This window comes from Leopardus geoffroyi, chromosome D1 (assembly GCF_018350155.1).
Source record: "Leopardus geoffroyi isolate Oge1 chromosome D1, O.geoffroyi_Oge1_pat1.0, whole genome shotgun sequence".
Classification (NCBI taxonomy): domain Eukaryota; kingdom Metazoa; phylum Chordata; class Mammalia; order Carnivora; family Felidae; genus Leopardus; species Leopardus geoffroyi.
Window position 1 is genome coordinate 15,595,388 of NC_059329.1, and position 122,072 is coordinate 15,717,459.

Sequence of the window (122,072 nt, forward strand, 5' to 3'; positions counted from 1 at the left end):
ATGGCTTCAGTCGGTTAAGGGTCCGACTTCAGCTCAGGTCGTGATCTCTCGGTTTGTGAGTTCGAGCCCTGTGTCGGGCTCTGTGCTGACAGCTCGGGGCCTGGAGCCTGCTTCAGAGTCTGTCTCCCTAGCTCTCTGCCCCTCTCCCACTCGCGTGCTGTCTCTGTCTCTCAAAAATGAATAAATGTTTAAAACAATTTTTTTTTTAAAAGAAGAATGCTATGGGCACTATGTCCACGCATGAAGTGAGACGCCTCAGCCCAGAGGCCACCACCGTGAGGCACTAAGAGCTGAGCTGTGAGGTCCCCCGATGGCTCTGGGCATGGGAGGCTTCCCTGGAGAACTCCACAAGTGATCCAGGAATGAGAACCCAAGAGCAGGCAGACTTCCTACATTCGTGGGATGGGGGCTCAGGCTGTTGTTAATTTCAGAATTAAAGGGAAATGACACCCCTAACAACTGGAGAAATCAAGGTCATCTGGGCCACGGAACGAATACCCAGCTGCCTCTTGAAACGACATGGGGTATTTTTGTCAATGCTCTGTTCTTAACCTGCTGCATCCCAAGTTCACAAAGCAATGACAGCGGACTAGGACCTCTCCCTCCCTGATAAGAGGATTGCCTTAAAAGTCACTTGCAGGGGAGAGGTCCCAAGTACAATCAAAGGTCCCAGTCCCTAGAGTGGGGTGGGACTCAGCACCATATACAGCCTGGAGGAAAATCAAGTGCATGCAGACACAGAAAAAGGACTGGCTCCCTCTGGCCAGTATGAGGCCTTTCTGCTGAATATTTCTAACAACCACACCCCCTGTCATCTGGGGAACCTCCGACAATTGTCAGCACACTTTGTATCCGGCCTTACAACAGCCCAGGAAGGGTTACAATGATTCCAGTCTTGTCAGTGGCTAACAGAGGTGAAAGCACTGGCCCAAAGGTTCACGGCCGGCAATGGCCGAGCCGGGGCTAGAAGTGGGTCTCCAGTTTCCAAGACCCACAGTCTTCTCCCAGGAGCCTTGTGAACCTTGGGCACTGACCAAGCACAATGTCCCGGCGTGAGGTTGCAGGCGTGAGAAAACTCTTTGCTCCAACTCTGCTGATTCGAGGGAATTAGCAGGAGAGGTTCCTCAACTGGTAAATCAATATTTCTTCCTCTTGGGGCGCCTGGGTGGCTCAATCAGTTAAGCGTCCGACTCTTGATTTCGGCTCAGGTCACGATCTCATGGATCATGAGCTCAGGCTCCACATTGGGCTCTGTGACAACAGCAAGGAGCCCGCTTGGGATGTTCTCACTCTCTCTCTGTCCCTCCCCCCTCTCAAAAATAAATACATAAGCTTAAATGTATATCCATACACATATATACGTGTACACATATATATTCACATATATATCTTCCTCTTTCCTCTAGGCTGATGGGCAAGACACTCTGCTGTAGCCTTCCTAGTGTCCCACGAGCTTAGCTGCTGTGGAATGTCAGGGAAAGGGACTTGAACCTCAATCTGAAGACCAGGGTTTTGATCCTGCCATTAACTAGCAAATCCCTCAGGGGGTCACCTCCGTGCTCTGAGTTTCCTCTTCTGTCTAAAGTGCAAATCCGCCAAATCCTTCGCCTGCCCCAAACCCTTCGGGGATGCCTATCACCTACCCAGCTGATATTCAAACAACTCCCCATTCAAGTCTGAGTCACCATCGAAACCCATTCAGAGAAGGGGGTTCTGTCCCTTCTGAGCCCAGCCAGGAGGGAATTAGGCAGACAGGGAGGGGACACACGGACATCAGTCAGGTTCTGTAGACAAGGGCCAGAAGGCTCTTCCTAGAGCCGGGGCTGGCCTTCGGTGGCCCCTTCACCTCACCTCTGTGGCTGTCCTCGACCCAATGACTACCAAGTGTCCTCAGGCAATCTCCTTCCCTCTGTCTGCTTCTCGGGGTCTGTTCCCTCTAGGGCGCTCTCTGTTATGGGTGGCTCTGACACAGCAATCACAAGGCCTGGAACTTCCCTAGTCACTAGTCAGGGACAGAAACTGCAAGTCCTGCCTATAACCACAACTGAACATGGGCTTCCTACCCTCCCAGATGTCCACCCTCCCCGCCAGGGATGCCCGTTGAGAAGCGTCATCCCGAAGACCAAGATGAAGTAAAGCGAAAATGAGACAATGGAACCATCCAGAGCTCAAAATTTGCCCTGAAACTTTCCCAGTGTGGCCATGGGGACGCGATGCCTACCCAGCTCCACCCACAGCTTTTCTGGGGCTTCACCACACTCCCTCCACCCACAGCCCTCAGCCCTGAGCTGTTCCTCCTCCCCCCACCCTCTCTCTCTCTCTCTCTCTCTCAATTCACCACACATTTGTCTTCCCCAACAGCTCTTCCAAGATAGGAAAGGGCATTGTTTATACAGTGTTGGAAGCATGAGTTCTGGAGAGACCTGGGCTGTAGCCTGCCACTCGCCGGCTGAGTGATACAGACAAGCGACTTAGTCTCGGACCTCACCACTCCGTCTCTAAAACACCGGTAACGTAGCCAATCTCATAGAGTGGCAGTCAGGATTCAACGAGACAACGTCTGCGCGTGAACCAGGATAGCCAACGCCAGACGGTGTAACAAAAATCCCCAAATCTCAGGAACTAGATACGACAAGAATTCACTCCTCGTTCCAGTCACAGGCTCACACAGTTTGGGCGTCTTTTAGCAAATCGTTCTCCTCTGAGATGTGATTCAGGGACCCAGGCTCCTTCCACCCCCTTGGAATCCTCCACCGGACCCCTTCCAGCGAGCTGACAGAATAACAAAGGGAAAGTTACAGGCCAGGCCAGGAAGTGGCACCCATCAATTCAACTTTACATTGGTTAAAACCCAGTCACATATTCCACCTAACTGCAAGGGCAGCAGGAAATCTAGTTGCTTCGAATAGCAGAACCTTAGAGCAGAACACCGAGAATACATAACTGCATACAAACCAAAACAAACACATGAATTTCTTTAAAAAAAAAAAAAAAAAAAAGGTATGGTGGGGGCGCCTGGGTGGCTCAGTCGGTTAAGCGTCTGACTTCAGCTCAGGTCATGATCTCTCAGCTCATGAGTTCGAGCCCCACGACGGGCTCTGTGCTGACAGCCCAGAGCCTAGAGCCCGCTTCGGATTCTGTATCTCTCTCTCTCTCCCCCTCAAAAATAAACAAACATTGAAAAAAGAAAAGGTGGGGCGCCTGGGTGGCGCAGTCGGTTGAGCGTCCGACTTCAGCCAGGTCATGATCTCGCGGTCCGTGAGTTCGAGCCCCGCGTCGGGCTCTGGGCTGATGGCTCAGAGCCTGGAGCCTGTTTCCGATTCTGTGTCTCCCTCTCTCTCTGCCCCTCCCCCGTTCATGCTCTGTCTCTCTCTGTCCCAAAAATAAATAAACGTTGAAAAAAAAAAATTAAAAAAAAAAAAAAAAAGAAAAGGTATGGTAATCATATGTCTGACCTAATTCCTGTTCTCAGTGCTATGAGGCAGCAGGACACATGGGGACAGCCTATATTCAAATGCAGGCTCTGCCTGAGCAAAACATTAGTCTATGTCAGCCATGGTGACTTTCATCGTAAAACAGGAAAGCTGACTTACGCATTTTTACAAGGTTCTTCAAAAGCGCCATGTTCCCCCATCTCTAAGTGGACACTGCCCTCTGTCTGGAACATCCTCCATATCTGCTCTTCAACCCAGCTAGCTACCTCCTACAAATCCCTCAAGTATCAGCTTAGATGTCACCTCCTCCAGGAAGCGTTCCCTATCCTCTACTCCAAGTTATGGTTGAGTGCCCGTTTCCTGTGTACCCACTTTGGCCTATACTTCCTTCCCAGAACACTTCCCATGGCATATTAAAACCTCTGTTTACTTTCCGTCTCTAGCTAAGTTGTAAAGTTCTTGGGGAAGGGACCTTGTTCTGATCACCATTTTATCCTCAGCTTTAATACAAGATCTGGCCCAAACTGAGTGTACAGAAAAAAAATTGTCATGTGAATGAATTAAGAATCCTGACCCTCCCTCACAATGGCAATGGGGTAAGACTTTTAAACTCTTATAACTGAAAAATAAATAAATAAATAAATAAATAAGTAAAGACAAGCTCAACAAGAAACTGTCGTGTACTCCTCCTTCAAAAGGTCAGTGGGAACTGAAAAGTCATTTCAGAAGGCAGCCACACCCCTTGGGTCATGCCTGGATACTTTTGGCCACTTAATCTTCCAGTTGGGCAACAGAGAGTGCAGAAAACATTCTCACACATTACAAACCCTGGAACTCTTTCTCCCAGCTGATCGGAGGGTGTGGCAACAAGAGCTGCCCCTTAGGGTGGCTCTCTGACTGACGCCGTGTCCTGCCTCCCTATACCACTCTCCACTATCCACATAGGTGGGGCATCCCTGACCTTCACTAATCATCATCAAAAAGTGAGGTCTTACTAGCCCTACAGTAGACCCTCAGCCCAGAAGAGGACTCCCTCCCCAAGACACCCACATGCTCTTAAGCAGGTGTCACCGCACAACCAAAGTGAAGTGGACAAGTTTGTCTCCCATGCTCTCACATCTTCAGTGCACCTGGAGTGAAGTGTCGTTTGAGTCAAGTGATACCGAAGCATGAGTAACGGACAATATGCTACCCAGTCCCCCAGGAGTTTTATAGGAAGGCAGGAAGACAGGAAGGCAGGAAGGCAGGAAGGAAGGATGAGAGAGAGAAAGAAAGAAAGAGAAGAGGAGAAAGGAGAAAAGAAAAGAAAAGAAAAGAAAAGAAAAGAAAAGAAAAGAAAAGAAAAGAAAAGAAAAGAAAAGAAAAGAAAAAAAGAAAAGAAAAAAAGAAAAGAGAAAAGAAAAGAAAAGAAAAAAGAAAAGAAAAGGAAAGAAAGGCTCTAAATGTGAGATTTCAGGCAAGCGACGGAAGCCAAAAGCAGCCGAAGGAGGCCTCGGACACCCCTCCCAAACTATTAAGTCGGGTAGAGGACCGCCTACTTTACCGCTGGCTCGGCTTATAACCCTACACCCAGGCACTAGGGCCACATCGAGAGTCACACACGTGTCCTAACAATGTTGCCTGAGCGCCTGGGGCACTCTCCTCCCTTCCCCAGCTCCGAGCGAGCGCCTGGCCTTGGCCACAGCTCCAACCCCAACCCTGTTTGTCCATCCCGCAAAATCAGCTCTGACACCCTCACCCCACCTTCCGCACCCCCGCCCAGACTGCCCGGGCTTGCTTTAACGCGATCGCACTGGGCGGCCTTGGAAACCGGGAGTGGAGGGCTGGGAAGCGGGGAAGGGACGCCAGAACCGCGTCCCCTCCCGGGGACAGCCCTGTGCCCACCCACTCCCCCACCCCCGCATCCTCCCCACCCGAGTGGGCGGGGAGCGCAGAGCTGCGAGCTCAGGGCTGTGCGCAGCGACCCGCGCCAGCATCCGGAGGCGCGGCCTCGGGAGGAGGGGGGCGGGGCGTCTCGGGGCCCCGCCCCTCTGACGCAGCCTGGCGGAGTGCGGGCGGGGCAGTCCGCCAGCCCGAGCTCTCAGAGGCAGAGCCGCTGAGTCGCGGCTGGACGCGCGCAGCCCGGCTCCGGCCCCCGGAGGATGCGGCGCGCCCAGGATGCTGCCGCGCCTGGTAGTGCCGCTGGCGGTGCTCCTCAGCCTGCGCCTCTGCTCCGGCGCGCACGGTAAGGATCGCAGCCCGGCCCTCCCCTGCCCGCTCCGCCCTCGCCCGGCTGGGCTGTGTGCGTGTCCACACGCGACCCCCGCCTTTCGTCGCCCCTGCATTAAAGTTGTGCGCTCCACGGGGAACCCCGTCTGGCTGTCCCTCTGGGGAGAGGGGAGTCCATTGTCCAACACCCCCCCCCCCGGAAGCTCCCTCATTCCGGCAAGCCTGAGTCTTAGGCTCCCCATTGTGGAAGTGTAAGGGGATTAAATTGATGGGGGGTAAGGGGGTGGATAGAGAAGTCAGATAACACCCCCGCGCCCGGCTTATTGTCCATCCACTTCCAGGCCGATCAGAAATTTAGCCTTGGCCTTTTTTGTTGTTGTTCTCGGCCAGCTAAGACTGCTCCCCCCCCCCCCCCCCCCCCCCCCCCCCCCCGGGGAATGACTTTGATTCCCCATCTGACTCCACCTTCCCTTAGAGGTCCACTTAACCTGTTTCTTCCCCGTGCCATGCCCTGGCTCATCCCAGCTCTTTCCCCTCACTGTCACCTGTGGCTCCAATCTGATCATCCCCTGCTTCTTCTTTAGCCCCTAACGTGCTCCCACTGCCACCTGCCTCCCCCTACCTCCTCCTACCCCTTAGCTCAGTCTTCTAACCCAGCCAGCTATCCTGGAAAGTTTCTGCAGGGGAGCCGAGGCAAGCCTGGAGAGAGAATGAAAGGGCAGCGAGGTGGCGGCAGGGAGAGCAGGGACTGAAACCGCGTCTACACCAAAATACAAAGTAAAACATGCAGTCAGCCGTTCACATGATCGAGAGCTGAGTCGGGGACGCGCAGCCCAAACACCACAGAGACCCGCTGCATTTTTCACTTTCCATCCAATGTTCTGAAATCGAAACACCGCCTTGAGGATCAAAGACATTGTATGAAAGAAAGAAAGGGACAGGGGAAATATACTCAGTGCGAATGACAACTCTAGAAGAAGTATTACTAGAGATGGTGAGAAATTAGAGAACAAAGGAAGCCTGGGAGAGTGGCTGGCAGACTGAGAGACATTAAGGGATCAAGGAGGAGAGAAGAGGGATTGACTGGGTATTGGCCTTGACCTACCTCATTGCACTTGACTGGCAAGACTCTCAGCATAGGTGTATTTATTACATTCTTACAAATGAGAGGTCTGGTGAAGTTACGTAATTTGCCCAAGTCACCCTGGCAAGTTCATGTGAGGTCTCCTGAAGTTGGAGTTTCCCCCTGGTGAGTGGGAGTTGGGCTGTGGTGTTGAGTATCTCGCCGTGGAGCCAAGGGTGCTGGCTCGGGGTGGAAATGTCGTCAGCCCCGTGTAGAACCAAAACTGCTTCGTTCTGTCAGTCAGCCAGCCTAAAGCCCTTCTAGAAGCGGGGGAATGGGGCAAGCACACAGCTTGGGACTGCCCAGGAGAGCTGTGAAGAGACACAGATGCCAACAAGCAGGACGTCTGTGTACCCCCAAGAACTGCAGAGAGGAGGGCTGGGGCTGGAGCCAGGATGGGGACCAGCTATGGGGATGGGAGCAGGCCTGGGGATGAGGCCGGAACAGGGACAAGGATCGGGCAGAGCCAGGGACTAGCTCATCTGAGAGCCCATTGCAGACACACATACCTTAGCCCTCAGCCTGTGCCTTCCCTGCTGAGATAACATCCGACTCAGCTTGACGCTTCTCAGCCTCCAATCACGGACAGCACAGGACAGCAATTTAAGGACACAACACTAGCTCTGGAATCAGACCCATCTGGATTCACCCTGACCCTCACTCACTCCATGGGCCTTGGGCAAGTCACCTAACCTTTCCGTAAAATCGGAGTAACAGATGCCTACCCTGGAGGGCTGCTGGGATAATTAACTGACACAACATAGAAAAAGTACTTAGCAGAGTGCTCAGCTCAAAGGACTCAATAAATGGAGGCTGTGAGATTGATGGCCACCGTCAGCATCATTATCCCCGGGAGGCGGGCTCCACCAGCTCTGATATCCACACTCTTTGCCCCAGGAACAGAACTTCCCAGCCCTCCATCTGTGTGGTTTGAAGCAGAATTTTTCTCCCATATCCTCCACTGGACTCCCATCCCGAATCAGTCAGAAAGCACCTACTATGAAGTGGAGCTTCTGAGGTATGGAAAGGGGAGATGGAGAAAGGAGAGAGGTGGGTGCGGGAGGGGGTGGACCCATCCCCTTGCACTTTCCTGGCACGGGAAGATAAATCAGTCTTGTCATTGAAGTGACTCCAGGAAGGACCCTGGTGCATATCCATCAGTTGACGAGTACTGATTTGAGTCTCGTGCGTTGAGCAGTGCGCTGGGAGCTCTGGAGTGAAAAGGCCAAGGTGTTGCCTTTACCCTCGAGGTTTTTTCCATCTTACTGGAAGAACAGGAAGTGCATCCATAATATGGTCGGAAAACGAGTAAAAGCCCAAAGGACTGCAAATGTAGTCGGGAGAAAGGAGAAATGAGGCCGTGTGGCAGTAGGTAGCAAGGCTTCCTGGAGGAAGGGGATGTCCGTTAGATGTTCCAATCTAAGAGAAATTGGTATGCGGTTCCAGAACCAAGAGAGAGATTCTTGCAGTTAGATGCCCTGGGCCAGAGAAAATGCCCTGAGGGCTGGACCATCATTGAGCCCTCTCCCTGGGCCCCTTGCTTTCCTCTTAAAGGAGGTAGGTTTGAGCACAAATTTCCCTACTGATGCTCTGATCCGGATATCTCCCCAGGTATGGAAGAGACTCCTGGGTGTCCACCCCCAGCTGTAACCAGACCCTGGTGCTGTCCTGTGATCTCACTATTATGACCCTGGACCTGTACCACGACAATAGCTACAAAGCCAGGGTCCGGGCAATGGCTGGAAACCGGTACTCCAACTGGACCAACACCGACACCCGCTTCTCCCTGGATGAAGGTGCTTTTCGAAACTCCCCTGGACCTGGAATATGGCTTTGGGGGTCCCTTCCTGCCAGAAACTCTAGTCTAGAACTCTACTCTGCTCCCATAGCTTGCCATCCAGCCAGGCTTCCTGGCCGGGCACCGCGTTGCCCAAACAACTAGTCAGGACTTTTGGGGAAGATTTAGATGAAAATAGCCAAGTTGTTCAAGATTTAAAAGGGAACTGGAGTTGTTTATCCTACAGAAGAGAAGTCTTGGGGCGAGTTGGAGCAGCTGAGTCACAAGGGCCAGACCTGTGTATTTATAGAGTTCTGGAAGAGGAAGTGAATCCATAAGCTCTCAGCATGGGGCAGCAAACAGTAGGCAGACTTAGATCTAGTCCTCACCTGCTTCAGGCTGAATTCCCAGGGGTCAGGGTGTGAGGCTTTGCGGCAGGGAGATGCTGATGAAGAGTTGGGGGTCTCTCTTTCTAGAGATAAAAGGGTAAGCCCCAAACTTGATAGGATTCTTCTATTCTGCAAATTGGAATTGACCATATACTCTATGTGTGTGGTGAGCCCACTCTCCAAAATTCAGAGCCAGAACCAATGGTCGTTGAGGTCACTGGCTCCCAAATGCCGGCCCGCAGACCAGTGTTCAGCTGGCTGCAGAAATATTACCCGGGCAGTGTGTTTAAAATAAATGTTTCCAGGGCCCAGTTTCAAAACTTCAGATTCACTGTGTCTTGAGTGGGCCTGGGGCATCTATATTTTTAATGTAGCCCCCAGGAAGTCCTGATGTTCTGCTGGGTTGCAAACCAGTGGCCCAGGTTTTAGGGTGGGTAAAGCTGGACTCTAGAGGCCAAGCACGGGTGGGGCACCCAGGCCCTCCCCAGCCCGCCGGCCTCATGATTTTGCCTCCCCACTCAGTGACTCTGATGGTCAGCGTGAAGCTACAGGTGGACAACGGCATCATCCTCGGGCGGATCCAGCTCCCCAGGCCCAGGATCGCCCCTACGGGCGACACTTACGAAAGCATCTTCCAACACTTCCGAGAGTATGAGATTAAGCTGCGCAAGGTGCCGGGGAACTCTACGGTATGGACTTCCCCAGGGCCGCAGCCCCTGGGCTCCCTGGGCCTCCCTGTCACCCCGGGCCGGCAGCACCTTTTGTGCACCCGTGGGGGACTTTGCTGGCAGAGCGGAGGGCGGTCATGGGGCGGGGAAGGGAGTTGAGAAGCCCTCGGTTAAGATGCACCTGCCAGGTGGCAGGGAGGACCCTGCCTGCTAGCACCAGGCACCATGCCACACATCTGATGGCTGTTAGTTCCGACACCCTTGCAGGTGGATATTTTACTCCCTTTTGAAAGTGGGGAAATGAGGCTCCGAGAGGCTATGTGATTGCCCATGGACACCCCGTATGTGGGATATCTGGAATCTGCCAGGAAAGAGGATGCTCTTTCCCCCATTTGATTCCAGCCCCTTCTAGAAAGGTCCTCAGTGTCCCGTAAAATGTTCCACTTCTCTTTTAGTACGAGATAAATCATGTTAATCACAGAGATCTTGGGCTGCATTGATGATAGCGGGTTTGTAATGTTTGAGAAAGGACACTGAAGAAAGGTCGGCCTGGAGCATCTCTGACGGCTCCCCAGCTCTTGGCTCCCACAGCCCATGAGCCAGGGATATTTTGTTTATGGCTGTGTTGTTTTCGTTTCAGTTCATAAAGCAGAAGATAAACCGTGAAACCTTCAGCCTCTCACCTCCTGGAGAACTGGGAGAATTCTGTGTCAAGGTGAAGCCATCTGTGGCCTCCCGAGTGAACAGGGGGCTGTGGTCCAAGGAAGAGTGCATTGTGCTTACCCCACAGTGTGAGTCTGCGGCCAGGGCTGCTGGCCGGGTGGGGAGGGAGGCAGGAAGGGCCTCACACAACCCGAAAAGCATCGGTTGAGGGCTGCCAATGCCATGGGCGCTCCTCCCCACAGCCCTGTGGGTGAGCTCCTATTGTCCCCATTTTAGAGACGCGGGAACTGAGGCTCTGTGGGTATAAACAACTTTCTAGGTCATGGTGGCAAAGCCAGGCCTCTTGTCTCTGCTGCTGCTTCCACGTGAGCACAGCCGTGCTTCCCAAGAACCCACCCCCACCCCAGCCCACCTCCGCCACCCATGGTCTTTCCCGTTTGTTACATTCCTCAGCCGTCCTTCCTTGCAGCTGGGCACAGAGGGCCTTCTAACCCTGCCTCCCCCTCCGAGGAAGCCGAACTGAGCTGCCCCCTGCCACAGCTGCTGAAGCCAGGCTCTCCGCAGTTGCTGTGTCCTTCACAGTCATCTTATGTGGGGAAACGGAGGCTCAGAGAGGCTGTGTAATTTGTCCATACCCTCACGGCTAGTGAGTGCTGGAGCTGGGACTTAGCCCAGGTCTGGCTGCTCCCAAAGCCTCCATTCTCACCCACTGTACCACCCTGCCCCACCGTTCCACGTGCCGTAGCGTGAATCGAGCGCAAAGCCGGAAGCCGAGTCAGTGTGCCTAGTGAGGGAATCCTTCAGGACAGAGGTTGGAAGGCCAGGCAGGGATTCTCAAGAATCCAGAAACATCTAGCTGTATAGCCTAGAGGAAGCCTGGGGGATCACCTGGGCCCCGCACTCGGTGGCTCCCGGGAGCCACCCCTCCAACGTCCCACAACTGCCGGGCCACAAACACATCTCTCTGGGCCTACAGATTTCACCATGACCAACCTCATCATCTTCTTCGCCTTCGTCCTGCTGCTCTGCGGAGCCCTGGCCTACTGCCTGGCCCTCCAGCTGTACGTGCGACGCCAGAGGAAGCTGCCTACCGTCCTGGTGAGTCTCCAGGAGGGGCCACTATCCCATCCTCCCTAGCCACACCAGGGCTCCAGGAGGCAGCGGGCTCCCCCCAGACTGTCCGTTCCCTCAGCCCTGACGTTATCAGCAGGCACCTTCCTCAAGGACCACGGGGACAGAGGCAGGGCTTACATGCAGAGCCCGGTGCTGAGAACATTATCTTCTAATAGCCCCGATAAGATACATACTGAGTAGTCCCAACCCCCAAGGTGTTTTTGTTACTATTTACTATTAGTATCTCTGAGGCAGGTATTATCCTCATTTTATCTTCCCCTATGGGGAGGCATAGAGTGACTGTTCCACGCACAGGGGTCACAGGGCCAGGAAGAGTCAGGCCAAAGCCCAGTCTTTGCCCTCACCTACCGGCTGGTGATGACGAGTGCTCCGGAAGAGGAAGAACTCAGGCCTAGAAGCACCCAGCTAGTGCTGCCACCAGAGTGGCAGAGAGCAGAGCGGGTGGTAATGCCGAGGAGGTCACGGCCAGGGTCTCTGACCCTCTTCCAGAGCGTCTCGTCTTGCTACAGTGCCAGCAACGGCTGCACCTGTGCCAGTAAGCCAGCATTTCCAAACTGTCCCGCCTGTCCCGCCTGGGATTCAGGCTGCTCCAGAGCTTGCGGCCACATCCCCCCAGCCGCCATCACTGTGATAGCCGTGGGCTGTGCTGGGGAGGACCGGCCCCATCAGGGAGCCAGGGGCCCTAGGAAAGGCCACAGCTGGAAGGGTATCCCCCCACTCAGAGGGATCCCAGGATTTCTGGGAAAAAGAAGAAGAGAGACACAGGTCCTCTGGAATTACTGCCCTACTTAGAGCCTTGTCCAGGAAGCAGAGGACGGTGTTCCTGTGCCCTGGGTACCTTAGGAGACCAAAAAGTTCTCCCTTGTGTCTAACTGAAGTATGTAACTCACGGTTCCTTCTCTGTACTCTGGGGAGATTCAGTTCTATAAGCGTGTATACCCTGGCCTGTTTAACGAGTACTTGGAGCGTATCCGATACGCAGGGCCTGGGGCTGGGATGGGGGAGGTTTAGAGGTGAGTGCCTCATGGCGGCTGCCCTTCGGGCTGGATAACCGGAAAGCAGAGGGGTGGGGGAGGAGTGGTCCTGGTAACTGCAGCGGGGATTCCTAGCTGGGCATCAGGACGAGCGTCCAGGAAGAGATGAACAAACCGGCAGTGGCCCCTGGTCCCAAGGGGCTTGATCACAGCCTGTTGGGGCAGCTGACATATATATATTCTTTTAACTCTACTGCGACCCAGTGAAATCGACACAGATCCAAAATGCCAAAGGAGAGGACAAGCAACCTCTGGGGTTTTGCTCCTCTGTGACATCTGGATCACAGAATTGAGCTCTCCTTGAGAATTTTTGCCTCCTCAAGATAAAGGCAACCCAGTTCCCTTCATCAAATGATCATGGCCATTACGAACTCTGCCAATAACTTCTGGCACCTTCTAGCACCTTCACACTCACTTGCTTAGTCCCACTCATTAGCTGTTTTGATCTGATCTTTGGACAAATGGGGATTTCAAATCAGGCCAGCAGAGTACAAATCCCAGGTTTGTTCTTTGCTGCTGTGACCTTGGGCGTGTCATTTAACTTCTCTGAGGTTCCATTTCCTCCTCTAGGAAATGGAGAAACAACACTTCCTTAGAGATGGGAGCATAAAATTCGATTCACCAAATATTCACCGAGTGCCTTCTATGTACCAGGCACAGTTCAAAGCATTCTCCATGCATTAACTGCAACATGACCAGACAGGTACTGTCCTTATTGCCATTTTACAGGCAAGACACGAAAGCACAGAGAGGACAAATAATTGAGCCAAGGTGACACGGCTGGCAAAGGCAGAGCTGGAATTTGGGCCATGGAGTCTGGTTCTAGAAACAGCTGTCCTTAATCGCCAACCTATAGGATAGCAATAGGAACTCAACCAGTAAGAGTTGCATTGGAGTCAAAACTTACAAAGGGAATTAGGGCAGATGTGCAACAGTGAGTCCGTCAGTCAGTCAACAAACCTTATGAGTGCCCAGTATGTGCCAGCTCCGCTTAAGCACCAGGAACATTGTGGCAAACAAAACTAGGCAGGTCCTGCCCTCAGTGTTTGTATTCTGCTGGGTGTGGGTAGTGTGTATCGTGGGTCTTGGTAGGGGGCGGAAAATAAACTAAAAAATAATTCCAGGAACCAAGTACTAGAAAGAAGTAAACTAGGTTAATGCTGGGGCGCCTGGGTGGCTCAGTCGGTCAAGAGTCTGACTCTTGGTTTCGACTCAGGTCATGATCTCACATTTCATGAGTTCAAACCCTGCATCAGGCTCCATACTATCAGTGTAGAGCTTGCTAGGGATTCTCTCTCCCCCTCTCTCTCTCTCTGCCCCTCCCCCTCTCACTCTCAAAATGAATAAACTTAAAAGTTTTTTTAAAACTAGGTTAATGCAGAGACTGTGTGGAGCACGGCTCTAGCCAGGATGATCGGGAAGGCCTCTCTGGGGAGAGCTGAGCTGAGCGGAGACCTGAGTGTTAAGGAGGACACAGCCGTAGAAAGCGCTGAGAGAAGAGTGTTCCGACCGCAGGGCAGAGCACGTGCAAAGGCCGAGAGCACTGAGCTGATGCGTTCCAGGGCAGAAAGAACCCCAGTGTGACCGAGACAGAACAGCAAGGGGGAGAGGGGTTAAGTGACTTTCCCTGGGACTCCCGGCAATTAACGGGGAGCAGGTCCTCCTCAGCCACTAGTTCTGTGCCTGTTCCAACGCCCCACGTGGCAGCCACCTGTGTTTGTGCAAGTCTTGGTGTCTCACATCCAGCATTTGAAAACAACGAAACGGACAAGCTAGGATAATGGATAGGATGGGATAGGAAAGGTAGGACAGACTAAAACAGGAATAGAATAGAATGGAGTAGCAGTGTAGACCGAAGTACGCGGCTAGTAATGGTTAGTACTATCTTGTGAGCCTGGTTTCAGTTATTTAAACGTGAGTTACAGACTTACGGGCTATTTGTAGGTGGGTTACTTTGTAACACATTCCTTATTTTGGGCCACCGTCAAAAAAAAGTTTGGCACTCACTTCTAGATGTATCTAAATGAATCCGGCCTGCTCTCAGGTGTGGAAAGCAGTGCCAAGGGAGCCGAGAACATTGTCCACTCCCTGCAGGCTCCCGTCCCGCCTGCCTTTCCACCCGGGCTGTGAGCACACAGGCCTGAGCCAAACTGAGAATTGCATTAAGAGGAAAGGTCGGTTCTGAAATGACAACAAAAAGCACAGGGGCCCCTCGGTTAGAGCGGAGCCTCCCTGGGCTCACCTCCCGGACCCGGGGCCTCACCTGCAACGCTGGAGTGGGTTGCTGCAGGTGACCCTCGTTTTTCTCACTCTGCCCTCTCCCCTCCAGGTCTTCGGGAAGCCCCATCCGTTCAACTTGGTCCTCCAGCTCCCCTGCCCAGAGCCCCAGGACACCATCCATCCCCTTGATGAGGGGGCTTTCCCCAAAGTGTCCCCGGAGCTGAAGAACTCGGAACTGCACGGCAGCACGGACAGCGGCTTTGGCAGTGCGAAGTCATCCCTGCAGAATGAGGCGTCCCAGTTCCTCCTGCCGGTCCCCCACCCCCAGGCGGCGGGGACTGTGGGAAAGGGGGCGCCCCGGGAGCCGGAGAGCAGCCGCAGCGGGGGCAGCAGCAACAGCACAGACAGCGGGATCTGCTTGCAGGAGCCCAGCCCGAGTCCTGGCACCGGACCCCACTGGGAGAAGCGGGTGAGGAAGAGCAGCCGGGGCCAGGACGACAGCGGCCTCGGTCTAGCCCAAAACTCAGAAGGGCAGCCTGGGGATGTGCAGGGGGTCTCAGACTTGGGCCGTGTCAATCCCCCAGGGCCTGAGGTGCCTGGGGAGGAAGACCCAGTCTCAGTGGCATTCCGGGGCTACCTAAAGCAGACCAGATGCACACAGGAGAGAGCAACCACAGCAGGCTGCCTGGAGGAAGAGCCCGCCTCGACAGATGGCCTCGGCCCCAAGTTCAGGACATGCCTGGATGCCGAGGCAGGCTGGCCCCCGCTGGCCCTGGCCAAGGGCTATTTGAAACAGGACCCAGGAACGACTCGCCCTGCATCAGGGACCCCAACCGGACAGTGGAGTCGGCCAACTGAGGAGTGGTCACTTCTGGGTTTGACCAGCTCTGGGGACCTAGGAGCATCTGACTGCAACTTGGCCCATGACCTGGCCCCTCTGGACTGTATGGCAGCCCCAGGTGGTCTCCTGGACCGCTTTGACTCAAACCTGGTCACTCTGCCTCTGATCTCCAGCCTGCACTCGAATGAGTGACTCAGGCTAAGGGGCTGCTTTTGATGTCAGCCGTGCCCTTCCTGGACCAGGAGGAGGGGCCGCAGGGGTCAGAAGTGACTCATGAGGCCAGTGTGAGCACTCTTCTGCAAGTTCCGGAGGTCCAGCCCTCGCCAGGCCCAGCAGGGCTCCCTGAGGTGCCCAGGGCAGAAAGAGGCTATCTTGTTATACTATTGCAGGGTATCCAGATGGCACTGGCCGGTTATGCAGACAGGGCCCCAGAGACTCTGGCAGGACCAGGAAGGGCAGGGCGGAGATCTCCTCCCTTCTAGGGGCTCTTCCTATACTGTAAAAGATTCTTTGCTCGGGGGAATCATAGGGTTTTCTGGAAATGGGGTGAGGCCAGCTATTGTGGTGAGGGCACCAAGCTGAAGTCGGTTCAGACCCAGCCCTCCGTCTCAGGCTAACCATGTGCCAGGGCCTCCAGCAGGATGCAGGGCTGGGAGGGTGGGGGCTTCAGAGCCTCCCTGCAGGGTCATTTCTAGGAGGAAACAGGAGGACCCGGAGATCAGGTGTGGTCTCTAGGATGGTCACACGGAGAATCTTCCAGACTGGCAGTCCTCCCAGGCAGGGAGCTTGTCACAGAAGATCTTCAGATGAATCTGCCCTGGTCAGCCAGTCTACCAACCACCATTATGGAGCCACAAGGGGACGAAGCCCCCGTGTCCCAGCCACTCACTACCCCACCCTGTGGCCTCCACCATCTTGCTGACAGCACTGGAGAAGCCGTGGCTATTTGTACCAGTCACTGGTCAAAACTCAGCCCTCCAGGTTGTCTGTGGACTTGGGCGCCAGCTCGCCTGCCCCCAGAGGGTCCGGGTTGGGACCTGCACTTGGGTTTACTGCTAACATCCAGCTCCAGGCCCACAGGACATGTCACTGCTCTCTCAGGGTTCAGCTGTGTGCGCTGGGGCCAGCCACAGTTGGAATAAGGACTCAGTCCAGGGGGCCCCTCCACGCTGGACGTTAACCAAGCTGGCCTCGGGGGCGACTCCGGCCCGGTGTGAGCCTGGGCTGGGAAGAAGCAGACCGTAGAACCCACGTCTGCAGAGAACCAGCTTCCTTCTCACGCTGAGAACTAACAGATTTAGCCAAAGTCCACGGTGTCGTGCTGAGAGAACCATCAGACCCTGGGCCCAGAAAGGGGGCGGCTGTGGGCCCTGCTTTCCCACACTCGGGGTTAAGATTCTGACTTCAAAGCCAGCTTATAGTCTATGGGCAAGGAAGCTGGGAGGTGTGACAGGCCTGACAGCCGCCCCCGAAGAGTCACCACTCGGCCCTACATCTTTCTGTGGCATTCCAAGAATAGACACAGCAGCTCAAGAGAATCCAGCCAGAACTGCCCCTGCTCCCCCACCACACTCTACCAAGAGCTTCTCAGGTATCTGATGACTCCCTCTGCACACTGAAGCTTGAGGAGTTCCTCAGGGTTCCCTCGGAAGGTTTATTTATTTATCTTGTTCCCTTATTTATTGAAGAGAGAGCACCATACCATGAAAGAATTCTGGGTATTTCAAGAACCCGGTTCTGACCCCCCTGGTTCCAGTTCTGACCCCACTGTGCGTAGCATTTCCTCGTCTGTAAACTGAAGAGCCTTGGTTTCCTCATCTGCAAATCTAGAAAACCATGCCTGACGCGTTTCATTCACAGGGACGTGAGTTTCCACCGAGGGGGTGGGTATGAACGGGTCGTAAAAGAAAAGCTCTGTACGTCAGTGGTGTATGTTTTTTTATTTCAATAAATTGTCAGGACCACAGGAATCTTGTGAAACCAGTCAAACTTCTGATGACACGGTGGCTGGTGGGAGACTCAAGTTGTTGTTCATGGAGGTTGATAAGGAATAAAACGTGTGATGTCGCTTTAGCAGGAATGAAGACTTAGGCTCAAATGGGACACAGGTCTGAGCCCTCGTGCTAACATGACGAAACGGGTATGTAATGTAATGAAAGAGATCATGACACTGTATGTAAGTGAAAGAAACATTCCTTTGGAAAGCTGAAAAGGAAATGTAGAAGACAAAGGTTTTTTGTTTTTGTTTTTTTGTTTTTGTTTTTTTGAGAGAGCATGGGGGTGGGGGCAGGGGCAGAGAGAGGGGTCAGGGGATCCGACGCGGGCTCTGTACTGATAGCAGAGAGCCCGACGCGGGGGCTCGAACTCAAAAACCATGAGATCATGACCTGAGCTGAAGTCAGACGCTCAACCGACTGAGCCACCCCGGTGCCCCCAAGACAATGTTCTGAGTATGGATTCTGACCGCTTGGAAAAGAGAGCAGACCTTCCTGGAGCCCTGCCACCTGACCCCCTCGACCTGGAGGTGTGACCCACGGGTGCTTCTCATAAGTGCGGAAGCCATCTGCATTTGATTCTGAAAGCAACCTTCGCTTTCCACGAAAAGCCACACGTGGGTTTGAATCTCTCCCCAGGCTCAGCCCGGCAGATGGAGCAAACTCAGGGTCGGGGCCAGGGTCTCTGGTGCACTTTGCCCTTTGTCACAGCCTGGATCCTCGAGGAGGTGAATGGGGACACCTCCTCTCCTTTCCCCTGGGTTATCTCCAATGACGCTTCTCCCCATTCCACTCAGAAAAGCAGCCGTTCTGGGGAAGTGCTGATCCTATCGTCTTCAGAGAACTTGACTAATACCATGCCATTTGGGACCTGCTCAGACTTCTGCCCCGGAGGCCTCCCTGTCCTATTCCTAAGAAGTGTGGATTTGGCCACCTACTCCTGGAAACGTATGCTGCAGATGGCTTCAGCCCCAAGGAAAAGGCCCCCGAGGCAGGCTGGGTGGAGAGCGGCAGAGAGGTGAATACACAGATTGAGAGAGTAAGAGGAACCAGCAACCGCGGACAGTTCGGCTGGAAGAGACCAAACCCAGAGCAGCTTGAAGAACGGAGTCCCAGGATGTGGGCTCGCTTGCTTCCCTTGTGACGCATGAGTGGGAGTTTGTGCTGGGTCCCCTCTGCTTTGAAGCCCCTCTCTGCCTGCCCAGCCCAGACAGCCAGGGTTCGTGGGGCAAACAGCGATCTTCCAACAGTCGGTGCCGAGATGCTCACAGGCTTCTCCGCCATTTGGATTCAAGTCCCCAACAGAAGGCCCTCTTTGTTCTTAAACTGAGTAATCTCCCTCAAGGGCTTTTCCAGGCTGAGGAATGTGTGATTCTGCGTTTCTATGAGCTAACGGAACTTCCTCTTACCCCAGGAGACCGGGGGGGGGGGGGGGGGGGGGGGGGGGGGGGGATGGACCCAGGTTGACCCAACAGGAAATTCTATTGAACTGTTTTCCCAACTTTCTAAATAGCTATGTCAAAGAATCTGCCTTGTCTTCCCCGAAGATCTCTACCCCTCCTCACCCCACCTGCAAGGCACACACTATCACAGAACACACACGGTCACAGGGTCGCGAGGGTGGTCATGGCCGCAGAGCCCACACTGCCCCGCTGGGTGGAAACTGTAGGAACCCCACGTGGGAACGGCGGAGACAGGGATGCCATGGGCCATGCCCAACCGGGACAGAGCACTTGCGACTGAGAGAGGGAGTGTTTCGGGCAGCTCGGGCAGATTTTCTGAAGCCCCAGCCTAGAGGACACCAGGTAGTAGGAGGCATGACTCATCCATTTCCTGTAGTGCTTCTGGGTTTCAGGGTTTCTTTTAAAGCAAATCCACAATTTAAAATTAAATGCATTTTTATTAACGATTCACAGCACCTTTCCTCACTAGCTGCTTCATCTTAGGTCCGCATGGCTCCCATAAATATTCGACAAGGGTGGGGAGGACCCGATAAACACTCTGACAAGGAAGGGTTGGGTCAGTGTTTTAAAAAGATAACCCTGGCCAAAGCACATGGCATGAGTCAGAAGGGACAAGGCAGAATGTACTGAGACCCGGCCAGAAGCACTTATAGTCAGCATTTCATTTCTTCAAGAAGCATTTTTAAGCACCTACTATGTGCCGGATATGGTGCTCAGCCCTGGTCCGCAGTGAACAAAAGACATGCAGCTTCACGGAGGAAGCCATCTGGTTACGAAGATGAATATCAAGCTAACAGACTGACAGATACATCATTACAATCAGTGACAGGCGCCCTGAGAGGAACAGAGATGGAAAAAGAAGGGATGGTGGAAGCAAGAGGAGGGGAAGGAAGAGGCAGCTGTCTTCTTTTGCTCAGGCTGCCATAGAAATATACCACACCCGGGTTGGGGGACGGGCTTAATAACAGACATTTCTCATAGTTCTGGAGGCTGTAAGTTCAAGATCAAGGTGCCAACCAATTTGGTTCTTGGCGAGGGCTCTCTTCCTGGCTTGTGGATGCCCCCTTCTCCTTTGTCCTCACTAAAGGAAGAGGGAGAAAGAGGGGAGGGGAGGTGGGAGGGGAGGAGAGGGGGAAGAGAGGGGGAGGAGAGGGGGAGGAGAGGGGGAAGAGAGGGGGAGGAGAGGGGGAAGAGAGGGGGAGGAGAGGGGGAAGAGAGGGGGAGGAGAGGGAGTAGAGAGCGAGCGCGTGCTCCCATTAGGCGAGCTCTCTGGTCTCTCTTCCTCTTCTCGCAAAGACACTTATCCCACCATGGGGTCCTCCCCCTCATGACCTCATCTAACCCTAAAAGCCTCCCAGAGGCCCCACCTCCTAATACCATCACATTCGGAGTTAGGGCTTCAACACGTGAAGTTGGAAGGGACACATTCAGTCCGCCACAGGGTTCAATGACAATCCGATCCAATGACAATACTGAACAGGGACAGCAGGAATGGAGAGCAGGTGACCGATTCAAAAGGCATTCTGCAGAAAGAACTGGCAAGACTCAGTGGCAGGCTGCAGTGAAAGAGGCACTGATCCCCATCAAACATGGACGAGAAAAGCGAAATACGCACATGGGAAGGAGACATGGCGGGGGGGGGGGGGCGCGGTGGGGGAATGAGTTCTGGCGCCCTAGGACAAGTCACCCAAAGAAGAAGTCCTCCGGCAGTTGGCAAGGCAGGCCTGGCAGTCGGTGAGGGCTCAGAGCTGGGGATTCAGATGTGATGGCCTTTGTGCTCATGCTGCCCCCACTGGATGGGAGAGCCCACACCTGGGTGTGGAACTGAGGACACAGATATGGTGATGGCCACACACTCCCCCCCCACCCCGCAGCCAACCTGCAGCTGAAACACTCACCTATTGACCCCCCCGCCTAGAGGAAAAGCAGGCTACCAGCCCTTTGCCATCAGAGTGACAGGAGCCGTGTGTGTGCTCGGCACCCATCTCGAAGACCCCAGGGGAGCCTCATCAACGCCTCATCATTGCTTAGACAAAGGTGCAGCTGAGAGTTTTTAGTAAATCAGCGGATCCGTAGAGCTGATAAGCTCTGGAACGGACGTGGGGGGGGGGGGGGGGCGCCGGAGCACACTGGTACAGAACTGCCAAAAGCCTGGGTAGAGGGTGCACCCACAGACCTCTACCTACACAGGGAAGGAAGGGTTGGTGGAGGTCAAGGCCTCATGATGGCTCTGGAGAGAAGAAAAGCATTCTTCAGGATCCCGGTCACCGTGACCCTGGCGGTATTCCTTGCCCTCCACCGCCTAACACGCCCATCTACCTGTACCCAAGGGCAGTTTTCCAAAGTATCACCCACATCAGAATCACCCAAGTGTGCTTTTCCTAAGCTTCTTCCCCAAGGCCCAGGATTTATGGATGTGAATTCCCAGGGTCCGGCTTAGTAAACAGGTGACAGGTGTTGGAGGTGCAGGTGACCCCCCCCCCCACGCACACTAAAATGTAAAGGCCACTGCTTTAAAGAATTTGATGATTGGATGTCTATTCTGTTAAACTCTACCCTTCCCCCCACTGCCCCTAGATGGTGTCACCCAGACCATGCCTTCAAATGCCACCTGGAGGCCGAGGACTTCCAAATGTCCCAGCAGGACTTGTCTCCTGAACCCCACCTCCTCAGCAGCTCCATGGAGATGTCTGGCATGCACCTCAAAATTGTAATATCCACAAAAGAAGGTCGGATTCCCTCACACGCTCAATCTTTCCCATCTTCCCCTCCTGAGTAACGATGCCACCACTCACCCAGTTGTTCAGGACAAAAACCAGGAGTCATTCCTTCACATTCCGTATCTAATCCATCAGTTAGGTCCAATCAGCCCTACCTTCCAGATATGTGGTCAGTCTAATCGCTGGTCCCCACCCCCACACTACCTTCCTGGTCCAATCCATTACCACATCTCACCGGGACCACAGTTCATCCCCTCACCGTCCCTCTGCTTCCACGCCTGCTGCCTTAGCCCCCGGCGGTGGGATTCGTACCACATGCCTAGTCTAGTACGGCAGACAGCATGATCCTTATAAAACACAACTGCCCTGTCGAAAGCCCTCCCCTTTGCTCTTGGGCCAAAGGAGAGGCAAAGTCCAAATGAGTTCATATCTGCCAGCTCCCTGACACCACCTCCTGCACTCTCTCTCTTGCCCCTCCTGCTTTTAGCTAATCAGGTCATTTATTCGAGTGTCTTCTCAAACACAGCCTCCTTGGGGAGGTCTCTGCTGAACCCCTATCCAAGTTTCCTCCCCATCTCCCTTCCACCCCTCCCGACCCCTCGCTTTTCTCCTCCAGAGCACTTATAACCTGAAATTATATGACCTATTTATGTGTTTATTTGCTCACAGCCTGTCTCTCCCGAGAAAGATCTATGAAGACAGAGACCTCCTCTCTTTTGCTCACTCCCGCAGTCCCACAACTAAGAGCACACAGCAGACATCCGTATTTGCAGAATGAATGAGCAAGTGAATGATTAAGGGCAAACGTACAATGGGAGGCGGTAAGTATGGTCTTAGCCTAGACTGTCCCTCCAGAAGCAGAACCTTGATTCAAGGACTGTGGGCAGGTAGTTTCTTTGGAAGGTGATCACAGGGAACGAGAGAGTGAGAAACCAGGAGAAGAAAAAGCCAAAACAAGGACATGCTACCAAGCTGGCTGTGCCGGACTTGATCCCACTGGGATGTTCCTTAAAGAGTGTAGAAGCGTCTTCCAAGTGTCCCCTGAGCATTGACAGAAGTCCTGAGCTCCTGCACTGGTCGAGGCTTCCCCCAGAGGTGCTGCGCTCTCAAGCTGCTGGTGCGTGGGCTGTCTGGGCTCCCCCAGAACACGAGGAGCCGTGGCAGAGAGCAAGTGACGTGTAACGGACGCTGGAGACGAGACGTGTCGGCACCAAGTTGTAGCCCATTGACAACCGGCTGGAATCAGAGGTGGATCCAAGGATGGGAGGCACAGCACAGAGGCACCTGCGGCCCGAGCTGTGATGGAGACGTTCATGGGGGTCACAGAGGGGTGTCTGGCCCAGCTAGTGTGTTCGACGCACACTTTTTGGACTGAATTAAAAGGAGTAAAATGAGATTTATTAAATTATGCAAAATGAGGCTGGGAGACTCTCCCAAAACTTGAGATTATAAGATCCGAGCCCACAGTTCAAACCTGGGGCCGAGAGACGACACACGTCGTCCAACAGTTGCTGAGGGCACGATGCACTGGAGCGAAGGAAATAGGACCCTCACACGGAGGGGGTGTCCGCCAGTCCCTCAGACTAATGGACAGGACCACAGCCAAGTTTCTGTGGCAAGGCTGTCAGTCTGGAGATGGCCCACAAAGAGGAACAGGCCACAGAGCCACCAAGTGGAAAGAACACTGGGCTGGCCCGGAACTCAGGAGACCTGGGTTCTCGGATCACCCAGCTAGGTCACGTCGTGTCAACGCGGGGGCCTCAGTCTCCCCAGCCAAAGGCAGAGAGTATGCTTCGCTCTGACTTCTCTCTTTCGTGCCCCAGGGCATACTGTTGTCACTGAATATACCACCACATTTAGCGCTCGTTTCACTGAGAGCTCTAGAGAGCAGAAACGTCTCTGTATCCTTCACGCCCCGCCGATGCCTAGGGGCCCGGTAAATTTGATGAATAACGAATGCACAAACGCACAGATTTCCTGACAAGGAAAAGCACATGACAGACGGTGAAGATGTCTGATGTCCAAACGTATCGTGGCAATGCTGGGAACGTAACCTAAAGCTGCGTGGTTCCTTGGGACACACTAGACTGAGCCCAAGAGAAAGCAGGCGATACACATAAATGTGATTTAAATTCTGTTTTCAGGCCTGTTGTCTCCTTAGCTTAGTCACATCATACCATGATTATGCCCTTCCCTGCAATTTGCACCCTATGGCTCTCAGGTACTGTAGGAACTCGGGGCTACAGACCCAACAGGAAGCCTAATGCAAGGGGATGTGGTCAGGAGGCAAGGCAAAGGACCATGACGATATTCAGCATGCAGTCATTCACTCCTTCAGCTAACACTCACTGAGCACCTGCCACGGGCAGGCCCTCTGGGAATACAGCGGGTGATAATGGAGATCCTTCTCCTCCTTGGCTAAGTCATCTCTGCAGCATGCACGCACGCACAGGTGTCTCCACCTACCTCTTCCCCTGCTCCCCTCCCCCAGCACCGTGGCACTGAAGTCACCCACGCTCTGCAAAAGCCTCACAGCTGGAAGGGAACTCACTGTCCTCAGGTCCGATGGCACCTGGGGCCCACCAGCTACTGGGGCTACAATGAAACTGGAGGCTTCTTACATTTTCCACCCATCTCCCTCCCAGAGGCTCCCAGCTTATATATGAAAAGCCTTATCCTAGGCTTTGGGGAGTGGGGAGACACCCCCCCCCACCCCACCACACACAGCTCTGCAGGGAAAAATCCAGGAGACAGGGAGCCCACCAAGGCCTTGACATCCAGCGCTGCCCCACCTGTTGTTTTGTTGGCCTGTTTGCTACTCTGGGCAGACAGAACATTTTCACTTCTGGTCCCCAAATGTGAGAATTCACCAGGCCACTGGCTTCCTGTTTTGTACCAGATCTGCTTAAATACCACTGCTTCTAGACAGCTTTTGATCACTAAGCAGTTTTTTAAATATGGTAATGATACTCCCGTGTACCCCCACTCTGAGGTTCTCATACCACTGGGGCAGAGAGAGAGCACCACAGAAGCTGGCCCCGCATGGCCATTGGCACGGAAGCAAGAGAGCCGAGACCCCTCCTCACCTGCCCAGCCTCTTCCTGGTTTCGACCCTTCCTTAAGGTAGCCCTTAAACAGACAAGGTCACCATTCGTGTGTGCTCTGGGTCCAGACCTGGACCTGAAGATGGCCACAGGGTTGCACGTGACTGAGGACAAGCAAAGAAAATCAAAAGCCTTGGTTTTTAGAGCACCCGAAGCTGGACTGGGGATCAAGCAGAGCCCAAGGTTCCCCGAAAAGACTGAGCAATATTCCCTATGATTTCCGGAGACATTCTTGGCTATGGCCAGAGCCATACAAGCTGCCACAGAAAATTCAGAAAAGGTGTCAGGCCTGAATTTTGCCTGCGGCAAAGTACCCATCAAACAGGAGGGGAGCTCAGTTAATCTCAAGAGAGACTGGGAGACCCCCACGGTGCCTGGCACACAGTTCCTGGCCTATTAGAGAAGCTGTGTGAATGAATGAATAGAAGGGAATAGTCAATAATTCAGTTAAGGAAGCCAGAGAGTATTTGTAATTAAATTTGAGAAGACAACAAGACCCACCAGTGGGGAAGTGAAAATAGAGCTGGCACAAAGAAGGGGCAGAATTTGATGATTTGGAGGCTGGGGGGGGGGGGGTGTAAGAAAAAATAAAAGGAAAACTAAGGAATGGGTCAATGAGAAGCTCAGAGCTGAGGACAGGGCCCTTTCTCACCACACCAGAGGACCCAGGAAAGAGATCAGAAGCTAGTGGGAGGGGCCTGCTTCCTGGGGGACCAGGGACTCAGGGAAGCTGCCAGCTTGGACCGAGGCTCAAAGTGGCTGACAAAGGATTATAAAGAAAATACATTCTTGCCTGGCCTTAAGCAAATCCTTTCACCAAACCCTGATCGTCTGTTCCCTCCCCTGTGAGGATGAAGGGAGACTGTGCGTACAGAGCCCCTGCCCGCCCTCACAGGTGCTCAGCAAACGTTAGTTGGCTGATAAAGAAGTTTCGGTTGGGAATGGTCCAGTCTTAGATGCCGGTCAGAGGCTGAGTAATATTTTGGATCCTAGACCACTGGAGTCTAAAGGGGCTACAGGAGTCACGTTTTACCGCCCACCTCCTAAGTTAGAAAATCAGAACTATATACTCTGTGTTTGCATCTTTTGTTTATTGAACACCTACTATGTGCCAGGTCTCACGCTAGACACAACACAGAGAGAAAAGCAACAACAAAAACAGACGATCCTTCTGCTCCTTCAGGTAAGAGAGCAGAGCCTTAGAGAAATAGTCCGATCCCTCGATTTCCAGATGCAGAGACACAGATCCATGGTGAAGTGACGAGCCCGTGGCCCCACCCAGCATGGCAGGGCAGGCCAGGGCTGGACGCTGTTCGACAGTGTTCATTCGTCAGCCCACTAAGCCTGTGGGTCAGGCTCCATCTGTGAGGCCTCAAACTCTACTCAGGCTCCGGGACAGTCAGCAGCTGTGCAGCCTCAGGTAAGGCAGGCTAGCTCTCTGAGCCTCAGTGTCACCAGAGGCAATATGCGGCCACTACGAGACTCCCCACGTCACAAGGCTGCCACAGGGGTTAAGTCGCAGCGACGCGCGTGAAGATAATTTGTTCTCTGCACATTGGGCTGTGCCAGCAGTGTGGCTCTTCCGGTCACTGGGCGTCTTTCTCTAGGACAAGGCAGCCCTCCGGAGCCACGCTGGGGGGTTCCTACTGTATTCTGGAGCACTTCCTACGTGGCCTATTTCTGGCAGTTACTAAAGACCTATGGGACAATAACCCTGCCCACAAAGGGCTCACCCTGGTTGGGGGACAGCACAAATGGAGGACACATGGCCACCTCCCATCAGGATCCAACGGGTGACAATGAGCCGGGACTCCTGAAGGAAGCCACAGGGAAGAGGACACTTGAGGCAACCCTGGAGACTAGCTGTGGCTAGGAGGGGGTCGCAGGGAGGGAGAAGACATTTCCGGAAGCCCTGGCAAAGGCACTAAAGAGGAACAGGGTGGCAGAGGGACCGGGAATGGCCAGCCCATAGAACCGCTGGCTCTCCTGACTGCATGCTGGCTCTTGGGGCTGGCAGAAAGGATCGTCAAGAGGAAGAGGAGGCTGTGGGGGAGGCCCCGGCAGGGCCAGGGGTCTGAGTGCCCAGCCCACCCGGACCAGTAGCCAGGTTTCCAGGCATCTGTTCCCTGAATCGTTCCTGAGTACGCTGGAAGCCGCCACTTCAGGGCTCTCAAAAAATTCAGGTCAAATCCTTGGGTGAGGCCCGGGGTCAAGGCTAAAGCTGTGTTAGCCCAGAGGACTGCGGAAGTCAGGAAAACAAGAAGGAGGCAGAGGGGACAGGGAGCACGTCAGAGGACCCTAAAAGAGGAAGTAGCCCGGTCTCAGTTCCGCTCCCAAGGATGGGAAATACCCTCCGTTCTCCCAGCCCTCAGCAGCTGCTCCCGCCTCCCTACCTGAAGCCACCAAACCTGGGGCAGGACCACCTGGGCCCCGGGCCCCAACCTTTCATGTTTCCCCAAAGTTGCTGAGGTTGCTGAGGCCCTGAGCACACTCAGGGACCTGTACGGGCTGCAGACCCAGGATCCATGCTGAGCAGGGCATTGTCGAGAGTGTTTTTGAGGCTGGACGCCCCTGAGTTCAGGAACGGGGCCCAGCCTCAGAACTGAAACCCAAGAAGGATGTCAAAGTCAGCCCATCCAAACCTCCTCACTGCTCTCCCACCGCTCTCCCAATAAAGCCCTCAAGGGAGAGAGGCATAGAAAGCCTGTGAAGGCTCTGCCCGACTCTCACCAACTCAGGGATAGGAGAGTTGGGACCCAGATGAAGACCTCCAAATCTAGAGATTTGGTTTACTAAGTCAGAGCTTGGCTACGCTGAGAGAATGGCCCCCGGATCCCGGCAGGGAGGGAGGGCACAGGGGCTGGTAATGCCCCCTCTCCTTCCTTCCTTCTTTCTCAATCGACTAGAACCCAAAGCAAGAAAGAAACCATGCCCTGAGGAAGCAAGGACAGGAAGACGAATAATATGACTTCTCTCCTCCTCGCCTATCACTGTCCTGGGCTCCGGCATCATATTGGCCTTGGTCCTGGGACGTCGGCAGGTTGTTTTCACGCAGGTTTCAGCACTGGCAGGGCCTCTCTCAGGCTCTGCTCTGTCCACAGCTGCCCCAGGAGCTCAGTCTCTCTGGATTGAACAACTCTGCATTAAAGGCCTACTAAGAAGACACCCCAGGGCAGCCTCCACCTCAGGTCGAGCAGGGCACAGACCAGAGGAACAAGTAATGACTCCCAAGGCAGACAGCTCTACCGGCCATCAGCCTACACTTGGTTCGTGACTTCCCTCGCGCATTAGCTGGGTTTTTTGGTTTTTTTTTTTAGCCTCGCCTGGTTTCCTCCCCGACTCCTACCATTTCTGGTCTGCCCTCCCCATCACAGGTCAAGCCTTGCACAGGAAATGCAGAACACAGGGAGAGTTCTCCACTGCCAACTCATGCCCACCCATTGCAGGAGCCTAGAAAATCGAGTAAGATCATGTTTCTAGACTATTTTAAGTAGCGACCTCCAAATTATTTGGGAGGCACGGCGGCCGGTCAGCAGCAGGGAAAACAGACCCAGGTGGCAGACAGGGGCACGGGAGGGTTGAAAAGCACCAGAACTGAGCACAGAGCGGGGAAGGGCAGGACAAAGGCCAAGCTCAGCCTTCAGCTCTTAGAGGAAGTTGGTTTATGGTAGGAAAGTTAAAAACAGTATCTGGAATCACCTCCACTCCCACATGACTTTGCCTATTGAAGATCTGACTGGTTTTCCGGCCTCTGGAGTCAGCCCTTTAAGGGGAAGTGACTGGGGACGCCCCATGCAGAGCACCCTTCTGGGTCTGCAGGCCCTGGTCACACAGGGCTGAGCTGGGAGGGCTTTGTTCTCCAGGACACCTGGAACCCCTCCACAGGCTCAGGAACCCCAGGGACACCTAGGAAGGAGTCTTTACTCTTAGGCAATGCCTGCCATTTTGGTTTGTATGAGAAAGCCACTGCTACTCTACCAGACTGTCTCCAGAGCCCAGACCCCTCTTGGGGGTTCTCCCAGGTGCACCCAGAGTGACTCCTCACTGTCCACAACAAGGGACCAGGCCAGACCCTGAAGACCTAGGAGGGTGAAAGTAGCCCGGGGACCCCTGAGTAGCAGGTGCTGAGCCAGGAGCCTCCTCCTGCAGAAAAAGCAAAGGGAGAGCAACAAAGAGATGAGGCTTGGAAAGAATTCCTCTAAATCACTGCATCAGGCGAGGTTTTTCCCAGGCAGGAAGAGAAGCTGAGAGAAAAAGTGTGGGGGGAGGGTCCATGAGGAACTGCTCGAGGGAGAAGGTGGATGGGAAAAAGCAACTGCGATGTGGAAGGGGAGGGGCTTGAAGGCAGGCGGAGGGAAGATGTGACCCAAGGGCCAGCCAGCTACGAAGCAGAGATGGCTCCTAGGCATTCAGTTCAGAAATGACACTCTGGAGCGATGCTTCTTGGAAAGAGCGACCATCTAGAACCTTTGGCTCAGAGCAAAGAGTTGAGATAGAAAGCCTGACTCTAGAAGCTGCCATCTGATTAGAAACAGAACCTCCCCAGGAAGGGGAAGGCAGGACACGGGTTGAAGGCACAGGTGGAAAGGAGTTGTCTGGTGTTGGCAGGTGGTGGGGACAGTGTGACGCTAGGCCTCGGTTCCTGAGGTCACCTCCCAGAGACCCCACCGCTCAAGAAGTGGGGAGGGATGAAGACAATCGCCTCTTGGTTTCCGAGCAGTGCTTGGTGCTAGGCTTGGGTGCCTGGACCACCTGTGGACCTGACCAGGACAGGAGATTCACCCAGGAGCTCACCAGCCTTCCACTCACCTCTCCAGGGCTCCAGAGGCTGACACTCCCCCATCAGACTAGCCTGTCGGAGAACTTCACGTAGCCACCATCTGAACTGCTGACGTGGCCACTGATGGTGAAGGGTGGACCCACCTCCGGCTCCTTCAGGTTCCTGAGAAAGATGATCCGATTGGGTTTTTGGGGCTGAGAACCCGATCTCTCCTTGGGACCACAACTCCTTAGACCAGCGCATGGGAAGAACTTCCCGGCAGTGACTCCCCAGACTGACTTACATTCCAGAACAGGAGTAGGACCATTACTTGGGGCCAGAGGAGGAGGAGGAGGCCTGCCCTGTGGCAAAGAGTGGACAAGACGGCTCGGGAGGACTTTCTGACCCCCACTCCCTAAATCCCTGGTGGTCTTCATTTGTTCCTTTCCTTTGACGTCACACTGTGCCCGAGGTTATCTGATTTGTAGTCAGGCCTGTGTCCACCACCAGCAGTGACATGGCTGAAGACAAGAGACCACACTCACTGTACCCCTAGACACTAACTCCACAGCCCCTGTGACAATAGATCCTTCCTGAATAAATGATGAGTGAATGAAGGAATGGATGACCGGTCCCTGCCGGGGGGGGCGGGGAGGGGTAAATGCTAAGAGGGTCACCATCAGCATGGTCTTACATAATCCGGTCCAAGTTCAAGTTTTCATTCGTAACACTCTGTAAACAGACCCTGGCTCCTTCCTTTTCTCTGGTGTGCTTAGGGGGATGGGGAAGGGACAAGAAAGAGAAACCATAAGTTTTGGCTCCGTACCTAACCCCACCCCTGCCGTGGATCTACTTACCGGATCTGATACAAGTTGAAGACAAAATTGGGCCCTAGGAAGACAGTCAGAAAAGAGAGAGTTAGTACCTCCAGGGAGACCTGCCCATCAGCTGTCTGAGAACATCTGGTGCTCCCTCACCCCATCTGGGAGGAGGGGGGTGGCTGGGCTGGACTTCAGGATGCTGTGGGAGGGCCCCACGCTGCTTCACTGTCTACTGCCTGCCCCACGCCCATTGGTGTACCCCATCTGCCCAGACAGAACCACCAGTTTTGGGGGGCAGATCCTGCCGCTAGGCATGCCCCCCTCCATTACCGGTACTGATTACCCTGGGAAAGAGACAGTCCTAGCTTAGAGTCCAAAAGAAGGAGAACTGGGCTTGAACCTGGACTACGCCTGTCTCTAACCCTGTGACTTCGGCCCTCCAGCCTCGTCTATAAAAACCAGACACTAAGAATCCCATCCTTACGTGGAATTTTAAAGAAAGTCGTATTGGGCGAAAGCGCGTTGGCACATAGTAGGTGCTCAACAAACATTTTTGGACGCTGTGGGCATCCACTGCAGACCTGAGAAATGTTCTCTCCCTCTGGGGATTCCCGCATGCCCTGCCAACTCTCCCCGGTCCTGTGGGAAGCACAGGTGTGGCTCAGAGCTGGGAGTCCCGCAGCAAATTCCAGGAGACTCCCAGGGAAGCTGAAGCAAGCTGGGGAGGGGGGTGCCCAGGACCCACGGGCCGGGGAAAAGAGACACAAGGAGCCCGAGTGGGGCCCCTGGCCCCACACGGGCCTTGGGGATGGACTCCTGTGGGCTCTGAGGGAAAAGAAAGGCAGCTACCCGCTGGGTAGGAGGAGCCCTCACTCCCTCAATAAAAGCCCAGTACCCCACACCCCCCTCCTCAAGCACTCAGCCACTCCCACTCAAGTCTTCAACTACCGCAGCCGCCACAGGAAACGTCTTTGCATGATGCCACGCTGAAGGGTGTGCAGCCGCACCCGAACTTGCCCACTGCGACAGGAGAGGAGGGGCTGGGATGGTAGGGTCCGGTGCTCACTCACCCTCCCAGCAGTACCCACGCTGGTACCACTTGGCCAGGCTGTAGCCCAGGACGGACACGAGCAGCAGCGAGAGCCCCACGCCAAGGATCAGGCCCAGGGTGCTGATGGAGTCCTCACCTGCAGAGACACACACGGCACCCTTGGTCGGCTGCCCAGAGCCCTCTCACAGTCCCCCACCCCATGTCCCAAGTCTCCTCCCCTCCCTCCCCACTGCCCCCTAGGAGTCTTGACCTGAGCTAGCTAGATGAGCCAAGTCATACTAAGACGGCAGAGTCCGATACTGGAGATTTTGAGAGTTAGCCTGTTTACCCAAAGGAACAGCCCTTGACAACAGAGATAGTATGAAGCTGGGAGGGCCTCTTGAAGCCACAGGCCTTCTGCTTGTTGGAAAAGGCACTGCTGTTTGGGGGGAGAGGCCAGGAGGTCTCTGTTCAGCCTCACTGGGTGGTGGAGAAGGACAGCCCAGAGACCTCAAGACCTTCGGTACCCTCCCTGCAAAGCCTGTGGCCCCAATGGGAGGGTGTTTACTTTTAAACTGTGTGCTGCTTTTCCTTATCGCTTCTTCTTCCCTTTTTGTGGTACGAGCTAAATTTATGTTTTATTTGTAAAGCTAAACCCAAGGGAGAAAGGGAAGAAGGAGGGAAGGTGGAAGGAGGGGGGGAAGGGGAAGCAGGGAGTGGGGGCGGGAGGGGGGAGGGGGGAAGAAGGACTGGACACCTCCCGGGAAATGACGTGGGCCTGAAGCAGAGAGGGACGCCAGCTTTCCAGGAAGAGGCTGACAACAGGGGCACCATGGAGAGACCCGTCTGCCCGGCCAGGGAGGGAAGAGAAAGGCCAGCGCCATTCTTGCTGGATGAGCGCCAGGAGCGTGGAACAATCAACCGACCCCCCATCTCCATGGCCCAGGGTCCCGAGGCTCCGGTGGGGGGAGAGGGGCGGGGTGCCAAGGGGCCAGGAGGTTAGTGGCTAAGCACAGCCTTCTGCACAGCAGGCTTGCTTCCGAAGCCCAGGTCCGTTATTTGCCAAATGTGGGACCTGAGCAAATCCCTTTCCCTCACTAGACTTCAACTTGCCTTTATGGAAAAAAAAAAAAAAAAAAAAAAAAAAAGGCATGAGAACATATCCCCATGGAGTCGTTGTAATGGTTAATGGAGGCGTCATACAGACAGCACTCAGACGACTCCGGTGAACAACATTACTGACATTGTTGTCGGTATTATCATCACATGGCAGGACTGTATTTTTTAAATACTCCACGATTTCCCCTGCCCTAGCCTTTCCTTTCTCCCACGCCCCTTCTTTCCAGAAAAGCATCCCGGTTATTACCAGTAAGTATCTACTCAGCAAAGAGAAGGGGAGAGCCCAGCGCAGAAAGAAAGGGCCCGTCCTCCTAGTTTTAGATTTCAAAAGCCCAGGCCCTTAGAAAAATGGGATGGATTCACAACTTGGACAGGAGATGAGCCAAAGCAAGACGGCCCTCCTCGCCACACCAGGGAAAAAAGCCTCCAGCCTGGGGGAGGGAAGGGAAAAAGCGAGATCCAGAAAAGGGGAAAAAAAGCACGGGAAAATATTGAAAAGATGTCAACAGGGTCCCAGAGAAAAAGTCCTTGTTCCCTGAGCCAAAGGCAATAGAACGTCCAGGCAGAGTTGTGGGATCTGAGAGCCAGAACTGTGCCCCAGAAAAGACAAGAGCCCAGCAAGGAAGAGTTTCGTGGAGCACCTCGGCGGATGGAGCCTCAGACAGCCTTGAAGTGTTGCTGTGTCCCCTCGTGGCACGGGAGCAACCAAATGGTTTGTGTGTCCCCAGGAGAAGCAGGGGGGTCACGGAGAGACCCTCGAGAACGGAAGGAGTCACACAGCTGGGATCTCAGGACCCCACACAGCTGATACTCAAAGCCCAAAATGGGGGCAACAGGGATCCCCAAAGCCACTAACAGCACCTTCTCTGTGCCAGGCCCTTGTTCTAGACACTTATATTCTTTTTAATGTTTATTTTTGAGAGAGAAAGAGAGAAAGCGAGCACATGCGAGCAGGGTGAGGGCAGAGAGACAGGGAAACACAGAATCCGAAGCAGGCTCCGGGCTCTGAGCCGTCAGTTCGAACACGCGAGCCGCGAGATCACGACCTGGGCCGAAGTCGGATGCTTAACCGACTGAGCCACCCAGGCGCCTGTAGATACTTGTATTACGGCAATAAGTAAAACGTAAAAATCCCTGTCCTCAAGGACTTTATATTCCCCTGGAGAGAGACAGACAATAAACAAAGTAAATACATAAATTATAGCATACCGATAGGTGGCAGGGAGAAGGAAAGAAAGCAGAGGAAGAGACGGAAAGATCTGTGGGGATGTGAGTACAGTTTTAAATAAAGCAGTCAGGGGCAGGCTCGTGCAGAAGGGGACAGTTGAGGAGAAGGTGCCACAGAAGCTGAGGAAAGGAACTCACCACGTGGGTAGCTGCAGTAGAAACACGCGAGGCAGAGGGGGCAGTGGATACAACTGAGGCAGGGCCACGCCAAGCAGGTTCCAGGAGGGTCGAGGAGGCCCAAGTGGCGGGCAGGGGAAGGAGTCACCAGAGGATTTGGAGCAGAGAAAGGACACGACCTTGTATTAAAAGGACACTCTGCCAGCTACCGTGCGAAGAACAGACTGGAGCGGGGTGAGGGGTGTGATGATGATGATGACGAAGGGAAACCAGTCAAGGGGCCACCGCGAAGCTCCAAGCAGGAGACGCTCACCGGAGGAAAGTGGTGTGAGAAACCCAGAGGCCAAAGTCGGAGAGCAGGCCATCCGTGGGGATAACAGAGAACGTGACGACGACCCAAGAGCTCAAGTCTTCGGGAGCGAGGGGGAGCGACCCAGAGGTGAGTGGATGGGTGACTCAGCAACGTGGTGTTCGTGGAAGCTGAGATTTTGAAGGGTTTCATCACAGAAAAGTACCAGGAGGAAAGCACCAGCAGGGAAATCACAGGCCTTCCGGAGACCCGGCTGGTGAGGAAAGGAGACGCACCAGCTCCGTGGCTGCGATTTTGTCCCCACCAACGGTGCCTTCTGGCTTAGGTAGCTTCCAGACACAGTTACTACTCTCTTTCACTTCTTCAGCTCTCTGGAATGCTCTGGAACTAACATTCTGTACTTAGTCTCCCTTTGGTATACCTTTCCATTTTTCTTAGACTTCACGCGCACAGAAACTACACAGAATAACATGGTGGACGTCCAGGGACCTCCCAGGAAGCTTCAAAGAATCCTAAAGTTCTGCCATTATTGTCTGTCACCTTAATTTCAGAGTAGCCTTCTCCCACCTCTCCCTCTAAGACACTGTTCTCTCAAATTTGATGTTTAGCTGCCCTAGGCATTTTTTATGCGGTTGCATTTTTTTTCCCATTAAATGTGTTTGTGTCTGTGTATCTATCTGTATCACTGTTCTGCTTTTCAAACTTTACAAAAATGATAGGAGGGTTACTTCCACTTCTGGCCGTGGCAGAACAAGAGAGACCAGATTTACTCCCCTCCCCGCTTAAATCACTAGAACACCAGACAAAAGTAGGTAAAATAATGGAGAAAAGGTCACGCAAGAGGATGATTCCCAAGAGGCAGAGATGAACTGAGGTATGCTCTGTGACTGCCCAGCTTACTGCCTGGGGTCGGCTCCCAACTCCAAATACAGGGAGGTGAGACCCAAAGAGAGTCCAATAGTCCAGGCTGAGGGAAAAAAAAAAAAAGCTGGCCATCCAGGAGACCACCACAGTTCAAATTTTTGGGACAAGAACACCAGAGAAGAAGGCTGGCTGCACAGAGAGATTTCCAGAAGTCTGCAAAGGGGTCCCCTGGGGTCTCTGGCTGTGATTTGTCCTTTAAACTTGCTTGGGGGGGTGGGGGTGGGGGGGCGCCTGGGTGGCTCAGTGAGTTGTGTGTCCGACTTTGGCTCAGGTCATGATCTCACGGTTCGTGATTTCGAGCCCCACATCGAGCTCTCTGCCGTCAGTGTAGAGGCTGCTGCAGATTCTGTCTCTAAGAAATAAACATTTTTAAAAACATAAAAAACAAATTTGCTTAGGGCATAGAGTTGTGGTTTTCAAACTCTTATTTAGAAGAAATCCATCTCTACTCCAAGATCCCTACTCCTTAGTTTTCTACTACAAGTTTTAAAGTTATGTTTTTCACAGAACAGTAATCTACCTGGAATTCATTTTTTTGGATACAGTGTAAGGTAAGGATCTAAGTTTTATATGGAAACTTATTTTTCCGTACTTTTCCCTAATGGTCCTCACTGTTGTCACTTTCGTGTATGACGTTTTCCGTACACGTATGTTTCTTTTCCTGGGCTTCCTGTTGCCTTCTATTGGTCTGAATGTCTATCACATTAACACCCCTACCTTATCTTAATTACTACGGCTTCATAATAAAAATGGAGGCCATTTCTCTCAACTCCCCAGTCTTATCGCTAAGAGATAGATTTGTGTGTGGCTCAGCGGCCATATAGTCAAAGGCTAATAAGGAGTCCATATTACAATATTTTATTCGTCTGATCACACAAGGACCGTGGGGCTCTAAGGAAAGAGATGCATTCAACACTACCCTTGACATCTTCTTTTCCAACCTACTTTACTACTCCCCTGAGTCAGGCTGACTGGCCCAAGTTCCCTACTGGGCTGGGTCAGTGGGTGCCAAAAGACCATGGTGATGGCTGTCCTGCTCCACTTCCTCCTTCCATGTGTCTGGAGCAGTAAGGACCCAGTCTATCCATCATGCATCCCTCATTTAGGCTCAGGCACTCTCCTTACAACAGTTCCCTGTCCTTACAGGCCAGAGCATAGTAAGATTCTGGATTTGGATTTGGGTAAGGAGGAGGGGGGAAAAATGCCCCAAGCATCTTCAGCCAAGTTCCCGCCAAGTCTGCAAGTTAGACCGGTGGGGACTTAAGACACAAAACCTCTAATATGATATTACTTTATCTTACTTTAACATGTGCCTCCCGTTTCTTTATGGACATCTTGGAGATTTTGTGTCATCTGTGGTAAGGCTTCTATATTTCTGGATATGGCGAAAAAGTCATCAATTCCTTAAAACGCCTTTTAAAAAACCTGTACACGCTGACTTCACAAACAAGCCTATGCTTGTCCTTATATAAAATATTGACCTAGGAAACTCAGGTTTTTGGTAAGGAAGAAAACTGGCAGAAAATATACTTGGAAAGGTGAGGAAGAAAGAGGAAAAAGTGAGAGAGGAAAAAAGAATCTGGGAACAAAGAAGAGTGAGAGGTATTAAGGAGGTAGGGATGGAGAGAGAAAAAAGAGAATTAAGAGAAGATGAAGAAATGAGTGAATATATATAGTTTGGGATAAAAATCGTAATTTCCCTTTTTGAAAACAGAATCATGATGAAGAATACAGTCAGCTGCCATTATGTCAGACAAATATAATGTCGGGACTTAGCCACCCAAATCAACGGCATAGCAACCACACATGCAAAGTGTAGCATAAGTATATAAATGAAACCAAATGCAAAGAAGGGACCAAAACCCCAACCTAGAACAGAACATTACTCAAAAAGTAGGATGAAACTCCTCAGAACAGTTTCATTCTTTAGAAGCACTTACTAAAAGCATGCATTAAAATAAAGGAAGGTTACAGGGGAAGAAAGATTAAGAAAACAAATTGAGGACCATATAAGATCACAATGGAGATGATATATTCAACAGAAACAGCAAGGAATAGAATCGCTATTATTAAAAAGTACATTGGGGTGCCTGGGTGACTCAGTCAGTTAAGTGTCCGACTTCGGCTCAGGTCACGATCTCACGGTCCGTGAGTTCGAGCCCCGTGTCGGGCTCCGGGCTGATGGCTCAGAGCCTGGAGCCTGCTTCCGATTCTCTGTCTCCCTCTCTCTCTGCCCCTCCCCCGTTCATGCTCTGTCTCTGTCTCAAAAATAAATAAACGTTAAAAAAAATTTTTTTTTTAAAAACTACATTACTGACATAGAGACAACGCCTAAGAAAAGTATGGAGGTTTTTGGACACTGACCCTTTATCTGATGTCATTTGCAAACTCAACACCCAAAAAAAACAATAATCTAGTGAAGAAATGGGCAGAACACATGAATAGACACTTTTCCAAAGATGACATCCAGATGGCTAACAGACACAGAAGATGCCCAACATCACTCATTATCCAGGAAATACAAACCGAAACCAAAATGAGATGCCCCCTCACACCTGTCAGAATGGCTAAAATTAACAACTCAGGAAACAACAAATGTTAGCAAGGATGTGGAAAAAAGGGGAATACTTTTGCACTGTTGGTGGAAATACAAACTGGAGCAGCCACTCTGGAAAACAGTAGGGAGTTTCCTCAAAAAGTTTAATAGAACTACCCTACGGCCCAGCAATCGCACTACTAGGTATTTATCCAAAGGATACAAAAATGCTGATTCAAAGGAGCACATGCACCCCAGTGTTTATAGCAGCACTATCGACAATAGCCAAAGTATGGAAAGAGCCCAATGTCCATCAACTGATGAATGGATAAAGAAGATGCGGTACATATATACAATGGAATATTACTCAGCAATGAAAAAAATGAAATCTTGCCATTTGCAACAATGTAGATGGAACTACAGTGTATCATGCTAAGTGAAATAAGTCAGAGAAAGACAAATATATGATTTCACTCATTTGTGGAGCTTAAGAAACACAACAGATGAATACAGGGAAAGGGAAGGAAAAATAAGACAAAAACAGAAAGGGAGGCAAACCATAAGAGACTTTTTTAAATAAGAGATGCTTAAATACAGAGAACAAACTGAGGGTTGCTGGAAGGGAGGATGGGGGGGGGGATCAGCTAGAAGGGGGATGGGCATTAAGGAGGATACTTGTTAGGATGAGCACTGGGTGTCATATGTAAGTGATGAATCACAGGGTTCTGCTCCTGAAATCAATACTAAACTTAGGATAACTCACTTGAATTTAAACAAATTGAAAAAAAAATTAAAGAAAAAAAGAAAGAAAAGCATGGAGGATGGGGAAGAAAAACTCAGAGATTAAAGCAATTAGAGAAAAAGCTAACAGTTATGGAAGACAAAGATAACCCAATCAAAGGAAAATTGGTAATTCTGAGGTTGAGCACCCAATAAATTAAATAGAAAATATTTGCAAAAATAGAGGACACAAGAGGGGTGCCTGGGTGGCTCAGTCGGTTAAGTATCCAACTTCGGCTCAGGTCATGATCTCACGATTTGTGGGTTTGAGGTCCACGTCAGGCTCTGCTCAGAGCCTGGAGCCTGCTCTCTGCCTCTGTCTCTCTCTGCCCCTTGCCCTCTTGCCCCCTGTCTGTCTGTCTGTCTGTCTCTCTCTCTCTCAAAAACGAATAAACAGTAAAAGAAAAAAACGTTTTTTAAAGGACACAAGAGAATTTCCCTGAAAAGGCTGGGTAGCGTATGAAGACTAAGAGTATACTAGGCTCCAGGGAAAAAATTGATTGGAAGCACTCAAGATCAATGTATATTCTAATTAAAGTGCTGTTCCAGTTATTAAGCTATTGTGTCTCAACCTCAAGGCCAGTCCCCATATTCAGCTTTGTGATGATGCAGTTGGGGCCCTGCAAACCACATTTCTCCTTTGCCAGCTGCGGCAGGTTCTGCCAATAGGGAATGATGGGAGGAGACTGAAAGGCTAGGGGGTAACTACTTTCCACCTGTCTACTTCCTGCTGCACTGTCCTGTCTGCTTCTCACCGTCTTCTCCTGGAGTTCCTCCTCCTGTCAGCACCACCCACCGCTGCCTCATCCCAGCTGTTTCTTCTACAGGCCACTGGGTCTGCTTTGCAATTTTTCAAATTCATAAAACCAGCCTCATTTCTCCCCACCCGCCGCCACTCCAGAAACATGAGCACCAGACTGCCAAAGCCCCCTCCCCCCGAGGTCTGAGGCTCCCCTCAAAGCTCTGCTTTAACACTGCCAAGTTCTTCCCTTTGGTCTCCCAGTCAGTCCAGAGGGTAGTGGCTGCCTCTTGTGATTGCTACCTCCGTGACATCTTCGTGTTCTCTACCTGCCGCTTCAGTTACCTACTTCGCAATCCTCTGGGATAAACTCTGTTACGATACTTGGTGTGATTTCTGTTTCCTTACTGAACCCCCCCCCCCCCCGACGGGCAGAAATCTAAAAATCTCTTGGGGGAACAGCAAGAGGATAGAACATCGTTTAGGCTGACCTCAGACTTCTTCACAGAAACTTAACGCCAGGAGACAATGGAGCAATGTCTAGAAAGTTCTAAGGGGGAAAAGCGAAACCCCAAAAATATTTTATCCAGCCAAGATGTTGCTGAAATACGAAAACAGCAGGCAGACACTCTCAAATATGAAAGAACTGGAGAAATAGAATACCCCCACGTTCTTTTTGGTCCTAACAGCAGTTTGGTGGGAGGAGTGGTACCATGGTGGCCCCAAGCGGGGTGAAGAGGGTGTCTGTGGAGGAGAGCTGCTCAATGCAAAGTGTCAGATTCCATGTGGGGTGAAGAGGGAATCCATGAGGAGGGGGTGCCTGGTGTGAGGAGTCAGGGTCAGGTGGAGAGAGGAGGGAGACCGCGTGGGAGGCGAGGGCCGCCTGACATGAGACATCAGAGCCCAAGCAAAGTAAGGAGGGTATTCCTGAAGGGGTGACCTGGCACATGCAATCAGAGCCTGAGCAGAATGAGGAAGACACCCATGGTGGGGTTGAAGGGGATGGCCCAGCAAGGGGAGTCAAGCCCCCTCCCACTCCCACCCCTGGAGAAGTGGCCTGGCACAGGGTCAGAGCCCACACAGAGTGAGTTGAAAAGTCATGATGGGGCAGCCCAACAGGAGGCGTCAGATCCCAAGCAGGGTCATAAGAGGATGGGGACAGACAGCAGGTGGGTAGCAGCATGAGCAAGTGAATACATCCGGGGAATTAACCAAATAAGTAGACATATTAATAATCGAGGCCGGATTTCTCACTCTTGGATAAAGGAGTTACACACACAAAAAGGGAGAGATGTAAAATCTCTCAGCACCCTCTGGCGCTGTGCTGAACTGGAGCTATTGATACAAATTCAGATTTTCTACAGACGAAAAGATACAGAAATAAATGGAAATGCGTATGTATGTAGCTCTGTCCTCTAAGAGGGCTTGAGAACAGCAGTGCCCCGATATCAATGAACACATCTATCACCAAAATCTTGGTTTCTAAATACCAGTCTGTGCTCTAGGAAAGCAGGGCTCTTTGGATAAAAGGCTGATTCCAGGGCTGGCATGCAAAGTACAGGACGAACTTGTAAATCTTCTGGTCTCCTGCTTCCCCACAAAAGAAAAGGGCCTAAAGAATAACTGGGACGTGTCAAAAGGACCTGGACGGGGGTACCTGACTGCCTCAGCAGGAGCACCTGCAACTCTTGTTCTCAGGGTCGTGAGTTCAAGCCCCACCTTGAATGTAGAGCTTATTTTTAAAAAGGGGAGGGGACACATAAGCCAGCTTCTACTGGCCAAATCGTGAAAACTTGAGCATCAAAAGAAATAATAGCAGTAACAACCCCTTGAAAAACACAGAAACCTACATCCATATAGATATTAACTAATTAATTAAAAGTTTAGTGCATAACGGGATATGTACACGGTTTCAAAGTCCCTCCTCACAAATACTTATTAATTACAAAGAGAAAGAGGAGTAACTTTAAAGAGGGGAAGCCTGGCAAACACCACTCTCATCAAGCGATAAAGCAAACATCATCAGCAATCTCACACACACACACACACACACACACACACACACACACACACACGGTGCATCCTTCCTACCAAAGATGCAGAGCCAGAGTCTAATCACAAAGAGACATCACACACAAACCCAAATGGAGGGCATTTTACCCAAGAGCTGGCCTGCAACTGTCAAGTGTAACAGTCACAAAATGCAAGAGGCATGCTCCGGACTGAAGCAGATTACAGAGACACGACAGCTAACTGCACCCTGTGATTCTGAACTGGGTCCTCCTGCTATAAAAGCCATGGTTGAGCAACAGACAAAACCGGAATCATCTGACAAAAGTAATTAATACTGATACTACTTTTCTGATTTTGATCAATCACTGTATCATGGTTATGTAGGGAAGCATCTTTGCAGGAAAACATACTCTAGAGTATTCAGTTGTGACGGGGGCATCAGGTCAGTAACTTATTCTCAAATCATTCAGGGAAAAAGTTGTGATTTGCTTCATATGTCGGTATATTAGTTTCAACTTTCCTATAAACTTGTAATCATGTCGAAAAATAGTTAAAAATTTTAAAAACACAGTTGGCCTCTATTTACTGGTTTATAAGATCGCCAAGGCATTTTAAAAATGAAAAGAGCAAAAATTAAAAGAATGTGGCATGTCTATGTATATGTCTCACACATATATTTGTACAAATATATTTATATATTTTGATTTTCAAAGGAATATATTTTTTCTTACGTGTGTATACTTTGTACATACATTTGCACATATACATTTATAAATTTTTGGTCTATTTTTCGCAAGAATATATTTTGTTACACAGGTACACACAGTTTTTCTGGAGAGATGCAGAAGAAAAATAATGGGGTGACCTGGTGGAGAGGCTGGGTGATGGTGGGAAGATGCTTTTATTTTTTATATCTTTCTGGATGGTTTACGTTTTATTACCAGGTATGTATATTAGTCTAATTTAGAAAAAAAACCACAACAGCAGAAGTCTTCTGGAAAGTGAGATGATGTGCCACTTTTGTTTCTATTTTTATGCATTCAAATGAATGAATAAATATGTTAAGCACTGGCACGCATACACTTTTAAAAGTGTCTGTAATTAGGGTGAAGTTTAAACAAGGATCAGACATCTTCAACTAAGTCAAGTTTTGAACAATTTTGGCGGCAGAAAGACTTTACCCGGTGTTTTATTTAATTTTGGCTTTTTAATTTAAAGATCTATCTGAGGAATTTCTCTCAGTGACTAGTTAGCAAGGATTCTAGAACGTGAGGACTTCAAGGCAGTTACCACGTTGCTAAGAAAAGAAGCCTCTTTTTTTAAATTTATTTATTTTTGAGAAAGACAGAGCCTGCAAGCACGGGAAGGCAGAGAGAGAGGGAGACACAGAATCCGAAGGAGGCTCCAGGCTCCGAGCTGTCGGCACAGAGCCCGACGCGGGGCTGGAACCCATGAACCGCGAGATCATGACCTGAGCCGACGTCGGATGCTTAACCAACTGAGAGCCACCCAGGTGCCCCAACCCTCTCATTTATTCATTTAAGTCTGTGCTTTCACTGATTATCTCCCCAAAACCTCATCCTGTAGATAGGGTTTCAAACCTACCCTCCTTTTGGTTCTAAGACCTTTGAGAAGCATTTTCCCAACTTAAAAGATTTTAGAGGTAGTAAGTTTAAACAGGGCTTAGATGAGACAAAACCCCTGCAAGTGTTCTCTTCCACCTTTGTTTACGTGCTGCCTTATTAGTACAGTCAAGGGGCTTTTCCTACTGTTTTTGTTGTGTTTGGCTTCCTGATAACGTCCGTGTAAAATCAAGAAAGTCTAGAGTAAGAAAGTCTACTCAAACACAGAAAGCTTCGAAGAGATTTTAGTTTTCAATGATCTCATGATAAGAGATGAAAAGAAAACCTCCCTCTCTCGAGGCACTTACAGGTAGAAGTGTCAAAAGGCACTTCAGATGAAAGTTCACGTAAGTTTCAGGAGACCGTCAGACAGCAAGAAATCACTTACAGAACTCTAGAATCCCTTGGCAATACAGAACAGAGGTTAAGAATTTGACTGCTGGTGCCTAACAGACATGAGTTTGAATCTCTACTCATCATGTGTCTTTGAGCCAGGTACTTAATGTCTCCAAAGTTTAGTTTATTTATCTACCCAATGGAAATAAAAGTGCCTACTGCCTGAAATTAATATAGATTGCTTTGAAATAATATATGTCTATCACAAAGAGCACACTTAAAAGTAGCAATTATAGTTGTTGTTGTTGATTACTTTTTTTAATAAAAATCATCACTGTCTCAATCTATATTCCCCACCTCACGATTCCAAATCTGAGTTAAAGCAGGCTCAGGGACCACAGTGTCAAGGGTAGAAGACCCTGGGTAAGACCAGGTTGCAGTCATGAAGGTAAGTGACAAGGAGCGTTCTTCTGAACTTTTCCTCTGGTCCCCTATCAAGCTCTACATCAAGCCCCAGGACCACCCTCCCATACCTGGCATTCTCCGCCCCCATACAGCATTCATTCCCACACTCAACAGTATTTATGGAGTCCCTACTCTGTGCCAGGGGCACTGGGCATAGAGTGGTCAAGACAGACAGGATCCCTGCTTTCACGAGTTCGTGTTCTACAGGGAAGACGTAGGCTAAATAACCATCCTAGTAATCAGTTGATCAAAAACACACATTCTAGGAAATATGGTGTGTCAGAATGCCATCAGAACAGGAGAACCTGAGCTATTCTGGGAGGTGAGGGAAGCCTCCTCAGAGGAGGTGACATTCATGCAAGACTGAATCAGAAGTTAAGAGAAGCTTAAGGCAAACAGAACTCTGGGTGCAAAGGGCCTGAAATAGAACACAGCAAGGGAAGTGCGCAAGAGAAACTGAAAAGGCTAGTTGTGAGACTAGAGTATGTGCTGGTGTGGGATGGGGGGAGAAAAGCAGCAGGCAGTGGGGCACAGAGAGAAAGTGGCACAGGAGGAAATGGAAGAAATCAATGGGGTCTTGTAGTACACGGTAAGGATTTTGAACTTTCGTGTAAGATGGGAAACCAAGCAAACATTTAAGCGGTGTAATGTCGTAACCAAACCTGCTCTTTCTAAAAACCATTCTGACTGATGTGTGCAGAATAAATTAGGGGAGAGCAAACAGACAGGCAGGGAGACCAGACAGAGAGGGGCTTGAGTAATTATCATCTCGGCTACGGAGTACACACGGAATCAGGAATCCGAACACCCAGCAGTCGAACAGGTACCGTATTAAGGCTTATGTTCAGTTAATTAGGAAACTAGATTGGGCCAAAACAGTATTTGATTGCCTTGGTCCAGGAGCTCTGTAGCAGCCTCTTTAAGGTTGTTCCAGAACAAAGAAGTTAGAGACAGAAAATTCTAGCATGACAGCATGAGAAGATCCACTGCTCCTTCTCCAATGAAACTGATGAAAAACTAAAACAACAACAACAACAAACAAAAACACTTAAAGCTCTGGAGATGGTTCTAAGGGCAAACAGCCAAGGACGAAACATCTACGCAAGAAAATCTACGAAAATTTGATAAGAAAGGCAGCGATGTGTGCTATTTGAACGAAGACCACTGCCTCCCTCCCCTCTCTCTCGGCTCAGCAGACACTCCAGACCCGACTGCTGCATCCAGGAACATAGGGCTCCCTCTCCCATCGAGCCCAGTTAGAGGGCTTTCCTCCCAGGAGGAACAGGACCTCAGCACTTCTCATCCTGTCCCTCGCCACTGTTGCTGAGGCTAAGTTCCGGGTGAGTGCAGTTGAGAAGTGGACGGGCACAGCATGCTGAGAATAGGGGGGCGGGGGGGGGCGCCCTGATGAGGAACAATAAGACCAGCTGAGGGCCAAGCACAAGCTGGCATCACCCCTCCCCCCCGGGCGGGATATGTGTGACATCCCTCAAGTGCTCCTGGCTGCCCAAGCATAAAGGAAAGGACCGAAAACAAACGGTTAAACTCCAGTCTCCACCAGTTTACAAACACCTCGGCAAATTACGAGAAAACAGCAATCTTATCAATAGCCTAATCTCCAGAAACCTACAGACTCAATTTCCTGGGGCCCCAACATCACCCCTCCACAGTGACAGGGGGAACAAAGGCAAGAAGGAAACCAGCAGGTAAAATTCAAGTTTCTTATAACCTGCAGCCCCGTTGACAAATACTTGGAGCCAGTATGGAGTGGAACGTTTCTCCAAGGACTCCCTACTGTCTTAATGTTGTTAATGCTTTGCTAGAGGGAAAAACCACCTGAGCTTGACAACAGCTAGGCCTCCAATCACCTGTAAGTCTGTAGCCTATGAAAGACTCTTTGGAAACTTCTCTTTTGACTTTACTTCCCCCAAAGTCCACGGTAGGTAACCAGCCATTCTACACAACGCCAGGGCAGCTCTGCCTGCCCACGGGTCCTATCCCGGTGCTTTAATAAAATCACCTTTTTGCACCAAAGACATCTTCAAGAATTCTTTCCTGGCCATCAGCTCTGAACCCCATGAACCCCACCGTCACCCTCAAACCTCATCACCCCGATTACTCTTGGCTCAGCTTTTGAGGGAGAGCTTCCACACCAGGAGAGGCAAACCAAGAGGACCTCAGGCTGCTGGTGCTTGGCTCCCAGAGGCAAGGCGGCGCTCAGAGAGGGATTCGCCATCGTCCCCATCCCCAGCTCCAGAGCCTTGGCTCAGATTCTCCCCAGGGGGCGGGGGCATAAAACAGTTCATAGTATTCTGCCCACAGGAGCAGACTTCCTTTGCAACAGAACCTGACGGAGTTCAAACCTAAGATCTGCTCTCTACACAAATGGAGTCCGCAGAGAAAAGCAAATGGAGAGAGATTCAGGGACTTACTGAAGATAATACGGCTCGACTGCAGGCTAGCTAGCCTGCAGGACTAAGACAGCTGGGAGAAACCTTTGCGGGGCCCAAACATATTTCAAACACAGGCCTCAGAAACGATTCCTTCCAAGGAGCCACAATTTGATTGGATTCATTTGTAGGGCAATTTACACCTCTGAGCGTGTTGAAAACAATAGAGCCATCAACCAGCCATGAGTGGAGCTGAACAGTTGGACGTGGTCAAGAAAAGCGAGGAAGAGAGCGTTATAAACACCAGTCATCCCAGGGTAACTGTGGTTGTGCTCGAAGCTACGTCTCCCTGAGGAGCAAATGGCATCAGAGGCTGGACGCTAGCAGGGAAAAACAGGCTTCCCTCAAATAATCCAGCCAATCACTAAGAAATAAAAAAAGAAATAGGGACTCCTGTAGGTTAAGCGTCCAACTCTTGGTTTCGGCTCAGGCCACGATCTCACGGTTCCTGAGTTCGAGCCCTGCGTGGGGATCCTTGCTGGGCGAGGATGCCTGCATGGGATTCTCTCTCTCTGTCCCTCTGCACTTCACCCAATCTCTCTCTCTAAATAAATAAAACTTTAAAAATAAAAAGTAAAGGAAGATATTATAACAATGCCACACAATATAGAGAATACTAATAGGGCAACAGAAACTATATAAAAAAGAGTCCAACTGAAATTGTGGAGGTGAAAAGTACAAAAACTGAAATCAGAAGTTCATGAGAAGGGCTCAGCAGATTTAAACCAGCAGAAGAATTAAAGAACTTGAATCGCGAGATGGGTAGAGATTACGCAAGCTGAAAAACAGGAAAGAAAAAGAAAGAAGTATGAACTAAGCCCAGAGAAATAGAAGACACCAAAAAGTGCATCAACATACATGTAATAGAAGTACAAGGATGAGAGGAGAGAAAAAGCAAAGAAAACATTTTTTTTCATAATGGCGGAAAAACTTCCCAAGTTTATTGAAAAATAATCTATACGGGGCGCCTGGGTGGCTTGGTCGGTTAAGCGTCCGACTTCGGCTCAGGTCATGATCTCACGGTCGGTGAGTTCGAGCCCCGCGTCAGGCTCTGTGCTGACAGCTCAGAGCCTGGAGCCTGTTTCAGATTCTGTGTCTCCCTCTCTCTCTGCTCCTCGCCTGTTCATGCTCTGTCTCTGTCTCAAAAATAAATAAACGTTAAAAAAAAATTTAAAAAAAAATCTATACGTCCAAGAAACTCAATAAACCCCAATATGATAAACACCAAATGATCCACAAATATGCTATGATTAAAAAAAAAAAGGCTGTAAGTCAAAAACAAGGAGAAAATCTTGAAAGCATCAAGAGAAAAATGACTCATCACCTACAAAGGACTCCCCAAAAGATTAGCGGCTAGCTCCTCAGTAGAAGCAATGAAGGCCAGAAGCAGTGAAATAACAATATTCAAATTGTTCAAAGCAAAAAAAGCATCAGCCAAGAATCCTATATTTGGTAAATCTATCTTTCAAAAATGAAAGCCAAGTAAGGATTTTCCCAGATAAACAAAAGCTAAGACAATCTGTCATTAGCAAACCCACCTTACAAGAACTATTAAAAGATGTTCTTCAGGCTGCAAGGAAATGAGCCTACATGATTATGTGACTCCACACAAAGAAAACAAAGTTAATTATGCACGAATAAAGGTAATTATGTTTAAAGGTAAGTGCACATTTCTCTCCTTCCTTCTTTTAACTAATTGAAAAGCAACTGTAGGAGTTAACATGTTGGGCCTATAACATACAGAAATGTATTATTTGTCAATAACAACACAAAGGAGATGGGTGGGAGCAAAGCTATATTCGGCTAAGGAAATGACTGCAATTAGTAAAGTAACATGACAACATATACTTGGGTTGGTAACGTTAATAGATGTGATGGGTATAACAATAATACACAAAAGTAGGGAAAATGGAATAGATCTATATAGAAATAATGTTGCTATGTAGTATGTAGAAATGTAGTAGGCCACTACACTTAAGCTAGTGTAAATCTGAAACTGATTCTGATGAGCTAAACTGTGTATGGTAAACCCTAGAGCAACTACTTTAAAAAACTGAAAAAACAGGGGCGCCTGGGTGGCTCAGGTAAGCATCTGACTTCGGCTGGGGCCATCTTACAGCTCATGAGTTCAAGCCCCATGTCAGGCACTGTGCTGACAGCTCAGAGCCTGGAGCCTGCTTGGGATTCTGTGTCTCCCGTTCTCTCTGCCCCTTCGTCACTCGCGCCTCTATCAAAAATAAACATTAAAAAGAATTTTAAATAGTGAAAAAACATTAAAGAAACTAAAACGCTACATTAGAAAATATCCATTTCATGCAAAAGGAAGCAGTAAAGGAGGACTAGATAAGCAAAGAGACACAGACCACACAGAAAGCAAAAAGTAAAAGGGCGGACATAAACCCGACTGTATCAATAACAGCATTAAAGAGGAGTGGATGAAACAATCAAAGAAAAAGGCAGAAATTGTCAGACTGGGTTAAAAATACAACATGGTTCAACTAAGTGTTGTCTACAGGAGATAGCATTTCGATTTAAAGAAACAAACAGTGGAATACAGAAGGATGGAAAAAGATCATACCAAGAGCAACTAAAAGAAAGCTGAAGTAGCTTTACTTATATCAGATAAAATAGACTTAAAAACATTACTAGAGATAAAGAGGGACATTGCGTAATGATCCAAGGGTCAATCTATCAGGAAGGTATAATAATTATAACAGAGCACCAAGATACATAAAGTAAAAAACTGGAAGAAATGAAGGGAGAAATGGACCACTAAACAGTAATAGTTGAACACTTCAACGTCCTACTTTCAATACTGGATAGCACAATTATTTATGAAAATAAAGACACAACATACCAAAACTTACGGGGTGCAGCTGAATCACTGATTAGAGGGAATTTTGCAGTTGTAAATGCATACTTTAAGAAAGAAGAAAGATCTCAAATTAATAGCTTACTCTTCCACTTTAAGACAGTGGAAATGAAGGACAAGCTAAACCTAGATCAAGCAGAAGGGAAGAAACTCATGAAATAGAAAATAGAAAAACAGACATTATAAAGGAAACCAGAAGTTGGTTCTTTGAAAAGTCCAACAAAATTGATAAACCTTTAGCTAGATTAACCAAGAAAAAAAAATTACTCAATTACTAAACGCAAATGACTAAAATCAGAAATGAACAAAGGGACATTACTGCTGACATTACAGAAATAAAAAGGCTTAACAGGAATGCTACGAACAACGGTACACCAACAAATTAGATAACTTAAGTGGAATGGACAAATTCCTAGAAAGGCACAAACTTCTAAAACTGACTCGAGAAAAAATAGATTACCTGAGTAGACAGACGTAAACTACCTACGTAGACATGACAAGTGAAGAGATTAAAATTAGTAACCAGAGGGGCGCCTGGGTGGCTCAGTCAGTTGAGCGTCTGACTTCGGCTCAGGTCATGATCTCGCGGTCCGTGAGTTCGAGCCCCGCGTCGGGCTCTGTGCTGACGGCTCAGAGCCTGGAGCCTGTTTCCGATTCTGTGTCTCCCTCTCTCTCTGATCCTCCCCCATTCATGCTCTGTCTCTCTCTGTCTCAAAAATAAATAAACGTTAAAAAAAAAAATTAGTAACCAGAAACCTACCCACAGAGAAAAGCCCAAGCCCAAATATCTTCGCTTCTGAGTTAATACCAGTTCTTTACCAACTCTTCCCCAAAAACAGAAGGGAAGGGAATACTCCCAACTCTTTTTTTTAATTTTTTTAATGTTTATTTATTTTTGAGAAAGAGACAGAACATTAGTGGGGGAGGAGCAGAGAGAGAGACACAAAATCCAAAGCAGGCTCCAGGCTCTGAGCTGTCAACACAAAGCCAGACGTGGGGCTCGAACCCACCAACTGCAAGATCACAACCTGAGCTAAGTCAGACGCTTAACTGAGTCACCCAGGTGCCCCTCAACTCATTTTTTAAAGCCAGTATTACCCTAGTACCAAAACCAGACAAAGATATCACAAGAAAATTACAGACAAATATTCCTTATAAACATAGACACAAAAATCCTCAACAAAATACTAGTAAACTGAATCCAGCAACATATAAAAAAGATTGTATACCACATCCAAGTGGAATTTATCCCATGAATGCAAAGTTGGTTCAATACCTGAAAATTAATATAACACATAATATCAGTAGAATTTTTAATTACATGATTATCTAATAGATGCAGAAAAAGCATTTGACAAAATCCAACACCATTTCATGATAAAAGCACTCAACAAACTAGGAATAAATGGGAACTTCCTCAACTTGAAAAAAGCCTTTATGAGAAACCCACAGCTAAATATCAGATTTAATGGTAAAAACAATGAATGCTTTCCTCCCAAGATCAGGAAGAACACAAAGATGTCCATTCTTACCACTTCTGTTCAACACTGTACTGGAGGTACTAGCCAGGGCAGGAAAGGCAAGAAAAAGAAATATAAAGCATCCTCGGGGTGGCTGGGTGGCTCAGTCGGTTGAGCGTCCGACTTCAGCTTAGGTCATCATCTCGTGGTTCATGAGTTCGAGCCCTACATCGGGCTCTGTGCTGACAGCTCAGAGCCTGGAGCCTGCTTCCGATTCTGTGTCTCCCTCTCTCTCTGCTCCTCCCCACAGCTCTCTCTCTCAAAAAATAAACAAACATTAAAATTTAAAAACAAAAACAAAATTACAAAACCCATCATTCACAATAGCATCAAAAAGAATAATGTGCTTTGGATAAACTTAATAAAATAGTGTAAACTTAATAAAAATAGTGTAAAACCAAACTCTGAATATTCCAAATCACTGTTGAAAAAAAAAAGAAAATCTAAACAGATGGGAAACATCTCACGTTCAAGGACAAGAAGATTTAATTCATTGTTAATGGTATGTCATGGCAATACTCCCCAAACTAACCTACAGATTCAACACACCCTATCAGAATTCCAGATGACCTCTTTGTAGAAATTGACAAGTGGATTTTAATATTCACACGGAATTACAAGGGACCCAAAATAGCTAAAACAGTCCTGAAAAAAAGAAGAAAAAATAAGATCCATACTTCCTGATCTCAAAACTTACTATAAAGCAGTGCAGCCTTGCACAATGATAAATATATAGATCAATGGAATATAGCTGAGAACCCAGAAATAAATCCATGCAACCATAATCAACTCATTTTTTACAGAGATGCCAAGACGATTTAATGGGAAAAGAACTCTTTTCAACAAGTTGTGCTGGGACAACTGGATAGCCACATGCAAAAGAACACAGTTGGACCCTTACCTCACACCATATACAAAAATTAACTCAAAAATGGGTCAAAGACCTAACAGAGCTAAAACTACACAATTTTTAGACCAAAATAAAGGGGTAAATACAACCCTGGATTTGGTTAAGGATTCTTAAATAAGACACCCAAAGTGTGAGTGAGCATCTCATGAGCGATGAAAGGTCCAAAAAAGGTCCAAAAAAATTGGATCTCATGAAAATGAAAAACTTTTGTGCTTCAAAGGACACCATCAATAAAGTGAGACTACCCACAAATTGGGAGAAATTATGTGCAAATCATCTATCTGATAAGGGATTTGTATCCAAAACATATAAAGCACTCTTACAACTCAGGGGCGCCTGGGTGATTCAGTTGGTGGAGTGTCTGACTTCGGCTCAGGTCATGATCTCGCGGTTAGTGAGTTTGGGCCACGCATCAGGTTTGCTGCTGTCAGCACAGAGCCCTCTTTGGATCTTCTGTCCCCCTCTCTCCCTACCCCTCCCCTGCTCATGTTCTCTCTCTCAAAAATGAATCAACGTTAAAAAAAAAAAAAAAAAAAAAAAAGAACTCTTACAACTCAACTATAAAAAGGCAAATGGGGCGCCTGGGTGGCGCAGTCGGTTAAGCATCCGACTTCAGCCAGGTAACGATCTCGCGGTCCGTGAGTTCGAGCCCCGCGTCGGGCTCTGGGCTGATGGCTCAGAGCCTGGAGCCTGCTTCCGGTTCTGTGTCTCCCTCTCTGTCTGCCCCTCCCCCGTTCATGCTCTGTCTCTCTCTGTCTCAAAAATAAACGTAAAAAAAAAAAATGAAAAAAAAAATGAAATGCCAGCTTACATTTATCTCTAATTATGCCCTCTCGCAGCTGGAAAGAAGAGGTCCCTAAATCCTTAAACTCGAAGAAATGCACTAACATGGATTTTGTACAATCCAGGTATCGTGTAGGCATGTAACACGTAGAGCCCATGCAAAAGGCTGAGGTGCCAAAATCCTTACAGTTAGGGTCCCACCTGCTCATGTTCTAGGAAGAGGTGTCCCGGTCACTGGGAAATCTGCCAGGATTGGGGAGACGCAGCCATGACTCTTTATGTAACACAGTGCTCCCTAAACCATGCAGATGAATCGACCCAAAACCACCCAAGTTTGCAAATGGTTAGCCCACCCACCTCACCTACACCATGATTTTCCCCTCCAGATTCTCCTCCAACTCCCAGTTACCAATTTATTTTGACCAAAAAAAAAAAAAAAAAAATTCCAATTTGATCAGTTAGAGGGAAGCTCTAACAGGTAGTTGGGTCTCTTTAGGTTTTAGCTTCCTGCGGCCAGGGGCTTAAAAACAAACAGTAAAATTAGCAACCGCATCAAACAAAATCAGACCGAAGAGTTAAAATTCAAAATTTCGGTATAATGAACCCTAGTGGCAAGACCCAGGCTTCAGTACTCGGATTAACGGTGAAAGCAGCCACAAAGGGCAGCCAGGGTACAGCTTTGGCAATAGAAAACGAGATGTTTAGACCTCCGTGGACTTCTGGTAAATCTGGTTCCCTTTGGCTCCCCATACATCAAGTTTTATGGAGCCTACACTTCGCATTTGGAACCCAGAGTGCCCCCCACTTTTTTTCATTGTTCCTGTTATCAAACAATGCTGTAAAATGATGCAAACTTCAGCTCTTTTCTCTCAATCTGTTTAAACTCATTCTGAACTGTGAACCCTAAAATTTACACCCGACCCTTGAACAACCTCAGGGCTAAGGGTGCGAAGTATAATTTTTGACTCCCCCCAAAACTTAATAGCCTATAGTTGACCAGAAGCTTTACTGATAACATAATTAACACATGTTTTGTACATGTGTTATATACGTACATATGTATATACTACACATGTTGTATATAACATGTATAGATTGTATTCCTACAATAAACTCGGCTTAGGAAAAATGTTAAGAAAACCATAAGGAAAATACGTTTGCAGCACGGTGCAGCAACAAACAAACCTATATAGACAGTGTGACCCTAGGTCCCTCAGGTCTGTCTCTTGCTGCAACAGTATTTGGACGGAACCCACCCAGGGACGCCCCTTCTTCCAGCCTCCAACCACCCGCCAACCTCCTCGATAGGAGCTACCTTCCCCACCACCTTCACTGCCCCCTGCCTCCGGGACCAGCCAACACCAGATTTTGAGCTTTGCCCCTTATCTGCACCTGCTGCAAGAGCTTCCAGATTTGCAGAATTATTCCACCCAAGTGCCAGCCATGGTCAGCCCCGGTCTACCTGCATCTTGCGGGCCTCCTTCCCTACCTCTCTCTGGGCTTCTATTCGCACCGCGACGATGTGGCATTTCCTCCGCCAGCGGGCAGAGGACCAGCGCCAAGGCACTGAGAGCCCCTTGACGCCAAGCCCGCACCGCGGCTGTGCCCTCTTCCAGGACGAGCAGAAGCCTCCCAAGACTGACAGGGCAAAACCCTGAACTCAGTGGAAGCCGCCCCAGCCCAGGAGAAAACCCCGAAGCTGGCCCTTCTGGATCTGCAAGCCCCGCCCACACACACTCTGGGTTTTGCCGGAAAACCGGATCCTAGAGGAGCAGGTGAACCTCGTCAGGAAGATGGGGTGCACCTGCCTGAGCTCTGGGGGCCGGGCTGCGCAGCGTCTCTTCCAGAGACTCCCCCTCCTGCCCCCTAGCAGCCTCCGGAGCCCACGGCTTTTGAGGGGCCCTTCTGCACCCCCTGGCGTTGGGGCTTCTGCCAGAGCCTCTACCAGCAGCCCCTAGGCAGCTTTCTAGCCCTGCCCAAGCCATAAACCAAATGGAAACAGTATAGCTTTTGGCAGGAGAAAAAAAAAATCTGCATATAAGAGGACAGAGGCAGGTCAAACCTGTGTTGGTCAAGGGTCAGCTGTATTTCTTTTTTACTTCAATTACTCCAAATTAAAGCCAAATTAAAAAGTCAATTCCATTTTTAAAAGACCAATCCAAGTCGCAAAAGGATACAGTATGATCCTATTTATACACACACTGGTGCGCATGCACACACAGAAAGGACACTCTAATTGTGTGGGAGTGGGGTAGGGGTAGGAGTGAAGAGAGATTTTCAACGTTGCCTTTGTATTAGGTGAACCACATAAAATTGCCATTTTTGTACGTCAAGAACAGATATCAGCAATTTCATACCATTTTTATTTTTTACAAAAGAAATGCTTATGGAGTATTAAGTATGGACTTTGTGGGATGATGATGCATCAGTGCAGCTTCATCAGTGGTAACAAATGTAGCATTCTGGGATGTTAATATTACAAAAAGCTCTGCAAGTGTCCCCACCGGTGTTTATAAGGAATCTCTGTATCTTCCTCTCAATTTTGCTGGGAACCTAAAACTGTTCTTAAAATTTAATTAAAAAATAAAACACAACGATACGTTTACTGCCCCTCAAACTTTAACCTTTCTCCCATTCTTTTGATCCAGTGGCCCGAATGAGCAGACAGCAGATTTCAGACGGCTCTTCCTAATTCTTGGCCACCAGGGTACTCGCTTTAGTGATATGACATTATGGCGTGAGAGCACCAGGCCATCTGCAGAGTGAAACGTTGTTACTTTGAACAAGATCAAGTTTCAATCCTTGCCTGTATCAAAGTGGACATAAAAATATTAACTTCCAATGGCTATTGTGGAGATTGAAAGGAGGTATGTGGGAGAATGGGGGGTAGTAGGATACATACACATACTGATACCTAATAGATATTCAGTATGTTACTTTCCTTCGGGAGGTCAAATCTAGAACAGCATTAGAGTGAGCAGCTTTGCACTGATCTATCTATGCATTTGACCCCCAGGACAGAAATCAGCTAGGCACCAAGCCACATGAGCCCACACAGCAATCACCATCTGACGACATTGTTCAAAAGCCTGCCTTTGATTCCGATATAAGAATGAGGGTAGGCAGAAATGGTCTCCAGACGGATCACCATCTCGCAGGACCTACAACAAGGCTGAGCGGTGGGGCCCTTGCTCTTTAAGTGACGCCACATGATTTGATGCCACTCTTAGATTAGATAGATACAGTCTCTTTCCAAAGCGCACAGGAAGATAACCATCACCCTTTATGGTAATGGTAGGGTTTATGGAGGAGGAAACCTCAACAGCTTCTTAGTCCTGGTAACCAACTGCCCAGGCAGAAATGCAATCTTGATATCAGCTGGTTCCCTGCCTACTCAGCCCTGGGCGTCAATACACCCCTGTGTAACACAGACCCCAGCTTAAGGCTTGAGTCAAGCTTTCTCCAAAATTTAGGCAAGTCAGGGCAAGTGGAGAGCAGGTGCCCCCAAATGCTTCTGAGTCCCCTAAGGATCCCTCCAAGAATGGAGCTACCTGGAACCCATTCCAGACCTGTCTACTCGAACTCTGCAGAGTGGGAGCCCAGGAATCAGTAATTTTCAATAAGCCCCCAAGGGAACTCTCTTACAGGCAGACTGCCACCATTTGGGTGTGAAGGGCAGTGCGATGGGTCCACCAAAGTCTATTATATGAGGGCATAGGGGGTTCCCAAAGAAAATCGTTCTGGTTACTTCACACCGAAGAGGAAGAGGGTGAGAAAGTCATAGTGAATATACTTAAGGTTGGACACAAAGATGTTTAGGTTTGTAAATGTATTGTTTTCAGTGAGCCTTTAAGATAAACAGCTATTTAGGTTTCTTGATAGATTCTAGTCCCAAGAATAGTTGGTTTTTTTTTAATTTTTTTTCAACGTTTATTTATTTTTGGGACAGAGAGAGACAGGGCATGAACGGGGGAGGGGCAGAGAGAGAGGGAGACACAGAATCGGAAACAGGCTCCAGGCTCTGAGCCATCAGCCCAGAGCCTGACGCGGGGCTCGAACTCACGGACCGCGAGATCGTGACCTGGCTGAAGTCGGACGCTTAACCGACTGCGCCACCCAGGCGCCCCAAGAATACTTGGTTTTAATACTTCTCTGAGCAAGATAAAGTCAATGAGAAAGTTAGAAGCTAGCCCCACTTCTAATAAGCGAACGTTAGGAGCACACGTACTACTGAGAGCTAGCCCCCACTTCCTCACGTGGTGATCTTGAGAGAAGGGATCCAATGGGTATCTGATGACAGAGACAGAGAAAACATAGACGGAGCCCTGGCCCTGAGCTAGGGTGGTAAAGTTGACATTCTAGGGCCTTCGTGACAAATGACACCCAGAAGCTCTTGTGGTCCGAACAGAGCCTTGACGGTGTCTCAGTAGAGCCAAAACATCATCTAGGGGGAGGCATACGTCATACATCTGCAGCCAGTCTCAGCCAGTTTGAGGTATAAGCTGTGGTCACTCACCCTTATGGGACTCAAGGCCAAGGTGCCATTACATCAGCTTAAGTAAATGACTGCCGTGAGCTGGGGATCACCGTAGCCCTCCACCCCCACCCCGGGGCACCAGTTTTAGTGCCTAAGGTTTGCTGGACAGGGTCTGTGTCTTGGGACATGTGGAATGGCGACAGCATCCCTGAGTGTTTCAAGACTTGTCAACGGTGTTTTAGGAGGTGGCTTTCGGGTTCAGACGGAACCTGGCCAAGGATTCCCCCGCCGCCCCTCCACATCGGTCTTCCCCAGAGCGTGGGTGCACCCACGGGCGATCAGGAGGGGATTATGCCGGTACCTGGTGCCGTGTTTTTAATAGTCGTGCAGGTATCTTAATGTGTTTAAGAAGAGAAATTAAGCACAGCAGATCCGGATTTTGTGCATTTCGTGACTTAGGACAAGTTTCAAGAAACAAGAGATTTAACTCTTGCAAGTGAGCCAGGTTTAAGAAAAAAAATAAATAACAGTACAAGTGGCTTGGGGGTAAGGCACAGGTGACAAAGTGGCTGGAAAACCACAGCTCTGGATTAAGCTTATGAGTAATGGCCGAACACCAGGCCAGCCCAGAAGACAGAGAGATGCCCTCTGGGAAGGAAAATGTCCTCAAGGAACAATATGCCACAGGCCCTGGGTAAGGTTAGGGAGGGGAAACCACCCCTCACATTTCCTTCCGCCCACAACTCATGCCTGCCTCCAAGCTGAAGAGCTGCAAAAAAGAACAAGTAAAAACCACAGCAGTTTTGTCAATAATCATAACGTGCTACTTTTGTAACAAGTATTATTTTAGCTTTAAAAAAAAAAAAAACAGTGCCGTTTCACTCAACTTTCCATGGGACACTGCAAGCAGCAGCCTTTGGGGCAACAGGAGACAAGTGTCTCCCTGATGCTGTTAGCAGGCTCTGGACACGAGAGCCCTACCTCAAGGGCAGGAGTGTGGCCACTGCCCCGGCATGAGCTGCAACGGGGACGATGCCACGGTGAGCCAGAGAAGGCAACAGCTCTGGCGGGGGGAGGAGGTGGCCGAGAGAGCAGTCCACAAAGAGTGAAGGTAAACCGCCCTCGCCCTCTGGGAGCGTTTCAAAGGAAGCTGGAATCCTGTATTCTTGCAGGTTTGTCCCATCTTTCTCCCGTGTGTGTGCGTGTGTGTGTGTGTGTGTGTGTGTGTGTGTGTGTGTGTGTGATTAATGGCCATTTATACTAGAGCATAATACAAATATAATTTATAAACACATAAATACCCAAGTGTATACTCAAAATGGCTTATGGGTGGGAGGTGGGATCAAAAACCGGGCAGGATCTAACTCCACCTGCCCGGATTGCCGTCAACACTTCCTCTGCGTAAACTGTATCTCCCCGACCAGATGCTGAGGGAGGGAGGGAGGGAGGGTTTGAGGAGTTGTTGGGGGCACCCATCCCACTGAGTTCACACTACCTTCTGCTGCATCAGGGTCTCTAGGGACTGGAGGACCCAGGCTTCTCAGGAGCAAAGGGTTTAGGGAGGCTCTGTAAAGTCCATTCAGAGTCCCAGATGGAGCACAGAGCTTACCTTCCGAGGGATGCACCCTGGAGCCCCAGCACACACTAGTGTGCAATCCTGGGTGAGCCACTGGGAACTTCAAGCTCATCTTCCGTCAAATGAAGAGCTAATAACTGATATATATATATATATATACACACACCTTGTGGCACTGTTGAGAGACTCAGACGAGGGAAGACAAAAGGGCTTTGGGAAATCACACAGCATTTTCTTTCTCCCAGGTATTATCCTAGGCATGGGGTGGCCCCAGAGGTCCCAAAGCTCCAAAGCCTGCAAAGAGCAGGTGCTGCAGGGCCAGCCAGGGGTACCTGCGCTGAGGCCCCTGCCCAGACAAAGCCAGGCCCCTGCTCGAGTGGACCAGAAGTCATGCACAGCCCAGGCGAGCTAGAGCCCTGGCTCTCAGCCACTCATACCGACCATCAGCCACCTCTGCTGTCTCCAGGCTCCCGCAGCTTCTGGGAAAGTTCAAGGGCAAGGAGGCTTTCACTCTTTGACTCTTCTTGTTGATGTCTGCCAGATGTTTAAGGGGAGAAGGGAGGAGGGGAGACAGCTGACACACACACAGAGGCAGGTACTCATTCTGAGCACCCCAGGGGTCCTCTAGCCTCAGAGGTGATCCTTATCACCCAAGCCTCTTGCTTCCTGGCCACAGCACAGGCTGAGTCGTGCATGTTGCAGACAATACACTAAACTCGGGCTGTTTTGTACGGTTGCAGGTTCGGAGGCTTTGGGGTTTTCTGCATCTGGCCTTGAAGCATCTAGAAACACTTGAATCCTTGGGTAATCCCCCCCCCCTTTTCTCTCTCTTGTAGCCCTACTCACCCTGATGTGTACTAAACCCCACACCAGAGGCTCCCAAACCTTTGTGCAGCCTTTGGAGAAAATGTCTCCACTGACCTCCCCTGACCCATTCCCATCCTATTTCCTTAAGTCCCTGCCAAAGAACTTGTCCAGGAGCAGAAATACGCTTGGACTCCACATACTCCACCATTTCTGACCCTTGCCATTAGGGGAAGCAGGAGAGAGACAGAGAGAGAAGGCTCTACTATACATTTTTGTGGAGATGGTCAGAGGCTCATCTCTGCCTGTGTCTGGGGCCAAGAATCAGGGCAGGTCAAAGCCACTGCTTTTCACTAAAGCTGATGGCACAAGAAGCAGACAAACTGTCCTTCCCAGTTTTGTAAAGATGATGTCAGGCCTTTTCCTGTTCTCTGCTGACACCCTGAAATGTCCCGTGAGCTTCTCGTGCACAGACACATGGCTGGCTGCTCGTCCATGTTCCCGTCTCCCCACCCAGTTCCGTACCCGGAACAGGCAGATGCCGAAGTGAGCCGCGAGGACAAGGTGTGGCTGATTCAGCTCTATCCTTACGGGGCTCGCACAGTGTCTAACACAGCAGATGCTTAGTACTGCTTGCTTGATGAAAGCCGCTGGAATTAGCAGCCACCCCTCTCCTCGCCCTGCCCTGGCTGAGACGCCCAAATTAAATACAGGCTTCAAGCCACCTAGGAAATCTTGCAAATCAGGGCTGAGTCTCAGAGATCTGTTGCACGGGTGACAGCCTGAGATGGACAGGTCACCCAGGTGTGAGCACTCCCATCAGCCCAGGAAGGGGGTAAAGGTGAGAACGTGCTCTCACCACCGTGTCGACACAGACAGGGTCAGAAAGGCGGTCAAGCTCCACCCTACCTGTGCGTATGCCTTTACCATCAAAACACAGCAAGACAGGAGAGTATCAAAGCCAGCCACATCATTTGTGGTTTCACTTCCATGGTGAATCATTGCCCTGTGCAGGTGCCCAAGAAGAGCGATCTCGGGGTTAAGTATCTGTCGAGCTGACAGCGAGCCACAGGCAACAGGGTGAAGCAGCGAGAGCGCCGAGCGTGAGGTCCACCCGCCAGGGTACAGCACGCCAGGTATCCTTGGGCCAATCATGAGCCTTCTGCAGCGGGAACGGTTTACCTGCCCTTCACCCGGGTGCGGCGAGGTGTGAAAAGCGCTTGGGCCACAGAAAATGCTCCACACCTGTGAATTATTTAAGGTGTTAACCTGGACAGAGTTACAGACGCCCCGTGGAAAAATTGTGGGCCACTATTTGCATAGACTGGGTGTGAAAAGCCATCCCCCAGCCCCCTCCCCCAGCAGAGCAGCGCGGCCTCCCTGCCTCCAGGAGAGCCCCAGACTCTGGTTTCCTGAATCTGGTCCCGAACCACTGCCAGAGGCTCCGGGGCACCCGCGAAGGGAGGGAGAAAGCAGAAACTCTTTGCTGCCCGAGGGAAGCCAGCTGCTGAGGGCAGGCAGGAAGTCTAAAAGGAAGCAGGGAAGATGTCGCAGACGTGTCTCCCACGGACAGGGGGATTTGCCATGCAACTAATAAGCTTAAGCCTCAGATCTCTCGCTTATGTGCACCCTTCCAAGCCCCTCTGCCCAGTTTGGTGTTCGTGTTCCAAGAAGCCTCCAAAACCTTAGAAGCTTCCGGCCCCACACAACCTGGATCTGCCCAGACTCCTCCCTCCCCATCTCGCCCCCAACCCAGTAGCCAACACCCTCTGCCAGCCAGCCTCCTCCCAGTGGACATTCACCTGCCTAGCCAGCTTGGGTTCCTGCCTCGAGGCCCCGGCTCACGACATTCCCCTGCCGGGACTGCCTTTTCCCTAACTTTTTGGCCTGATGAACTCCTACTCACTCTTCAAGACCCACAGCAAATACTACCCACAGCGGGACGCCTTTTCCCAAGTCGCAAGCAGAATCAACACTCGCCCCCACTGCACTCGGCATGTCCCTCTGTCACAGCACAGACACGCCACACGGAGACTGCAGTTTTGACGGTCAGACTCCCTGCCCAGACTGTCTGCTCCCCCACAACATCCACGTGGGCTTGTCTGACTCTACCTCCCCAGAGCCTGCTGGCTCAGAGCTGGCCCCACCTCCACCCCAGGTTCTCGGCAAATGCTTCTTACATCAATGAACCCACGAATGGCCCTCGTGCTAGGGACAATGACAGAGTGATTCTGAAAGGTGAGAGTTGAGTCCTGGTGTCCCATCTGCAGCCAATGCTCTCACATCTAGCCACCCCTCCTGGACACCTTATTGGCCAGCCCTGAGAAACCGTTCCTGGAGCCTGTGCGCCCTCTTGTGGCCGAAACGGCCACCAGCACCTCCTCTACCAGCATCTACACACATGCCTGATCCCCACCCAGCGCGCTGGGTTTACCTGCGTCTTATTCACATGGAGGCTCAAGTCTGTATTTCCTTGGCCTGGAAGGGACTACAATAGGACTCATCTCACCTGTGGTCTCAAACACCCCGTCCGCCTTGGACCCGCTTCCCCCGACAGGGACGGTGGGCTCCATCCATTCAGGAGGGCTCAGAGAAGAAAAGGGTAAGGGCGTCCCTGCTTCCTGTGTCTCTGGTCCAACATGCCCACCTGTGGCTTCCGGGGCCGGCCCGGCAGCCTGTGAGTGAGCACCTCCAGCCCTAGTGCCTCCAAGACACCTGGGAGTCGTGCCAGGGAGGGTGGGCAAAGTCACACCCCACCTGCTGGTTTCTAAAGGAGCCCGCCAGCGGCTCTATCCCAACTGCCTCCCTCCATCTGTACCACACGGTGCCACCCCCCACCCCAGCCCTGCCGCCTGAAACCAGCAACAGCAAACCCCTGTGCTTTCTCCAGACTGTGATGCCAGTCACTGAGGCATGCGTTCTGCCGGTGTCCCCCACCCTCCGTCCCGCCAATTAAATATAGTCATTTCTCTATCTTCCCTACTCCTGAAGAAGTCAGAGTCTGAGACCACCCACCCACCCACACACTCTACCCAGTTCACTTATATCCTCCTTTTCGCACCATTTTATGGCTGCCTACAAAATGCCACTTAACCATCACCTCTCCCAGGAAGTCCTCCTTGATTACTCAATAATCATATGGCACTGTTTTGATGCACAGGAATAAGAGAGACAGCCCCAGACCTCGGTGGGGGAGACAGAGGGGCGGAGGTGATATTACAGTGGTTATTACAGGGCAGCTGGTGCTTTAAGAGGTGAACAGGGGGGCTCTAAGGGCACTGAGGGCTGCACAGACCCGATCCGAGGGTGGTGTCACAGAAGTGTTCCCGGATGAGGTGATATGTGCAGAGGTGGAAAGGACGACTAAGTCATCAGCTGCCATGCAGAGGAGGCGATGAAAGAAGGCGCTCTAAGCTCAAGGAAACGAGAGGCAGGAGAGACGGACACTGAAGGTTCAGTGTGGTCAGAGGCTTTGAGGGTCAAGTCGTGGCCAAGGGCAGGTCACCAGGGGCCTTGCTGCCGAGAGAGATGCTGGGAGCCCGGTCCAGGGCAGGCAAGGTGGGGAGGCAGCCCAGTCTGGCAATCAGCTCCATGCAAGTAAGGAAGGGGGGACAACCCTGGGATGCTGATGTGGGCAACAGGGGACGGCAGTCCGCTCACAGCAGAAGGCAATTTCGTTCTGCCCTGTTGGATTCCAGGTACCTTTGGACCTTCAAGAGAGGTCTCCCGGGCAACGGAAATACGGATTTATCGCTTAGGACAATTCTCTGGACTAGACAACTTAATTCGGGAGAGAGCAGCACCCAGGTGACAGATGCAACCTTGGAAGTGGACGAAGTCCCCAGGGAGAGGATACAAGCAAGAAAGGCAGGGCCATAGTGGGAGCCCGAAGGAATGCCAACCACCAGGTGGAGGAGACAGAAAAGATCATCCAACCAGGAGGCGACGGGAATCACGGTAGCAGAAAGTCTCCAGGGCGGCAGGCAAACTCTGCAGAGAAGTGCGGCGAGGCCATCGTGCACTTGGCAGTGGTCACAACACCAAGGACGTCAGGCCTCAGCGGGAGCAGTCCCGGCGGAAGGAAGGAAGGGAGTGGGGCCAGACCACGTGGGTGGCAGCGAACGTGGGCAGAAGGGGTTCCAGAGAGCGGGGCACCACAAAAAGACCACATGTTTCCACAAGAAGAGGGGGCTGACCTCTCTCCCCCTGGCTGAGCAGTGAGGGGAAGGGAAGCCACCTGGCAGTGGTTAGAGCTGGACATAGAGTCCAGGGAGTTGACAGGAGGAGGCCTGGATGATGCTACACGCCGTAGAAAGGGGTGCTGGAGACCTGGATGGCTAATTAATGCTTGGAGAGGGGGGTTCAGAAGGCTTTGAAAGGATGAAGAACTTTCTGCTGCAACCGAAGGAAAGTTACAGAGGGTTTTGGACACAGATCCATCTGTGGTTGTGCGAGGGGTGAAGAGAGGCAAGGAACCGAAGGTCTCTACTGCCCCTGTGCGGCCCCAACATTGGTTGAGAGGACTGGGGGAGCGGGCAGCATGCTGGGGAACCTGAGAGCCCTGAAAGTTCGACAGAGTCACCATGGGGAGAGTGCCGGTCATGGATATGAAGAGGGATCGTCAGGCGCGGGGACAGGTCAGCCAGGAGGTCGGAGACAATGCTGTTGCTGTGGTCACGTCCCCAAGGCTGAAGTTTTCCAGCATCCCAGGTGCAGGTGTGAGTAGGTGGAGGGCTGGCATTTGGCTGGCCAGGTGTTGGCAGGAGAGAGGTGTGCTGAGGGCACTGGCCTTGGGGGCTGGGTGGGGGAGGATAGAGGGCAAAGCCAAGAAGGGGCTGCCGGGTTGAGAGAGACTGGACAGTCTGGGAGCTGGATCTTTAGGACACTGAGGAGCAGGCGTGATGAGGACGAGGGAGCGGGAGGGCGGGAGGACAAGAGAGCAAGGCGGGAGAACGGACAGCTGGCGCCTGAGTTTCACCAGGCCAAGAAGACACCGGGCCGCGGGCAACATGGCGGGCAGCGGGGCTGAGGCCTAGGTGAAGGTTTCTTAAGAATTGGGGGTGGGGGGGCTAAGGTGCCAGTCAAGGAAGCATCTGTTCACGTCACCCAGGGAGGGGGGCTGGACTTAGAGACGTCAGACTCTTCCTTGAAAGAGTGACGGGGTCAGCACTGGGAGACACGACAGGAGGGGTCACGGATGGTTCTGCCCGAAGCCTCGAAGTCCCAGACGCGAAAGGGTTTTATTTCACGTGGCCTTGGGAGGTAGAAATGTTTAGGCAGTGACAACAGTGAGCTGGAAGAATACTGCCCCCTCGTCTTCCCTCCTACCTCCTCGAACACGACGAGTGGAAGACTAACCACTGGCTGTGGACAAAAAGCGGCCAAGGGTCCTCAGGTTTGAGTTCGGGAAAGGAAAGGGGTCTTTCAGAGAAATGTTGAGAACACAGAGTCTTTCTCCCAGAATGGAGAGGAGGAGGAAGGGGAGGAGGAACTCAGAGCGGTATGGACACAAGAGAGCTGTGGTCAGCCTGCATCTAGCACTTAAATTTGGATGACAGGGACAGAAGGCCAGGGGACAACTGGCCAGAACTCTAACTTCAGAACAGACTGAGGCCCCTGAGGACAGAGGCCTGGGAATACCTGCCGGACGGCACACCCTTCCCATGGGTTTCTAAACTGAACGCGCCGGGGAGAGGTTATGGCCCCCACCTCCCCCAAGAAATCCCAGTCACAGGTCTCAGGACCAGCCAGGCTCCAGCCCCCCGTGCCTAGAACTCCAAAAGAGCAGCAGACCAAGTTCCTGGGGCCACCCATGCCTCTCCAGAAAGAGCTACTGTTGTCCAGCTGGATTGTCCATCCGAGGGAACGGCCTCCCCATCACTCCTCAACCACATCCGGGTTGCATGGAACCTTGATTCGCTCCACCCCGCTCCTCCCCATCCAACCTCACACACACACACACACATACACACACACACACACACACACACACACGTGCGTGCACACACGCACACACGCTCCAGTCAATCAACTTGGCACCAACTTCCCCCCCCACTCCTTGCCCTCCCGGCAGTCTGAGGGCATGCCGTCACTAGGATGATTAAGAACAGAAAAGGAGATGAGCATTCACCCTGGCGAAGCACAGGGCTCAGGCCTCCCGCCCGACTTCCCACTGCTCAAGGCACAGAGACCTGAAGCATCTATGTCTTAAAGGCAAGGCCTACACACACAGCCATCCATCAAAACCAACGGTCCCTTGCAAGGGGCCAACCTGTTGGAAGGGAGGCAGATGTGAATCAGGCCCGAAGTCACTCCGATCTCCCTTTTTCCAGTAATCCCCCATAACCTCCGCTCTGTGGCGCAATTTTTGTGGAATTAAACACGAACGGCTTCAAAATAAATAATGACGTTTCCATCTTCAGCTGATCCAAGCTGATCGTTTGACAGCTGGCCACAAGAGCGGAAAGATCACAGGCAGGAGATTAAACACTATTGACCCTATGGCCTAGCTGGAGGCTGGTTCTCCCCAATTAGAACTGTTGTAATGGTTTTTAAAAATATCTCAGGCACCCGTGCCCTGGGGGGGCCAGCCACTCTGTTATGGGGGCTGTTACACTGGAGGCCAAGAGAGGAGGGCCCCAGAAGCAGAGGGGCCACCCTCCTGGGCTCCCTTCTGCCAGGTCCCTCTCAGGGCTTCCCCGTAGCCCCCAGGGTGGTCCACTGCCCCCTTCCCTAGGTCTTCCCCTCCTTCCATTCAGGTCTCTCTCTTCCTAGCCCAATCTCGGGTTTAGTGTTCACCCCAGGGCCAGGGCTGGAAAGGGACCCATGGAGGAGGTGACGCAGGCCTGGGCACCTGTGGGCAGAGTCTGGCAGCCATGACATGGGCACAAGGAGAAACGACAGACCTCAGGAAGGGGTGCCCAATGTGTGCGTGAGAGGCAAGGGTCAGGGACCAAAGTGGCCTGAGCGCAGAATCCTGGAAGAAGAGCTTGAAATAGGGACCAAACCAGAAACCCACTTGCAAGAACGCGAGAAAACTCACACATTGAGGAAACTCGGGTATAGGCATGTCTATTAAAGAGAGTCGGGGAGGGATGCCTGGGTGGCTCAGTCAGTTAAGCGTCTGACTCTTGATCTCAGCTCAGGGCATGATCTCTTGGTTCGTGGGTTCGAGCCCCGTGTCGGACTCTGTGCTGACAGTGCGGAGCCTGCTTGGGATTCTGTCTCCTCCTCCATCTGCCCCTCCCCTGCTCTCTAAAGAAATAAATAGATAAATAAAACTTGGGGGGAAAAAAGGGACAGAGTTGAGGAGCCAAGAGTGGAGATTCTCTCTCTCTCTCTCTCTCTCTCTCCCTCCCTCTTCCTGCCCCTCCCCTGCTCTCTCTCAAAATAGATAAATAAAACTTTTAAAAATAGAGAGAGAGAGAGTTGGGGAGCCAAGAGCTGGGGTAGGGGTAGGGCTGGGTCCACCTCAGACTCCAGGACAGGAGTACAGTGTGTGTTCTGCCTCCGGGCGAGAAGGCTCTGGAATCTGACCACGAGCCCAGACTTAGGGACTTGGGGAAGAAACGGGGTGTGGACGCCCTTCTGCAGAAGAGGTACTAATGACTTCAGAGTATCCCCCCCCCCCCCAACTTCCCTGTCCGTAGAGCAGAGAACTGTGCTTCTGAGGTTTTGCTGGTAACTCTAGGGAAGCAGGAGAGGTCAAAATAGGGCACTTTACAACTTGAACAGATATGTCGCCAGAGGCCCAGGCATCGTTGGGGTGAGGCTGCTCTCACGGGGCCAGGTCCTTATCTCAGAGGCAGGGCCCTCCCAGCGCCAAGCCCTCAGACTGGTTTGGGTCCTGGCTCTGGTACTTACTGGGGCGTCACCTCCCTCATCTGGGTCAATGAGTGGCCTCAGAAGGCCCACCTCACGGAGCGCTTTAAGGCTTAAATCAGAAAACCTGTGGAAGAATTTTGCCAGCTGCCAAGCACTGCACAAACGTTTGCCCCCAGTGATGAAAATATAAAAGGGGCATCTGGGTGGCTCCGTCGGTGAAGTGTCCGACTTCAGCTCAGGTCATGATCTCTTGGTTCGTGAGTTCGAGCCCCGCGTCGGGCTCTGTGCTGACAGCTGGGAGCCTGCTTCAGATTCTGTGTCACCCTCTCTCTCTCTGCTGCTCCCCAGCTCATGCTCTGTCTCTCTCAAGAATAAACAAACGGAAGGAAGGAAGGAAGGAAGGAAGGAAGGAAGGAAGGAAGGAAGGAAATATAAAAATAGGAGTTCCATTCCCAGGACAAGCAAAATGATGGGCCTTTGGGTACACCGGGGCACCATCGGGATGCCCCAGTCCCCGGGCCTTCTAGATGTAGCTCTAGCTCTATTCCTTTGCTGCTCTGCCTGGAAAAGCAGTCTGGATGGCCCCGCTCACTTCGGGCCCAGATGAAACCTTGGAGTATCCTTGGGAACCTCTGGATTTGGGGGCCCAGGTGCTCAGCCCCTGCTGGGTAAGATGATCAGTGCCCGCCCCCCTCCCGCCCCACTCCCTGTCTGGCAGGGAAAGCGGAAGGGGAATACCGGCCCCGTGAAGCAAGCGAAAACCCTGCAGGCCCAGAAGGTGGAGAAAAATGCGATTAGCATTTTATCTCTGCACCCCGAGCCTGGGAGCCGCGTCTGCATGCCCGCCTCTGTGGGACGAGGGGCAAACGCAGCCAGGACCTTGTGTGTGTCCACTCCGGTGCCTCTCCCCGGGGAGCCTGCCTAGAGTCTGCGCCCAGAGCCCAGACATCGCCTCTCCTGACCGCCCTGCAGAGCAGGGAGGCGGAGGGAGGCTGAGGCTTTCCTCCAGCAACAGGAGTCCCAGCCCCTTTCCGTGCTCCGAGTGCGAACACCCTCTCCCACTTCCCCCACGGCCCTCTTGCAATTAACTCCTGGTGCTGATGACAGCCCTGGGAAATGTTAAAATAAGATGTGGTGGCTCTGGAAGGCATGAGTCAGGGTTGGGCAGCAGCCAAAGCTGCCACCAGTCTCCCTTCCCCAGCTGCCGGCGGACTCTGGACAGGGAGCCGGCAGCCCCAGGAAGCATTCGTGGTGGAGACCCGGAGGTGGCTGCCTCACTTCCCTCCCAAGCTTAGGGTCCTCTGTGCCCCTGGGTGGAGACCCAGAGGTGGCTGCCTCACTTCCCTCCCAAGCTTAGGGTCCTCTGTGCCCCTGGGTCCCAGGTGGGGCAAAAGCAGCTGCCATTGGCTGGCTGGAGCCCCACCCCCGGGCCTACAGAGGGTCCCCCTCTTTTCTTCACCTCTAGCAAATCCCCTTCTCCCCTCTCTTCCTCTGGTTCCCTGCCAGCTCCCGGTCCCCTGGAATGCTGGTTCCAATCTGGCTTCCAAATCTCCTTTCAGCCAGACACCGGCCCTCACATCACCTCCCCTCCTGCTCGGCTGCCCTCATTCTTTGGATCCCTAGGCTGACACTCCTGCCGGCCCTTCATCTTCCCTTACTGATCCCAGAATGAGGGACGGAGCGAGCACCTCCACGCTACAAATCCAGGTCCGTGTCCTGCAGATGCAGCGGTCCTGGCTGCAGGTTTGGGGGAGTCCAGCGGGGAGGCCCCCGGGCCAGCAGAGCCTCCCAGAGACGCCGCCCCCCCCCCCCCCCCGAGGCACTGGCCGGTGCCAGCACGTGGCCCGAGCCCCGCTTGTCCAGACCCGGGGCTCCTCACACCGCCTTCTCAGGGGCAGACGCACACCGCCCACGTCCAGTGGGGGTGACTCAGGCTGTACTTGGGCCCGGGCTCCGAGCCCAGCATCGCCCCCACCCCCTCCGAGAAGAGAAGGGTGAAGAGACCAGGCTCTTGGCCTCCAGAGCCTTGCCGCAAACCCCGGGCCCGAGCCCGGCTTCCCATCTACGAAGCGGAGGAAGGAACGCCCGCCTGGCGAGACCGTTGGCAACACTGGGTGCCATATTCACGCGACGCATTCAGCAGAGTCTGGTAAGTTCTCACTCGACAAGCAGCATTTCTTGCTGTGGTTATGGCAACGTATTGATTTTTTAAAATAGTTACTCCAGGGACCAGCGGGATGAGTCCCCACCTCAGGTGACCTTCCTGGCATCAGGGTCCCATGGAAGCCCAATCAGTAACTGGGCACCAAATGAACACACAATCAGATCAAGGGAAGGGGGTGGGGGGGGGCGTGTGAGGGAAATTTTCTCTCTGAAAAGGCCCCGCAGCCTCCACTAGGGCTCCACCACAGTTCCTCTCCATCAGGAACCTACCAGCATCCCCCACTCCCAGGCCCTGTCCTCTGACCTGGGTTTGTTCAGAGCCGTGCAGCTTACTTCCTGTGCACCCGGGATCCCCCTTGTGACGACGCCTTCTCTGTCTAGACGTGTGTCACCGACTAAAGCCAGAGTAGGCCCCTGCTCCCCAGGCCTCTGAGATGGCGTTTCTCTTCCCATTATGAGTTGGCTTCAGAAAACCAGCCCTCAGTATTCAGAGGCTTCACCGCTTTTGCAGCCCACGGCCCGGCTGTCGGGGTGCAGGCGTGTGCCGCTTGCCACGCACAGGGTGTGACGGTTACGAAGGGCTTCACCCCACGCACTGCCTCGGCCCCGGTTTATTATGACCCAGTCTTCCCCCTCTGCACTGTAAGTGCAGACCACCCGGCACGCGGGCTCACGGTTCTGTTCCATCGCAGGGAAAAGCAAGTCGAGAGAAGCAGCCAGGAAGGACTACTGCATGAAGGCAGACACCCCTTTGGTTCACGGGGCCAGGACCACGGGTCAGCCTGGCTCCTCTCCAGACCCTGCCTGAGGGCCCCCTGCCCAGCAGAAACAATGGTGACACCGCCTCTGACCCCTTCCCGCGGCCCAGCTGGGGGGTCGGGAATGGAGACCCGGCAGCTGGCTGGGGCTCTGGCCCCTCTGATTCTGCAACTGAGAACCGGGCAGATGGTGGGGGGAGAAGGAAGGCGGGGCCAAGCGCTTTATCCAAGCAGGCCTCTCTCCATCCCTCCCTCCGCACTGCCCCCCCCCACCCCTCGCCCTCTGTCTCGTCCACGTCTCTGCGCTTCTGCCATCTCACCGCCTTCTGTTTTCCTGTCCATGGCCCTCACTTCCCGTCTCAATAATGATCTTTCCGTTTCTTTCAGTGGGGAAGGAATTTCCTAGATACCTTTCTTCTCTCCTTCCTGTTTTCTGTTTCTCTTCCTCTCTCCTCTTCATTTTTCTTCCTTCATTCCTAACTCTGCTTCATTCTCTTGCTTCCCACCCCCCCCCCCCATCTGTTCTTCTCTTCTTTTCCCTGCCAGAGGAAAATACGAAAACGGAAGAAGACAACCACAAGCCTCCCGTCCATGTCACACACCCTGCCCCCCAAACACACAGAGCCCGGGATCCCACCAGAGGGGCAAGCTGGTAGTTCCACATGCCGTCCTCAGAGGCGTCACCGACAAAAACCACTAGCCTTCTCCGTGTCAAGCCCCGGGTGGACCCTCAGACAAGCACATCCTGACCGGGGACAGCCCAGAAATTGCAACTCAGAAATGACCGGACTCAGAAATGACGGCCCCCCCCCCCCCCGCCCCCGCGGAGCCTCAGTGACCCAACACCTATCCCAGCCTTGGCACCTGCTCGGCACCCACGCCCCCTCCTGCCCCACCAGGCTCCTCCCCTGCCCTTCACTTTGCTTATCTTCACACCAGAAGATGAGAGCAAGGGCACACCCAGCCTCATCAGGCTTTCCCAATTACTTTTGCCTGAAGCCCCATGAGTAGGAGCCTGCCCACAGCCTAAGACGGCTCAGAAGAGGAAGAAAACAAGGGGAACCTACACTTTGGGTGGTTCCCAGAAATACGATATGGAAGAGGTCTGACCCCTGGGAAGGCTAGCAACTGGACAGGAGACAACAGTACTGCCTTAGGAACTCATCACGTTTGAACTCATTGCATTTCCTTCAAGCACTCACTCACCTGGGCCCTGCCTGGGCAAGGGGTGCCCGCAGCCCAAGACCCCCAGAAGCCTGACCAAGCAGGATAGCTCCAGCCACCGCTCTCACGGGCATCTCTGACTCAACCTGCTCAAATCCAGACGCTTTATCTCCCTCCCCACACGCACCCCTCACCGCCATCCGCCACCTCGGTCAACGGTACCACTATCCGCCCACAGTCACTCAGAGAGCCGGGGCTCACCCTGGATCCTCCCCCCTGCCGTGTTTTCCAAACTTATTAGTCACCGAGTCCAGTTCACGTGTAAAATTTCCCTCTCCTCTCCTGTCCCCTTCACCTGGGTTCAGAACCTCATCCTCGCTCACCTGGACTTCTGCAAAAGCCCTTCTTATTCTCTCTTCCCCAGTCTCTCATTCCACCACTGCCGGGGAAGGGCTTCCGAAATGAACCAAACAAGTCGTTGTCCTGCTTCAACAGCTTCCACTGGCTCCTTACTGCCTAGAGTCATGATGTCCAAACTACTTTGACTGCTGTGTCTAATCAAACAGATGCTGGTATCCATCCCTAAGGTGTGTATTTTTATCTATGTGTCTGTGCACTTACATGTGCCATCATCCCCCGCCAATATCTAAAAGACCACAAACCTTGGGGCGCCTGGGTGGCTCAGTCGGTTGAGCGTCCGACTTCGCTCAGCTCACGATCTCACGGTCCGTGAGTTCGAGCCCCGCATCGGGCTCTGTGCTGACAGCTCAGAGCCTGGAGCCTGCTTCAGATTCTGTGTCTCCCTCTGTCTCTGGCCCTCCCCCCGTTCATGCTCTGTCTCTCTCTGTCTCAAAAATAAATAAGCGTTAAAAAAATAAATAAATAAAATAAAAATAAATAAATAAAAGACCACAAACCTTTAGGGAAAGAATATTACTGACATCAGGAGATTTGAATCTATGTTGCCAATTACCTTGGTAATTTGGACTATTTCTCGGCTGGCTTCCACTGGTTACAATTGGATTGTTACCACTTTCAACTCAGGATGGAAAGAGGACAAGGGGCCCTTTGAGAGCAGGCTGGGGTGGGGGAGGGAGCAACAGCCTTGCCAAGTTCTTGCTGTCCCGCTTGCACTTGCGTGACCCACCCTCTCTCCAACCCCCAGTGTCTTTCCAGGAAACTTGTTGAGCCCTTGTCCATTGTGTGAGGGTCAGCTAGTTAAAGTCAGATAAGAGCACCCATAAATCCACTGCAGGAACAGATGTAAATACGTTACAATGTGCTAACAGTGAGGGAGGATGCAAGGAGCCCCTGTCCATTTCATGGAACCCCTCACCCATTTCCCTCTGACCCTCCTGACGCAGGCAACATGCACGGCATAGGGGCTAAGGGCAGGCACCAGGGTCAACCCATACAGTAAATATTCGAGAAGCTCAAATTCTTTAAAAAAAAAAAAAAAAAAAAAAAAAAACGCTTATAAATAGAGGCTTCGATTTTTTTCCTCCTCTCCCAGTGGATCATCTTGCATAATCCCAGGGCTCAAAAACCCTAGTTTGAGAACTTCTAGTGTATACAAAACGTCTGCGTCCAAATTCCTCATTTTGTGTAAAGGTCCCGCCAAAGAAGACGTCTTGTAAATTTCTCGTAATCGGGGCTATGGAGGATTTATGTTCCCAGCACGAGGCTGGCGTGGAGCAGGTGCTCAGTAAATATTTGTGGAATTAATAGCTGGTTCCCCAAACACATACAGCCTCCTCTCTGGGCTGTGAAGGTTCTTTTCCCCCTTAGAGCCCGGACTCTTTCACTTAGCAAGTCCTTGTTCAGCCTCATAAGCTCAACTCAAATGTTACCTCCTCTGGGGAGGCTGCCCCGACCTCGGGCTCTGTTTGTTCTTTCAGTACGGCATCTTCCTGCGGATCAGAGGGCGAGGTCTGGGCCAGGTCACCCCCACCCACCCAGTCACTCGCCACCCACCTCTCCACCCTGGTCAAGAGATGTGGAGGCAGGGAAGGCACTTCATCTGAGTGTCCCCAGTGCCCAGCACACTGTAGGTTCTCAGTCAATGTCTGATGAATCAGAGATTCACAGAGCCAGGAATGAGGTCAAGGGATGGTCCAGGCCAGAGACTTCCAGGCTCAAGAACTTTGGTTCAGGGCAACAGGCAGGGAGAAGATGAGGGCCAAGGGAGATGGTGTGGGGAACATCCAGGACCATGTCTGCATGGTGAACCTCATGAAGTCTGCTCACTGATGGCATTCCATGCGAGACACGAAGCCTACTTGGAGAAGTAGGGACCCTGGGCGAGGGAGTGAGCACTGGGGGCACCGTGGCGGCACCTGCAACCCCACGGAGGCCAGGGAGCCTCAAGGAGCCAAGCAACCTCTCCCCCAAGCATCGCTCTGCGGCCAAAAGCACTCAGTCAAGGGAGAGGCACCAGCACCATCATTAAATGACGGAGTGGGGGACCTGCCAAAGCCCGGACAAAGGCAATCTAAAAGCATTGCTGCTTCCAACTGGGTCAACCCAACGAACTCACTTGTTAATGGACCCCCATCAACACCGGCAGCCACACAGAAGCCTCAGCCACCCCCAACCCCTCCCCCAGGGGGCCCTTCTGGTCCTGCGCCAGCATCCTGCACCAGCTTGGGTCCCAGGCCGGCCCGCCCGGTATGGGCTGTTAGGCCAGTCACCTCCATTCTGCAGCCATCATGGGAACCGGAAGATGGAGCCTGCAAGGCTCTTAGGACCACAGCAGCCACGGTACCCACTGCAGGCAGCACAGGGCAAAACGCAAAGTGCAAAGCCAGAGAGAACAGGTCTCCTTTTCTCCATCCTCCCTGGCCCTGTGGACCAAGCAGTGATTGAGGCCTTCTCCATCTTTCACCTCAACTACTACGACCAATTCTTCCCCACCTCCCTCCTCTGCCCTGTGCGGCTGCCAGAATCATCTTCCCCTGTGGCAGCAGTTGTGTTTTAAGCTACTTTTACCCAAGCAGCGTTTAAGCACCTTTCGTGTGCACGTGCCAAACTGGGGCTGCAGGTATAAAGATACACGCGGCCCCTCCTAGGAAGTGCTGCGCAGGGTCCCTAAATACTTAAGGCTGTCGTACAAGGTCACTAAGCTGGGACTCGAACTGGTCACCACCCCATCTCCATCGCCCCTCGCTTGCCCCCCCTTCCCTCCCAGCCCACCTTCAGCACAAGGACTAGCAGCAGAAGTCCCAGCATAAAAAAGGCTGTCCAGGGGCGATGACAGAAACAGGCAGAGGATAGGACTCAAACATCTCCAACCATCCAGCTCAATGGCTTTGGTGGAGGAAGTGCCTTTTGAGGGGGCAGGGGGGTCACTTCCCTGCTCAATATTTCCCTTTAGGTGGCAGTGTGAGCAAGCTCAGAGCCTCCCCCCGCCCAGGAGGGCCTCCCCCCTGCCCAGCAGGCCTACCTCAGGAGAAACCAGCCCAGGACCCCAGACAAACAGCCAGCCAGTACTGGTCCAGCCTGGACTTGAAGGCCAAGAGCAAGAGCCAGCACAGCCCCAAGCCTCCGGCCTGAGCCCACCAGTCCCAGGCTGCGAGAAAAAAAGCCCACCCCCAATGTGCAATGGCCACATTGCCTACCCCCTCCCCCAGACATCATCTCACCCGGATGCAGGACGCTTGGTGTAGCTGACGTGGTACAAGTTACACTGGGGCAAAAAAAAAGCCAGAGCCAAATAGGAGTAGACAAGTGAATTTGCTGCAATAAATGTAATCTAGGTCAAGGATCAAAACTCCTGTCCACAGAGGACACGAGCTGCCAGGACTTAGCTGTTCTGTGTGTATAATCCTCAAGGACACAGGGCAACTCTAGAGGAAAGAGGAAGAACACAGAGAAGAAAAAGACACAAGCCTGGGAGCTGCCGCTGTGTTCCTTTCCTGGCGCGACAGTGACAAAGGCCCACAAATGAGGTGGCTTAATCGATAGAGACCTAGGGTTACATAGTTCTGGAGGCTGGAGGTCTGAAATTAAGATGCTGGCGGGGCCAGACTCCCTCTGAAGCCTCTAGGGGAGGATCCCTCCTTGACTCCTCCAGCTTCCGGTGGCCCCAGGTGTTCCTCCACTTGTGGCTGCACCTCCCCATCTCTGCCCACCCCCCCCCCATATCAGTCTTCCCCCAATCCCTCCGTCTTCACATCTTCTTTCCTCTGTGCATGTCCATCCCTGTCCCTTCTAATGAATCATGTTGGATTCAAGGCCCATCCTTCTCCAACATGACCTAATCTTAACTAACAACATCTACCTACGCGGACCCTGCTTCCCAATAAGGTCGCATTCTGAGCATGCGGGTGAACATGAATTCCTAGAGGACACTATCCAACCCAGCAAAAAGCTCTCCTGCCCGGTTGTCAACAAAAGGCAGAAGAACAAAGTACCATGTGAAGGGGTTCGGGACGGGTCAGTTCCAGGCGGACGTCTTAGTGGCGCCGGCCAAGTCACTCCGCTTCTCTGAGCCTCAGTTCTCTGATCGACTGCACAAGGTCGTTTTGAAGGTCACGTAAGAAAAAGCCTGGTGACTGCAAAGCTCTGTACCGGGAAACACGGGTGATGTTTCCCTCAACAATGCCAGGTAAGACACCACCGATACTCTGCCTGCCTCCTTTCTAGGTCCACGGTTTCTACATTCCAGAATACCCTCTGCCACTGTGGGACCAATCTCGCATGAGCCACGAGCCGGCTCCCCGGGTGAACTGGGAGCGCCTGCCCTGATCACACGAACAAGCATTGGCCAACGTACCTCTGCAGAAAGTCAAAGCTGGATCATGTTGTGATTCAGGGCTTCTAGGCGGCACCCTTAAGCAGCTGGGCCACAGGGAATCGGGGGTGTTGTCCTGTGAAGCCTCCGCCTGGTTCACAAAGGCAGTGAGGTGCAGAACGAGCTCAGAGAAGGAGCCCAGCACAGCATGAACAAAGCCCGGCGAAGCTCTCAGAACCGAAAGGGGGCGCAGCTGCGGGACAGTCCAGCCCTTCCCCGAGCGGGGCGGAAGGATCTACATCCGGGTCCTTGAAATTCACAAGACCTTTACTCAAGCTAGTCACTTACCTCGCCTGCCTGCGCTCAGGGGTGGGCGGAGCCTCCCGACCCACGTTGCTCTCCCAAGTTCCCCACCCGCGATGCTCCCCCGTGTTCCCGGCCACCTTGAGGGGCAGACCGTGAAGAGACTCAAAAGGGGTAAGGGTCCCTCCCTCACCCACACAACTGGCAGAAGATGCGGCTGGAACGTGAGTTACCAACACGTACTGTTCATGAAGCTTTAAAGAATTAACGACGTGCACAGAATACAGGGCCCACGGTAATCAAAAAACGCATTCTAAGGGTGACGATTCATTAACCCACAACTGAAATCATCCTCATTTTCCTTCACCGGCAGTATTTCCATGGCACCTACTGTGTGCCGCGTCCTGCAGTAAGCACTTTCTCGACGTTAAGTCACTTAACCCTCACAGCCGCCTCAGAAGGTGGGGCTTATTTATTGCCACCCACTTCAGAGATTTGGAAAGTGAGACAGAGAGGGGTTAAATAACGTGCTGAAGGTGACATAGCTGGAAAGTGACAGAGCCATTAAAGATGTAACGCCCACAAGGGGCTCCTGGGTGGCTCAGTCGGTTAAGCTTCCAGCTTAGGCTCAGGTCATGATCTCCCAGTTTGGGGGTTCAAGCCCCAGGTCGGGCTCTGTGCTGACAGCTAGGAAATTGGAGCCCTCCTTGGGTTCTGTGTCTCTCTTTGTCTCTGCTCCTCCCCTGCTCACTCGCTGTCTCTCTCTCTCTCTCTCTCTCTCTCTCTCTCTCCTTCAAAAATAAACAAACATTCAACAAAGAAAAGATTTTACAAAGATGTAACACCATGCATGGTGATTATTCCATGTACAAGCTGGGTATACAAATGTAGTAAAGTTTTCATCTATACAATTTAATTTCTAACCATGCTCTTAAAAAAAAAATCATGGGGGCGCCTGGGTGGCGCAGTCGGTTAAGCGTCCGACTTCAGCCAGGTCACGATCTCGCGGTCCGTGAGTTCGAGCCCCGCGTCGGGCTCTGGGCTGATGGCTCAGAGCCTGGAGCCTGTTTCCGATTCTGTGTCTCCCTCTCTCTCTGCCCCTCCCCCGTTCATGCTCTGTCTCTCTCTGTCCCAAAAATAAATAAAAAACGTTGAAAAAAAATTAAAAAAAAAAATCATGCAAGTCCTATATGTTCATGGTCTCAGATGCATAGCAGTTAGGATGAAACGCAATGTCCTCCACCCCATCAGCCTCCCTATTTCTTTCAACCACAAGCAGTTCCAGGGTAAAGTTCAGAGCATCTTCTAGAGACACCTGAAAAGAAAGGCTGGACTCGGCAATAATGGGAAATTCAGTCTTTGCCTAATTTGTGGGGAGAAGGCCGAATGGCAAGGTATTTTTCTGAGACCAATTTCAAATACATGGGCAATGTGGAAACTGTCCCCAGGGACGGCCCAGAGTTCTGGGGCAACGGGGGCATGAGTGGCTTTTCAAGGGCCCTGGAGAACTGCCGAGGCCCTTGCAGACCCTCTCCACGGCCCATGCAGGACCCAACCATGCATGAAAAAGTGGAAAAGGCCCAGGTGTCCTAGGTGACACAAGCCTGGGGCACAGCCCTCTCTGGGCCTCAGTTTCCCCCTTTGTAAAGGTTTTTTTAATGTTTGAGAGCAAAACAGAGCACAAGCGCAGGAAGGGCAGAGAGCGAGGAAGACACAGAACTTGAAGCAGGTCCAGGCTCTGAGCTGTCAGCACAGGGCCTGATGCGGGGCTTGCACCTGTGAACTGTGAGATCATGACCTGGGCCGAAGTTGGACACTTCTGACTGAGACACCCAGGCACCCCTCCCTCTTAATAAAACGGAGGTAACGGAAGCACCCACATCCTAGGGTGGCCCTGAGGTCTGAATAAGGTAATGCAATTTCTATACACAGGCATAAAAGCCTGGCACACAGGAACACGTTACATATTAGCGATGTTTTACTTCCGCGGCTTTATTGAACCAAATGTGACCTGTTGTTCTGTCAGATACTCCTGTCTGCCCCCACTCCCTACCCTCAGCCTGAGGGGGATTGATCCCAGCAAGGACCACAAGACAAGGTCAGCTCCCACCCGAACAGATCAGCCACAGTTAGGGATTTTCGATGTCCCCGGTTCCTCTTTGGTGCAGACATGTGAGGCTTCATTCCACAGCGTTGGGGCCTAAACCATGTCTGGGAGAAGGGTTGGTTAGCAGTGGAAATCCTCTCCCAAAAGTTAGCGAATCCACAGAGAGCCACACTTGCACACCTCACGGTGAGCCAAGGCGTCCCTTCTGTCCCCACAGACACACACTGCCTCCCCCATCCGCCTCATTTCAGAGCCACTTGGCTTGGATGCTATGGGCCGTTGCTGGCACATACCCACCATCTGCGTCCTTGTCCACAGAACTTCCCGGGAGAGGTCCCAACAGAAGGCTCTGTCGCTGAAACTGAGCTCAAATTACTTGGGCTCAGAGGAAAGAACCATAGGCTCTGCTGGCTGGAAGGAACCCCAGAGGTTCATCGATGGCAAGCTCCAGTCTCTAAATTCAGCTCACTCCAGAAATAACAGCCTCTACCCACTCCCAAGCGTGGGAAGAGATCGGGAACAGCATTTCTGAAACTTCAAGGTACATACGAATCTCCCAGGGATCTTGTCATACAGATCCTGAGTCCGTAGGTCTGTCGGGGCAAGGGGGAGGTGGGGTGGGGGTTCTGCCTCTCTAACAATCTCCCAGGTGATGCACGGATGCTGGTGGCCCCACAGACACACCTGGAGCAGGAAGGATCTGGAAGGCCTGCTGCCCTCAGAAGCTCCTGCTTGCATAGCAGGCGTGCAGGGCGTGGGCAGACTGAGCTTCCCAAGGTACAAGCTATGTATTTTTTCCAACTACAGATCGAACCACAGTGCTCTTTACCACCACAGAAAATAAGTGTTGGATGGATGAGTGGATGGTTGCCGATACGAAGGTCGAATGTGCCATCAGAACAACTGGCAAATTAATACACTGTCCTAAAAATTGCATATCCAAGTAAAAATGTCCTGGGGGAAAATGAAGGAAGAGGGAAGGAAGGCAGGAGAGAAAGAGGGAAAGAGGGAAGGAAGGAAGGAAGGAAGGGAGGGAGGGAGGGAGGAAGGAAGGAGGGGAGGGAAGGAAGGAAGGAAGAAAGAGGGAGGAAGAAGAGGTCGAGTGGGGAGCTAAGGCTGCCCCTGGACGAATGGGGGGGGGTCCAGTGGTAGCCCCCTGCCTGGGCCCTGGGAGGTGTGGGCTCCCTGCTCACTCCAGCCTCTGTGCCTCCCCCTGTAGATTCTGCAAGCCTCTTCCCCAGGTATCACAACATCCCTGTCTCTCCTCGGGCTCCCAATCCTCCCTCCAACACGTCACACCCAGCAGCACTCTTGTGCAGCGCTCTTTCCTGTTCATCACCTGAGTGCCCGGCAAGGCGATTCAAAACCTGGGGCCAGATGTTTAGACTGGCATATAGAGGATTCCAGCCCAGGGAAAGCCTGTGCAGGATGGCCCATCGGCCCCCCATTATCTGACTGTGGAAGTTCTTTTGAAAAGGGAGGCACCTGCCTAGGTCTTTGCAGCCTGTCCCTTGAAGCCACCTGTTCTAAGGTCATAGCCACTTCACTCCAAACTTCCAATTCTAAAGCCCACTGCCCTAACATGCACCCCAATGTTTAAAGCAGCACTAATGACAACAGCCAAATTGTGGAAAGAACCCAAATGTCCATCGACTGATGAATGAATAAAAAGATGTGGTACACGTATACAATGGAATATTACTTGGCGATCAAGAAGAATGAAATCTTGCCATTTGCAACAACATGGATGGAACTAGAGGGTATTATGCTCATTAAAATCCATCAGTCAAAGACAATATCATGTGATTTCACTCACGTGTGGAATTTAAGATACAAAACACATGAACGTAAGGGAAGGGAAGCCAAAATAATATAAAAACAGGGAGGGGGACAAAACATAAGAAACTTAAATACAGAGAACAAACTGAGGGTTGCTGGCGGGGTGTGGGATGGGGGGGAAGGACTAAAGGGGTGATGGGGCATTAAGGGGAACACTTGTTGGGACGAGTACTGGGTGTTACGTGTAAGTGATCAATCGCTAAATTCTATTCCTGAAATTATTATACACCATATGTTAACTGACTTGTTACATTTAAAAAACATAAATAAATAAAGCGGGGCACCTGGGTGGCTCAGTCGGTTAAGCGTCCAACTTCAGCTCGGGTCACGATCTCGCGGTCCGTGAGTTCGAGCCCCATGTCAGGCTCTGGGCTGATGGCTTAGAGCCTGGAGCCTGCTTCCGATTCTGTGTCTCCCTCTCTCTCTGCCCCTCCCCCTTCATGCTCTGTCTCTCTCTGTCCCCAAAATAAATAAACGTTAAAAAAAAAAAAAACTATCCTCCCGCTCAGACATCACTACAGTCACCCAGGCTCCATATTTCCCCAGACTGTGGACTTAGGGCCTCAGACACTTGTGCTACCACCAGCCCGTCCACACGGGGAACCAGATTCAAGTCCCAACTCTGCCAAAACCTCGGTGTGATTTGGGGGCCGGTCACTTCCTGTGCACGAGCTCGGATTTCCTCGGCTGGCGACACAGAACGTCCCTCACACGGTTGCATGTGGACGGCAAGCGTGCCATCGCTGGAAGGGACGAGGCACATGTCCACCCTGGACTGGTCTCCAGGAGGCATTGAGCGTCTGGATTTGTTCGGAATCTGGCGCTGATTTACCGTGGGATCTGAGCTATGTGGCGTCGCCTCTCTGGAATTTCGTTTCCTCGCCCGCAAAATGGAGAGAGGGGAGAAGACAGTCACCCAGGTTCCTTCCAGCTCCCTGGCTCTGTGGGTCAAGGTTTCACCTTGTATATCCCCTGGCCAGGGGCCAACTCAGGCCAAGATATTCAAATAAGTAATAACCGGTGAGGCGGGGCGAGAAACCCTTGGGAGGGATGCTGGCAGGGACGTTGGGCATGAGTCCCGCGCGGGCCAGGTCTGCGCCGGGGGTGGGGGGGGACAAGGGACGGGGTAGAAACCGCCCCATGGGCTTTCCGATCCTGTTGCTCCACACGTGGCAACGAGCCAGTTCCGCTGAGCGCCCCACTCTCCTCCACCTCCCCGCAACCCCAGTCAAAAGCACCCACACATGGAGAAGTCACGCAACCTGGAGAGAGAGAGCACGAGCGAGCGTGCACGCCTCCGGACATCTCCGCCAGCCAGCACCCGGCTGGGGGGGGGGGGGGGGGGATGTCATTCAGGCGGGAAGGCTTTTTGCAACATCTTAGGTGTGTCACCTGCTCAGGGGCCAAAGGCCACGAATGACTCCAGGTGTGTCCCAGCCCCTACAATGGGTGTGAGGTTACAAGACACTTAATCATTCCAGTTTGGCAACTTCACCTGTAGGGTTGTTTTAATCAACTGGCCGGCAGTCCCCAAATCACTCCTGGAATGCAGCGGTGGAGGCAGCGGGGTGCTGAGGGGAGAGGGATGCCTGACACGCGGGACCAACGCCTGCCCTGCACTTAGGCCTCTTCCGGCCAGTGCTGCCCAGGGCGGCTCTGACCCGCGGACCAGCCAGGGCCCGATCCCAGGAGGTCCTCCTCCCGACGGGCTGCCGACCTCAGCTCCGGCCTGTAGAGAAATATGGAAGATCGCAGAACCGGCATGGTGAGTGTGGGGGTCCCCTGCTCCGAGTCCTGCGGGAGGGCAGGTCTCCCCAGAAAGGGCCCTTCAAGCAGCCTGAGAGTTTTGTAACACCTTCCCGGTTAAAAAAAAAAAAAAAAAAAAAAAAGAGGGGCGCCTGGGTGGCGCAGTCAGTTAAGCGTCCGACTTCAGCCAGGTCACGATCTCGCGGTCCGTGAGTTCGAGCCCCGCGTCGGGCTCTGGGCTGATGGCTCAGAGCCTGGAGCCTGTTTCCGATTCTGTGTCTCCCTCTCTCTCTGCCCCTCCCCTGTTCATGCTCTGTCTCTCTCTGTCCCAAAATAAATAAACGTTGAAAAAAAAAATTAAAAAAAAAAAAAAAAAAGAGGGGACAGTGAATCACCCCCACATGCCAGCCCTTGCAAGTCTCAGTGCCCATCTGCCCTCCTCTCCCTCCCCTGCCAGCAGCCCCTGCACCAGCACCGAGGATGCCGGGACACAGAGGCCAGGCTTCCCCTCCCTGATCCTCCTCCTGAATCCTTCGTGCTCTTTTGTCCAAGGTCTCCCGGTCTGTTGGCTGGAGGTTGGCACTATTTTTCCAAGGGCAAGGGGCTGTTTTGATGGCCCTCTGCCGCCTCCGTGGGGAAATGGACTCCCTTTCTTCCTACAGAAAACAAGGGACAGTTGCCTCAAAACAATCTAAGGTGTTTGTGGAGATCCACTTGGCCTCTTTTTAGACCCTGCCCTCTCTCCTCCTCCTCCGAACGCCCAGAGCATCTGCACTGTCTTGGGACAAAGAGAATCAATCCCATCTCTCAAGGACATCTGAGGACAGGGAGGGGAAGAGATCATATCCGAGCCTGAGGTGGAACTCAGGGAATCTCTCCATCTCTAATTCTTGGCAAAGATGCTGCAGTTGCCCAAAAACCAACACGAAAATGAAAGGGGAGGGAAGGGGAAGCTTTCCGTCCAAGGGGAACAGAGGTGACCTGCTGGGGCCCCCCAAGTTGCATTCTCCTGGCAAAACTCTAGACCCAGGGCTGGGGTAGCTGAGGATCAGAGAGGGGAAGGGCTTGCCTGCTTTCCTCTGCGATTCAGCCAGGATGGAAGCACCAGCTTCCCACAGCCCCAGCCAAGGAAGCACCTAGAAGCCAAGCCTGTGTGCCTAGAAGCTGCATCCTGCTGGGCTCTCAGGAGAGAAAGGAGGCACTGCCTGCCTGCGCAGCTGTGAGCTGCTTGTTGGTGACACCGAGGCGGTCTGAGTGCCTCTCGAGGGAGTGACGTGGGAGGGGGCAGTTTCTAAGGCACTTAGCCAGAGCACAAACTGTAGAATCAAAAGGTCGAATGGCCAGCTCCCTTCTTAGCGTATTATTCTTGAGACTTTGCTCTTCCTGAGACTCATTTTCTTCCTCTGTAAAATGGAATCTTATCCATGCCACGCCTATGCATGCCGAAGGCTAGTGGAACGATTGGGCGAGTAAGCCTAAGGATGTGGGGCCAAAGAGGAATCCCCTCCAGGAAGTGACAGGTGGGCGGCATGGCCCCACTGAACTTCACCAGCCAGGCAAGGAGCTGGGCGTTGCTGGCAGTGGCATTGCCGGGGTCCCGGGTAGGACCAGAGAGCTTCTGGCCCCTGAGCCAGCCGTGAAACGACCTGTGCCTAATAACCCAGTCATTTCCCTCTAATGAGGCTGGGAGGGCCATAGTGCCCAGCCCTGGGGAAAGATGAAACAATTCATGCTGGGGCCCAGCCCTTCCTTCCCCCTCCCCGCCTCTTCTCACCCCTGCCAGCCCCGCCCTGGACAGACAAGTCCTGCACAGTTACTACCTCGTAGCAGTGGGCAGAGGTCTGAGCCCCATCTCTGTCCCCGAGGGGAATGTTTCCCTGGATATTTCAGCTGCAGCTGAGGCCTGGAGGGAAGCCTGGGACCCTGGGACTGGCCACCCGGGTCTTGAGTCCTTCCTGCCCACGAGGCCCCAGACAGACCATGAGCCACCAGAGTAGAGTGTTAAACACCCGAGGTCAGTCCCAGCCCTCTGGCTGCTCTAGAGGAAGCAGGTTCTTCTTTCCCTCTCCCCTTTTCCAGCTGGTTCAGACCAAGGAGTTTGCTAGGCTTGGCCGGGACTCAGGAATGTGCCAGGTCAGTGGGCCAGCCTACGGCAGTGGGGGGTCTAGGAGCATGGGCGGGCCCACCACTCAGCCCTGGTGATGCCGTCCTGGGCTCCGGAAAGACCCTAGAGGGCAAGCTCGGCAAAGAAGGGCTAAGGCCCCTGCCTGCTCCCCCAGTGCCCTCCCTACCTGGGTGGGGGGCTTGCTGCTGCTGTGATCCCCGAAGTAGCTCCCTCCATGTAGCCATTTAATCAGTCCCTACAACTGGCCAGCCTCCCGAAGGCAGCAAGGGGGGCACAAGGGTACAATGCCCTGGTTCTGCCCTGGAGCTTCCCCAAATCCAGAGGAAGGAGAGCTCCTTAAGCCAAGGATCCAAAGAGACTGTGGCAAGTCCAATACCAGAGGTGATGACAAGGGACCCCTAGAGCAGAGAAGGCAGTGAATCCTCTCCAGGGTGGTTGTGAAGTTGTCCCAGAAGAAACAGTATTTGCACTGGAACTCGAAGGATGAACAGGCTCTCTCCAGGCAGATAGGGTGGGAAGCGGTGGGCGGGGGAGAGTAAGGGGGAAAATAGGGGAGGGGGGACATAAAAACGGGTCTCAGGAACTCTGGACAAACTTTCCAAAGCCCCAGAGCCAACCCGGGATGGCAGGAGACAGAGGCTCTCAGGCCTGAGAATCTGCATTTCACATTTCCCAGCAGCTCCCCCCGGGGCTTCCTTCTTGCTCGCCTAAAAACATCTACCCAGTAACACCCCTCAAATGCCCAAGCACCCATCCCCAAGACGGTGAATTCCTCACAACCAAAAATGCATTCGGCTGCCACATTTTCATGTAAACGTGTGGCCGCCAGACTGGGAGCTTCTTGAGGACTGGGTTTTTCCCACTTTTAGCCCCAAACCTGGCACGGGGCCTGACACACAATAGCCATGTGATGAATGCTTGCGAGTGAATAACAAGTAAGTGACAAAAGACTGAATTCCCAGAACCTGCTGATGTATCTGACACTGATAACAAAGTCAGTCAAGTCTGACTGGAAAAGATGCCAGAACCTACCAGGGGTGTCACCAAAGTGCTTTCATCCCAATCAGGGCGGGGGGCTGGGAGACGTGGGGGGCAGGGGGTGCGGAAGTGGAGAGAGACAAGCCCAAGCCTGTCTGGAAACCCCAGGGACTGGAAAGAGAGTCTGAGCAGAACCAATGTGGCAATCCCTCTGCGACGTGCTCGACTCCACCTCACAGCCTGCAGCTCTGTCTTGATTACAGCAGAGAAAGCTGTAAACAAGCCTCAAAACCGCAACACCCCTCCCCTACCACTCCTTCCCAAAGCAGCCTCCAGCTCCCCGGCACAATCCATGCACAAGCAGGGACGCGCACAGGGGAGCGGATGAATGGAACGCTTGAGGGAGGGGGGCGAGAGACTAAGACGGCACCTGTCCAGGGCGGCAGCGGTCTCCCGTTGTGCCATGTCCCGCACATCGGTCAGGCTGGCCTCTGCCTGCTGGTGTGGCTGAGCTCGCCACAGGGTTAGGCACTTCCTGGGATCTCAATTTCTCCTTTACAATACGCATTCACTCGTTCGTTCGGCGCGTGTTCCTCAAGCATCGACTGCGTGCCAGGCACTGGCAAGACTCCGGAAGGTTCAGAGAAGAACACACACAAGCGAAGCCCTCGGTTCCGTACAGATGGAACAGAGGCAGAGCTGAGGGCTGACCCCACCCCAGGCAGAACAGGCCACTTATTCACCCACAGACCTCAACACAAAGAGGATGATGCAGCTGAGGTCACCCCGCCCCAGCCTACTCTCACCCTGACACCGGGGCCTTCTCTCATGATCACGTCTCTGATCCCCAGGGAGGAGGGTACCCCGCCAGGCCATCGGGAGCACCTCTCCCGGTGAGTAGGACTCGCTGAATGTGTCACCCCTACCTGAACGCAGCAAGTGCAGCCTGAGAAGCACCTTCACCTCCGGAATCTCCCCGCATCTTACACCAGCCGAGACATCATGATCCTCGTTCTAGAGATGAGAAATGCCAAGACTCAAGAGGCTCATGATTCGAAAGGGTCACTCCGCCAAGATCTCTAAGTTCTGGGACTTCAATATCAAGTGCTCAGATTTTTTCGTAATGCCCTCCTTCTCCTCCCAGATGTGAACCCATAGACCTGAACTTGAGACTAGACCTCGAACTTGAACTTGCAGTGGAAACTGCAGAGCCAGGGAGCCCCGTATCTCCCTACCTAGAAGCTGATCAACTTTGTAATATAAAGTGTGCATTGAGTGAAGACCGTATCAGCTGGCATGACCAAGTGGAGGAAAGACAATGTCCTTTCTGTCCAGAGACCTTCATCCCTCACTACCCTGCCAAAGGTCACTAGGAGGAAAAGAACACGCGACAAAGGAAACCAATGGACAGAATTAACTTAGACTTTCAAGAATACCAGGGAAAAACTTCATACCCAAAGCCGCTTGGGAAAAAAACACACAAGTTACCATGAGATCACTGAGGATAGAAAACTAAGGGAGAGAGAGGAAATTATAAGTAAATCAGGCTTTGAACTAGTCTTCTCTGTGGGAGGAGGCAACGGAAGCTGCAGGCTAACATCAAGCGAGCTCTTTGGAGTCACAGGCCCTCAGGAAAGGACCTTAGAGGTCTTCTTGGCCAACATTTTCCCCAAATTTGTTTCAGCCTCAGAGCCTGTTGTGCCCAGAAAAATCTAACCTAGAACCCCCACATGGAAAACAGACCCCCACCCACTCCTGCCCTGCCTCCGTCCTCTTGCAACAACCTCACGGGTCTCCATCGAGTCCCCAGGGGTGCCATAGAGCTCTCATCTGGCCTTGCCCTGTCTACTGTGGATATCTACGTGAGCCAGCTTCTACTCACACACCTTCTGTTGCTTAGATGATCTGCCCTTCACTGAGAGAGAGAGAGAGAGAGAGAGAGAGAGAGAGAGAGAGAGAGAGAGTGAGGAGCGGTAGAGAGAGAGAGTGAGGAGGGGGAGAGAGGGAGGGAGGGGGGAGAGAGAGGGAGAGAGAGAGAAAGAGACCTTTCCTTTCTGTAATGTCCCTCATTCATCCGGGGCATCCCTTTGGCCACTTCCTTGACACAGCCCTCCACATGGTCAAGGACCACGTGTGTGCTACCAAAGGTCTTTGCTTCTCTGGCCTGAACCCTCCTCCCTTTGTTCATAGAGAGGTCAGGTGACATCTCAGGACACCTAACTGCCCTGGCGCCTCTCCACCCAGTGCACTCCACTGCATTCATTGATTCCCTCCTGAAGGCAGGCCTCTGGGCCCAGTGACATCACAGAAATGGCCACCATCTGCCCAGCACCTGTTACGTGTGAGGCCCCCTGCCAGGCTCTTCCCACTAATAACTAATGATTTTTTAGCATGGGCTATGCCAAGCCCTTACTAGCTTCTATAGTAATAGTTCTATGGTGATAGTTATTAATTACTTATAAGAAGTAACGGAACATATGCTTCATGGGCACAAGGACTTTGCCTTTTTTATTCACTGCTGTATAACCAGCCCCCAGAACAGTGCTTCACTGGGTGGATAAAATAGTCTTATTGTGGTTATTTTTATTGTTACTGACATTTATTGCATTCTTACTGTATACCAGGCAATGCGCTATAGGCTATGCATATCTGGGTCTCATTAAGACGACTTAGAATCAATCTCTCTGTCGCACGCACGCACGCACACATGTGGCTCCCAGTGCCTAAATAACTTGCCTAGCCAACGGCAGCCGGGAGAGGAAAATCTTACGAAGCCTCACTGAGTTACTGAGTGGGCAGGAAAGGTGGTAAAAGTGGTAAAAGGGAGCTTCGGTTATGTAATCACCAAGCACTAGCTGCAGAGAAGTCACTGGAACACCAAGGCAGCACTCTTTATGGGATCACGAGTTCGGAGTTCACAGGAGAGACCCAGGAGTCACTGCAGACGTTGGCCAGGAGACGGCGGCTCTTTGCTGCAGCAGCCAAGCCAGCCCCCCAGAGGCTGCTTCCCCGGGAGCATCCAGAACAAGTGAGAACACTCAGTCCTGCCCTTGAACAGCACCGCCATGCACACCCTCCTTGAACGCCATGTGGAGGTCGGCTCCCCAAGCCTCCAAGGTAATTGGAGCTGAGGGCAATGCCCAAGCACTAAATTTAAATTTGTCTCTATGCCGAGCATCTCACCAGGGTCACTACCTTGTTCATCCTCACCCACAACATCAGGAGGCAGATCACACTCTACCCACTTTACAGATGAGGAAACGAACGTGTCAGAAGCACATGAGTGGTCAGGGCCAGAGCTGGACTCAGGGCAGAGCCCCCGACACAGAGCTCGGAAGAGCAGACACAGGGTCAACCCTCCATCTGCCCAGAGCAGCTGAGACCCCTCGAACTGCAAAGACCAACCGAGGGCGACCGTGAGGAAGTCTGTGAAATCATGAGAGGACCAGACAGGGTTCCTGTGACCTTGAAAACGCGCGTCATCACTGGCAGGTAGAACCCCTCCCACAACCTCCCTCTCTCTCTCTCTCTCTCTGGTCTTATCATCATAGGTTTATCACACCCACTTCCAAAAGCAGAAACGGGGTCCGGGAGATGTTAAGTGATTTGCCCAAGGTTGCTGAGCAGGTAAATCGTAGAGTTCAACTTTATGATCCCAGAGCCCCTCTTCTCACCCCACTACTTAAAGGGCAATTTGGTATAAGCAGAAGAGAGCATGATTTTTCAAATGCAGTATAAAATTCACGGGATTCTTTTATAAACGCCAGTCTCTACCTGGGATGGCAGCTCTTCAGTTCAGGTAAATTGCAGTGTTTGGAAACAACCCTCCCCCAAACTTTAGGCTCCGTCAGCACCACCTAAAGGCAAACCTCCAAGAGTCCCCATCAGGCAAACCCCTGGGGTCGTCTTCGATCTGAGCGGCCTGACTCCTGACGGCTCTCTCATGGCCCCTTCAGCCACTGCCCACGCAGTGCCCTCGGGTGTGCAAAGGTCCTCCTTTCCAACAGACCTTCCTGGGAGGGAAGGCGGGGCTAGATTGGCCCGCCACCCTAGGGCAGAAAGTAAGTAGAGTGAAATAGAATGGTGGAGAACTCAGGCTGCAGAGAACGGGGCTACTTCCCCACCCCTGCACCACGAGAAGGACCTTGGAGGGATTGGTACCCGTTAGAGTTAACAATAGCATCACCTGGAGGCAAGGTCAACTCAACCCAACGGGCATGTGCTAATACCTCACTCTGGCACGTCACATTGTCTTGCCACGCGACCCGGGGAGAGACAACAGGACGAGTCCGTGCCTCGGTTTCCCCATTTGTGAAACAAGAAGAGCTGCTATACCTTCAACCTGGCCCGTAACCCCAGCTGGAATCAAGAGCTACGCCTAAACACCAAGTCTGATCCTCAGAGGAGGGCAGCTGAGCAGCAGGCTGGCAGCAGAAATAATGGCAGGTCACCCGACACCTCCCGGCTGCCCCAGGCCCCGCCCTGGAGCCATTGTGTGCCGCCGTGGGGGTCGAGGTGCTCGGCTCCGATTGCCAACAGGTCAGCACCTATGTGGCTCAGAACAAGGCCCAGCGGTTTCTCATGTAGCAGCCGAGGCGGAGGTTAGCCCTGAAGGAAAACGCGCCGCCGCGGGCACCTGGCACAAGGCAGAGCAAGTGAGAACGTTCGCAGAGACCCCTGCAAGGGAGAGCTTGGTTACCCACCTGTGTGTGGCCCCGGATGGGGGGGGGGGGGGACCTGTCTGGATAGTTCCGAAGGTCCTGGAGAGCCGGCCTGATTTTCCATCTCTGAGAACTTTCCGTACACTCAGGGCGGCCGTGTCACAGCCAGGCCCATCTCCAGAAACTCATACCCCACTCTTGTGACTCACAACCGCCCAGCCCTCATGGCCCCACTCCTCGCCTTACCTGTCATGGCTGAAGCACCCAAGACAGAGGGTACTTGCCCAGCCCCGGTCAAGGCATCAAACAGCCCTATCTCTGCTGTAGGTGGAGAGCTCACAGCCACCTGCTGCCAGGTCGGAAGCGGGATGTGCTTTCGGGGTCAGGGAACCATGCAAGGCAGCCTCGGAGCAGCCCCTGAGCCAGCCAGTGGCCGAGCCCTTCTCTGCGAGCAAAGAGCAACCTCTGGGTCCGTCTCCTGGCACACCCGAGAACTCTCCCCACCTGGTCCCCTGGGTCGCCCCTGCTGCCGTGTCCCTGACCTCAGCAACACAGCCGCCACCTGCTAGAGCCACAGAAGGCCTGTTTATCTCATCACCTAGCAACAGCAGCATCCCTGCCTCTAGGTGTTCCCCAGGAGACCGTGGGAAGCTGGGGCTGGAGCCCCCATGGGAGCCTGAGATTGTCACACCCCAGAGCAGGGCCAGAAAGCCCCTCACCGCGGGCCTCTGCTTCTCTCCCTTCCTCTACACCCACGCTCATCCGAGCTCTGCCCCTGTGGACTTCTTTCCAGAACAAAGAAGCTCAGAGTCTGCGCTGCAGAGAGGAACAGAGAAATAAGGCCCAGGGGCAGGCTGCCTGGCAAGGAGCGCAGACAAAAGAGCTGGCCAGGCCTTCTGTTCCCTCGGCCTCTACGAGCGGTCACCTCCGCTTCCCCTCATTATTAGGCTGGTGGAGCGCCTGCCTGTTTCGGCGTGTGGTCATTAACCCTCTTACCCGCTTTACCATCCCTCAAAGAGAGTTTCCAATCACCCTGCGGTCCAGAGAGGTTGGGGGGTGTTCCCAAGGCCACACAGGGAGTCACAAGACAAGGCAGTAAGAGAACTTCTACTCCCTGGGCCGGTCTTCTGGGTCGTCTCTGCAGCACACTTAAAAACAAGAGCTGCCTGGTGTCTGGGTTCATCACCTCTGAGCTGGAAGGTTAAAGCCGAGCGAAAGCCAATCAGGATTCTCCAAGATCTGCAACACCAGGGGCTGAGGGGAAGCGAGGGGAGGAGGAGGAGCGGAGAAATGTGCAAACCTAACGGAAGAGAGGGAGGAAGGGACGCTGAGGACAGTGAAGTCCCTGCTATCGGAACCAAGCAAGGCAGCGCCTTCCCCAGATAAGGGGACTTCTGACCCTCGTTCTTGGAAGACTCGGCAGAGCCAGGAACCAAGCAGACAGGGGTTTGCCTTCAAACCGATGAAGGGCGGAGGAGATGCCGGGGTGACCTCTGCACGGCAACTGCACGCTAACTATATGCAACCGGACTTCGTGCCAGGGAGTAGAGAACCAAAAGGACCCAGTGCCAGCTAATATCACTTCCCGAAATAGGTTTCTGCAACTGGATAGGGGAGGTGGGGGTGAAAACAATAGTCCACCGAGTCCAAAACCCTGGCCCCAAGAGCTGGATCGGTTACTTACTTGCTCTGAGGCTATAGCAGCCACTTAATCTACATAGGGCTTGGTTTTCTCTTCTGGAAAATGGGGACAGTTTCTCAGAGTTGTTTTGAAGATTAAAAGGGACAGCACTGGGGTACCTGGGTGACTCAGTTGGTTACGTATCCGACTTTTGATATCAGCTCAGGTCACGATCTCCCGGTATGTGGGACCGAGCCCTGCGTTGGGCTCTGCACTGATAGCACAGAGCCTGCTTGGGGTGCTCTCTCTCAAAATAAATATTTTTTAGGGGCGCCTGGGTGGCTCAGTCGGTTAAGCCTCCGGCTTCGGCTCGTGTCATGATCTCGCGGTTCGTGAGTTCGAGCCCTGCGTCGGACTCTGTGCTGACAGCTCAGAGCCTGGAGCCCGCTTCAGATTCTGTGTCTCCTCCTCTCTCTCTGCCCCTCCCCTGCTCATGCTGTCTGTCTCTCTCTCTTTCTCTCTCTCTCTCAAGAGTAAATAAACTTTAAAAAAAATTTTTTTAATATTTTTTTAAAAAGGGACAGCATTTACGAAAGGTACCGTAAGCTCTGTAATAATCCCCAAATGCAGTAGTTAATTGTTCGGCCTCAACCTTTGGGTTTTGGGTTAACGTCTTTCTGTGACCAGTGACCAACTGAAAAACAGGGAAAGGTGATTCTCTGAGCAATGAGGCAATCAATAGGTGATTTTCTGCCTTCTAACACCCACCTGCTAACTTCTCCTTCCCCATTCCCCACTCCCACCTTGTCCAGTCCAGCACTCCTGGGCTCTGGGGGCCCAGGCATTCCTGCCCTTCCATTGTAATCCAGACAGCAGGAGCTTCCTTCCCAGATGAACCCCTAAGTCGGACACCGGTTGGGCTGGACCCATGAGTCAGGGCTCTGTAGCAGACTGAATCAACACAGCAGACAGGCCTGCCCCGCCGGCAGCCCCAACAACACGGGAAAGGCCGGTGCCTTTCCTAGGGTTGGGCTGGGCTTGGACTGTGGCAGTTGTGGTCTGAGGCTGAGTTCAAGTTGGAGATAAACTGAGACACCTCGCACAAGGCAGAAGGCAGCACAGTTGGTCTTGGGTGGCCTCTCAATCTCCTTCCCTCTGTCAACTCCAGGGCTAGGCATCTCCCCCATCTGGCCTGTTATTGGAAATGAGGGAGTTGCCCGGGATGGTCCTCAGAACCCCTTTCGGCTCTGTGCCCTCTGATCACGGCATGGACTCACCCAGTGATGGGGGATGGCCAGGCTCCCGAATCTTACCTGGTGCCCTCGTCTCTCAGCCCCAGCTCGGGATGGATTCTGGACTGAAAGGCAACACAGCTACCGTGCATCCCCTCCCATCTCCACCCTCCTCAGGAAGGTCATTGACATGGACATTCCCCAGCTGCCACTCTTAGACCTAAGTGTGCCCACCTCCCTGCCCATGACCCCGGATGCTTGTGACCTTCAGCAGCTCCCCTTCCCAGAAGTTTAGCAACCCAGCATCTCTGATCTCACTGTGTCTGAGATGTGTGCCAGAGAAGCTTCCAGAAAGCCAAAGAGCAGGCCACTTGACAGAAGAACTTGGGCAGCATGAGAGTCAGAGTAGAGCTCAGGAGGATTGGAAGATAGGAGTTTGTCTCCTTAACCCCTCAGCACAGCCAGGCAACTGCTTTTTTATTTTCTCTTTGAACCTCAGGTGCACACCACAGGACAAATCCTAATCCTGGATTCACGCCATTTTCTTTTTCCACTGTCGGTCCCTGCAGGGCCCCCTTGTAACTCTCCAGCTCATTAGATGGCTCTAACAACGTAAGCCTCCATAAATCCACCTCCCCAGACAAAAGCTGCATCTAACCATGAGATTCCCCTGCGCCCACCCCCCCCCACCCCAACACACACATTCCCTCCCCTGCTCAGGTGGGTGGGAAAGTCTGATGTTTAATAATTCAGCAAATACTGATTATGCATCTTTGCGAGGCCAGGAAATGTGCTAGGAGCCCCCTTGAAAGTAAGCACCATCCCCAACCCCATGTTGATCATTTCCTTGCTCCCTTAGGAAAAAGATTCTGGGTTACGTGTCATCTTTTGGGATTTGCTTTTTCCTCTAACGTTAAATTGCTAATGCCGTCCATACTATTCTGTGGCCCCATGGTTCATTTTGACGGCAGTATAATATTCCACTCTATGCATATGCCACCGTCAGCTTCTTCAAGGCTGGCCTGGGACTGAGCCCTGAAACCAGGATACTTTCCTTAAGTCTTTCGCTCAACAAATATTGATTAAACGCCCACTCTATGCCAGGCATCGTAGGGGACACCTGGGATGCCATAATTACCGATTAGTCACGGCCTGTAATTCAAGCTTGTGGTTTTGATTTAGTTTATTTTCTGTTCTCAAAAAGGTGTGGGATGTTTTCTGTGCAACCACACTGTTCCGTGGGCCACAGTCGAACACGTATCAGCTAAAGGGGCACTGAGGTCACTTCCACTCACAGACGAGGAACCAAGAGAGCGCAGACTGTAAGCCTCTTTTGTTCCCTCTGTGTCTCAGCCTCCAGCACAGTTCAGGGCCCGTCAAAGGCATGCAGTCAATATTTGCTGAATTAATAATAAACAAAAGAGCCTCGCCCTACCTACCTCAACTAACGCAGGCATGTAAGCACAGGAAGACTGAGTGAAAAAGAATGAACGGACAGGGAAGGGCCACTAAATGGGTGTTCTTGACCCCTCTAGCCTGTCCCCCCCCCCCCCCCGCAGCCCTTGTATCTCAGCAAATACCTTCCTACCTGCTCACTCAAGACGGAAGAGCGTCCAACCCACTGGCCATGGCTGCCGCTTTTCTCTTCCAAACACACGGTGACTTTCCCTACCACCACCCTCGTTCTCCTTCCTCTTGTCCTTGCTGATCTTCTGTCCCTCCAGTGTCAACCTTGCTCCTCCCTGTCATGCAGATCTCAGCCCGGAGGCTGTCCCTAACCACCCTGGCCCCTTCCGTAGGCCTCCAGCCCTAAGCACCCACCAGGCGTGCTCTCCCATGGCCCACTTCACTCTGCATGGCACCTGCCACCCGGGCTTCATCTGTTCACACCTGCCCTCCGCCTGCCTCCCAACACCCTCTACTCCCCATTCCCCAGAGGTGAGGGCAGGACAGGCCCAGCCCGGCCTGTCTGGGCACCTCTCCCGTCCTATTACACTTATTTATTTGTCTTTGAATCCACAGCCCCTAGAGCAGGGCCTGGTCAAATATTTAATTGAACACTTAACTACCCATACTGGTTATCAGACAGCTGGTATCCTTTGCACCCCTGAACTTGAACTGAGTCAGACAAAAGAATCTGGTGAAGCGTTACGCGCCAAGATGTAGATTAAGTACCGTTGATGTTATTATTACCCAACTCTGCAGCCACAGCAATGCAGTGGTGCAGGATTTGTGCTCATCTGTATCCTGGAAATAGTCCCCACCCAGGCCCTGGAGACGGTGGAGGGGAGGTGGCTGGGAGTCATCCACAGGACAGAGCCCAGAGTCCAGTTCCCTCGAACAACCATGTATCCGGTCTTTTGCTGGGGACGAGCCCGGTGCAAAATTCTGAGGGCACAAAGGCAATAAGCGGGTGCCCGGTTGGAAAGTGCTGTAGCACATGCCAGGGGGCCCAGGAGGGAAGGGAGCTCCCACGTGTGAGCCAGCCCCTTTCCGCTCCACGTCTCACTTTCAGCCTCATGGTAGCGTTTCCGAGTGGGTAACATTTCCCCCACTTTGAGGAGGGTGAACGTGAAGCTCAGAGAGGTTAACCATCCTACACCCAGGGCTCACACGTAACAAGACGCAGGACCTATATTCCAACTCAGCCCCTGCGAACTCCACAGCCTGCTGTCTCTGCTACGTCCCCCAGCAGCCCAAGGCCCCACGTCACCGAAGGGCCAAGCCAGGCACGTCCCTCCAGCAGGTTAGAGAGTCCGGGAGATAAGGAAGGGGCTCCCTCTCCCAAAGACCATGTCTGCCACGCTCAGCCATGGCCAACATCCAGGGACACGCACACACCCCCACCAGACCTAATCTGGGACCCCCACACAGGGGTTAGGAGCAGCCCGGTCACTCCCAAACGGGACTAGAAAAACTCCCAGGCGGAAGTGTTCGGGGTCCTGCAACTCTTCCACCGGCCAGTGGAACCGTCATGACCTCAGCACAATGGGCAGACGGGTCCCAGGGTGGAGACCCAGACCTCAGGCAGGCCCGCCGCTCCCCCAGCCCAAGGACTCAACATCCTGTACCAGCTGGAGACGGAGCAGAGAGGAGAGATTTCTGGGAGGAACAAGACTGAGGCATGAGCCTTGGCAGTCCCCCCGCACCCACTGCTTCCCCTAAACCTTCGCTTTGCAGGAAAGGGGGTGTATGGACTTCGTATGTGAGCCCTGCGTGCGCGGCTCCTGTGTGTGACCCTGTGTGGCTGTGTGTGTGCTGAGTGCACACGTGAAGTGGTCTAAGTGGAAGAACAGAGGCTTGTGTGTATTTGGGGATGTGCGTCAACGGTGACCTAAGGCGACACTTGCAGAAATGCCGTAGTGCTCTGGTATGGCTTTTTGTGTGCTTGTAAATAACTGATGTCATGATGTCATGACATGCATTCAGTAAAGTACTCAGATCTAAAGTATCCCCCCTCCATGAATGTTCAACATATGTACCCCCGTGTAACCAACACTTCAATCAAGATCTATGTGTTTTCTAATATTCCGGAAGGTTCCATCGTGCCGCTTCCAATAACTGCCCCACCCCCCCATCGGTAATCCCTATTTTGACTTATATCACCATAGATTAACTTTACCTTGTGAAATTCATATATATGAAATAGTGCAGAGTATATTCTCTGTGTCGCATTTCTTTCCTTCATCGTGTCTATGAGATTCATTACACTTAGTACTAGGTTATGCTTGTCTATTGTCGAAACACATTCCATGATACGAAGATACCACAATTTCTGTATCTATTCCACCAATGACTGACGCTGGGTTTTGCCAGTTTTTAGCCATCACGAGTGCAGTCACTACACCCATTCACATACAGATATTTTGCTAGACACACACCCACTCACTTCTCTTGGCTAATTCCTGGGTCACAGAACCGTAGAACAGTCATACAGCGTTAGCAGATTCAGCCAAACCATTTCCCAAAGTATCCGTGCTAATTGATACTCCCAACGACAAAGTGTAAGAGCTCCAACTGTTCCACATCTTCGTCAACACTTAGCACTGTCAGTCTTTTTAATGTTAGCCGTTCTGGTGTCCGTGGAGAGCTACCTCATTGCGGTGTGAATTTGCATTTGCCTGGGCGAGTAAGGATACTGAGCGCCTTTTGGCACCGACTGGCCATTGAAGTATCCCCTTTTGTGACGTGTCCAAGTATTTACAGAACTACAACATCGACTGAAGTAGACAAATGGTTGACCAAAACAGCAGAGCAGAGAATCGTCCTCAGAGACTCAGCAATACAACAACCCAACGGCCAGTCATTTCTACAGTTGCCAACTAGTTGCTACAATTAGTAAGCGAGCTGTACCAGGTAATATAGATGCCTAACTGAATTTTATTTTTTGAACCAATTAGGTATCACAGAGCCCACAGAGCCCTCCCCACTTAGATTCAGCAGGAAAAAGGGGATGGAGATAAGAACCAAGAGCCTCCCCTGGGCTCTTAGCCCCAGCTTGACAGGTTCCCTCACTCAACTCACTGACTGTTTTTCCTTCAATTACAGGATCCTGGCAGCGATCAACCCCTGAACAGCTTTGGTAAGCTCAGGTCCGGCTTTCCCTTGACCACCTCAGCCTCCAAGTTTCAATCAGTTACCAGATAGGTACTAAACCCCTCTTGCCTGGCCCTCACTGCCACCACCAACGGCTAAATGGCATGGAAGATATCCATCCACCCACCCATTCATCATTCAACACAAAAGTATGAAGCAACTCTAAGGTCCAGGATAATTCTAGAAGTAGGAAGCAAATAGGAGAAATAGGACCGACAAACCTAAACCCCCAAAAGCAGTTCTTCTCCAACTCATTCGTTCAGTTTCTGCTTTTCTTATTCATTCAACGACACTGTGGGTGCCTGCCATGTGCCAGGCTCTGGGCTAGGTACTAGACTAAAGCAGGAGATAAGACAGCCAAGTCCCTGCCCTCGTGAAGTTTACAGTCTGACCATGCTGCCACGGAACAAGCTGGACAAAGCTATTTTCCCTGCTAGACTAGAAAAGTATAGTGTTTGCCTGAATAATTTAAGAGATGAAGTGTTCCCAAATTCAAGGGTTTTTTTTTTTTCCCCTCCCATTCCATTTTCTTAAACCATTGATAGCTACTCCTGATAGCCCACTGTATCAGCGAAACAGGGGAGCAAAGAACAAATTAATACGGCAGATCAACAAGGAATTAACCGATCCCACTTCCTTCAACAATTTCGGGGTCCCAAGTTAATAATGATCGGAAACCACACAATCTCCCACAAGTAAGATGGTACCTACTTTGGACCTGGATAGAGCAAAAGACCACAGTGTCCCCAGAGAACACCAGACATCCAAGCGCTCCGCCAGCTGAGAAAGCCCGAGAACTGCCAAACCAGAAAACAAGTTAAATTTGCCACCAACGTCCGTGTGAAGGGAGCTCGAGAGCGAGAGATTAGTGCCAAGTGATCAGAGACCATAGCGGCGTGGGTCGGGCGAGCTTTGACGAAGTCCCCACGGGAGTAAAGGATCAGAAGGAAATGATGGGGGTTTCAGGGGCGGAGGAAAGAACAGGTGCAAAAGTTCAGAGGGAAGAATGACCAGGGCATGAGTCGCCTGTGTGGCGCCGGGGGCTGGCAAGGATCGGCAGTGCGGAGTCCACGTGATGAAGAGAGGGAGGCCAAATCACACTGGCTTTCAAAGTCCGGCAAAGAGTGTGGTCTAGAGACAGAAGCCATGGAGGGTTCTCAAGCAGGGAAATGACAGGGCAACGATATTTGGGGGGGCTCTATCTGGCAGCAGTGTGCAGGCTGGAGGAAGGAACAGTGGCAGGCGGGGCGGCTCTTCATAGCTCACGGTGGCTTTGTTAACCTTAAGTATGAAACGCAAACCAGGAAACCTCTACCCGTCCTGGTAATGCTCTCCGAGAACCTCAGGGAGGCAGAGACAGCAGGACCTGGACACGGGAACTCATCGAAGGGCTCCCAGTAGATGATTCTGAGAAAATAAGCCCACCTCGTGTCCCCAGTGGTAGGTGCTCAGTAAAGAAATCATGCATGAATGGATGAGCAAAATGTCACCATATCCACGGCCACAGGAAAGAGGACAGTTCTGCACACTGACCACTGGGACTCTAAAACAATATCTGCTAAGATTGATAGCCTCCTCCCCTTGGGGTGCCCGGGTGGCTCAGTCAGTTGAGCAACTGACTTTGGCTCAGGTCATGATCTCACAGTCAGTGAGTTCGAGCCCCGCGTCAGACTCTATGCTGACAGCTCGGAGCCTGGAGCCGGCTTCGGATCTCCTGTGTCTCCCTCTCTCTCTGCCCCTTCCCCACTCATCTGTCTCTCTCAAATAAATAAACGTTAAAAAAATTAAAAAAAAAAAAAAAAAGATTGATAGCCTCCTTCACACTGGGGATAACAGGCTCCTGGGGATAACAGGCAATACCAGCCCACACCCCCCAGGGCCTGAGCTCTGTGTCTAAGGTTTAAACTCTCCCTTTGGAGGAAACACAAAGTTTTCTGTGCTTTCCCTTTCAACAGATTCAATGATATCAGCACTTACTGGGCACCCAGTCTCTGGCTGGGCGCCATTCGCTGCTTTTGAAAAGCTGAGCAAAGAGAGCAAGACAGACCTAGAACTAGCCATCGTTCAAGCCAGAAAACAAGACCCGTAAGAAAGACGGAAAGGATATACTTACAAGATCAAGCCAAGAACAATTCGTGTATTCTCTCAGCAAATACCTGTTGAGGCACCAGGGACTCAGCCGTGAACAAAAAAGACAAAGACCCCTCTCTTCGTGGAGCCTTCACTTCAGAGTGTGTTAGAGTTGTAGAGTTAGAGGGTGTGTTAGAGCTGATGGGTGTTTAAAAAAAATAGGGGAGGAGGACAGGCAGTTGGAAAATTACCTTTGAAAACGGGAGGTCAAGAAGGTCTCACGTGGAAGGTGACACTTGAAGGATAACTGGAAGATGATGAGAGAACAAGCCACGGGGAGGTGAGGGGCAGAGAGTTGACCTATTGTTTTCCAGGGATTCTCAGGGTTGCCACACTTCCTGTCCTAGCTCGCCCCGGAGGAGAAGTCCCTAGGCATCTCCTCCAGCTTATTGCCTGCAAGATGAGGGGGTGTCAGAGAACCAATCGCTCTGGGAAACTTCCTGAGAATTTAACTTTTTCAAATCTTTGCCCCCGCACCACCTCCTTGGATAATGATATGAAATGGACAGTCATTATGACTTCCGTTTTAGGCATCTCCAGGCTCCTACCTGTAACTCCTAACTCCAAACTCTTGTTCATCTTTCTAAGCGTTAATGGGATCGTGTTTCTCTGCTGCTCAAAAGCTTCCCCTAGCTCCACCCTGCCTTCAGGATAAAATCCAAACTCCTGGCGTGGTATCCAAGACGCTCTACGAAGTGACGAGGCCAGTCCTGCCTCCACAACATGCGTTTGCCCCCGTCACATCCCAGGCACATGGGGAGCTCACGGAGGCCCACCCCCAGGCCTTTGCCCAGCTGGTCTAGCCCCCCACCCACCCATCTCCACCTACAGAGACCCATTTAAGAGCTCTGATGATAGCTGGGGTTAGCGGCAACTACGTCCTTGTTTGCTTCTTCCCCCAAACCTCCATCGCCTTAAAGACAAGGACCGTTCTAGGGACTCACTGGTCTGTTGAGTTGGAGATGGAGGCCACGAGGACACATTCGTTCACAAGTATTTATTAGGAGCTTCAGGTCCCTGCCCTCCTCAAGCTTCTAGTTTCATCAAAAGAGAAGTCAGAAAAGAGGATCAAGGATAGGAAAGTGAGTACTTGGCTCTCCTGGGGCAGGCACGGGGCAGACGGGACAGGGTGAAACACCCCAGAAGAGACTAAGTCAAGACAAGGGAAGGACGTCGTGGTCTGGAGGCTCATTTGAAGGGCGCAGGTGAAAGATGGCTAAGCCTGGGTAAGTGAAGGAGGTGGAGTGACCCTGTGCCACCGAAGCTAAGCCCAGTCTGCAGGAAGAAACCCCCAGTGCGAAGCAAAACCGTCCCCAAAGCATCCTGTGGCTCAGCACCAGGGCCAGAGGACAGGGAGGCTGTGGGCCTTGGCAGGGGCAGTCTTCAAGTGCTGACTGTAGGCTCTTTCCGTCTCACAGATGTCACCCCTCTGCGCAAACCCCGCACTCCCCTGGAGACCTTCAAAAAGGTGGGAGTCCCCATCATCGCAGCACTGCTGAGCCTGGCGACCATCATCATCACGGCTGTCCTCAGTAAGTGGCCGCCCCCACCCGCCTCTCTGAGCACAGTCCTACCCTCCACCCTTCCAGCCAGCAGTCACAGGCAGGTGATCTGCATAAAGCTTGTGTGCTTTGCATCCACCCCTGCGCTGAAGGGAGTGAGAGGGGGAGGTGAGCTCAGCCACCACCTACCCCCAGATGATCTCTGCCACGCGGAGAACACAGCAGCACATGTTACAAGTCCACGCAGGCCACTGGCTGGGGCCGGCGGGGGAGGGGGCGGTCTGCAGACCCCTGAGCAGCCCTACTGGCTAGAGCAGCAGAGAGCCCCCTGGCTTGTGCGATAGAAACACTGAGAAAAGACCCTGGGGAAGCCACCCCCCCACCCCGCCCCCCGGGACAGACAGCACACCATCCCTGCCTTTAGCGCTGTCTTCCTCTGGGCCAGTGCCTAGACCCGGTGTGATCTCCCCCAGGCACTCTGTGACAGAGTGACCCGAATGACCTGTGATGCCCGCAGTCCCTCCTCGCAGCTCCCACTCCTGGGACTGCCTTTGCCTTCACCTCCCCATACTCACACTCAGGGTGGGGAGCAAGGCACGGGGGGCCTTGGCAATGGGTTTTCAGCAGCAGCAGCAGACTTGCTGTGGTCCTAGGTCTGTTCTACGGAGACTAGTAAGAAGGAAAGCTTGCTTTCTCTGCACACACGTCCTGCCACACTGGAGAGGGACAAAGGAGCCAAATTCCTCCAGGGGACGCCAGGCAGGCAGTGGTGCCAGAGTAAGAACGGGGGTCTCCCCGTCCCACAAGGCCCTGTGGGGCGTCCATGCCCTGGGCCCCCAGGTTCTGCAACCAGAGGAGGTAACCTGAGCCTCCGTCCCAGGCTAGGCTCCCTCAATGTCTTGGTTTCTGGGGTCTCGACTGGCGACATTGTGTCCTGGCTTTGTCCCCGGAGGCTGGAGTGATCCTGCCTTACCCTGGCTCCAGACCATGAACCCAAGTCTGAAGGTCTAGGAAATATTCAGCCTGCTCCTCCCTTGTTCACTCGCACTAGAGCCATCAAGGCCAGTGGATCTCATCGCGAAACCCCTCAGGAAAGGTGTGGAGAGGCAGAGAGAGAGAGAGCTTTGGAGTTAGACCCTGGCTGGGATCCCGGCTCTCACCTAAGTGCTGTGTGGCCTTGGGAAATCAACCCTAACTCTCCACACCTCGGCGTCCTCACTTATGTTGTTAAGTTTATCGTCAAGTTAGCTAACATACAGTGTATACAGTGAGCTCTTGGTTTGGGGGAGGGGGGTAGATTCCCAAGATTCATCACTTACATACAACACCCAGTGCTCATCCCAACAAGTGCCCTCCTCAATGCGCATCACCCATTACCCCCCCTCCGCCCTTAGTTTGTTCTCTGCATTCAGGAGTCTCTTATGGGTTGCCTCCCTCCCTCTATTTTTTCCCCCTTCCCTTCCCCCATGATCTTCTGTTAAGTTTCTCAAGTTCCACATGAGTGAAATCAGATGCTACCTGTCTTTCTCTGACTCTTTCCACTTAGCATAATACCCTCCAGTTCCATCCACGTGGTTGCCAATGGCAGGATTTCATTCTTTCTCATCGCCGAGTAGTATTCCATTGTATATATAAACCTCATCTCCTGTATCTATTCATCAGCTGATGGATCAGTGTCTTCCCTTACAATGTGAGTTCCTCACGGCACCTGCCTCTGAACTTGTCAGGATTACATGAGGCAGTGCAGGGAAAGCTCTCAGCAGTGACAAGCAAGGCCATGGTCAGACCGATGACTGCCACTTGTGGGGCCCACCAGGAGTGATGGTGGACTGCAGGGGGGAGCTTCGGGCCAGGGGAGGGTTCAGCTAGGCGAGAGGCTCTCTTCCTACCAGGAGACCTTAGAAATGTGTTGAGGTATCTGTTCCCTGAAGAGTTACAAACGCGAGACTCATTCCCATCAGCCCGAGACAGCAAAGGAGCCACCGAATTCGAAAGCAGCGGGCAGAAGACCCAACAAAACACCAGCCTCTTCCTGGGTCCTTCAGTCCCAGATAAAAACACCCAGTTCTAGAACTGCACTTAACAGTTACAAGACACTCACAACCACCAGCTTGCCAAATGCCATCGACAACCTCAGCTCACATGAGGCTACGAGGCCCCAGGAGGGGAATTGATGGGTCTAAGGTCACACAGGAGGGGGCAGGCCCAGTGCTGTCTTTTCGTTACCAGCACCAGAGGGCAGGAGGCCAGTGGGGGCTGTTTCTAAATTTCTCCCACACACTCTCTCGCTGAACTCCTCACCCATCTCGCAGGTACAGGACAGATGTTACTTGACATCTAAGGAAACTGAGGCTCAGGACCAAGTACACGGACTACCAAGTGGAATAACTGGGTCTGGAACCCTCATCTGCCTTAGAGCCCAGCATATTTTTAAGGGACACACAGCCTCTCCCGCCCCCCCCCCGCCCCCCGGCTGCCTGCTTGACTGTCAGCCCTCACAGCCCCCTCCCTGCCCCTGCCTTCCAGTCAAGGTGATTCTGGACAAATACTACTTCCTGTGCGGGCAGCCTCTCCACTTCATCCCGAGGAAGCAGGTGTGTGACGGCCAGCAGGACTGTGCCTCAGGGGAGGATGAGCAGCTCTGTGTCAAGAACTTCCCCGATGGGTCCCCGGTGACAGGTGAGTCCAGGGGCGCGGGCACAGCAGGAAAGCAGCTCAGGTCCCCTTGGTCCACAGCGTAGCATCTGCCAACTGGTCAGTTCCCATCCTTATTGTAAGGTTCTCAAGAACAGGACCAGGTCTTGCCAACTAGATCCTAGTACTTACCATGCAGCAAATACTCAGTGAATACCTGATAACAAGTGGGGGACCAGAGGGGACAGGAAATGGCAACACAGTCTGTCCCATTCTGCTGCACCGGGGTGGAACTGAGGCAGGGGGCTGGATTGGATGACCCTGGGGAGTTTCCTCCTCTCTACAGGAGACCAGAAAGGGGACTAGGAAAGTCAGGTCAATAGCCATAGCCACTGACTAGCTATTGATTCCTCTATCCATCAGCCCGGCATCATCCATCTAGTACTTGGGCTCTGGAGAGAAAGGATAGCCCAGGAGATGGGTGTTGGGGCTTTTGAGGGGCAGGACGAAGGGACTTCTTGCATATATCCTTTTTTATTTTTATTTTTTAACCGGAAGTCAAATGCATATGGGCACCTGCCATTCTAGTGCCAATAGGACTTCCCTCTCAACCCCTCCCTCTGACCTCACGTGGAAAAAGGAGCTAGGTTCCTCACCGAGAAGTTCCCTAGGCTGGGCAAGCTGTGTGTAACCATGAGTAGAGCCACAACCTATCACCAAAACTGATACCTATAAGAGCAAAAGGAAAAGTTATTAGCAATTGTCCCAGGACAATAGGTCAACATGGAGGTTGTTCCCAGGACATCGGGTCACCCTAGCTACCATCAAAACGAGGCTCAATTGGGCAAAGCCAAATGGAAGAAGTTCCCTTGGGGCTGAAAGGGTCGGTGTTCTGTGATGCTCCAGGGTCTGGGTGTAGGGAGGGTGTGCTGGTCTCATGATGACTTCTGAGGGAGATGGGCCAGACGGGCCCCCGCCACATGCAGCTGACCCAATTTCTTGCCTTCTCAGTCCGCCTCTCCAGGGACCGATCCACCCTGCAGGTGCTAGACCCGGCCACAAGAAGCTGGGTCTCTGCCTGTTTCGACAACTTCACAGAAGCTCTGGCCAAGATAGCCTGTGGGCAGATGGGCTATGACAGGTATCCAGCCCAAGCCTCCAGAGGCTGTCCCCTCATCCTTAGGACCTCCTCCCTGCCTCCTCCTTTCCCAAAAATATAGATACTGGAGTCAGACAGAACCAGTCTTGAATCTGAGCACTTTCACATACAACAACATGAAGTTCAATCTCCTAAGCCTCAGTTTCCCCAAGAGTCAATTGGAGAAAGTACCAGCAACTTCATAGGATGCCTGAGAAAGTAAGCCTCACCATGACTCCCAACGTACAGTTCCGGCTCCTTGCCAGCTTCGCTCCCTCTTGGCTCTGCAGGAGGCCACCCTGTCCCAGAATATAATTTACTTATTCAATGTCCCATCAATTAAAATCTCGTTTAAATGATCCTGATTTCATTGAGCCCCATCAGCAACCCCAGCTCTCTCAGCAAATTTCAAAAGCAATTTCAAACCTTCGGTGGATGGCGAGTTACGTAATCATAACAAGGGTATCTGCATGATGAGTTTATATGCGTTTGATCCTGGCAAAAGCTAAAAGGTCGTTTTTATTATATCTATTTTAGAAATAGGTTTGGCGAAAATCAGTAACTTGCTTGGGTAGGAGAGGCCTGGAATTTGTGCCCAAGACCCCTGAACTCCTGGGCATCCCGAGTTCTAGCAGCATCTCTGTTTCTAGCTTGGGTCATTCTCTCCTCTCCCAAGGTTTTACCTGTAAAGGGAGGAGAGGGGAGGCCACTGATCATAGAGCCTAACCAGAGAGGAGGAAAAAGAACCCGTTTATTCAGCTGCAGAGTGGGGCACCTGCTCCCTGGCAAGCCCCAAGGATTCTCAGAAACTGGACCCAGAGTGGAGGCAAAAATGAGAAATGCCAGGCAGACATCATCAATCAATCACAGAACCCTCTCCTGTCGACCCTTAAAGCAGCCTCAAGGTCCTTCTTACAATAAATGCTCCAGGCAGCGTCACTGATCCATCAGATCGTTTCGCCCCCTCTGCTTCCTAGTTACCAGGTTTTTGCTGCTCCCCGCTGGCCACAGTGCACAACCCCGGACAGGACACCTCTGCCTCCTTCAGTTCTGAGGCGAGCTGGAAAGGCACGCCCTGCCCCTAGCTCTTCCCTGGGCTCCTCCAGCAGCCACCCAGCCCAGCCTCCCCGGCAGCCAGCCCCTCCTCCCCCCTGCAGCCCAGCCCACTGCGGCGTCAGCAGCGGGAGCGCCCAGCCCTGCAGGCTGCTGCGGCTGGGTTATGCAACCAAGGTGTGTCCGGGGCTCCTTAAGGTAATAGGTTCCTGGAGTTTCTGTCCTTCCAGAGTTCACTAATGCACCAAACCAGCCGGCTCTTGAGTTCTACAAAATCAAAGCTGGTCGGTTATTCGTTAGGATGTAAGTGGTGAACAGAGGTCAACTGTCCTGGGACTGTCCAGTTCCACCCCCGTCCCTCCTTCTGGGTCTAGATCTCTCTACTTTTCTTCCTCCGCCTAGACAGGAAGCCCTTCTCGGCTCAGGACCATAAGACCCTAGATGGTTCAAAGTGGGAGAGGCTCTGGAGATCATCAGGTCCACCTATCATTTTACAGAGGGAGAAACTGAGGCTTAAGGAAACCCGGAGAAGGGTGTGTGTGACCTGTCCAGGTTACCCATCAAGCTAGTCTCAGAGCCAGGACAAGAACCTCCATCTCCAGGGCTCTTAAACCCAGCACCAGGGCGCCTGGGCGGCTCAGTCAGTTAAGCACGTCCAACTCTTGATTTCGGCTTAGGTCATGATCTCACGGTTCGTGAGTTCTAAGCCCCGCATCAGGCTCTGCCCTGACAGTGCAGAACCTGCTTGAGATATTCATATTGTCTCTCTCTCTCTCTCTCTCTCTCCCTCTCCCTCTGCCCCTCCCCCACTTGCCTTGCTACTGGAGAAGCAAGACCACATCCACGCTGTGCCCAGAGCAGTGTCCTGGGACGTGTTCTTTACCACCCCCGTCTCCTGGGAGTGGGGGCCGCTCCCAGCACCTTCTAATCTCCCACCCCACCTCACATCTCTCTCCCTCCCTCCCGACATGAACAGCAAACCCGCCTTCAAAGCTGTGGGGATTGGCCCAGACCAAGATCTGGATGTTGTTGGAATCACAGAGAACAGCCAGGAGCTTCAGGTGCGAAACCTAAGTGGGTAAGTGAGAAAACGCCTTCTGGCCCACAAGAGGCTCTGGTAACAGAGGCTGCCATCAGGGAGGCAGCCAGACTCCCCTGAGCAGGTGCAGAAAAGGGGGATGTAAGCCAGACAACGGGACGAACTCCAGGCCATGCAGATGGTTAGACAGAAAGGGCTAGGGAATCAGATTACCAGATTTCTGAGAGGTTTTCTGGGTTGACTCCCTTTTTTATCTATATAATAGAAAGCAGGACAAAGAGTGCAGTCCACATGTCAGTGGCTAAAACCAAAATTTTTCCTACTGCTTTATATTCCCGATTAAACCCAATAGGCAAGACTCCAAAGGCCACTTTGTCCTTCCCAGCCACTCACCCAGGCCAGGGGAAGACCTCTCCATACTCCCAGCTCTCCAGACAAAAGACTGCATGGCCTTCGGCAGTGGCCTGTTCCTATGCCTCACTGCCCTGCAGTAGAGCCCAGCAGCTAGATAAAAATTGTCACAATGCAGCAGAGAGCCTCAGAGAGGACGCGAGCTTCTTAGCGTTCAAGGATGCTGCTGAGAGCTGCTTATTCATCAAAGAGTGACTCTTAAAAAGGACCGAGATGGTGGCAGAATGATCCTTTGCCTCTAATTCCATTGAAATCCCCTCCCCCCCCCTTTTTTTTTTTGGTCCATTTGGAAAGCCCACAGTACAACAGACACTGTCCCAGGCTCTTCTCTTCCACTCCAGGCTGCCAAGAGCTCAGGATGGGCTCGGACACAGGCAGAACTGTACTAAGTGGTCAAGCCATCTCCATGCAATCCCCCAGTATGTGGGTTCCAGATTTCCCAAGGGTCGGGAGGGGGCCGGGGTCAACAGCGTCAGGGGACCCGAGTCCTCGCCTCCCATCCAAGGGAGCGACAGAAACCACAAGGCCCTGTCTGTCCCTTCCAGGCCCTGTCTCTCAGGCTCCCTGGTCTCCTTGCGCTGTCTTGGTGAGTACGCCCCATCTTTGAGGGTTTGGGCCCTGGGCCAGCAATGAGCAGGGAGACATTCAGCCTCACTCTTAGATCTCCCAGACTAAGTTTCTCTCTGCTTCGTCCCAAACTTCCTTCTTTGGGCCTTGGGCTTGTAGGTCAACGCTCCTTCAAGTGGGTGACATTAAGAACTCTTCCACACCATCCACACACATCCCCACAACCTAAGCAGAGAGCCAGCAGGGAACAGAAAACTGGAAAGGACGGAACGGGGCCACCCCAGGCTCCCTCCCCAGTCACTGGGTCACGGTCTGCCCCGTTATCCAAGATCAAATTATCCGCATCCAGTTTAGCAAAAATACACTGAACAGTTAGACTATGTCTAGCACGGTCAGATGCTGCTGAGCAATAGAAAATACCCCACAAGTAAAAGAAATGGCCACTCTCCTCAGGAGCTTATGTCTGAGCAGAGAGCGAGAGGCAAGGCTACACATGTGGCCCCCAGCTGAGTAGTGGCCACAGCCGACATGCCACAGAGAGCGCTTCGTGGAGGCCAGGAGACCCACTGGCTTCCAGCGTGACCTTGAGTAATGCACTTGACCTCTGTGAGGTCCCACTTCCCAAGAAGGCCTTTCGTCCAACGGCCCAAGGGGATCCTGGGAGACTCCCTGCTCTTACAGAGGAGATCAGAAGAGACAACAAGCGCTGTGGTCCAGCTCACCCAATCAGCCTCATGGTAGACCCGAGCAGAGCCTGGAAGGATGGCCAGAAACTGGACAGGCTGAGTAGAACGAGGTCATCATCACTGCTTTTGCAGTCGGGCAGTATACACGCTTCCCCACTGGGTGTTAAGACTTTTTGTCGTTATGTGACACCCACGATGCCCGGCGTGGGTGGGCTGACGCGTGGTGGCTAGCCAATGACCGAACCGTCACGTCATCTGATGTCTGCGCTGAATGGCACTGAAGTCACAAAGAGGTTTAAGTCACAGACCCTCCCTTGAGTCTCACTGGGAAGAATGAAGCACAGCCAAAACGAACATCTGGCCGACACCCGAGACAGGCTGTGGAAATTCCAAGCCAAGAAAAATCCCCAGGGGTTGGGTGGCCTGGAGGTGGTGCCCAGGCTGAACCTTGAGCTGTAGGCTCCCAGAAGGGAGAGACCACATCTGTTGGTCTGTCTGGTCCTCTGCTCTCTTCCCTGCATCCTTGAACACAGTAGGCACTCGATACAAATTTACCGAATGAATCAATGGTTTAGATAAACAGCAAAGAGGACAGCATCTCAGGGACAGGGGCTTCCTTGAGCCAAAACAGAAGGACTCTCTAGGGAGCTATAAGCAGATCAATTCGGCTAGACAGAAACCTGATAGAAGGACAGCAGGCAGCTGCCGGAGGAGGGACTTTAAACTCTACCCTCAAAAGAGAGATACCTCGGGGCTCTGAGGAGGTGAGGTGACTCAGAGAGAAAGCAGAGTTTGGAATAAGAGGTGTCCGTAAAGCCCCTGGCTAGCCCAGGCCCCAAAAGTATAGCAGGCTTTTTCTTTTCCTCTGAGAAGCACGGCTGTGGCAGTGACCTCCAGGACTGGAGAGGCGGAGAGCAGGTCAGGGAGGTGGGAACGGAGGCTTTTGCAAGAGCTTGAGGGACACGATGGAAAAGCCAAGGACATTAGCGTGGGAAAGAAAGGTGTCAAACTGGGAGACTCACACAGCGTGGAGGGGGCGGGGGCGGGGGGGGGAAGGGACTTCGGGAGCGGGGAGTTTAAGATAGGAAGATCCAGTGTGTGGAACTTCCTTCCCACTCTCCCAGGACAATTCGTGGGCATCTGTTTGCCTACACTCAGCAGCAACGGCTGGGGACACTCCACCTGGGCAGGACTTTCCTAATTCTGCATCCCTGTTTGGTTTGAAGGTTGTGAATTCCCGGCACAATGGACACACCCACGATAGAAACTCTTCAACACACCCAAAGCTGAACAAAGGAGGGGGCGATGGGGGGGGCGGGGAGAAGCCTATGGTCTGGAGATTCTCACAGCCTTCCTACAAATAGCTCAAAACTGGCCTGGTCCTCCCCACCCCTCCAGGCCCCCATCATCAGGGCCCTGTTCTAAGGGGACAGACTCTGGGCTCCAAGGGGGAGGCCATCCCCTCCAGAGCCTGACTTCTGATCTCTCTCTCCTTCCTCCTGCCTCCAGCCTGCGGGGAGAGCCTGAAGTCCCCTCGGGTGGTGGGCGGGGAGGCGGCCTCTGTGGATTCTTGGCCTTGGCAGGTCAGCATCCAGTACAACAAACAACACATCTGTGGAGGGAGCATCCTGGACCCCCACTGGATCCTCACCGCAGCCCACTGCTTCAGGTGAGGCCCACACTGCAAGGAGGCCTTGGGAGTGCCCGGGTCCCCTGTCTCCCAGCCTGTGTTTCGATGCCCTCACCTTCCCTTACAGGTTAGCAGAGCCCTGCCCATACCTCTGGGGAAGGACTACTCCCAGGCCCTCTTCACTTATTTCCTTTCCTTCCTTCCTTCCACTCAAGGTCAAGTGATGAGTACTATATTACGTGCCCGTGTGTGTTAGATCCGTTCAGTGCCTTAGAGGAACTCACAGGGTAGGCCGGTGATTCTTAACCTTTTCTGGGATCTGATGAACTCCAAGTTCTTTCCTGCAACCCCCCCCCCCCCACACACACACACACACACACACTCAGCGGGCAGGAGTGTCTGGAGTCAGGAGGAAGAAAGCCAAGTACGTAACGCAACTGGCAAGTACCACGTGAGTAACACGGACCGTAGAAAGCATCGTGGGAGAGAGCGCCAGGACCCCAGAGCTCAGGCACAGGGAGCAGGTTTCACCTGCTTGGAGAGGTTTCACCAGGGGAGAGGATCAAATCCCCTTTTAGAATTGGGCCTTTGGTAGGCGATTCCTCAGACCCGCTCCTTCTCTGCCGCCCCTGCCCCCACCATCATTGTCTCCGAAAGCAGGGACACGCAGCACCCCAGTCTCCAGGGCCCTGAGGACCCAGCTTTTGGCAGAGGCTGCGCAGCACAGGCCTGAACCCTGCCGTCTCTGCCCCTAGGAAGCATCTCGATGTACCCAACTGGAAGGTGAGGGCTGGCTCGGACAAACTGGGCAACTTCCCATCCCTGCCTGTGGCCAACATCTTCGTCATTGAGCTCAACACCACGTACCCCAAAGAGAAGGACATTGCCCTCGTGAAGCTGCAATTCCCGCTCACGTTCTCCGGTGAGAGGCGGCATCTGGGAACAGACCCCCGTAGGGCAGGTTATTCTCCCATTCTGCCACTCGTTCACCAAGTGGCCTCGGCACCGCACTTGTCCTCTCAAGCCCTCGGCTGCGCATTTGTTTCCCGTGAATATACCAGCCTAACGTCAGTGATGCCCTGAGGCCCCCTCAAGCCGTCAGCTCCTGCTGGGTTCTTTTGGGGTCTGTTTTCTCCATGTGCAGCACCTCAAGTGGGAACCGTAGATTCATCCGATCTCGGAGTCGTGAGGGACCTAACAGATCATCTAGTCCATCCGCCACCCCAACCAATGCCAAGAGCCCGCACGCTGTCTCTGCCAAGGGGGTTGTGCCCATCTGGTCTCCCCCAGGGATGGGGAGCTCATTACCTTTAGGGCAGCCCGTGGAATCTTTGAACAGCTTGGTAGATGACTCATGCTTGCATAGTATTTATATCAGCACTTCTAAATGTCATTCCCACAGGACACTTGTCCCTTGGGAGAAAAGAGGGCTCTATTCCCCAAGAAGTTTGGGAAACATTTTTATAGTAGAGCTCTCTTCTTGGGCCATACTAGTGTATTAAAGATTTTTTTTTTTAATATTTAATTTGCTTTATTATGTCTAACCCCTATCTCCTCAACTTATTTGACCACAGAACTTTTTTTCTCATGCCATTTTTGTTAACGTCCTCTGGAACATATGTCCTAGAAACCCTGCTGTCAACCTTTTCAGAGGGCTTAGCCACCAGGCTCTCCCCCTCTTTCTCTCCGCTCCTGGCAGGCACAGTCAGGCCCATCTGCCTGCCCTTCTTTGATGAGGAGCTCCCTCCAGCCACCCCACTCTGGGTCATTGGATGGGGCTTTACGGAGCAGGATGGAGGTGAGTACTGGGCTCGGGACCACAGGGCTGAGGGAGCAGCTCTTGGAAGTGATGGGAAGGAGCGCCGTGCTTCAGAAAAATCATTCGGGAAGCCCAAGCACCAAGGTGCCAGGCAACCCAGAGAATTGTCCTGGGCTGGGGGTAGAAGGCAAAAATGGGAACGTGAGTGTGTTTTCAACTTCCTAGGAAAGATGTCTGACACGTTGCTGCAGGCGTCAGTGCAGGTAATTGACCACACTCGGTGCAACGCAGAGGACGCCTACCAGGGGGAGGTGACCGAGAAGATGCTGTGCGCAGGCATCCTGGAGGGCGGCGTGGACACCTGCCAGGTAGGATCCCGAGGGAGTTCCTTGGATGGGATGTTAGTCTTGGAGAGACAAAGACCAGAGGCAGACTGCCCCGCCTGAGGCCTTGCGTGCGGTGGGCACTCAATGTGTGAGGAAGGGGGACAGAGAAGGCAAGGATGGAAGGATGGAAACAAGCAGAAAGATTTCCAATGTGTATTTCGCATACAAAGATGGCGTTACCCGCCTCACCTGCTCTTACTTCCCTTCCTCTTACTTCCTGTCACTCGAGGGCAGGAACACCGGGTCTACGTTCTCTAGAACCATCAAGATGCCGAACTACACTAGAGAAAACCACCTGATGCTGGATAAGCCCTGGCACAACTCCCCCCACTGACCCCACCGATGGGTCCCTGAATACCTGTTCCCAGAGGCTCTCCCGATCCATTTGCATTAAAGCCCCTCGCCCTATTCCCGCCCCCATTCTCGGTCATTCAATTCCTCCACTCAACAGGGATCTCTTGGTCATCTCTTGAATGCCAGGTAAATAGGTTTGGGGGACAGTGTCTTCTTCCCTCAGGGAGCTCACAGTGGTGGGGGAAGGAGCAGTCAGGCTATGGTGTTATTGGGGGGAGGAAGTCTCGGGGGCTCTAGGAGCTGGGACAGACACCCAAATAAGCACACTTTTCACTATCTGCCTTGTTCATAATCTGTTTTGTTGTGTTTTCTCTCTCTCTCTTCTCCGCCTGACTCTAAGCTCCCCAAGGACAGGGATCTTTGTTCTTTTCATTGATCGAATCCCAGTTGTCTAGAACAGTAGGTGGCACACAGCAGGCACCCCAAGAGTAGCTAAATTAATTTGGGAAACGCTAGGTTAAGCAAAGATAATCAGGCTTCTCACCGCAGAACCCCTTAGAGCCTTCAGTTTGCTAGTGTGTGTTGTGAATGCCTGCGAGAAGGCTAACAGCAGCCGACAACTTACTGGACCACAAACAGACCCTTTTGCCCCAACTGGAAGGCCATTCCAGGCTGCAGGAACAGCATGAGCAAAGTCAGTGAGGGCAGAACAGCACAGAGCACTGGGAAGCAGAGAATAGATGGGTCAAGGCCGGGGGGTGGGGGTGGGGAGCGGGAAAGAGAAGCCCACCCTTCCACCCCACCCCTGCCTGCCCTCTCCAGCACCCCCTCTTCTGGTGTCTCACAGGGTGACAGCGGTGGGCCCCTGATGTATCACTCTGACCTGTGGCAAGTGGTGGGCATCGTGAGCTGGGGCCATGGCTGTGGGGGTCCAAGTACCCCGGGAGTATACACCAAGGTCACCAGCTATCTCGACTGGATCTACAGTGTCCGGAAGGTGAGCCTCCCTGTCGTGTCCTCCTTCCCTTCCTCTACCCTCAAGGTATCAAACCATACTCAGGTTTGATTCAAACGGCTCTGAGATAACGCCTTGCATCCTAAGTAATTTTCCCTACCAGTGACAGCCTGAGATTCCACCATGAAGGACTGAAAGTCTCTAGGATCAGAGATTCCCCTTCAATGCAAACGGCTTAGGGTACGGAACACACCCAGCTTTATCACTCTCTATTCCCTGGCAGAATGCGACTATCAGTGAGTTTCCAGAGAACAGATTCTGTTGAGAAGGAGGGTGCAAAGGCTTAAGAAACTTTCCTCGAAAATAGACAGAGAAGCAAAGCACTTCAGAAAAGGCAGGCTATTTTTGCACACGTCACCACCTTGTCCAGTTTCAAATCACCTGCCTCTCTGTTGGTCTTTTGTCGTAGTCTACACTATGATGCTTCCGCCCCTCCGTACTGCTGGGAGCTCCTTCCCCCCTGTCCTGCCTCCCTGGGGATCCCCCAGAAGTCAGACGGAGCAAGAGCCCCCTCGGGCGCACCTCTCTGCCCGCAGCCTCAGCATTTCTTGGTGCAGCAAAGGGCCTCCATTCCTGTCAAAGACCTCACAGGCCACAGGCCCCCAGAAGAAAGTCAGCAGCCCCAGCCCGGCCACCCCTGGGGCTCCAGGCACCCCAAGGAGAAAGACTGAACAGGCCAGCCTTCCTGCCAAGGTCTCAGAAGGCATTGCTAAGCCAAGAAATTTTCCTCCTCTACTGAACGGAAGTAGGCACTCTGGTGAGAGCCCAGATCACCAAGGGCGGCAGCGGAAGGAGGAGAGGTCTGAGCCAGCCCTCCCCTCCTCCACCCATCCCCAAGCACACTCAGAGCAAGAAACCAAACGTAACATAGGATGCACTGTCCTGCTGTTGACACAACTAATGTTACTGTTGTCATTGTTAGCCCCGTGGCTGCTGCTATTCAAAAGGCCTGCGAAGCCTTTGACACAGGCTGACTGGGCTGCGTGGTAAGAACTGAGCGAGGACTACTACACCCCTACTGCATCATGCTTGGGCCTGGGCAGGGAAAGGTCCTGGGGAGCCCAATGATTCTCGAAGAAGGAGAAAGGAGACCCAAGACTGGAGCTGCTGAGCGAGGGCAACAGTGAACTTGCGGACTGGGGAAGCCAGGGTGAGCACGGCTCCTTCCCACACAAGGCCGTCTCCCACTGCCCTCCTCCCGGTTCTCCTGCCTGCCCTACCAGCCATGGGCCAGAGATAACATCTAGGATTTGGGAGGGAGGTAATTTAGGCATTCAAGGCTGAAGTCAATCATGGCTCCCCCAGTGGCTGCAAAGAGGTACTGCACCTCTGAGTCCTGCCTGGAGAGCCCAGGGCGTGGTTGCTTGCTTCCTTTAAAGAAAAGACATTTATCACCTGCAAAGTCTGAGATGGTGCCCAAGTGGGTTTCTGGGGACATAAGCATGACCATAAGCACTCAAATGGTCACAGAACTAAGCCCCATGGACTTCTCGGGCCACTGTGTGGAGGCCCAGGCGTTCTGAGGACCCTCTCGGTCGGATCGTAGAGAAATACACTTGCTGATGCTTTACTAGGCTCTCAGGAATAATAAAAATCTTCAAAGGCAAATAAATACATAAATAAACCAAAGTATCAGAATCACGAGCTGAAACGAAGGTAGAGATTGGGAGCAAGAGCTAACTAAAATCTTGGGTTGTCCTGGAGACCAAGACCTATATGAAAGTTGAGACCAGAACTCAAAACCCAGAGCCAGTGCTCACAATCAAAGATCAGCCAAGATTTATCAAAAAGAAAACCCCATGAGGGACGCCCGGGTGGCTCAATCGGTCTGCAGCCTAGGTCAAGATCTCACCGTTCCTCAAGGTCGAGCCCTGCGTCGGGCTCTGTGCTGACAGGTCAGAGCACCTCCCCGACTCGTGCTCTGTCTCTCTCTCTCTCAAAAATACACATTAAAGGGGCGCCTGGGTGGCGCAGTCGGTTAAGCGTCCGACTTCAGCCAGGTCACGATCTCGCGGTCCGTAAGTTCGAGCCCCGCGTCGGGCTCTGGGCTGATGGCTCAGAGCCTGGAGCCTGTTTCCGATTCTGTGTCTCCCTCTCTCTCTGCCCCTCCCCCGTTCATGCTCTGTCTCTCTCTCTGTCCCAAAAATAAATAAACGTTAAAAAAAAAATTAAAAAAAAAATACACATTAAAAAAAAATGTTTTTTTAACCCACGGTGGGAATCATCAAAAACAGCGAATCATCAGAAAACCAAGCACTTGACTTGCTGGCATTACCAGATTAGAATAAAAAACCCATAGGGTACCTGGGTGGCTCAGGCAGTGGAGCATCCGACTTCAGCTCAGGTCAAAATGGGCTCTTTTCCACATTTTAAAATATTTTTTAAACACTTTCAAAACATACAGAAAATTTACCATCTTAACCACGTTTTAAGGATATGGCTCAATGATTTTAAGTCCATTCGCTCTGTTGTGTGGCCATCAATCCCGTCCATCTCCAGAACTGTTTTTCCCTTCCAGAACTCCATATCCCCTTAAACAATAACTCCCGGTCTTTTCCTCCCGCCAGATACCGGAAGCCACCCTCCTACCTTCTGTCTCTACAAATTTGGCGACTCTAGGCCCCTCATGTAAGTGGAATCATATAGTATTTGCGTTTTTGAGCCTGGCTCGTTTCAGCTGGCACGCGGTCTTTGAGGTTTACCCATGGCTATAGCCATGTATCAGATTTTCCTTCTTTTCAAAAAAATTTTTTTTTATTTAAAAAAAATTTTTTAACGTTTGTTTATTGAGAGACAGAGAGAGAGAGCATGAGCAGGGGAGGGGCAGAGAGAGGAGGAGACAAATCATGTGAAGCAGGCTCCAGGCTCTTGAGCTGTCAGCGCAGAGCCAGATGCAGGGCTCGAACCCATGAGCCGCAAGATCATGACCTGAGCCGAAGTCAGACACTCAACCGACTGAGCCACGCAGACACCCCAGATTTTCCTTCCTTTTTAAGGGTCAATAATATGCCATTATTTATACCACATTTGGTGTCTCCATCCATTTATTGATGAACATCCGGGTTGCATCTACCTCTTGGCTGTTGTGAATAAGCTGGGCTAAGCGTGGGTGTATACATGTCTCAAGACCCTGCTTTCGATTCTTTGGGTGTACACCCAGAAGCAGAATTACTGGATCACATGGTATCGGTTCTTAATTATCCGTTGCTTTCCCTACGGATCACGCCACGTTACGTTCCCACCCACCGTGCACAAGGTGCCCATTTCTCCACATCCTCACCAACACTTACTTCCTGTTAAAAAAAAAAAAAAAAAGAAAGTAGGTATTTTAATAATCAAGCAAATGTGACAAGCAGGTTTGAAGAAGAACTAAATGGAGCCCTTAGAAATAAGAACTGTAATTATTAAACTGCAAAACAGAATGTTGGGGGTAAATAGCGTTCAAGATGGAGACAAAGAGACTGGAAGGTAGATGGAAGTCACTAAGGGTGCTGCAGAAAGAGATAAGGAGATAAAATATACATGTATACAAAAACAAGGCTAGGGACAGTGGAGGCTAGAATAATAAGGTCTAACGTATCCAGCTAAACCCTCAGAGGCCGAGAATGTAAGGATTAAAGAGAAATAATATCTAAAGAGATAATGGCGGAGACTGTCCAGAACCCAATAAAAGGTGTGAATCTACAAGTACCCCATTTGCTACCGTAGCGTACACACATACAAGGTACAAACATGCCAATAAACCCTCACCTAGTGAGGGTAGTGAAGCTTCAAAACACCCAAGATGAACAGAAACTCTTTAGAGCAGCCAGGGAAACAAGCCAGACTGTCTATAGCACCATAAAGACGCCAGTTAGACTGCCAGCAGACTTCCCCCACGGCCGTAAGAGAAGATTCTGTCTCCAGTGTGCCAAGACAGTGGAGGTCCATCGAGAATTGTGAACCCTACAAAACTATCCTTCAAGAATAAAGACATGTTCAGGAAAATGACAGCCCCGAGTTTGCCCCCGACAGGTCTTCTCTGAAGGAAAATCTCAAGTATGTACTTTAAGTTTTGATTTAAATTCCTGTTAGTTAACATCCCGTGTATATTAGTTTCAGGTGTACAATGTAGCGATTCAACACTTCCGTACAACACCTGGTGCTCATCCTTAACCCCCCCCCCCCCCCCCACCGCTCTGGTAACCATCAGTTTTGTTCTATATGGTTAAGAGACTGTTTCTTGGTTTGTCTCTCCCTCTCCCCCCGCCCCGCTCATTTGTTTTGTTTCTTAATACATACGAGGGGCGCCTGGGTGGTTGAGCATTCAGCTTTTCATTTCGGCTCAGGTCAGGATCCCACGGTCAGCCCCATATCAGCCTCTGTGCCCATAGTGTGGAGCCTGCTTAAGATCCCCTCTCTCTCCCACCGCCCCCTCCTGCTCGTGCTCACGCTCTTAAAAACATTTTGTTTCCCACATTAGAAGTGAAATCATATTTGTCTTTCTGTAATTTATTTCCCTTAGCATAATACTCTCTAGCTCCACATCATTGCAAATAACAAGGTTCCACTCGTTTTGATGGCTGAATAATATCCTATTGTGTATACACACACACACACACACACACACACACACACACCACATCTTCTTTACCCATTCATCAGTAGATAGAGCCATGGGCTGTCGCCATAATTTGGCTATTGTAAACAACATTGCTATAAACATTGGGATGCATGTATCCCTTTGAATTCGTGTTTTTGCATCCTTTGGGTAAACTCAAGTATGTACTTTAGAAAGAAGAAATCTACCTTCAGGTAGCATGGTGGCTCAAGGTGGCAAGGGGAAGCTCTTTACAGAAAAATGTAGCTTATCAATATAAGTGAATGATAGAAAACTTGCAACTTCTTTTTTTTATTTAATTTTTTTTTCAACGTTTATTTATTTTTTGGGGGACAGAGAGAGACAGAGCATGAACGGGGGAGGGGCAGACAGAGAGGGAGACACAGGCTCCAGAAACAGGCTCCAGGCTCTGAGCCATCAGCCCAGAGCCTGACGCGGGGCTCGAACTCACGGACCGCGAGATCGTGACCTGGCTGAAGTCGGACGCTTAACCGACTGCGCCACCCAGGCGCCCCGAAAATTTGCAACTTCTAATGAAATAATGGACTCAGGCAAGAATCCTCAGTCAAGGTGAAACCCATTAAATGAAAGGTTTATGGAGACCTGGATATTTGCTTAACGCCCAAGTGTCACCCCACAGATGCCTTGCTGATCTCAAGAGGAAAACCTAACTTTAAAAATTAAGGAGGGGTTCCTGGGTGGCTCAGCCGGTTAAACATCCGACTTGGGATCAGGTCATGATCTCGCGGTCCAGGAGTTCAAGCCCCACGTCAGGCTCTGTGCTGACAGCTCAGAGCCTAGAGTCTGCTTTGGATTCTGTATCTCCCTCACTCTCTGTCCTCCCCCCGCTCACATTCTCTCTCTCTCAAAAATAAATGAAAAAAATTTTTAAATCAAGGAATCAGGCTGCCATCACACCGCCCAGCGGAATAACCAGATATTGTGCACCTCCCAATAGGGGCATGAATTATGCAGGTGGTATCACCTAAGGGCACCTTATCAAAAATGCTTAACCTACACCTTCACATCTAATTTCCAGCTTCTAGGAAATATAAAAGTTGGAAGAACAAATGATACCACTTGCAAGCTCGAAGACAAACCCAGAAGGAGGGACATTCTACCACATAGGTGGCCCAATCTCTTCAATAAGACAATGTCACCAAAGGCTCTTAAGAGGCCTAACAACCAGCAGCAAAGGACATTTGTGCAAAGGGGTAACTGGGGCAACGTGAATAGGATCCGGGGATTAGAGGACAGGAAGGGATTGTTCGTTATGTGTGACAATGACATTATACTTTATAAAAACAGTCTTCATGTGTAGACACGCATGCAGAAGTATTTAGGATAAAATACCACGAAGTTGTCATTTACTTTGGGGGAAAAGTAACAGTTGACACAGTTATGACAAAACGTCATCGAGTGAAATCGAAGTGATACTTACTATTCTACTTTTCTGTACGTTTGAAATGTTTCTCAGCAAATAGGTTTTTTTTTTTTTTTTTACTTATATAAACAGAATAAAAATAGCCCCAAAAGTGATACAACTCCAAAGAAAGGTCGATAAATGCACCATCGCAGAGGAAGCCTGCAGTATACTTCTCTCAATTATTGATGGGTCAGGCGGGCACAGTATTAGCATAGAAGATGAAATAATCCGATTAGCAGGCTTCACAGACAAGTGTAGAACCTACCACTCAACCCTTAGAGAATAAACCTCCTTCTCAAGCGCATTTGCACAAAGTTAACCACGTCCTAGGCCACAAAGTCTCGACACATTTCAGAAGTCGTATGGGCACCCCGCACCCTGTTTTGTGCCAACAATCCCCACCCAGCCTTGCCTGCGTCCCCCACCCTCCCACCTCTAGGCCCCACCTTCCTGCCTCGCGTGAACCCGGCTCTTTGGTGTCCATGGCTCTAGATACCTGGGCACTGCCCTCATTTCTAACACCGCACCAGTCTCCCCACCCCCTCACTGGGGCCAGGGCCGGGCTTTGGCTCGGTCGGTCTTCATGGCGCCCACCATGGTGGGAGCCACGGGCAGCTTTAGCACCCAGAGCCAGCGGACTGTGTCCCCACTGGCTTCCCCCAGGCCTGCCCGGAAAGGCTGAGTAACAAAACACGGAAATTATCATCTACAGGACAAATGTTGAATAATGGAAGATGAGACAGGAGGGAGCCAGCAGATAAATTACTCCTCCTTCTTCCCAGGATGGAACTATTCAGAGAAGCCTAGCTCCCCAGGGACGGTCCTGTGAGTCAGCTGATGGAGCTGTGGTCAGCTCAGGAACACCTCACCTTGTGTTTGCTTGCTCTCCCTCCCTGCCTCCCAACCCTTTCCCTCTAACTCCTGCCTCCGTCCCTGGGTGCATATTGTGAATGGATTACCCAGTTCTAAATAAGGCTGAAGGGTTCAAGTAAAGAGGAAAAGTTCCCCCTTCAATCCCCGACCTCCCTCCTCAGAGGCAGCCACTGACCTCAGTTGGGTGCGTATCTTTCCAGACTCTTTACAAATACTGAGCCTCTCTGGGTTTCCATTTCCTCATCTGTAAAATGGGGCCAATAACACTGCTGCTCCCCTCGTAGGGCTTCGCCATCAGAGCTAAATAACCAGATCCGTGTAAGGTACTCAGAGAAGCCCCTGGTCCAGCAGGGGCTCAGAGTAGGTCAGTGACGAACATGTCGTTATTACTTACAGATTTCTGTCAATGGCTATCTGCTTGTTCTACAAAATGCACTGGCTTTAAATTCCAGTTCTGCTACACAAGAGTTACATCTTCGGGAAGGGTGTTTGTTTTTTTGTTTTTGTTTTTCTTTTTAACGTCTCAGTGCTTGGCTTCTAGCACGGGTAAAATGGGGATAATTATACTTGCCTTCCAGGAATACAAGGACACTTCAATATGCTGTAGGAAGGGCACTTGGGACGCTAGGGATTCGATCCATATTTGCCTTCGTCATTACCACACAGGGCCGAGGTCCCCCCAGCTTGCTCCCAGAGGCCTCCGCGCTTACCGTTTAGGGCCAAAGGAGAAGAGAACACTGGGCAGGACAAACCCCCCGCTTTTCTTTTTTTCTTTTTAATTTTTTTTTAACGTTTATTTATTTTTGAGACAGAGAGAGACAGAGCATGAACAGGGGAGGGGCAGAGAGAGAGGGAGACACAGAATCCGAAGCAGGCTCCAGGCTCTGAGCCGTCAGCACAGAACCCGACGCGGGGCTCGAACTCACGAACCGCGAGATCATGACCTGAGCCGAAGTCGGACGCTTAACCGACCGAGCCACCCAGGCGCCCCACCCCCTGCTTTTCTAAGCCTCTGGAAAGGCAGTGCCCAGGGTGAGAGACAGGTTTGGGCCAGGGACCCACACCTGTAGTTTCAACTAGTACTTCTCAAGTGTGCGCGCAAGTCACCTGGGAAACTTGTTACGAAGCAAATTCTGCTTCAGTGGATTTGAGGTGGGGCCTGAAATCCTTTCTAACAAGCGGACTGGTGATGCTTATGCTGCGGGTCCCCAGACCGTACTTTAAGAAGCCAGGGCCCAGGACCCCTGCCCCTCCCATGGCCCACCTGAAAGCCATGTCCAGATGCTCTGCCTTGCAATGTCAAGGGCTCGAACAACGGACCTCACAGTCCATTCTGGCCTCAAAGGGCTGCCTTCCCTCTGAACAGATAAGACACGTCGTTAGAGACCGCAGGCCTCTCTGCAGATCCCATCCCTTCAAGGAAAGGGCAGGGGGAGGAATCTAGATTTCCCCCAGAGAATGGACATAGCTCTTGCTCCCATGGAATTCACATCCCAGTTAGAGAAGATACTAATAAGAAACAAGTCAACAAACATAGGCCTCCTAGAGATAAATGCTTTGAAGTAAAATCAAACGGGTTAAGTAGCAAGTGTCTGAGCTGGTGGGAGGTATGATTGTAGATACGATGGCCAGAGAAATCTCTAAGGAGAGGACATTTGAGCAGAGACCTGATTGAAACAAGAGAATGATGTGGGGGAAGAGCGTTCCAGCAGAGGAACAGCATGTGCAAAGGCCCTGAGACAAGAGGACCTGATGTCTGAGGCACAGCAACGAGAACGATGAGGCTATGAGTCAGCAGAAGGAGAGTATTGGAAAAAGATATCAAAGAGGCAACAGGGGCAGAACAATAAAGCCTTCTAGGCAGTTGTGAGGGGTAAAATATACCGGAAAGCTCTGAGCAAAAGAAGATCTCATTTTTTGTGATTTTTTTTTTAAGACGTCCTTTACGTACGATAAAATTCATCCTTGTTAGTCTAGAGGCCTGCCAATTTTGACAACTGTGTACAAACAAGCGATCATAGCCCCATCACCCCCCAAAAGACTCTCTTGCTATTTACAGCCTTCCCCACACCCACCTACTCTGTTTCTGTCCCTACAGCTTTGCTTCTCCCAGGATGG

The 122,072-nt window shown here is 51.9% G+C and overlaps 3 protein-coding genes and 3 long non-coding RNA genes across 12 annotated transcripts; 4 read left to right on the top strand and 2 right to left on the bottom strand.

Annotated features, from left to right (window-relative positions):
• Nucleotides 1–5,499: 5,499 nt before the first annotated feature.
• On the top strand, nucleotides 5,500–17,461 carry IL10RA (interleukin 10 receptor subunit alpha). 2 transcript variants are annotated; one of them, XM_045482979.1, is made up of 7 exons: nucleotides 5,500–5,658; nucleotides 7,669–7,783; nucleotides 8,377–8,561; nucleotides 9,454–9,620; nucleotides 10,240–10,390; nucleotides 11,239–11,360; nucleotides 14,760–17,461. In XM_045482979.1, exons 1-7 carry the CDS (start codon nucleotides 5,592–5,594, stop codon nucleotides 15,681–15,683), a joined length of 1,731 nt encoding a protein of 576 aa, XP_045338935.1. In that variant the 5' UTR covers nucleotides 5,500–5,591; the 3' UTR covers nucleotides 15,684–17,461. The 2 variants fall into 2 exon arrangements, with proteins under 2 accessions (XP_045338935.1, XP_045338934.1); XM_045482978.1 differs by having other exon boundaries at nucleotides 5,501–5,658; nucleotides 7,663–7,783.
• Nucleotides 17,462–25,844: 8,383 nt separating this feature from the next.
• SMIM35 (small integral membrane protein 35) lies at nucleotides 25,845–31,404 on the bottom strand. Of its 2 annotated transcripts, none has more exons than XM_045482981.1 (4): nucleotides 30,837–31,404; nucleotides 30,389–30,422; nucleotides 29,582–29,714; nucleotides 25,845–27,070 (listed from the first exon to the last, which is right to left on the bottom strand). In XM_045482981.1, the coding sequence occupies exons 1-3, from the start codon at nucleotides 30,967–30,969 to the stop codon at nucleotides 29,615–29,617; spliced, it is 267 nt and encodes an 88-aa protein (XP_045338937.1). In that variant the 5' UTR covers nucleotides 30,970–31,404; the 3' UTR covers nucleotides 25,845–27,070; nucleotides 29,582–29,614. The 2 variants fall into 2 exon arrangements, with proteins under 2 accessions (XP_045338937.1, XP_045338936.1); XM_045482980.1 differs by having other exon boundaries at nucleotides 25,845–28,915.
• On the top strand, nucleotides 27,928–30,148 carry LOC123600728. Of its 3 annotated transcripts, XR_006713778.1 has the most exons (3): nucleotides 27,931–28,038; nucleotides 28,147–28,234; nucleotides 29,590–30,148. It is a non-coding gene; the product is annotated as an uncharacterized LOC123600728 (long non-coding RNA). The 3 variants fall into 3 exon arrangements; XR_006713776.1 differs by lacking the exon at nucleotides 28,147–28,234 and having other exon boundaries at nucleotides 27,928–28,038; XR_006713777.1 differs by lacking the exon at nucleotides 27,931–28,038 and having other exon boundaries at nucleotides 28,126–28,234.
• Nucleotides 31,405–67,740: 36,336 nt separating the features above from the next.
• Nucleotides 67,741–79,010, top strand: LOC123600730. Of its 2 annotated transcripts, XR_006713780.1 has the most exons (4): nucleotides 67,743–68,051; nucleotides 68,114–68,935; nucleotides 70,256–71,458; nucleotides 78,332–79,010. It is a non-coding gene; the product is annotated as an uncharacterized LOC123600730 (long non-coding RNA). The 2 variants fall into 2 exon arrangements; XR_006713781.1 differs by lacking the exon at nucleotides 70,256–71,458 and having other exon boundaries at nucleotides 67,741–68,051.
• Nucleotides 79,011–81,313: 2,303 nt separating this feature from the next.
• On the top strand, nucleotides 81,314–114,683 carry TMPRSS4 (transmembrane serine protease 4). Of its 2 annotated transcripts, none has more exons than XM_045482983.1 (13): nucleotides 81,314–81,617; nucleotides 96,764–96,797; nucleotides 100,360–100,473; nucleotides 102,970–103,122; nucleotides 104,089–104,218; nucleotides 106,245–106,346; nucleotides 107,264–107,304; nucleotides 109,481–109,640; nucleotides 110,357–110,523; nucleotides 111,301–111,399; nucleotides 111,586–111,728; nucleotides 112,441–112,499; nucleotides 112,888–112,928. In XM_045482983.1, exons 1-12 carry the CDS (start codon nucleotides 81,594–81,596, stop codon nucleotides 112,474–112,476), a joined length of 1,203 nt encoding a protein of 400 aa, XP_045338939.1. In that variant the 5' UTR covers nucleotides 81,314–81,593; the 3' UTR covers nucleotides 112,477–112,499; nucleotides 112,888–112,928. The 2 variants fall into 2 exon arrangements, with proteins under 2 accessions (XP_045338939.1, XP_045338938.1); XM_045482982.1 differs by lacking the exon at nucleotides 112,441–112,499 and adding an exon at nucleotides 113,465–114,683 and having other exon boundaries at nucleotides 81,318–81,617; nucleotides 112,888–113,037.
• Nucleotides 104,679–105,826, bottom strand: LOC123600731. The gene is made up of 2 exons (XR_006713782.1): nucleotides 105,197–105,826; nucleotides 104,679–104,898 (listed from the first exon to the last, which is right to left on the bottom strand). It is a non-coding gene; the product is annotated as an uncharacterized LOC123600731 (long non-coding RNA).
• Nucleotides 114,684–122,072: the final 7,389 nt, after the last annotated feature.

What these genes read in the sequence shown, in the direction of transcription:
- IL10RA (XM_045482978.1), top strand. Translation starts at nt 5,592, where the DNA reads ATGCTGCCGCGCCTGGTAGTGCCGCTGGCGGTGCTCCTCAGCCTGCGC. An exon ending in TATGAAGTGGAGCTTCTGAG is followed by an intron (nt 7,784 to 8,376) that starts GTATGGAAAGGG and finishes ATATCTCCCCAG; the next exon opens with GTATGGAAGAGACTCCTGGG. An exon ending in GGAAGCTGCCTACCGTCCTG is followed by an intron (nt 11,361 to 14,759) that starts GTGAGTCTCCAG and finishes TCTCCCCTCCAG; the next exon opens with GTCTTCGGGAAGCCCCATCC.
- TMPRSS4 (XM_045482982.1), top strand. Translation starts at nt 81,594, where the DNA reads ATGGAAGATCGCAGAACCGGCATG. An exon ending in ATTCCCGCTCACGTTCTCCG is followed by an intron (nt 110,524 to 111,300) that starts GTGAGAGGCGGC and finishes CGCTCCTGGCAG; the next exon opens with GCACAGTCAGGCCCATCTGC. An exon ending in CTTTACGGAGCAGGATGGAG is followed by an intron (nt 111,400 to 111,585) that starts GTGAGTACTGGG and finishes TCAACTTCCTAG; the next exon opens with GAAAGATGTCTGACACGTTG.
- SMIM35 (XM_045482981.1), bottom strand. Translation starts at nt 30,969, where the DNA reads ATGCGGGAATCCCCAGAGGGAGAGAACATTTCTCAGGTCTGCAGTGGA. An exon ending in GACTTTCTTTAAAATTCCAC is followed by an intron (nt 30,423 to 30,836) that starts GTAAGGATGGGA and finishes CTGTCTTCCTAG; the next exon opens with GGCCCAATTTTGTCTTCAAC. An exon ending in TTCAACTTGTATCAGATCCG is followed by an intron (nt 29,715 to 30,388) that starts GTAAGTAGATCC and finishes CATCTTTCTCAG; the next exon opens with GAACCTGAAGGAGCCGGAGG.